This window comes from Empidonax traillii, unplaced genomic scaffold, assembly GCF_003031625.1.
Source record: "Empidonax traillii isolate 1590-97213 ecotype Southwest subspecies unplaced genomic scaffold, ASM303162v1 scaffold146:size911690, whole genome shotgun sequence".
NCBI lineage: Eukaryota > Metazoa > Chordata > Aves > Passeriformes > Tyrannidae > Empidonax > Empidonax traillii.
In genome coordinates, this window is record NW_020955339.1 from 85,859 (window position 1) to 226,185 (window position 140,327).

At 42.6% G+C, this 140,327-nt stretch overlaps 3 protein-coding genes and 2 long non-coding RNA genes across 11 annotated transcripts; 2 read left to right on the top strand and 3 right to left on the bottom strand.

Annotated features, from left to right (window-relative positions):
* Positions 1-9,731: 9,731 nt before the first annotated feature.
* On the bottom strand, positions 9,732-50,279 carry PRCP (prolylcarboxypeptidase). Of its 2 annotated transcripts, XM_027884474.1 has the most exons (10): positions 50,105-50,279; positions 34,265-34,405; positions 33,144-33,245; positions 32,627-32,808; positions 32,063-32,220; positions 31,258-31,430; positions 29,607-29,771; positions 28,949-29,136; positions 10,834-10,860; positions 9,732-10,034 (listed from the first exon to the last, which is right to left on the bottom strand). In XM_027884474.1, the coding sequence occupies exons 1-9, from the start codon at positions 50,228-50,230 to the stop codon at positions 10,857-10,859; spliced, it is 1,239 nt and encodes a 412-aa protein (XP_027740275.1). In that variant the 5' UTR covers positions 50,231-50,279; the 3' UTR covers positions 9,732-10,034; positions 10,834-10,856. The 2 variants fall into 2 exon arrangements, with proteins under 2 accessions (XP_027740275.1, XP_027740274.1); XM_027884473.1 differs by lacking the exons at positions 9,732-10,034; positions 10,834-10,860 and adding an exon at positions 23,341-24,577 and having other exon boundaries at positions 50,105-50,278.
* LOC114057785 lies at positions 45,833-48,317 on the bottom strand. Its single transcript, XR_003571301.1, has 3 exons — positions 48,223-48,317; positions 47,999-48,148; positions 45,833-45,929 (listed from the first exon to the last, which is right to left on the bottom strand). It is a non-coding gene; the product is annotated as an uncharacterized LOC114057785 (long non-coding RNA).
* Positions 50,280-50,769: 490 nt separating the features above from the next.
* Positions 50,770-58,675, top strand: DDIAS (DNA damage induced apoptosis suppressor). Of its 2 annotated transcripts, none has more exons than XM_027884472.1 (5): positions 50,770-50,972; positions 51,700-51,828; positions 52,812-52,973; positions 54,007-54,124; positions 55,896-58,675. In XM_027884472.1, exons 2-5 carry the CDS (start codon positions 51,716-51,718, stop codon positions 58,443-58,445), a joined length of 2,943 nt encoding a protein of 980 aa, XP_027740273.1. In that variant the 5' UTR covers positions 50,770-50,972; positions 51,700-51,715; the 3' UTR covers positions 58,446-58,675. The 2 variants fall into 2 exon arrangements, with proteins under 2 accessions (XP_027740273.1, XP_027740272.1); XM_027884471.1 differs by having other exon boundaries at positions 50,770-50,966.
* A 12,124-nt stretch (positions 58,676-70,799) lies between these two features.
* RAB30 (RAB30, member RAS oncogene family) lies at positions 70,800-112,064 on the bottom strand. 5 transcript variants are annotated; one of them, XM_027884460.1, is made up of 7 exons: positions 111,583-112,064; positions 108,801-108,946; positions 108,300-108,337; positions 80,190-80,290; positions 78,706-78,789; positions 73,904-74,087; positions 70,800-71,784 (listed from the first exon to the last, which is right to left on the bottom strand). In XM_027884460.1, the coding sequence occupies exons 4-7, from the start codon at positions 80,280-80,282 to the stop codon at positions 71,534-71,536; spliced, it is 612 nt and encodes a 203-aa protein (XP_027740261.1). In that variant the 5' UTR covers positions 80,283-80,290; positions 108,300-108,337; positions 108,801-108,946; positions 111,583-112,064; the 3' UTR covers positions 70,800-71,533. The 5 variants fall into 5 exon arrangements, with proteins under 5 accessions (XP_027740261.1, XP_027740262.1, XP_027740263.1 ...); XM_027884461.1 differs by lacking the exon at positions 108,300-108,337 and having other exon boundaries at positions 111,583-112,063; XM_027884462.1 differs by lacking the exons at positions 108,300-108,337; positions 108,801-108,946.
* A 1,416-nt stretch (positions 112,065-113,480) lies between these two features.
* Positions 113,481-118,330, top strand: LOC114057781. Its single transcript, XR_003571300.1, has 2 exons — positions 113,481-114,576; positions 114,869-118,330. It is a non-coding gene; the product is annotated as an uncharacterized LOC114057781 (long non-coding RNA).
* The last annotated feature ends 21,997 nt before the right edge of the window (positions 118,331-140,327 follow it).

Consider the following 140,327-nt stretch of genomic DNA (forward strand, 5'->3'; position numbering starts at 1 on the left):
TCTTCCCCCATCAGACTGAGGTGAGTGAAGTTGCTGCAGAAGTGCTTCGTCCCTCACCAACCTCCATCCCACAGGAGAGGACTTAGCACTCACTGAGGGGCCCCAGGGGCTCTACTGTACTTTCTTGCCCACTTTTGTGTAGAAAGTCTATCCTTTTTTCTTTCATTTTCTTGCTCATTATAGCGAGCATCATCTCAACCGGTTTTGGGAATTAAACCAAATTAAACCAGCTTTCCAGAGCGATGCCCTCGGCACCAATCTTAGCTTTTTTAGTGGCAGCACAGTCACTCTGTGAAGCAAAGGGAGCAGTGACATGCTGTGGTCACTAATGCTTCGCACAGGCCACAGATTGAGCTCATGCCCACACGATCAGGCCCTTCGCGAGAAGGGCGGTTTGTTATCCTTACAGACCAAGTGGCCCAGAAAGGAGAGAGCAACTCACGGAAGCAAGGAAGCCTTGCACATCTGAGGGCTGTGTTACAGTGCCAGCATTTCTGTGGTGCAGTTCCTCACTGGAGACAGTTGCAGAAATTCTATCTGCCCTCCTGGTGCTTGTGGGGCTGCCTCTCTCAGTGTCCAACATCAGGATAAATCCTTTACCATGCAGGGGCAGGATCCCACTAGGATTCAGCCTGAAGGAAACGTCTCATGCTGTGCCTCATCACTAGAAGAAAGTAGATTCAGGCTGATACAAGGAAGAAATGTTTTGCAATGAAGGTGGTGAAACACTGGCACAGGTTTCCCAGAGAGGTGGTGAATTCCCCATCCCTGGAAATATTCGAGGCCATGTTGGATGGGGCTTTGAGGAATCTAATCTCATTGAAGATGTCCCTGCTCATTGCAGGGGGGTTGGAACTAGATTTTTAAGGTCCCTTCGAAACCAAAATATTCCATGATTCTATGAACACTAGCAAAACCTTCCCCTAGAGAAGGCAAACCAAATCCAGCACTGAGCCCAGCCCTCACAATTCACAACACTCATTTTCCTTTCATCATGGCATCAGGAAGGCAGCGTGAAAGTAAGAAAATCTCTGTGACAGGGGAGGGAGGATTTTTTTTTCTCTTCCTGATTGTATGGCCCATATGGTTATCGAGTTATGGGAAAATCTGGCTGCCCAAACAGGTGTCACCACTCCCAACCTACAGTCTCATTTCCTGATCGTGTCTTAATCGGCGAGTTGGTTGTGAAAGTTGATTTCTTGCACATTCTTATATCAGTGGGAATTTCTGCCCTTCCCTGACAAGTATTATAGGCAGCCTTTGACATACAGCCCTACAGGACCTAAATAGGCTGCTATTCTTTCCCTACACTGAAAGGGAGCTTTGTGCCAGGGATTCATTAAACTGCACTGCACAGCCCTTCATAAATGGGCTCAATAATGAACAGTCGATTTAACTGGAAAAGCTGCTGGAGCTGTTAAATTAAAGGGAAATAAAGTGCACTTCAGGCTCAGTCTGCCAGAAGAAAATGTTGACCTAAAAAAAAAAAATCTTTATTTTACTCAATCTCTTGCAAACAGGCTAAAATCTTCAGGAAGTTTATAGTCACAACAGTGGGAACAATTTTAAAACATACCAATTTTCTTCCCCACTAATAAAGATAGAAGAATTGCAATAAAATTTTCAATAAAATCCGAAGGGGGGATGAAAGGCATATTCCACTTAAGCCAAATTTGGTCCCCTTAACCCAAATTTAGTATTTTTTTGTAGATATGAGTGTCCGGCTTATGTAGATCCAGTCTTTACTTGCCTTAAATCACTGTAGACCCCTTCAAATGATGCGTGTTCATATATGGTTCTTTCCTTAACAGTCTTGGCTTCTTTGAGATGCTATTTTATTCAAATTAAATTATTAGTGGACACGGGGCTGAAGACTCAGCACCCTGCAAACAAAGCCCTGCTCTCCTCTTGCAGCTTCTGGATACCGTTGTCTCCTTTCCTTTCCCCTGTTTCAATCTCAGTGTTTCAGGTTCTCCTGGAATATATTCCCTCCAGAAGAAAGGGCAAAGCAGGTTTTGGTATTCTGGTGGCACTGGTGAGTGGGTGATATGTGTTTGTAAGCACTGCATCACACTGGAAAGAGCTGTACCAGGATAAAGCATGAAGCTGTATTGTCTGTTTAGGGGATCGTTGCTCCATCAGTAGACACTGTGTAGGCTCTTGTGATCCTTGCCCCGACAGGGCTGAGCTCTGAGATGCCACTGGAGACTTCTGGGTATCAGCAAAGTATTCTAAACTAAACACAAATGTCTGAGGTGGACACATTTAACCTGAGGGAGTTTTGTATGCTTATTTTAAGCAAGTTAAAAAAAAAAAAAAATATTCAACTCAGACTTGGAAAATAAATAGTTTGTCACTTCAAGCCCTCATCCAATCAACTTTGTATAGCCAAAGTTTCCACTGAAGCTGAGTTCATAATGACATTAGGGAGAGACTCCATTTCTAGTTTGCCAGTATTTTCTGAAATTTTGGGGGGTTATGCAATCAAGTCCTTCAGCCTCCAGTTCTGGGATCATGTTGCTCATAAGGCAGTAGTTGTTTTGCCCATGTGAGGTGTGCAGGAATCAGCTCGAAAATGGACACACGTGGGGGTCCTATATTTCATCTTCTGGATGAACAGGAAAGTCCGTCATTCAGCTGAGCCTGACCCAACTCTTGGATTTAGAAGAGTGGAATTCCTCGTTTTAGTGAGGTTACTCCACTGTAAAACTGGGGTTGCTTAGTGGTGAATCAGGTATTCCATCACAGCCATCTCATTCTCCTTCATCTTGGCAGTTACAAATACCATTCCACGGCTGTGTTATGTACTTTATATATGAAATATTGTGAAGAGAATCTATGTGAAGGTAGACTGGAAGTTTAAGGATAAGAGGATCAGAAGAAGCATGCACTGAAGAAGGGACCACGTCCAAATCTAATTCCTGGGGCAGCTCATCTGAAAAGAAACCTCAGCACAAGCTTAAAAACTTTGTGTTGTTTTCACTGTCTCATAACGTAGCTATTATTTTCATTATATAAACTTCCCGATTGGAGAAACCCTCATCATCTTTTTACTAATTGTGATTTTTGTTCAAATCTCATATATAATATAAAAGCTGATGGCAGCATGCTTTCAGCTCTTCACTGAAGTTGCCTTCAGTGGGTTAAATATTTTTTGTACCCTCTGAAAATGGAGCATTCAGGAAGACTATTAGCTGAAATGAATCAGTCTTCCACCTAAATTTCCATAATTATTTATAGTTTGATTATAAATTACCTGGTGTAGATAAAAATCCCACAAAACTTGTGAAAATGTGAACTTTTCTGCCAAAAAAAAAAAAAAGTGCAGTTGATAAGTTGATAAGTCACCTCTCGAGCTGATGACTGTGTCACCACTGCAAGAGCTGTGCAAAAACCACCACTTGCCTCTTCAGGAAAGCATTTGGGGATTTAAATTGTAATTTTCTTTCATTATGTCCTGCTCATAGTCTGGCACTTGGTTACTGGTGGAAATACACATTGAAGACACATTTAGAGATACTCAAAAATAATAAGAAAAGAAATCACTTTCATACTATTAAGAAATATTTTGTCATGTTTTTTTTTTTTTCCTCAGTCCTTGGGTATTCCTTGAAATGTTTCAGAGACATTTCTGAGGGTAAATGTGTGGGGTTTGGGATCAAACTCCTTCCTTTATTTTTGCTAATCATGCAGGGTTTTGCTTGGAAGAGCTGGGTGGAAATAAAGTGTGAAATGCAATCAAACACCAAATAATACCAAGTACTGTCTTGTTTGCTGCAAACTGTCCTTCCTCTAGTCTCTTTGTGCTTACCAGGAACCAGTTTGTTTGATCCCATTGTTCCTGACAGGCTTTGGGGAGGTGCTTCATGGCTTTGAGAAGGGCCCACATGGCTTTGGGAAGGACAAGAGCTCCTCAAATCTTACCTGATGCAAATAGTGAGGATTTAGCAAATGCTGCAAAGTAGCCTTCATGTATCTCCAAATGGCCACTGAAACCAAAGGCACTGAGGTGCTTCTCAGAGGTCCACTCACAACGCAGGGGAGAGCACAGGAGGGCCAGGAACTGTCTCGTGTGTGATCGTGGTCCTACAAAGCTTGGCAACAGCATTTCAGAAAGAAGTCTTCTTGTGACATCTTCCCTCCATGTAGCTATTAGCTGAACTGTGCTTGTCCTTCCAGTCCTCCCACGGCCTGGGCTCAGCCCTCTCTCCCACTCTAGGTAACTCCCAAATGATGCTTCAGCCATGCTGACTTGGAGGTGACTCCTCCTTGACTTGGAGGTGGCTTTCAGGTATCTGTGACTGTGGCAATGCTATTGTAATTCTTCTTATTCCTTTATGTCTCTAACAAACCTGGTGCAGCTCACTTGACGGATCAGCCTGAAGAAGAGAAGGCTCCAGGGAGACCTTACAGCACTTTCCAGCACCTAAAAGCCCTACAAGAAAAGCTAGAGAGGGACTTTTTATAAGGGCATGTGGCAATAGGACAAGTTTAAACTGGAAGAGGGCAGGTTTAGATTAGATATTAGGAAGGAATTTTTTACTCAGAGGGTGGTGACGCACTGGAACAGGTCGCTCAGAGAAGCTCAGACTGCCCCAACCCTGGAAGTGTTCAGGGTCAGGTTGGATGAGACTCTGAACAACCTGGTCTAGTAAAAGGTGTCCCTGCCCATGGCAGAGGGTTGAAATTAAATGATCTTTGAGATCGCTTCCAACCCAAACCATTCTGTCATTCTATGATTCTATGCGTGACCCCATGGCACACAACAACAGATCCCAGTTTTCACAGGTGTTTACCTAAAGGAAAGTTTTCTCTTTTGTCTTACAATTATGAGATATTTGCAGCACAGTCATCTGTAGAAATGTTGTTCAGCACCATGTACCGTTACCTAAAAAAATTAGTTCATTAAATGAATAAATAAAATATATGAAGACAGATTAAGCCTTGTTTCTTTCCAAGAATATTTCTTTCATTTAAAACAAAAACAAAAACAAAAACCAACCAAACAAACAAAAAACCCCAAAACAAAACAAATAACCAACCAAAAACAAACAACCAACCAATTGGGAATTTTTTAGTTGCTTTCTTTTTAATTGAAAATGCTATCAAACTGTGCCCAGTTTTGCCTGTTGAAAACTGCCTAGTAGAAAAATTTGAGCCATTTTTAATAAGCTTAACCGAACAGACAAATATGATTTTCTGCTTCCAGACTTGCCCATTCACTGCAGCACTGGGCTGCTCTGAGGAACCCTCCAAGATCTGGAGCTCAACTAGGAATATGGTTTTGCCATAAGTCAAAAATCATCAGGTGTAGGGCATCTGATGCCCCTTATGAAGCTGTCATGGGGAAATCCAAATCCCAAATGATTCCATGGTCTTCTGATACCAGCCTAAATTTTATTAACTCTAATCTTTTTCACTATTTATTTTTTCCTTTGCTGACATATGTCAGTAGGGAGTTTAATCTTATTAGGAGCAGAAATTGGTCCCAAGACCCCATTCTTGCAGGAAAAATAACCTTCTGTGCTGTGGTACAGCACAGTCTGGAGGCTGAAATGGCCACTGGTCTGCAGGATTGTGCTATGGCAGGAGACCCTGCTCCTGCACAGCGAGCTTCCTTGGCCCAACCTTGGCCACAATATGTTGTCCCATGGAAAGCCCCAGAGCCTAAATCAGCACAATGTGAGTCTAAGTCACTCAGGTCAACCTCTCTGTTTCGATGGGTTTACTCTCATTTCATGGGCTTAGATTTGGGCATACCTCGTGGAACAAAAGACTTTGTTCATAGCAAGAGGGGTTCAAAACCAGTTTGTGGGGAACAGCTACCTTTTAAATGGTATCTGTTATAGGATTCATTAAGAGTTTAGATCTAATGTCTATAAATTTTCTAGATAAACACATAATAAATAATTGCATACACATATATGCCCAGAGTGGGAGTATACCGTGTTTAAGAGCATTGCATACAGCCAGTACTGTATATAGACTAAAAATACTGTTAAGAAAAGACCTTTATTTGAAAGCTATATCTAACACAAGTGCTGGATTCTTGGTTACCAGAAATGTTTTCTTAACCAGATGTTTTCAGTCTTTTCTTAACAGAGCCACTCACAGATTGTTCCCTTAATTATTTCATGTTTAGAAATGGTGTCTGGTTAAAAGAGAGAGGGAGACGGAGGGAGAGAGTTGCACAAACTTCCATTATCATGCAAATAGCTCCAGAGGAAAAAGGACAGTGAAAATGATAGCACTGATCTAATTATCTGCAGGCCAATATAGCTAAGTCACTGAAAGAGGCCCACAGAAAAGGCTGCCACAGAAACACAAAAAACAGCCAGAAAACAATAAGGAACTTAGCAACAGTATAAAACCGGACTTCTTTCTGTGCACAAAGACTAGTTTTATGAGCATTTTTCTTGCTTTCAGTTTGCAGAAAAGGTTAGAGCACATTTTAAATTCTATGCCAGGATATTTCCCCCCCCTCGCTTCAGCTCCCAAAGATCCTTTGGCGCGCCGTCATATCGCTGCGCGCCTGGTGGTGGGAACGTGGCTGTTCCTGCTCAGCACGTCTGGGCCACCAGGCACACTGGGGGCTGTGGAGTTTGTGTGAGGTGGCCTTTGGCAGCACCAGTCTCCATGGCTTGTATTTTGATCATGAGATTCAAGCTTTGCCCTTTTGTGTGTTAATACTCTTATCTTCCTTTTGGTGCTCCCAGGGGGTTCCCAGCTAGAGGATGGAAGGTTTATTTGCTGCCCACCTGTCCTCAGGTGACCTGTGTGAGGGTGTCAGTGCTCCCTCCATGGGGAGCAACAGGAGGGGCCCAGCTATGACAGCCTGAAGGGACACTCCCATCCCCACAGCCGTAATCCACCGCAGGAAGGACCTAAATAAGGACCACAAGATGCTTCCCACCAGATTAAAAAATACAGACATTGGCAAGCAGTCAAAAAATACCCCAAAGCTACTGATTGTGGTTGTTAAAGAGTACCCTACATGATCTTCTCGCCCTCAAACTCTTCTTATTCATGCAGAGAAACAGGCAGCTCCAGAGTAACTTTTCTGCCCTGTTTTAGTGATCCTGCTGACTCTGTTTTCCTGCCGACGAAGGAAAGAGAGCCCCCATAATCCAACCAATCAAACTAATCCCAAACAGATCTGAAGAACTCAGGGCACCTGCCAACTTGCCCCAACATCCATAGCTTAGATGCACTATTTAAAGGAAGATTTTCCTTGGAAGCATACTGGTTCATGGGACAGTAGGGGCTTCATGGAGGAAGAATTAGAAGGGGAAAGAGGGCAGAAGGACCCAAAGAAAACACTATTAACAGAATTTTGTAGTTTTGGAAGTTTTGGAAGGAATCGGCAGATTCACTTGAATAATCCAGTTCTTGAGAAAGAAGAGTTAACTATCAGGTGCTTAAAAAGTCATTGTATTCCCATATCTATCCAGCAAGGGATCCTTGCCCTCCTTCCTGGTCTGTGTTCCAGAGAATAACCTGGGGATTTATAATGCACATGACTTGAGTGAAGATCTATGGAAACATGGATCAGTAAAGGGAATTGGTCTGGGCAGCAGAACCTTGTTAGATTAGAAACACACTGATGAGCCACAGCCTCAGTCCTTCCTTCTTCCCTGGTCTCAAGCCCAGCTCCCACCACTGTCTGTAGCCAGCATCATGTACAGCCCCAGGGTGAACAGCCCAAGGAGCTGACAAAAGATAAACCTGTCCTTTTTCAATCTTGCCAGGTTCGTCAGAACCCTGATTGACTCCTCTGATTGACTGCATTGGCAAACACTTGTACCAGCTTTTCCTACCTTACAGACCTCTTTGAAATACAAAATAGGAAGACCAGAAGTCAAGCTGGCATGAAGAGTATGGCAGGCAGCTCATTCTCCAGCGTGGCCATCCAACTGCATAAAGCCTTCCTATATCTGAAGATGCAACACACAACAGCAAGAGAAATAAATCAGATGAAAGAAACTACCACTAGTACTAAGACAAAGAAACCAAAGGCAGTCAGCCCCTCCACCTAGCTCTCTGGAGCACTCATTACATCTTATTTTGACTTTGTAGTGTCCACAAAACCCATCTATTTCCTAGGAGAGCTTTATCAGCATTTATAGTGTTGTGGGGGAAGCTGTCATGTCTGTGAATAGTCAGTTAAGGTCAGGAAACAGATATTGGTGGCAAAATTGGTTGTGTCAGATAAATGTTAGTTACGGTGATTATCTGCCAGGGAACGTGAACAGGCTACAAAGTGATAAGAGGAGCTGCTGGCACCAGAGATCCTGTTTAAATTTTTTCCATGTACATGGAATTTAATTTCTGCCATCTTTTTAAACAATAACTGATCATTGTGCCAGATGGTCCAGCACAAGAACAGCAGCCACCAAACTGGTACCCAGTCAACTCACATCCTCGTTTGCTGCACCTGAGAGAAATGAACTCTTGGTGCACTTTTTGGTCTTCCACATAGCAAATATCTCCCCACCTGATCTCTTTTTGTGACAGTATCTACCCTTCTTCCCTCTCTGGTATTTTTTTACTTGCTGCTTCCCAGGCCACTCTGTTGGAAAAAAATACATCATCTAAGAATGATCTGACATTCCAGCTGACCTAAATTCAAAATACACTCAGTGTTGGCACAGGGCACAAAGACAACCGACAGACAGTCCATTACAGACACTTCAGGGATGAACTAGTTCAAGCAGTACTTTGGTTAACAAGGGCCATGAAAACTAGGTTTCATTTTCAATATCTAAACCACAGTCTTAACATTTCAGTAAGAGATGGGTTTAATTCCTTTCCGTGTTTCGCAGCAGCAGAACACACATCAGTAACAGGCTGTGATAGAGGCATGGCAATGAGCCTCGCAGTCTGATGGCCACTGTCCATGATTTCCACCATTACATGAAGGGCTGTGTAGAAAGGTCCAACAATAACCCCATGGGGTACTCTGCTCTTTAGGGCTCTGAGACCAGAGGTGACTTTGTGAGGATGCCCTGTGTAAGGCACCTTCAGCACAACATTAAGAGCTGCCTCTTTCCATCACCGAGAAAAAATATGGTCTTTTTTAAAGTGTCTGGGGTACACAGATCCCCTTCTGAGCACATGGAAGATATGTCTGTGTTGGTAGTCCAGGGAACTGGTTTCCAGCCACTTTGACTTATAGTCTGATATCTGGCTTGCCCTTATCCTTGCCCCAGTTGATCCTGCCCATAGACACTGGCCAAGGAGGGGATGGTTATGCCTCTATAACATTAGTCACAGTTGGGCACTTGGGGCCACAGAGACTGCTTGGGAAGTTCGGATCAATGGCATTTGTCTTTCCAAGTCACCATTACATGTGATGGAGCCCTGCTTTTCTGCAGATGGCTGAACACTTGCGTGCCCATGGGAAGTGGGGAGTGAATTCCTTGTTTTGCTCTGCTTGCATGTGCAGCTTTTTCTTCACCAATGAACTACCTTTATCTCAACCTGTGAGTTTTCTCACTTCTACCCTTCCCGTTCTCTACCCCATGCTGCTGGGGGGTGGGGGAGTGAGCGCATGGCTGTGTGGGGCTGAGCTGCTGCCTGAGGTTAATTTAAGGAGGCTAATTTAGGAACACAGTGCAGAAGTTGGCTTGTACTCCTGTTATGATCTGGTTATTAAAATTATTAGAGAGATAACTCTGCCTGAATTAAGATGCAAACAAGACCATATGCTGAAATCAATAGTATGGCTTTTAATGTAACAGTAAATGTGAGGTAGAGAGAGACAGAAACAAATAGGAAAAAGAGTGAGAGGAGGGGGGGAGAGGAAGAGAGTGACAGAGAGACAGATTAAGTAGAAAAAATATCACCACTGCATGGATTCCAACAGTGTCCTGTTGATCTTCTTCTTGTGGTCTTCTCAGTGGTCTTGTTGAAGTGATGGTTGCAGCCTGGAGCTCTCAAGGAAAGTCCAGCATGGTGAGGGAAGGCCCCTTTATCTTATCTCAAGCTCTCATCACAGTCCAAATTACTAGGAATATTTCGGGAGGGGTGGGCTTCGGTGAGCAGTTGCTTTTTTTGCATGGTTTGCTACAGTGGACAACAGTCTTAAAGTGATTTTAACAATACTTAAACCATTAATCATTTCAGTCTCTCACAATTCCTTGCACTGCTGTTCGATAACTGAGGATCCATTGGGATAACAAAGAGTTCCTGCAGATCTGTGCCAAAGGCACCTTCATGGAATGTGAAGAAGCCCTGGGTTCAGGTATCTGCTTCCAGTGCTCCTTTGGTATTTAACAGGACAGATGAAACTTCTGCCCCCTTTCTCTTCCATCCTCTTCATCTCCTTCTCTATCAGCAATGACTGCAAGGTGCACATCCTTGCATCTCCAGGAAGGACTCTCATGTTCCCTTTAGTTGTGACAGCAACTCTCTGCCTTGAGGATGAGCTCCAAAGACAAGGATGTTTTATTCACTGGAGTTTTAGCTGGAGCGCAGATATAATTTGCTTCCCAGAGGGACTTTTCTTGTCAGGCTAAATCTTGAGGCTCAGACTCCTAAAAGTGCCTCATCCCTACCAGTTTTAGTGTGACTGAGGGAATATTGCTTAAACTCAGAGGTGAGCTGTGATGGTAACTCTCTAGGGCTGTGAGACTCAAAGGAGAATATGTCACACTTGGTCAGGTACAAGCGAATTAAAGCAAATCAAAAAGAAGAAATAAATTTTTTAAACGCCCTAAATACTTCAGAAACCTTCCAATTTTTTTGACGTTTTCCAGTTTTCCGTTTTTCCACCCACCACACACATTACTGTATTTTTGCTTTTGAAAAAGAGAAAGAAAAACAGACTAGAATGAAAAAATAGGAAAACAGCCTCCTCAGTTTAAAAAGAAATAGTCAGAATGTTTTATTTTGAGAACACTTGGTAAAAACAATCTCATTTAGAAGTTTCAGCCAGCTTTTGGTAACAAGCTGCTCTAAGACTAGTGCCATACTCCTGGGTCCGTCCCTGTGGCAGTCACATGGGCACATCATTCATGATGCCTTTCTTCCTCCTTGACATGAGGCTCTGCAGAACATCACTGCAATGGGAAGGGAGTGCAGTTCATGATCTTGCACTCCTGCCTTCCTCCACTGGCCGCTGCTTTCCCAGTCAGGGTTGCCATGGAATCATAGAATCATGGAATAGTTTGGGTTGGAAGAGACTATTAAAGGCCATCTAGTCCAACCCCACTGCAATGAAGCAGGGACATCTTCAACTAGAGTAGACTGCTCAGAGACCTGTCCAACTTGGCTTTGAATGTTTCCAGGGACGGGGCATCCACCACCTCTTTGGACAACCTGTGCCGGTGTCTCTATACCCTCATTGTAAAAAACTTATTTCTTATATCTAATCTAAATGAACACTCCTTCAGTCCATCCTGGCTGCATGCCCCACGTGCATGTGTGAGCACGCATAAATTCCCCTGCTAAGCAAGGGACTTTCTCTCAAGGAAAGATGTGCACACCTCACAGCTGGCTGCTCTCACTGTCCTCTTTTTTTCCCACGCAAAAACTTGCCCAAAAGCAGTTGTGTAAAGATGTAATCAGCCAATTACTTGCAATTGGCTTAACCTGGAAGGAGAAAGGCTGGAGAACTGGTAATGTGGGACCCTTAGCCATCTTGAGGACACAGCCCACTCAGGGAGCTCAAAGCCACCAGTACATTTTCAGGACCCAAAGATTTCCAGACCAGGGTTACCTAAGGATTACCTAAATTGCTAAAATCCTATCTTTCACTCTGAATTTAAGCCTCCTGTGACCACAGTGGGAGTAGAGAGACTATGTGACAGCACCAAGCCATAGGTCCCAGCCCCAGAGCAGGCCTATGCATGCAGCAGGACATCACTTATGTCACCCTCCCAGGCTCTCAGGGTTGTTTTTTCAGGAGCCATTTATTGACTCGCCTAAACCCAAAACAACAATGTCCGTCACCGTTCCTCTTCCCAGCTCATCCCCCCCCCCCCCAGCTCCTGCAGTAGGGAAAAGTGTCGAATAATCCTCCTCCTTTCGGTGTGTGGTCTGGTTTTCTGTGTCGTCATGCAGACAGTACAGAGACAGGGGGTCAGGCAGGTCATCAGAATGCTAATAAGAAATCTGATTGATGAGCCGGTGCCTCGGGGATGAATAGGATACTTAATTAATGACTTCTGCTCTGTTTAAGGAAAAGTTTCCCTTAACTTACATCCCTCTTTTTCTTAAAAAAAAAAAAAAAAAAAAAAAAAAAAAAAAAAAAAAAAAAAAAAAAAAAAAAAAAAAAAAAAAAAAAAAAAAGCCCTCTATAATCCCAAGTTTTCCAAACAACATAAAGAGAACTTCAAAGACAGACGTGGTCAGTTTTTATGTGTTGAGTTGGTTCAGTGATTCTTTCTTTTCTTTGTTTACAAGGGCAGCCAGGCTTGATTCCAAGGCTGAAAAATAAAAGGCCACATTGTTCAACCAGATTCTGGATTTTTACAAGAAATTTCCTCCTTCCCAGTAGGGCAATTAACTGCTTCACTTCTGGGTCTGCCAGTACCAAAATGCACCGCCAGGCCTGTGAAACTCAGCAGCAGTCGGTTCCTGCCAAAACACTGCTCTGCTTCGGAAACAAGATGTACTATGGAGATGCTATTGTCCCGTTAAATCTAACTAGCAATCCAAGACTGGGTTGTTTTGGGGTATTTTTGCAGGAAAATAAAAGCCCATAGGGAAAAATACCTGGTGGGCGCTTAGCTTAGGAACACTGGACTGTGTATTCAGGGCAATTCCAACAGGATTTCAAACCAGCAATTAGCGATGTGAAAACAGCAACAGTTTCAAATGATCTCTTCCGGATTGATTTGGAAGGTTATTTCATGCTAAATGAATAGCAGCAGGAAAGAAGATGAAAAGGGAAGAAGGAAACACACACAAATGAATTTTTTCCCTCTGAGGGTTTTGTTTTTTTTTTTTTTAGGAACAGGCTCAGCTGCAGCATTGAGGGCAGAACAAGCTGCTCAGTATCAGCGCCGAGCAGATGGGAGATGGCATCAAAGAAATGCAGGGGGACATATTGGTTGTGTTGGGTCCCACCTGTTTCCCACCCAAATTCCATCACCCCCAGCAGACAGCTCTTAGTCATCTCGTGGGCCCCAGCACCACAACATGGAGTCAGGCCCACAGGCTCATCAGATTCACGGGACTTTGAGCCCCTTGGTGGACCCAAGCAGGGAAGGAAGCTGCATCCTCAGCCCCATGTGGGCTTCACCGTCCCTTCTGTGAAGTTTAGGAGTGTCCTCAATGTTAAGCCCACTGCAAGCCCATTTTGGCAGGTGGGAGCTGCTCATGCACTGGAAGTCAGAGTGTAAGTGCTTGATTGATCTGAAACTCATGGGAGGAACGGAAGGATCCCGACCAAGTCTGTGGCTGCCCCTGACAGTGGTACTTAGCCCAGGATCACAGGGCTGTCAGGCTGCCTTTTGCTGCATTGCTGGAGCTGAATTTTGATGCTGTCTCATTTTTAACTTTTTCTTGTAATAATCCTGTGTGCATTTGACATAACCTGTAAATATGTTCAGCTGTAGCTTTAAATACAATTAAAATTAATGTCCTTTAAAAAAGGCAAGAGACTCTGAGGGCTTAGAGAATTGGCATCAGACTGAAATTCGGGCACATAATAAAACAGGTCAACTGGAGAAGAAATGGCAGACTAGTTTACTGACTATTCATCCTTTTTTTAAAATTGTGCATGAATTTTCTGAGTAGACACCTGCTTTGGCCTGAGGGTTTAGAACACTGATTATTCTCACCAGCCTCTCTAGTTAAAAATCCCCCTTGTTCAAATCCCATTCATGGTGTTTAGGAGTGACTCATTTAAGTATTTTATTACCTAAAGTCACTGACTTATTTATTTAAAGTGATGGGAAAGTTCGCAGTCCTTCCTCCCTCTGATCAGCCATAATGTCCTATTGATTTTGTCCAAGAGATCAACTGTGCAGAGCGGCAACAAAGCCGGAATATAAAGGGCCTAAATATTCTTCTTTGGAATTGGTGTGACCACCTGATCATTAACTGTTTATTTCTAGCCCTTCAGATCTTTTTGCACAAGGGTTAACAAAGACACAAGCTGGGCAACAGGAGGAGGAGGAGGAAGAGGAAGGCAGAGATGTGGGAATGGAGCAGGTCTCTGACCCTCCTGGGGACCTCCCTTCAGACACCCCGGCTAAAGGAAAGGAAGGAAAAGAAAGAGCAAGAAAAGACCTGCCAAACCACACTGGCCAGACAGGAAAAAAAAACAAAAACAAAACCAAAAACAAACCAAAAAAAACCAACAAACCAACGGCCCAGAGCTGATTTGCATTTGTATTGAGCACTTGGGGAATACGGATAAAACACTCTTTATTTTTCAGGGGAATTCAGGGAATATCAGTAGCAACATCCGTGCATGAGCACAAAAGGGGAAATAGAAGTATTTTGGTAATCCTGTTCTTAGGCAGTAACAGTGATAACATCAGAATAACACATCTCTCACCCCTTTTTCCTGGTTCTCTTCAGGAAAAGTAGCACTGGCACAAAATTACAGTCACTTCTGGCAGTGGTGCATGTAGGAGAGGTCAAGGAGGGAGATTAGATAGGGACTGGAGGTCGCAAGCAATTTATTGCTAAACTGTGAACAAAAGGAAGGGCCCAGAGTCTAAAATTAATATCAGAGTGCCCTCATACTTCTTGTCATCAATGCCTTCAGTGCTCTGGGGTCCCCCTGTACGCCTGCTGGGCACTGGCAGCATAAAAGCAAAGCAAAACTGAAAATTAAAGAAGAGCACTGGTCAGATATTGGAAAGGGTTACAGGAAGAAGAGTAATTTGTGGCCAGTGAAACAAGCTGCATGACTGAGCTGCTTCTTAAACATCAGGCTGTGCCTGCTCACCATGGGTGTAGGACACACTCATCCTAGTCCTCCCTGATTTCCAGTGAGAAATCTCATTTACATGTGTTTCCACAGATCAGATGAGTTGGATTGGAAGGGACATTTAAAGAGCACCTAGTCCATTCCCCTTGCCATGGAAAGGGGCATCTTTCTCTAGATCAAGTTGCTCAAAGCCCCACCCAACCTGACCTCAAACACTTCTAGGAATGAGGAATCCACACAGCTAAGGGACTGTCCATCCATTGCCCAAATCATAAAATGCCTGCCTGCTGGGCTTCTCTCCAGTCTGGTAGCTTTGCAGGTTCAGGGGCACCTCTCCTGGGCAGATGGACATCTATCAGCTGCTGGACCTCTGCTTAATTCTGATTTAGTTAAACAGACACCTGGATTCTACTGAGGCTACGAAAAAAAGGTGAATTGGCCACAGCTGTGACAGCTCTATTACTGTGTTACAGGAACAGCCTTGGGGCTAAATATCTTCTGCTGTAGGCCAACATCTGCTATTTATCCCTGAGATAACGTCCAGGAAACCTTCCCTGATGCTTTAAATGCCCTTGAGAAACATTTACCCCCATGTTTAAATAAACTATGTGCTCCTCTGCACGAGGAAGGATCAAAACCAGAAGGACTTTGCTTGTTTGTTGGCAGCGTGTACCACAAGCAGCCCTCCATTGTCACTTCCCAGCTGTGAAACAACTCACAGGTTACTTCAGGCATGATTCCCCTCAGGCTTTGCCCATAAACTACTATAGCTACCCTGTCAACACTTGCATTTCTTGGCACCCATGTGCCAGGGTCTGTAAACATTGCAGAAGATGCTGCCCTCTAAACCCACTCTCAGGTTTTATATGCATCCTTTTTATCCAGGAATTTTCCATTCACAAAAAGACACTTCTGCTTCCATTTCTTGACATTCTGGGGGATGGGGGTTGGGAGGGGAAGGGAAAAACTGAGATAGCAGAGGTCGAGCCCCTGGCTTACTCCGCTGATCAAATCCTGGGCTGTGGCATTACCTTCCCTTTCAGCTGACCCAGTTCGAGAGCTGTGACTGCCTATTCCCACGCCACGTCAAAGGGAAGGTTTACATTGTTCAATGGATATTAATTTAAATTATTCTGGGGGCGCTTGGAAACCACCTCCTCCCCCCTTCCCCTTCAGTCTCCATGGGGACTATCACAGAGGCTGGGAGATATAAATGAGCAGCCACTGACACACTGATCTTCCTCCCCTTCTGTTGCAAACTGCCATCAGCGATTTCCACTGTCACAGGGGACACATTCATATTTTGCTGAATGACCTGCTAGGACGAGATAGACAGATCAATTTTTTTTTTTTTTTTCAGTTGTTAGGTACAATATGCTATTAATACCACTTTCCATTTGTTCCTTAGGTTCACACACTTGTGTTGTGGTTCTTTTCTTCACACCAACATCCTGCTGCTTGTTGATGGTATTAATAACACCCACGGCAGGAGGCTGTGCCCCCCGGGGTCCGGGCTGTCGGAATAATTATTGAATGACATTAGGGTTGTTCTGTAAATTACTTTGTGACCCAGGAATTCAGCAGGTTACCACTATAACTCAGGCTCTCGCAGTTGATTGCACTCACCTCCCGCTGCCCTGACATTTATTAGTCTAGTTTGCCTAGCAAGCACTGACTTCATCTGTTGGGAGGAAAGTTGGGAGCCTCTGCTCTCCTCCAGCATGACCTGGGAGGGCCTGGCCCTTTTTAATGGCCTCATTTGCGGTGATTGAGCATTGGGTATTGGTCTCCACAAGGAAATTATATCCTTCGCTTCCTCTCCTGTCCTCTCTGGCACACAGCAAAATGTTACAGGGCAGCTGGAGAGCCCAGTTTGTGAGACTGGACACATCTGCAGGCTGCAAGGGGGGAGAAGAAGTTAATTCCTTTCTTTCTGGAGGGGGAACAAGATTTTTTTCCCATGATGCTCACACATATATGCACGTTTCATGGAGGGGAACCCACCATTCTCCTCTTGGACCAAAGGAATGGGATTCACATCACCAGAGCCTGCCTCAGCCAAGGAGCTAAGGGCAGACAGTGGATCTGTGAGATGTCTGGAAGAACACCAAGGGGCATTAGAAACTGCAAGAAGTTGGGTTGCTTCCTATCAGACTGATGCACGTGCAGGTGTGGAAACAGAGCTCTGGGTGCTCAGGGAAGCCCAGTGTGGGAAATAGTGACACAGTGAACTGCCTGCCATCACTACCAATGACTTCTCAGCATCTGCCCAGATGTACTGGATAGCTTCCCTGGGAATGCTGAGCACCATTTAAGATTAGGGCAATGATATCACATTAAAAGATTTATTATTCCTGCTGAAGAAAAACAGTCAAGACCTCTTTGGACTTATTCTGGTCCAAAATCCCTACTTACAAAATGCTTATATAGTACCTGTGATGAAACGCTGGGGCCTGGTGCAGACTTGTTTGACCCTGTGAACAACCCTCCAAAAGAAATCCCTTGCTCTTTGTATGGAGGCAGCCCAGACCCCCCCTCTTCCTAATCCCAGTTGTTTGGACAGTGATTAACTGTTAGACCTGTCCCCCAGTTTCTTTTGGAAATTACTGGGTTCTGTTTTCATTGCAGCAAGGAAGCTGTGAGGACTGAACATCACTTCCAAAGCTCAGAGCAGCATGAGTGTTTCCTCCCTTGTCCTGGAAGCTGCTCAGGTCTCAAGTGCAGAATCCATGGCAGAATTGATATAGGGGTGCAGACAGCAAGAAGGTGGTTAGGAAAGACGTCAACCTTCCAATGCTGCAAAAACTTAAGAGAACAAGTGCTTTCAGAAACTAGTCCAGGCAAGTCTTCTATAACACAGACAAAAGAAAAGCTATGTTGTTCTCAGGTTTCAAGTTCTTTGGCATTTCTTAGTCTTGCAGAGGACACCAAGTAAAAAGGAAACTCAAAAAGGAAACCCTCAAGAAAGGGTGGCCATTCAGACAGATGGGCTGAAAGGAAGAGACAAGAACCTCATGGAACTGAATGAGAGCAAGCACAAAGTCTTGTCTCTTTGGAAATGAAGGACTCATTGTGGTGTCAGTCTGGGCACTGACAACCTGTGGAGCAGCTCTGTGGAAAAGGTCTTGGGGGGTCCTCTTGGACATCAAACTGGGCATGAGCCAGCTGTGTGTCCTGGCAGCAAAGACCAACAGCCTCCCGGGCCATATGAAGAGGAGCAGAGCCAGGATATCCAGTGAAGGGATTATCTCCCTCCAACTGGTGCTTGGTGGCCAAAAATCAAACACCATGGCCAGTTTGGTTGCCTCCCAGTAGGAGTTGTGGATGAACTGGAGCAAGTTCAGTGGAGGACCACTGAGATGGCTGGGTCTAGAGCACTTGACCTGTGAGGAGAGGATGGGGGACCTGGACTCATTCTGCCTGGAAAAGGAATAGCTTTGGGGACATGTAACAGAAGCCTTCAGGGCCTACAGGGATCACTGAGAAGACACAGTAGGACTCTTCATAAAGGTGGATGCTGGGAGGATAGAAACACATGTAAACTTAAACAAGGGGTTCAAAACTACATGCAAACCCTTTCCACCATGTGGACAGATGAGCAAGACACACAGAGAGGCTGTCCACACTCCAGCCTTGGAGATTTTCCAGACCCAAATGGATAAATCACTGAGGTACCTCTTTTCCCTGTGTTGCTCTGCTGGGTGGTGAGAGGAGACAGTGTGTTTCATTCCAACTGGGAAGGCAATAGCTCCATATCATTTTCCTCCTGATGTGCTGTTTTTGGGATGCTCAGATAACAAATAACAAAATACAACCTATTTGTCTCTGCTATAAAGCCAAATCCATGTGCTAAAAAGTCCCAGAGCCACCACTTGCTTTGTTAAACACTTCAGCAAGGTGGGGGGTTCTACCCATCTTGCCAGCTGTTGCTCACAACAGGATCTCCTGATGTTTCTAGGAACTGTGCATCCACATGGATATGCAGAAATTAAAGATTCACAAGCACAGACCTACGAACAGCACAGGGACCAGCTGGGGTCCAACTGTGGCTGCATCCCACAGTACCACCCCTTGGTGCTGTCCTCCCCATCCAAGCATGGCTATGTTCACTCCTGCTCAACTATCACCCTGCAATAACTCTCAACAGATCTAAACCTTTCCAAGGGCTTGATATGGAAAACAGGACCTTTGGAGAATTCCCTAAAGCCGTGGATTCACGTGGGAAGGACTGCTCATGCAAAGCACAAAGCCAGACAGGGTCTTGTCATCCAAGTGACTGTGGGCAACTTCACCACATGCTCAGAAAGGAGAAAAAGTTGCTGTATTTCACGTTGCAGGGAATGTGGTTTTGCAGGAGGGCAAAAAGGAGGACCCTCTATTCAGGTGGCAGTCAAAGGGAGTGGAGAGTGCTCAGCCGCCTGTCGGAATTGGCCCTGTATTGGTTACACCCCCAGCTATTTGAGGTAAAACTTGGCCTCTCAAAGCTCTCTGCCTCTCTCCTGCGCCTTTGTATTCTCTAGAAGGTGAAGCGTAAGGGTATAAAAAGCTGCAAACAAGTTCCTACCTCTGGAGACCAGGCATTTACTCTAAGAAAGAAAGACCAATTGCTTCCCAGAGCATTGTCCACCCACATTAGAGAAAGGATTAAGCAGATACATTCAGCTATTCTAACAGATTTTCTTTAAACCTTGAATACGCCTCTCACACTTGGTAAGATAATCACATTAGTTTTGTCATTAAAAGATCCCTTTTATGGAAAGTACCTAAACCGCTTAAACCACCCAGAGAGGTCGCATACATTAGAAAACAACAAGACAAACGGAAGGGATTTGCTATTCCCAGTCTCAGTGTTTCGCTGCCCCTACTTTCTAAACTGGGGGATGGAACGAAAAGATTTTGCAAATCACCAGCGGAGGGAAGAGTCCCGGAAAGCTGGGCAGCCCCCACCCGCCCTGGGGAGCCCTCACTCCCCACCAAGGAAACACTGGGGCGTAGCACTGAGGACTATGGAAAACACATTTTTCCATATGGGGATGCCCACAGGTTAGACCTGAAGCACCCCTGGGCTGAATATTAGGCACCCAAAACCCAACTGATAAGCAACAGCTGATGTAGCTTGTTACTGCCTTGGAGAGCACAACTATGAAGTGCTGCATGCTGAAGGAGGGAGCATGTTCTCCCTCTTCCCTGCTGTGGGCATTGCCCTCTGCATCACACCACAGGGACCACCATCACAGGGCTGCAGAGAGGACAAAGCAGGTCCTCAGCTCAGCAATGCCCATTGTTCTTACAGAGCAAAAATCACATATGCGTGGTTTCAACTCCAGAATTATATCTATTTTAGGGAGCAGCGTCCAGTTTCAGAAAGATGAGACAAATGTGTTACTTGCTCAGCTCTGCAAGGACCTATTTTATTATTCCAATAGCACCCACCATGGTTTTTTAGCACATTCCTTCAAGCTGGTTACGTCTGTGACTGCAAGTATCAAGTATGAAGAGCTTCAAGCATATTTTAAGCTCAAATGACCATAAAAATCGTTCATTTTTCCTCTAAACACAGGGTTTACAGTTACAGTATAACAATGATGTTCTAAATCGACAGGGGAGAGTGAAAAATGGATGCTTGAAGCACATAATCTCCTGTGCCTTTTCATCCCATGTTTAGTGGTTTCACAGTGTCCTACTGACTGCCAGAAAGGCACAGGGATTCCACCATTAGTCCTGCAAGGAGCTAAAATATCTGAGTATCTATGTGCAGCCTTTAATACACAGAAAACTCTTTAGGTCATTCATGATTCCTTAGAGACTAGATTTACAACAGCTAAATACCCTTTCTAAGAGCAGAGGTAAAACAAAAAAAAAATCCCTTTATTTAATGCATACTGACACTTGTCTGCAACACCCTTTGTGGGCAGACAGCATGGGAGACAAAACTTAATTCTCACTTTTCCTCTAATTTAGAATCCATGCTCCAGGAGGGACTTTCCTTTCTATACTCTCCTTTGTTGATGCAATATTTGATCATCTTCAAAATTAAAATTACCCTATAAACAAAATGAGTTGCTGAACACATTTAGCTCCCTCCCAAGACTCTGCAGCCTTAGCCCTGCCCTATTAACACTTCGTGCTGCATAGCTCAATTAAAACCTCTCCTTGCCAGGTCAGAGGGCATTACAGATCTGTCCTCACAACCTTCCTCATCATGGACATGTAGGAAGTGCGTGTTTGCTTTGGACTGAAATAAGCTTTCAAAGTGAAAATGGACTTTTCCCCATTGTAGGTAGCCTGATTTCACTCACTGTGGTCACCTATGGAGAACAACCAGCTCATAGACCTGCTCCTCCTCACACTGCCAAACCTCTGAGGTGAGAAACTACCAAAGGTGTGCAGGGCCTCACCACCTGTCATCCTGACTGCCACTCCTGATTTCTGTAACCAGTTTTCCTCATGCTCCAGAGTCAAGTGCAAAGAAGACAATGTCACTTGCAGAACTCTGAATCTGCTAAAGGATAAAAATCACATCTTTGCAAACCAAAATCCAGTTCCAGAAACCCCACATTCCATTATTGTAATGCATTTTTACTGACACAAACTGCGGGTTCACCAGTAAGATTCGTGCTTGGGGGAAATATATATATATATACCCTTTTCCTTCTGCATTTTCCCCAGTGAGTGGGAAACATACAGTTTTAAATTCCAATAATTTCTGACACACCAAGGACTTACATAAGCCTGAGATGAAGTATGGCCCATCATCATACGACTGAAAAGATAAATCCACCATTTGCCATGGCCCAGCTTGTTCTTACCTGTACGAAAAATACAGGAGAGCCAATGTTCAGCTGAAGTAGCCAAACCATGAGACAGTCCCTTGGTAGCATTCAGAGATGTGTACATGGATTTTAAGATGAAGTCTGAATGTTTGAGAGAAATAAGACCTAAAGTTTCAACTACTCAGTTTAACTGGAAAAAAGTTAAAAGTAGGATCAATTAAAAATAACATAAAAACAAGTCACCTAATTTATAATCTGGCCCAAACAGTAAGAACCTGATCCAAAGTGCACCTATATCAGTTTCACAGACAGAAACCGAATGGAATAGTAAGATTATTTAAAAAACACAAATAAACAAAACCACCATAACCTATTTTTTGTTTTAAATGTCATTTCACAAAACTAAAAGTTGAAAAACTGCATGCTGTTTTAACTGTTACTAAAGGTAACTTTTCTAGCTTATGAAAGAAGTAAAAAGAGAAAGAAGAGAGGAATGAAATTCCAAATTACTTGTGCTGCTTGAAACTAAAAAGTGTTTTCCAAAAAACAAAGCAGCAGCTATTTCCCGAGACAGTAAGTTCACTAGCAGGAGAGAGAGAAGACACAAGCTGATTAACAATATAATTTGTTCACAGCCCAGTACATGAATACCCCCACGTCTTTATCCATACAACAATGAAAACGCTTATCCCAAAATTTGCACTTGGAATAGCACCCTGAGCAATCAATGGGAGCAGTTGGACCAGGCTCTTGCTTGCTCAGTTAAATCTTTCTGATCCTCAATTTTATATTTACTCTTACCAGTTTCATTCCTCGGCTTGCAGTAATACAGAACAACAATTAACATGTCAGAAGATACAATAGTATTTCTACAAACTTCACTGTAATGCACTTAATTAAAAAAACCAGTAATTTTTACTTGTTTTAAAAAAGATCAAGGACATCATGTTACTATAAAGTCCATGAGTGAGAGACTGGAGTATATTTACAGTAAAAACTGGAACTACTGGAAAAGTGATCACCAACAGCTTTCAGTCAAATCCTACACAGCTCTTCCTTCACCCCTGTGCTTCTTCTCTGGTCTTGTTCTCTATATCTTTTCTAAGTAATTACCTTGCTCAAAAGCATGACAGGTTCAGATTGCAGAGTCTGAACATAAATTATATGTTTAACACAAGACAAGGAAAAAGATGTTGTATTGGAAAGAAGATACACAGGAGTGTTTGAAAAGATAAAAATTCAGTGTTGGGTTCGCTTTGTTCGCAGAGGATGGGAGGAGACAGGAAACAGAAAAGGCCACCTGGTGTCTTAGGAAAATACTCAACTATCAGGCATATCATCAGAGCTGAGAAAACTTTTCAACAGAAATGGAATTTTAAGAGTTTCGGGACATGAAGCCTAGCCTGAGTCGTTCTAAAATGGAGTTGTCCTTTAAACTGCAAAGAATTCTTTCTGAAGAAGGGCTGCAGTGTGAATGAAGCCAAAGCTGGAAAATGAGGGGACTGCCCCAGCCATTTATTAATGTCAAATATGCTGTCTCATGAATCAGGGTAGTTTGTCTGGTTTGGAAGCCTTACAGAAAGCCCAGTGCACCTGGCTGGGTGAGCTCAGCATCAGGCTTTAGGCTGATCCAAGGGGATAGCTGCATTCTGTGTTTTCAATAGTTTGTCCAGCAAACAATTTTTTTTAAAAAAGGCTTTTATGGAAGAGCCATCAGCAAACAGATCATGCAGAATTTGAACAATACACAGAATGGGGGGGAGGGAGGAACCCACACAAGGCACAGCCCCAATTATTTGTCACTTCATAAGATCTAGCCAGCACAAGTGTCACATTTGCTCTTCAAGAGAATAGCTTCAAAAGCTTCCTGATTTAAAAAGCTAAGTGTTTCTGGGGGAGACACACATATACACACATACAAAATATACTCAATTTTCTTTGGCAACCATCATCACAGTGACAGATCTTTCAGCATTAGGACAAATAGCAAAGGAAAAAATAAAACCCCGATGCAGATTGTGCATGCTCAGCCAGTTATCAGCAGAGTGAGTCTGGGCCCAGCCCTGACCATTCAGTACAGCACAGAATACAAAAGCCACCTGATTAATAAGCCACAAGAAAACTAAGGAGAACAAGAATTATATATTTATTTCTTTTCCTGAACTGATTCCAAAGGGCAAGGGCTGTTTTGTTTCTTTACAAACAGCACAGCCAGTTTCCCTGTGCCTTCCCTCTCTCTCCACCGAATATCCCAGTATGATGTAATTTCTATTCCCCCATTACCTCCACCAGCTGAGGATGTCTGAACTTCAATCCCACTGGAGGCAGCAGGCGGTTCATCAACAGCACTGCCATTTAATCCACTGTATAGACCAGCAGTTGGACAATCACTCAGCTCAGTGAGGAGCAAGGCATCAAGCCTAGAACAGGAACCTGTTACTACATGGTAAAGTACAGCATTTGAGAAGAGCAGAAGAGGAAAGCAAGGCAGAGCAGGCAGCTCAATCCATGAACTTGGACTGAAGTTTATCATCTGAGAACGCTCTCCATCCCTCTGCTGCCTGCTTCTCTCATGGGCACAAGCAATCGTGAGCACTGCAATGCAGGTGAGGAAGCACGAGGGAAATGCTCAAATGACCACATCATAAGGCCTGGCCCTCCTCCCAGCAAAGCCAACAGAGGTATGATAGCCACGGTTCTGGTAGTACCACTTCAGTGACTGTGCCTGGCCTGTTCAATCCATTTCTTCATGTGGCAGATTTCCAAGGCTCGAGCTTGCTGTACAGATTTGGGGTCCAAAGGGTTACGGCTGCGTAGGTCCAGGTGATGGGCTCCATCTGGGATCACAATTGCCACAAGGGAATTGGTGATGTTCTGGGTCACCCCACCTGCAGACCACGGGTCCAGGTCCCCGTTGCTATAAGGAAAGAGTATTTCATTAGGATACATGTGCAAGGCAGTCAGCAGTGAAGCTGCAGCTCACATCAACATATCCACCCAACTTCCAACTAGTTTTGCATATGCAGCAACAGAAACAGACCTCAGCCCTGTCTCAATGTCTTGTGCCCACTCCTCTGCTGAGAGGAGCCTTCTTGACAGAGGTATGGAGCTATCAGCAGCTTAAACTAGGCTACACTTCTCAATTATCTGCTAGTTCAGCTAATAACCTATAACAGTGCCAAAGCCTCTGCAGACAAATCTGCTGCCACTTGTAATTGTCATAAAAGGTTCAGGTTCCCCTGTAAACAAGACATCTCCAAATTCCCAAATCAAAGCACTTCACTTTCCTTCTTCAGTCTGCCATAAACAAATAACCTACTGGACCCCTTCAGAGCAGAACTTTCAAGAAGTTCTACATTTTGCTGTCTCAGCTGGGTGCCAGCCTGATTTTGCAAAGAAATGCTTGGACAGTTCATTAGTCCACTTATATAAAAATAACCATATTAAAATGAAGCTTTTATCTCTCACAAAACTGTCTAAAATAACTCTTCCTCTGTAACAGAACAATTTAATGCCATTTACTCCCCCTCCTCCCTCAACCCAAATAATTTAAAAAGATTCCTTGCACTATAGATATGGCTCCAAGTAATAGTCCCTGGAGCAAGTCAATAGCTTGGCTGGGGAGACAGTTTTCCATCTCTCATTCCTAGCTTTGGATTTGATCCAATAATCCCTGCTACATTTTATTTTCCTTTACTGCAATGCTCTTCCCACACATAGTCCATCTTTCTGCACAAAGAAAACAACATCCATATACTTGTGGAACTGTGCAAATCTAGATCTGTTCCTCATTCAGAGCACTGGACCTGCCCACAAAAGGAAATGTCAGAGATGGGCTATGGTTTGCAAGGGTAAATTTCTAGATGGATCTAAGAAATTAAAATATCCTTGGACGTTAAGAGATATGCAGCTAGAGAAATACCACAACGGTATTATAAACCCAGAAAAATAATGAGTAAAAAAAGAGGTTTTTTAGAAATTACTAAATAATAACTAACTGATAGGGTCTGAACTAATACTTTACTTGTTTTACACTGAAAAAAAACCCAAGTATTTTGAGTCTCTGTGGTTCTTTACTTCCAGTGATTCTAAATATGACTTCAGACAAAAGAAACATTTTGCATCTGCAAAACAAAAAGCATAAAGAGCTGTCCAATAAACCAAATGCATTGGATTTAAAAGGTCACCTGAATCAGCAGAGCACCTTGGTAACAGGGGGATGAGTTGCTGAGAGACCCATGATGTACATGAACTTGGATCTTTTGGTCCTAGTCATGTGGAAACTAAGCATGCCACAAGGAAACAACACCACCCCTGGCTTTCCTGCAAGCTGCCAGCTGCGTCCTCTTCATCCTCTGCCAAATGATGGCACCAGAGGCACTGACAAAGTTTGGGAAGTGAGACTTGCTGAGAGGAGTGGAGGGGGTGGAGGGCTCTCCACTAAATTATAAGTCTTAACAGTTTTTACAGAATAATATAATTCAGTACGAATTTGAATGAATTATTTATGTGTTAAAACTAAGCATGCATGTAAGTACTCAGTTGCCCATCTCACGGGACAGGAATTTCCTAATGTAAACCAAAGAAGTAAAAGAACAGAAAGAATATAAAAGTCATCCATCCCTTTCTAGCAGTGGCCAGGCAAGTAGGACTTCAGAAAAAAAAAAAACAAACCCAAACAAATAACAAAGTCGTGAAAAATATGAGCATGCTAGTCCTGTTTTCAATAGCTATACTTCCTTCACAGCATACATAGGGTTCTGCCTATCTCACAGCAATCCCTTTCCTATATTCTCTTCAGTCTCCTCAGCCCTCCAGCCCTGCCCAGAACAAGAAGTTTTACACAATCGTAGCAGCACTGTCTGTGCATCCTTTTTAAACATGCCTGCTCTCCACAACTGCTATGTGTCCTTTTATTAACTTTTTTCCCTTGCCTTTTCTCTTCAGTCTGGCACTGTTGTACCTTCTCTTCATTGCCACCAATTCCCTTCTTTTGTGCTAGCAAATTTCCCTTCTGCACAGAACTTCAGTACCTCTCAAAATAGAGCCTTCACTTTCAGCCTCTCCCTGTGCAGAACTGGGAAGGTGGGTGCCCTGTATTAGGATGTATACAACCCAGGTGTGACCCATCCAGACTGAAAAATATCCATTTTTAGATTGTGCACACCAATTTTCATACTGTCTGATATAACCTGGGCTGATTTTGACTGCCATAGTATGCTGATGATGAGACACTAGAACTGCTACAGGCTCTTTGCTACTGCATTCATGGACAGTGCTAAAATGTCACTTCCCATCACTGCGCAGCACTCCCACACCAAGTACACAGCATGTATCAGTAAGAGGAGTGAAAATCACTGGAAAAGAAAGGGGAAACAGTGTTCTGAAAACCCCAATTTCCTCAAACAAGTTTTAATAAAGATGTGCAGCCTAGGACAGGCAAGCAACACCTTGTGCACAGCCTAAGTAAACACTCACCCACTATACACCTCCAGGAAAGTACCAAAGTAGCAATGGAGTTTCCTGCATTAATAATACCATACCATCCATTCAACACTGTGACTCTGCTCACAGAGGGAGAAGCAGCAACACCAGTTTAAGCATTCAGGCCAAATCCCACTGCACCTGAATAAATCCACCCTACAGTAGTTCTCTTCAGATGTAGTATTTTTCTCTTTCTGTGCTACACTGATGTGCAAGTTGCCTGTCACTTGAAACACAGTCTTTTTAATCCACAGGGAGCCATATCCTCAGGTAAACACTGGGATGTTTTTTGTAAAGCACTCTTCAGTGTTTGAGGATAAAAGGCTCTTATATAAAATCTACAGGGCTGACAATGTATTTCTTTGAAGAGAAACATCCCAGCTTGAGATACAAAAGCTTTGTGTGTACAGCTCTACTTCTACATTCATTTAGTTGCTTTCAGGCTTTTCTCATTTCTAGCTCCTTCAGCTGGCATAAATTCTTAAACAATTAGGTTTGTTTGCTTGTCTATCGCTTACAAAGCAGATTTCTACTGTACAGAGCTGTGAGGTCTTGGAAATAAGCTACACTTCACAGAAAAATTAAGTTAAACCAACAAACTTTTTTAATAAAAGAAGTTTTCCAAAAGATGGTCAAATTTCTCACTCCAGAGCAGATATCCTGCTAGGACAGAAACAACAAGAGGCATACAAGAGGAAAGCAACAGGCCTTTGGAGCCAAACAGACCAATGTTAAGAGCTGCAATCCAGAAAATAACCCCTAATTCAAGGGAGAATTTCCTACTTTTAGAATGCACACCTATCTACCAAGTCCAAGACTAATTCTGATCTTGTGACAGGGTTTTTTTATGAGAAGGCCTTGCACAATTTTAACCAGAGCACAGAGAAATATATATCCAGAAGCTTCCCACAGTGGGCAATTGGTACAGCAAGTCAGGACTCCTGAAGCACAGGCCTCAATGGATGCACTGAACACCTCCCTACCATATAAGAGCAGATGAACAGACAGCACTCATCTGTATCACCACACAGCAGAAGTACAACTACATAAACCTTCCTTTAAAGATAACAGAGTTTAATCTTAAAAATAAGGAAAGTGAAGGTTGAATAGAGAGCAAGCAGCAAGCTCTAGTTTTTTGCACCAGACTGAAACATTTCTTTCCCTTTTAGTCCACATAAAAAGGTGTTTCAGAACAAACTTTTGTTGTATTACCAGTATGCCTTACTAAAATGGGAATGTCTTTGTATTTGGATTTTATACCACTATGTTGAAACTTGCCTAAATACTACTAAAAGAAAAGGGCTATTGGCAGTTATAGAAACTCCCCAAGTTGCTTCCCTCTCTTTCCTGCATCAAAGGGATAAAGGAATCTCACACAAGCTCTTCCACAAGGCTATCACTCAGAGCAATAATTTTGGTACTGAGATTCTGCATTATAGCTAGAGCTTGTCTAGACTTTCCTTTTCTGTGGAAGTGACAGTGCTTTGGGTTCATAAAAGCTAGAAGAATTTATCAGCATGGGAAACCTGGATTTTGGCCACAAGATAAGAAGGATTCCACATGGGAAGAAGATTATATTTGGCAGAATCTCAATCCAGATTCTTCTTTTAGAGTAACAGAACAGTTGGCTTCTTTGGCCACTGCAGATTGACCATTTTACTTTCAGTAGCAACACAAAGCATTCCCATAATTTATTTGGCTGGAGTGCTGTAGACAGATCCTTTTGCTGCTTAGGGCAGGTTTCTCTTCACTGACAACCCAAACCAGTGGAAGACTCTACACTATAAGCTGAAACAGGGCTCACCTGAAGATGATGTTGCTGTGTGAGCTGATGTTTTTTCCTCCATACATAGAAGGAATCCAAGAGGGGCGAGGCCTCACTCCCCACAGCCTGTAACACTCTTCTGAAAATGCCTCAAAGTCCCATTTCTCAGGTTCAAACATGTCATGGACACCATCTGTGCATAAGGGCATCACCATCTCAGTGCAAGCCTGAAAGAAAGGGCTGGTCAATAAGATGTATTCCCAGGAGACTGTCCAATAGCTATTAGTGCAGTATTTAAAAAAGAAAGCTCAAACAGCATTTGATCAGTAATTACTATCAATTACTATCAAACTATGACAGAACAATTTAGGTTGGAAAAGACCCTTTAAGGCTGAGTTGAATCACAAGCCTAACTCTGCCAAGTCCACCACTAAACTGTGTACCTAAGTGTATCCAGTCTATATGAAAAGCTGAAACACAACAACTAGCTAGATAATGAAGATACAACCTAAACCTGCATCTCTTTTCTGCCTTGCCCTCACCACTACAATCACACTAGGTTTGTGACTACATTTGTCATCAGCACATCAATACATCTGGCACAATATATTGACAGCTAACTGACTTGACAACTCTCATCAGCTCTAGCTCAAAAAAACCTCACTGAGCTGCAATTTAGAAAGGCTACTGTGCATACCTGATAGTACCAACCCGTTTGGCCCAGATTCTTTGTTGCAGTCTCGGACACATCTAAGCATGAGGCTTCTCCTGTATAATTGTAATATAAATTTACTGCCTGGAAAACGTTCTGCAGTAACAGCTTGTCAGAGAGATGGGGATCCTTCAAGAACTTGCAGACTTCCTGCAATGAAGAGAGAAGGGGAAGTCTAAATCTATAGGAATTAAATATTAGGACATGGCACCTGCTAGGATATTAATTTCTTGTCCAAGTATAGTCAGAGCAATTCCAGAAAACACATTTATATGTGATGATATATCCTGAGCATTATCACAAAAAGTAGACACAAATTTCATTTGTGTAGTGCATGCTACTATCAGGAACCTGAAACTTTATATTTCCTGACTAAAATATTGAAAAAAAACCCCAGTGCCACGTTAATATTTCATTCCAAATTTTTCAATCCATTTCCCATACTTTAAAATTGATTATATTTAATAAATAGTATTTAACTCCTCTGTAATGAAAGATAACACATACAAATGTATAACAAAGAAGCTCCAGGTACAGATTGGGGTTCCCTGCAGTTTGATGTAGGCAGCTCACAACAAAGAACAGATTAAGCAACATACACATATATCCAGCTACTCAAACACATAGAATCATTAAGGTTGGAAAAGGCATCCAAGATCATCTAGTCCACATTTCCCCCCCTTTGTCACCCTCAGAGTCATATTAGAGCTGTTTCAGAAAACGGAATATCTGAACAGCCTAAATAACTCAGATTTCATACATTAGTATTGTCCAGATGAATAGCAGCCTTTTTCTATTTCAGATTTTAGTCAGAGATAACATGGACAGTGGTGGAGGTGAACCTGTTTCTCAGGTTCTGTCAGACTGACAACAAAGCAGAACTAAGGTGTTTATACTGCCCTTTGCAGATATCCATGTGGACAGATGAATGTCCCTCTCTCCTCCATCAGACAGCTTTACACAAATGAAAATTTTTGTTTTACAATTAACTGCTGCTTAGTAGCCTGAAATACTAATTATCTTATCTACCTTACCTTCCTCACAGTAACCCAAAGTCCTGCAGGGAAAATTCAGCGAGGCTCTTAAAAGAATAAAAACATTCCAAGCAAATGGAAATCTTGGAGAGAGCACTCTGGATAAACAGAACTGCACAAGTGAAGGTTTGCAAGTGTGAAGAGGTTCTGCTTTGAGAAGTGACCCTGCAAGGAATACATTTGTGGAGATCCACGTTTTCTCTCACTAGTTTTCTCACATCCAAAAGGATACAGGCTCAAAACTTTCTCTTCAGTTTCAAGCTCTGACAGCTAAGCCTGGCACCAGAATCCCTAATTTCGTGTGCTTTCTGTGCTTTCAGCATTTCTGCTACTCAAGAGCAGCTCTCCAGGACAGCTGAGGCTTTTCAATCATCCCTGACACTTTTCTTCTTCTAGGCTCTTGATACAATTTATTAGTCCTACGAGCGGCAGTTAGTCAAAAACCCAGCTCATGCACACAAAGATGTTACCCTGGTTGTGTTTTCTCAGTCATGGTGGTTCTACAGGGACAAAAAAATAAAGGAAAAGGTGCAAGCTAGGAGAGAAGGAGAGAATTAGTTAAACCAAATAGTCAATTCTACAAGATATTAGTTCTGAATTACCTGTATGGGCCAAGCTGGCAGAGGCTGCAAGAAGTCAGCTTTATAAGGATAATTCACCATAGCCAAGTTTACCCATGTTTCACTCAGCCAATTTTTCAATACAGCAGCATCCTGCAGATTTTTTAACGGGCTGCACAAATGAAATGTGCTGGAAAGCCACTGCAAACCTGCATCTTTAATAAAAAAGAAGTAGATAAAATAATGGTACAACACACTAAATATTAACACATAGGTAATTTGTTCTGCTGCTAAAAAATATTTTCATTTAGCATAACTAATTTCGTGAAATTATTCCACATACATACAAGTACAGTAGATCAAATAGTAGTCAGCAACTCAGTATGACCTCCTTTCAGATAGTTGTAGACTCACAGAATCACTTAGGTTGGAAGAGATCCTCAAGATCTTCAAGTCCAACTGAGTCTCTACCAGTCCCTATCACTGAATCCATAAGGACTGCAGTCATTTTCTTTACGTGGGTGCCTCAATTAGCAAACAAACTTTTTTTTTCTAGTAATGATTATCTGGCCTATTTTGTCAGAAAGGAATACAAGCCTTGAGGTTCTGAAGTCTGCTTTTGTCTGACCTTAGGGATGTTTGGACCCAGATTCTGCATCCCACCAGGTCTGAAAGAAGCTTGTGATACAAAAAAACCCCAGGCATTTAAAAAAAATCTGCTAAGTTCATTTGGCAGTTTTCAGCACCAGGTGTATAGTTTCAAAAAACCCCATACATACACAGGTGAAAGTCATAACACAATCCTGAACATTACTATTCTTTGAAAAAAGTATTGGTGAGGTATTACCTGTTGAGGAAAGGTGGTTAATAGCATTCCAGGAATTCCGGATGCTTTCTGAGCAGCCTGTCCCACTCTTTTTGAAATCATTGGTCACTATGCTGAAAAAAGCGCCACACGGAACCAAATCACCAAACTGCCAGATTGGGGCGGAGGCTGCCAGGGCTCTGCAAAGGGACATAAAAAGATCCTGAACCCCTGCAAAGTGAACTTCCATCCTCTGGTCAATACCCTCCCCACAGCCACTGTCTAAGTAGCATTTGGACACTGCACTCTAGGTGAACTAACCATAATGTGGCAAAACTATTCCATAGGTCTGTATGCAGAGGCTGCTGAAGGATGCAAGTCTTGGACACCAGTATGAAGATATCAGTAAATACATGAAGTAGAAGTTCAGACTTTATTAGGCAAATGTGCCTCTTCCCAAATTCAAGGGAACTTGATTCCTTCTCCCAGTTGTGAAAAATTCAAGTCAACTTGAATTATGGTACTTCTCCCAGAGTTGTAATATTTATAGCATGGAAGTAACAAAGTAACAGGCCTGCTCTGTTTAAGCAGGATGAGTACACTCACCCAACTACCACATGGGGATATTTCATCCTAAACCAGGCTGCAAGCATTCCTCCATAAGATCCTCCTATAGCTATGACTGGACTGTGACGGGCTCCTGCAATAGTTGTCTTCAAGTAGTCAACTAGTATTGCAAAGTCTGCCAGAGCTTGTTCTGATGTCAGGTAATTCAGATGCTTGGAATCCTGAGAGGAAATAAAGCAGGTTATATACAGCATGAGTGACTTCCAGCAACATTCTTTCTATTCCCCACAGCAGCTGTAGAGGTTTAAATCCATGCCTGATAACAAATAAAATATTCTTTGCAGATGTCCCTTGAGGTGCTGAAAAAAATCTCAATTTTGTTTTTTTTTTTTTAATCCTAGAATTGAGGTTTACAAAAATAGGAAGGATAGTAGTGTTCTTCTAGCATGTTTACATCTTACTCAAGTTAAAACTCATTGCTCTGGCAAGGATTACAACATGCAGAATGATGTTTGTATAGAACACGTTTATAAGGAAGACAAAAGATGACACTTACGCTGAAAGACTCATTCCCAAAGGGCAAAGATTCTCCATAATATCTATGTTCAGCAAACACCAACATAGCACTAAGTTCTTCAGCCACATCCCACATAAAACCCTGGTTGGAGGAAAACAGACATAGAAAATAATTGATTCAACTTGTTTAAAAGTCTAGTGTATTCCAACTCTTATTCTTTGATTAGAAAGATGGCACTATCAAAATACCAGAGAGTGCAATTTGGTTTTAAAGTATCACTGAAGTAAGAAAACACACAAAACACATACCCACACAGAGAAGGTGATAGATGCAAAGAAAGTATGTATGTTTTAGTGCTGCAAAATATTAAGCAGAATTGTTCTATGATTACGCACAAGCAATCCTGACAGAATTCCTATGACATGAGCTTCATCTACACCAAATAAAAAAGGCTACAGAAGAAAAGCATGCATTTGAGTTAGGACCACGTTATAGAAAACACAAAACTTGTTTGGCAATAAGCAATAATCTAGAGGATTGCAATAAACTTATTTTCAACTAATAAACAAGTAGAATGTGATGGTACTCATTGATAACAGTTTGTTACCACCAGTTATGGAAACAGGCAGACAGAGATTGCCTGCTGACAGAACAAAGTATGTAAGCAGGCCTTGGTTGCTTTGAGCTCTGCACATACCACCTCCTGTTGTGTTACTGGACTTTGTATTGAAACGGCTGAAAAATACCCACACACTCCATTCTGCATTTGTATCAGACAGGGAAGTAAAAACTTCCACAGGTCTTGCAGAGAACAAGAATCATCCAGCCCCCTTCTTTTCACTTCACACTTCTCTTAATAGTGATAAAACATGAACATCAAAACCTCCCATTTTACTTGAGGAATCTAAAGTCCTTGGATAAGTTTAATTTGGTTCAAAATGCAGAATTCTTAGCTCAAAGCACCTAATGGTGTTTCCTCTAGAAATTTTCTTCACTACTCTATGAAGTTAATACAGTGCATCCCTTTGGTTTCTTTGGGCTTCACGTAACACTCTGAATTCCCTAGAACTTCTGTGGTTTTGTTCTGCTTCCTCTTCCTCAATCAGAACAATCATTACTGGAAGGAAGGACTGTAATTCAAGAATTTATTTTCTACATACCGTGTTGTTGCAGAACCAAGTGATGTCTCCTTCATTGCCTGTATAAAATAATATTGGTCCATTGTCTTTCTTCCAGTGCTGATCTGCTACTAGATACCGCTGCTGGAATGTACGATTTTCATCAAATCCAAAGTGATCAATCTGTAAGAACAAGGAACAACATGTTCAGAAAGCTAGAACTGATCCTGAAGTCCACTGGGAGTGCCAATGGTCACTTTGCAGATGGAAAATAAAGACAAGCAAAAAAAAAAAGGCAAAAGTTTTACTAAGATTAAAAAAATAACATCGAATTCATTTATATTCCTTATACATCAACATTCTTCTGCTTTATGAAGAAAAACAGCAAAAATTACAGGTGTATATACTGAAGGAGAAATGCTATTTTCAGCCATTAATAAAAAAAAATGCCCTTTTTAAAGTATCATACTTAACATGAGACATTCTAATATATTTAAAAAGACAGACAAATCTGCTGAGAGGTCACAAAGTACCTCATATAATAAAACTGTATCAACAAAAAAAATCTTCCACAAAGTTTTGAGTCTTAGGAAAACCTTACTAGCTAGTCTTGTTATTAAAAAACAAACAAACAACAAAAAAACAAACCAACAACTGAAACCCCCCGAAAATTCTAAAAACAAACAAACAAAACCCAAACCATCAACCACAACCAACTAAAATTCCACCTCTTCCTTCTCTCCTCCCTTTGGAAAATTTAATTCTCCAAAAGCATGAAATTTAAACAGTCTTTTAGAGAGTGAGTTTTGTTGCTTTTTTTGTTTATTTGTTTGGTTTTTTGGGGTGTTTATTTGCTTGGGGTTTTTTAATCTTAGAAAACACTAATTCTCTGTAGTTCTTGTGCTTTTGGCACATTTTTCAGATAGATTTGTGGAGCATTTCTCCTTTTCCTCATTGCAATTTTCACTAGTCCATATAACCTCCCCAGTTCTTTCCATTGCCCTATAAATATTGCAGGCCTATACATCATATCCCTTCACCCAAAGCCCACAGCATTAGCTTTATTTCCTCATTAGAAATTCAATTTCTAACATCAGTTTTTCAACTTCTACTCACACTACTTTGTATTCACCATCCACCTCAACCCTTCCCCAAGCATTCATCCGTACTGGAAAGTTTATCAGTTTCTTTTACAAGAATTCTGGAACACCCACGCAGGCTTTTACTATAAAATATATAAAAAAACCCAAAAATCAAACCAAACCACAGAACTACTCCAGAAGACCTATGCTACTTAATTATCACAGGTCATCACTGCTTTTATTCATGAGCTAAAGATGACCTGTAGCTTCTCAATTTTGACTTTCATCAACACACATTCACCTTTTCCTTTCCCTAGCTCTTGCCAGCAGTAACAGCCTGACATCTGCTGGCTTGAGGATCTCTGCTCACCCACTCATTTGCCTTTACACCCACAACTCTGCCAAATCTCTCACACGCTCCAGGAACCAACCTTTCACATTCCCTGTTTTGGAAACACCTGCAAAGTAACGTTGAGAAGCAGCAAATCACACTTGCTGCTTTGTAGTGACCTATCTGCTAGGCAGATTCCTCCAGACAGCTCAAGCAAGCCTAACTCTTGATCTGCAGGACCCAGCTATTCCACACCACGTACTTACATTTGCTTTGGGTCAAAGAGAGCATATGAACTTATTTTAGATATACAGTCTGGTGAGGCTGCTAGCCAGAGATAGGAAAAACAGGCTCATGTGTCCTGTTTGCCTTTAATGGAATCTTCTAACATTAAGCATTTAGTTTTAAAACTTGATTCTGCATCCTTCCTGCCTGAAGCCAGAGTGCTAACTACAAAACTACACCCCCAAAAGTATTGAATTTTCCTGGACTATAAAGATACGTACCAGTGCAGGCAGTTTAATATGCAATATAAAAAAAAAAAAAAAAAAAAAAAAAAAAAAAAAAAAAAAAAAAAAAAAAAAAAAAAAAAAAAAAAAAAAAAAAAAAAAAAAAAAAAAAAAAAAAAAAAAAAAAAAAAAAAAAAAAAAAAAAAAAACAAACAGTGGAAGGGGGAAACTAAACAAAACAAACAAACAAACACCTCCCCCCCCCCCCAAAACACAACAAAAAAACCCCAAACCCAAAGAACCAAAGAGAAAAAAAATTTGGCACCAGGCTGAGCTTATTCAATGAGGTATTGTGTAGAACAGATTCTAAAGCCCATCTTACTGTTCCTTTCCACAGGCACTGGAAAATGAGGATAGTGATACTCTGATATGCATCTATTTTCCCAAATTAAGGATAGTTTTCTTTAGAGATATGATTTACTGTGTTTTTTCTCTGATGTGATCTGCCCATCTACTTCCCCAAAACAAACCCCAAAAGCCCAATGTTCTAGTGAGTCTGCCTCTCAATACCGAGAGGGAGAAAAGTACAAGTATTTAAGTTCTGTTTTAGTTACCACATTGATCAAACTGCCATGTTTCTCTGTCTTGACTCTGAGACACGTTGGAGACTCCCTCACTGCTGTCAGCTACGTTATCCTTTCCTATTCTCCCTCAATCTGTAAAAATTTGATAGCCCTGCAGCAATAAACTGCCTCTGTTCATCATATTCATGACACATCAAAACATGGACACACGTAAGATAAGATCCCTGGCAGCACAGTCACAAGTCCAGGCTTCTCCAGCCAAAGAAACAAAACAAAACAAAACAAAACAAAACAAACAAACAAAAAAAATCACAAGTACCTACTTTTCAACTGAAGAGCAGAAACTCGGGGCTTTATACCTTGTAGTAACTTGTCTTTGCAAGGGTAAGACACATAACACCAGTAAAAAGAAAAAAAAAAACAAAAAACAAAAAACAACAAACCTAATGATTGTAAACCAGACAGAGAAAGAAAGATATCTGATTATTGAAAGACATTCAAAGAAATCCAGAATGTCAAAATCACAGTGTGGAGGTGTCCCCCACAAGAGTAAAAAGTGTGTGAAAATGCGCCAAGTCAGAGTGAAGAGGCACAAGAATCAGTATGAAATCGTGAAGTGAAAGGTTTGGACACGCAGGGAAAGCTGTAGTTCAGGAACAGCAGATGGAGCTGTCGTGTAACCCAAGTGAGATGCAGGACTGCTCACAGGAGCTGCTGGGTCTCATTCAAACAAGGGCTTGCTTTCACCATTCTTTATCGAATAGGTATACAAAAAGGAAATAAACCCCAATAACTGCCTGAAGTATACTGTACAACAAAAACCAACCAGATAGTTTTTTGGCTTTTTTTTTTCCCCTCCTTAAGTCAGATTTCAATTAAAAAGCTGAACCAGAAAGGGTTTTTCCCCCCACACACTTATTCAAAATGAGCAAGATAAAGGCAATGACTTTTGCAACCAGACTTAATTAGAACAGACCACAAAGAAAAAGAAAAAAAGGGGTTTAGTGCAATACCTTAACTGCGGGTTAAAACAATGGTAATGATATACTAGAATATATGTGGTTTTTCTAAATACAATCTTCATAATTACAACTACAGTCAGGACGTCAGTACAAGGTCCAGAGCAACCTAACACAGCTCTGAAATTGGCCCTGGTTTGAATGGGATGCTCGATGAGATGACATGCAAAGTTCCCTTCCAAAACTAAACTATGCTAGGATTAACCCAAAACAATCACTCAGCCCAAAGTTTTAAGTTTCTATACACGTGACTACCTAGCAAATTTGACTAGAAGTAAGAACAGAGTCATCACCTGTGATGCAACAGCAATGTTTTACAAATGAAAATATGATCTCCTGACAGAGAAATAGTCATTCTGATACAACAAAAGGAAGGATAAAATTAGGAAAAGCAGCACTGAAAGTGGTAAATTATCAATACATTTAAGAGAAACTCTCCTCAGCTGGGGCAGGCAGGATAGGAAAGCGAACAACAAGGTTTCAGTTACATGTACAAAAACCCTTGTGAACACTGTTTGATTAAGAAAGCCTTGTATTTTCCTGCACATCTTTGAGACAGTTTGAGAGGCAGACTGCTCTGTTGGAAGACTGCAGCCACAGCAGCTGGAAACTGCACTCCCAGACTTGGATTACAAACAGCAGTAGGCAGCACAGGTCATTGTGCTCACAAGGCTGCTTAGAGCTCCAGACTGAAGGCTCAAGTCAGCAGCTTTGATCCTTTAGCTCAGAGAAACTTCCTACAGAGAGGTGCAGCTCAGCTCAGGAGAAAGAACCTTCTCCAGACTCGTTTACTGAACAAACTCGTACTGGAAGGAAGGGCCAAAGCTCACCTTGCTGTCTTCTGTTTGAAATACACAGCACATTTCTATCTCTTTACCTTGTAAGTGCACACTTCTCGTGGGCTTTTGTTAGGCTCTCAAAGATGACTTATCTCAGAGTGGGGCTTTTTTAATGTGCTTTTTATTATTTTGGAAATCCATTTAAAATAGAACAAGCCACTCTGCCACAGATTTCCTCAGGGGAGGAGGTAAAAAAGGCACAGCAGATGTTATTGTACAGATGTTACCTTGCTTAATGGGCTTCTGGAAGTACTCAGGAACTATGGCAATGAGTAGAGTACAAAGACAAAACAGGACATGTGGGCTAAACCCCACTTCCTTCTCAGCAGCACCTTAAGGTCATCAGTGATTACAGAGACAGGGCAGCAAAGCCAAGCCTTTACCAAAAAAGACTATAATTCACAGGGCAGTTTCAACCAAAAGCATTTAATATCATTTGAGATGGTAAATCAGCACCTAATGGTTTTATGCTTTTGAGTTTCTGGCAAGACTGTGAGCACCTGAAAGCCTTTCTGTCATGCCTTGAATTTCAATCCTCTGTGTGATTGCTTCATTTTCCCAAATTGGATATTCCATGTGAAATCAAGCCAGTTGTTTTACCTGTGAGAAGCCAGGGGATTTTAAGAGTCATGCTTCACTCTCCATGTGTTCATGGAGTTGTTTTGAGTGCTCATCCTGTCTGAATTATTTCCTGGGGACAGGAAGATACAGGATAGCCTGAGGATATCCTCCTGCATGAATAGCAGTGTGGGCCCTAACCTCCTTGGGATTTCACTGATGTGTTTCAATTCCTGCTTTTACTCCTGTCAGGCTGTGAGACTACAGTTCAGTCAGCTGGCCCTATTAATTTTGTTTTGTCTTATAATCTTTGGTTCCTCCATCCAAATTTTAAGTTCATGAGAACAGGGATTGCCTTGTCATCTTTGCATAACATCATATTCAGGAGTTTCCTTTTCTCCAGGCTAAATAAGCCCAGCTCCCTCAATTGTTCCTCATAGGATTTGTGTTCCAGATCCTTCAACAGCTCCGGCTCCTTTCTCTGGACATGCTCCAGCACCTCAATGTCTTTCTTTTACTGAGAGGCCCAGGACCTAACACAGGACTCGACAAGCAGCCTTACCAGTGCTGAGTATACAGGGGGAAGATCACTGTCCTGGTCCCCTTGCCATATAGCTGATACAAGTCAGGATGCCACTGGGCCTTCCTGGCCACCTGGGCACACTGCTGGCTCATGTTCAGTTGCTGATGACCAACACTCCCAAGTCCTTTTACCCTGGGCAGTTTTCCAGCCATTCTTCCCCAAGCCTGTAGTGATGCATGGGGTTGTTGTGACCCAAGTGTACCTGGCATTCTGCCTTGTTGGACTTCATACAATTGGCCTCAGATCATCAACTCAGCCTGTCCAGATCGCTCTGCAGAGCTTTCCTGCCCTCCAGCAGATCAAAACTCTCAGCCAACTTTGTGCAATGTGCAAACTGACTGAGGGTGCCCTCAATCCCATCATCAAGATCATTGATAAAGATATTAAACAGGACTGGCCCCAATGCTGAGCCCTGGGGAACACCACTTGGAACTGGCCAGCAGCTGGATTTAGCTCCATTCACCACCACTCTCTGGGCTTCGTGATCCAGCGAATTTTCTACCCAGCAAAAAGTACACTCATCCAAGCCCAAACTGACTTTATGTCATTGTCTTTTTTCCACATGCCCCATAATTCAGAGGTTTTCCTTACCAGATTTATTTTTTGATCTGTCACATTTACCAAAACATACACACAGCAATACATATGCTTTTTGCCTGTTGTTTCCAACTACCATTCAACTATTGAGATGGTCTAGAGCAACAGTTACCAAGTTTTCCGTGATCGGAATCAGCTTTCATCCAAATATGCCCCCCAAAGCAAATGCAGGCTTAGGATCCTTGTAATAGAAGGATGTCTATCATTCCAACATTGTCCTTGAGAGCACACTGGCCTTTGACTAGACACATGGTTTAGTGATGAACTTGGCAGTGTTATGTTTACATTTGGACTTGATGTTCTTAAAGGTCTTTTTCAACCTAAATGAGTCTATGATTTTACACTTCATGTATCCTACTGAAGGTTCTTTTATGCTGCAGAAATCACATCACCTACTCTTGGGATGCCATTTAAGGCAGTCTGATTTTTAGAGCTCATTTAGCTCTTCAGTGATTAAAACACACTGACAAGGAAAGCCTCCAACAGGAACTCTGCCCTTGCCCTGAGTCACACAGTTTGGACAGGCACTTGAAAAGACCAAAGAACATTTAAACAGCTACAGGATATGCTGTAGGAAAGCCCCAGGGTACTCGGGTCAGCCCTTGTTAGAAACAAACAGTACATGATAAAAGGTTATTTTTATGTCGGAAACCTGAGCAGCTAATGAGAACACAAACAAATTGGTTTCAACTTCCACAAACCATTAGTAGGTTTGTGCCGCAATTGAATCTCCAGATTCTGCTTACCATGCAAAAATGAAGTCCAAAAACAAATTAGGCTTCAATTACTTAGATGTAAAATCCCCCAGCAGTCACAGTGAGGCTGCTATTCCCTGTTCAAACTCCTCCAGCTGCAAGGACAGGCCCCACAGGCCATCCCAGCATTTTCTGTCCCAGACTTCAGAGTCACAGAGCTCCAGCACAAGGGAGAGAATGGGTGGGTGACGGAGGCAGAAGGTTGCAGGAATCTCTTCAATCAGCTTTACTACTCTAGTAGTTACTCCCTAACTTTACTACTCTAGGTTACTCCCTAACCACACATTCCCCTGGTCCTCCTCCAAGCAATGGAGGGGCTTGTGCTGCCCAGATCCACCAGCTACACAAATCTGTAACAAACTATTATGGCAATAAACACTCCAAATGTTCACACTATTGATGCTTCCATTCAGGGCATTACTATCCTGGTGAAATTCTTCCACAGGACATGCAATGGGGCAAGGCATAGGGAACAACCAGGTCAGAGCTGTATTACCCAAGGTGAAATAATCTGCAAGGCTGAAAAACCCACGAGCAAGAACAAAGTCACCCTTGAGCAAGATCTCTCAGAGGCCTAACAGGCAAAGGCCACTAATTTTTTCCATGTGCCTTCCAGATTGAATTACAAATCCATCACATTTGGAGGATTAACTTCAGAGGAGAGGAAAAAACTGGACATGAAGCTTCAGTATGTCACAGATTAAGCAGCATTAAAACATTCCAGTTTTGCTAAGAGTGTCCTCAAGTATTGAGAAGGACTAATTGTTTAAACAAAAGACTTTACAAAGTTTCATCTTCTCTATCAACACAGTTTTCATTTGAAAGGCTTCCTCAATTCTTTTTTTTTAACAAAGACGTTGGAAATAAAAGCATTTCAGATTAAAGATAATATTTTTATTTAGTCAAATTAAATATTTAAAATACCTTTACCCCTACTCAAAAAAAGGCTAAAAGTTTCTACTTTGTCAAATATTTTTAAAAGGTTTATTTCAGGCTGCAATTGTTTCACTTCCCAGGTTTTCAGAACTACAAACAAATTTACTCTATCATTCTCCCCACCTTAGTTCAACTACTATTATTTGTAATTTTTTCTACAGCTAGTCCTACAACAAGACAGAGGATCCAAGGAAGAAGAGACAGACAATGAAAGCAAACAGATAAATCGTCCTGTCATCCATCCAGGTAGTCTTTTAATTAGACAAAGCACAGACAAAATTACAAAAGCTCAGTGCAGAGAAGGCAATTTATCAGTATTAAAACATTATGTATTTTACATGTGCCACTGTGGATCATGTATTTAAAAGCCACCAATTCTGATGAGCATCGAGGTGAGGAGGGGGGAAAAAATTTCAGAAAACAAAGCATCAAAGCAGCAATTACTCATACAGCCCTGATGCAATAGCAAAAATACCACATAGCAGCTGCTGCTTTGGCAAGCTTGCAACATATCTGAACACTGAAGAGCAACTTCTGCTTGCAAGGCTGCAAGATATTGGTAGACAGGATGATGGGGAAATCACCAGTATTCAGGGAAATAACATCCACAGCTCCTCACAAGTGAAATGTTTTTCTCCAGATAAATTGCTCTACTTTACAACAGAAACATCCAGGTTTATTGTCATAACCATTACAAAAGTTCTCCAGAGGCTGAAAAGCTCTAGCAAACATGGATAAATGAAAGGTCTTCAAACCAGTGCAGTTAGCACCCAGGATCAAGCTAGACCATAGATGCTTTTCTTCTCATAGCAAAGCAACAGTTTCCTCATTTAAACATAAGCACTCAGATTTTTTATCCCAAAAGCTTTTTTTATTTCCATTTCTATTTTCCTTTTCCCATGTAAAAAACATGAGCATCTTGTTATGAACTACCCTGTTCAGAACAGAGGAGAACTCCATGGACATTGCTAAATGCCATTTTACATTATCTTGTAGAATATTATTTTGTAGAAGCTCATGCTTAGGAGTCTAAGAAACTCTACATTCCCCTCCCCAGTAGCACTGACTTGCAGGACTGAGTAGGTGGCCAGCCATTTATCACTGTGTAGGAAGCACTACTGAAAAGCCAGCACTTCCAGAGCAGCATGTGGTTCTGAACAGCTTTTGTGGAAGACTTCGTTTTCAGGGAGTCACACAGCAGGGCAAAGCAAGCTGTTGCTTTCAGGCACACATCAAATGTTTTGTTCATGCTAGTTTTGCTTTCACCCACTTCCTCTAGTTCACTCTAGCAGGACTTGGACCCCAGCCAAACTCAAAGGGCCTGATGCTCATCACTTTCTGTTCCCGTTGTCTTGAAAGAAGTTCCTGCACGGAAACTACCATCTAAACCTATCTCTGACTAATTGTTGGTCAGTTTGTTTTTTGGTGGTTTTTTTTCCGCACTAAGTCCCTTTGTGGATGCTTTTTTAAAAGGTTTTTTTACTTAACAATGCCAGAAAAAGTTATTCCCTTTGGAAGCAGTATAAACAAACTAGGAATGAAAACAGATGCACCATCAAGTGTTTCCATATCAGCAGTCAGAGGGAGAACACATCACACAGTATCATAGCTCCCTGCTATCCCATGGAGGTAAGATTTTCAGTGAACCCTCTTCTCTTCAGGAAAGAGACACTTCTCAAATTTTTCTCTACAAACACCTTTTCCAGATAATCATCACATAATCACTCTGGCTCTAAGCCTGACACAAGGGTGAACTTGTACATAAACTCTGTATCTTCGTTGTAGGAGTGAATAATGGAAAAAGCTGTTACGTCGACTTGAAGTTAGAAACATCAGCCCACAAGTATCACAAGTTTTGTTCTTTGCTCACTATGTTCATTTAGGGAACACCAACCATACCACAACTGGCCACTAATGCCACTTGGCAGTAGCACTGTAACAGCACTGAGTGTCAGAAAATACTACACATGCATGCTAGAGCTGAACGAAAGCATAGGAGACAGCAACTAAAAATTTAAAATAAAAAAGAAAATTATCCCCCTATGCCACAGGCAAGGAGTATCTACTTATTGTGCTTAAAAGAAATGCAATTCCCATTCTTCTGTCTATATTTAATTCTCTGAATTCACAGGACTGGAAAACAAAGAAACTAACCATTTTCACAGAATATAGGTAAGATGACCGAGTACAACCTGTTTTACCCCATTAAATTTCTTAGAAGTTTCACTACTTTAGATATAAATTTCAAATATTCCAGAATGAATTAAATAAATCAAGCTATTTCTTCCGTTTTTGAAGGCTTAAAATGAAATAATCAAGTCTGATCCCTGGTCTCTCACCAACTTGGCGTAATGCTACAAATTATCTGTGTGGTCTACCACAATTTCTTGTGCTGATGGTTTGCCTTGATCTCCTCAAAGTCAGATGAAGAAACAGATACAGAATTCATTAGCATCAAGTTTTCTTCATTCATTTATTTCCTTCATTATATATTTTACTTCGTTTTGCTCCCTATAGCTCCACTCAGTCCCCTCAAAAAAAAAAAAAAAAAAAAAAAAAAAATCAGCTCTTAAGACTTTACTTCAACTTCTAGAAGCTCATGGTACAAGTAAAATTCAATGAAGTTAACAGGAGTTCTCATGCACATCTGGCTTGTAAACAGCTTGCTACTTCAGTCATATGCACTTCTGCTCACTCTTTTGTTCTTTAGACTTTCTTTAATCTAGACAGTCTACCAGAAATCTTTCAGTGGACTATTACAGCTTTTAGTGATTAAAACTAGTAAGATAAGAAATGCTCAATTTCAGAGGGAGAGTAGTGATCACTGATGTTTTTTGTAATCACCGGTATTAACTGCTCACTTGAAGGAAGAGGCTGCAAGTACTGAGGAAATTGTTTCCTGCTTAATTTGAGAAGCTGATGTCTGCATTGTGACCCCACAGATAAGTAGTGCATAAAAATAAAAATTCACTGACAAGCTTTAACAAGTACTTCCCTGTTTTCCTGTCTGCTGAATAAGACCTATTGTTTCTGCTTATGGACCTGGTTTATAGCTTACAGCTCCTGTTTTAAATCACGCTATGAAATCACAGAGTAAGAGCTGCCAAGTGCTCCTGTACTACTTGATGATTAAAACATATATTCCAAGTAATTCACCTCAGAGACAAACATCAGCATCACTTCTTCTCTAAACACCGGCATAACTTTTAATTGGTACCAAGGGGCTCTGTAAAAAGCACTTTGTTTTTTCCTTCACCAGAAGTCAAATGTGCTATTGTATTATGGTGCCAGGCATGAAAAACAAACCCATCTTAACCATTCCCGACATCTGTTACTATTCTGAGACACCAACCTGAGTCACAATAAGATGCTAAAAAAGCTGCCAACCACAATTAAAAATTATAACCTCAGTCCATCTCAATACCTTTTTAAGCAAGTTTTAGACCCGTGGTTGAAAACTACTCCCTTAACTTTAAAACTGTTTATATATAACTGTTGTATACATGTTTTTAGTGACACTTTTACCAACAACAGTGAAAATTTCAAATACTGAAAAATGCTGAATTGGATGAAGGATATGTTGTTCCATAAATGTAAACTTCCTTCTTGTGAGTACAAGAGATGGAACATTTTTTTAAGAGCAAAACCACACCCTTAGTTTTGATAAATTTGATAAATTAAGACAACATTGTCATAAAAAGTCCCTACATTTTCTTTACTGAGCACATTCATGAAGTAACCTGAATTCAAATTGGTTTTTGATAGTTAGATTTCTAGTTAGAGCAGGAAAATTCTTTTATTCATGCATTTCCTTTTAATTGGTCCTTTCTGTAAAATAGAAAGAATCATGTCTGAAAAAAATGTATCCTCCTTTCCCCTTTGGAGTCCTCAAATTCTTCTCTGGCTTAAAACTTGTGTTCTAATTTTCAAATTTTCAACCAAAGCTTTCATTTTCTATGCTTCAGAACTTCAGTCTGTAACACAAAATAGGGTATTAAGACTCCTGATATAGCCAGTTACTTTTTTAACTTCACTACTTTGAAGCTTCAACAAAGCTTCCTTTTATGCACACACAATCTGAAGTGTAGATGCATTTCAGAGCACAAACACTTGCATGTCAATTGACTAAGCTATGAAATACTGACATAGGTGTGAAATATAGGAGGTTATTAAACGCAGTCAGAACTCTTCTTTTGGAAAGGAGGACACAATTGACATGTATTATTTCAATCTGATTGAAGGACCGGGCTCACTAAGTTGCTGAAGAAAAATTAATTTCTACTTGTTACATTGGTTCTTAGACAAATTCATAGCAGTTCACAAAGCAAAGTGTGTGCTTACAAAGTGTGATTGGGGTGAAGGGTCCAACAGCACATTAAGGTCTCATGCAGCCATCAATTATCAAATTGAGTGAAGAGATGCCTCATCCACTCTCTTTTCTAGGACGACAGTTGATCACTGAGAAGCCTTCAAATATCAGGAAATTTAAGGCTTTATTCTCTCAGTGGTACCACATATAAACCACTACAAGTTCTCAGGCTATGGCTTTTGTAACACCGGTATTTGGGCTAAAGACAGGGATACAGAAGTACAAAACAAGGCCACCCAAAGGTCAGAGCAGCTGCCTGACTCAAGACCCTCCCCATTATGGTCTAAGATTATTTCTACCTGGGTAAAGAGAAGTAGATGGCTCTTGGATGCCTCACTAAATCCTTCCAATAAATTTGAACCACGGTCACAGACACAGCTGCTTACAAAGAAACCATCCAGACAGTAGTGGTCTTTCAGCAGCTCTGTACATCCTGCACTCTCTGTAAAGTTAAGTTTTGGATGGATTAATTTCACACACAAATCTCAATCAATCTTTTAGCAAGCAAGCAAAATACCAAAGAGGAAGTGAGAACAGACTTGCCTGCAGAAGTCACACTAGTACATCAGCACTGAAAAAGAGACCAATATCAACGCCCTCAAAATAGATAAAATTTGTTGATGAGGGTGATTGCACAGTTTCTGCTTCAAGGGCTATCTGCTGATAAGGGTTGTTAAGAACATAGGCCAGAAAGCAAGCAAAGGCGCTAGTCACACCGACACAGGCATTGCTTGACCTGTTTCTCAATATTCTAGACTTTAGCCCCATCATCAGGGATGTCTGACACTTAAAACTATCAACAGGAGGAAGTTCAATGCAAATCAGCATTGAGCTGAATTCTGACCATGTTATTTCTCCATTTTTATAAAAGCAGATTAAACATCATTGATTCTCAGTAAAAGCTGACTCTCAAGCAATGCTACAGGTCTATAGCCCTTCATGCCAAGAGGGTCCATTTAGAGGTTGGAATTGCACGTGAAAATTCTCAGCCTCAGTTCACATTTAATAATGTGCAGCATTATTAAACTGTTTACAGTGCTCAAGAGGTAACTTTTTAAGCAACAAAATTCATGTACAGAATCTGTTCAGAGTTTTAACATTTTCTTTTGTAGAAATATAAAATATTTAAAGACTATAAATATGTTTTTAATTGAAACAGGTATTAAAAAATGTTTCCTTTGTGAGCATAACATTTTGCCATATTATTAAGCAGGTTTTGTATTGAATAGTTTTATATAAATTATTTCAACTTACAATGAAAACCATCAAAAAGAGAAACAAGAATCAAAACAGGATCCTTAGCTAAGAAGAAAGACTCAGCAGCATGGAACACAAGCAGGTGATTCATTCATGAGCTCTAACTAAATATAATGTAAGTAATTAAACTTCAACAATCCTGAGAGGTGGCAAAGTATCACCACCCCTATTTAACACGTTAATCATAGTATTTATGTTCCATTACAGAATAACAATGTAATCACAAATTCCCAGACAGCAGCTCTTAGTGCATAAGGGCTGAATGCCTATCAGTTCTACACGCTGTGTTACTGATAAAGAGCAGTCTTACATCCCCTGTGTGATCAGATCTCTCACGCTACCCCTCTATCTTCCCAGTGCCAGGCAGCAGCAATCAAATCTTTGGTGAATATGAAAAATACATTAACATATACACACTTCCCACCCTGTTCAACAATACTAGTAAGTCTTTGGACAAGGACACCAAGGATGTCAAGGCCTGTACACAGGCTCCCTCTTTCCCGCAGCAGCCACTCTCTGCCGACGTGATTTTGCTTGAAGCATGAGAGGAAGAGAACAAGGAAGAGACTGAAGAGAACAGTGTGTGGCATCAACTTGACAACCCGATGTTACTGTGGCACTTTCCTCCCTTCTCTCAACACCTATCTACGTCCCAAAATCCACATATCTCAGCTACACAGCAGCTCTGCCACTTTGCTGGCGACTGGAAGGCACATAGGCTGTCTCTGCCGAGAGCTGAGGAGGAAAACCAGGTGACACCACGAGCCAGGGAGGAGATGAGGACAGAGGTGTCACAGCATGGTGACAAAGGGCGGTTCAGACCACGGCACAGAATTAGCATGACTAATACCATGATAACAGTGTGTAACAACCGGTGTGCCAGAACAATTAGAGTTACACCACCACCGCAGGATTGATATCCTGGCCAACACTGACCACACGCTGTGGAAGGTATCTGCAGTATGTTACAAAAATAAGATTCAGGGCTTTAGAGGAGTTAATTGAGGGACACAAATCTCAAATCACTACCCGAGTGAGCATTAGACAGAGATGTTCTCAAGACACAGAAATTCCATGATTTATGCAGGGTGATCACTGCAACAGGAGCATTCCCAAACCAGTAACACTGTCTGCAGAAGGTTATAACCTCAAAGGATGGATTTCTCACTAATACTGTGCCCAATCTATCTCTCACCTCAAATAACAGGGACCTTGACTCTAAAATTACTCCACAGCTATTCAGGATAACCTTAAAAGGGTTCTCTGTTTTCTTCATATCTATCCTCTCTGAAAGTGTAATCTTCCCGTCTTGCTCACTCCATCATAAGTTCACCTTCTACAAAGCTGAAATAGGAGATATTCAATCCACATATCACCCAAGATGCCCAGCCGCCACAAGTTGCACCAGCAGAGGTTTACGTAAGATATTAACAAAAAATTATTCACTGACACAGTTATCGCGCTGGAACAGGGTGCACAGGGAAGTGGTTGAATCAACAATCCTGGAGGTGTTTAAAAGTGTAGACGTGGCACTTGGAGACATGGTTACTGGTGAACTTGAAGCGCTGGGTTAACAACTGGACTTGATTTTAAAGGTTTTTCTCCAACCTAAATGATTCTATGCCTGTGAATTAAACACCTCCTTCCCACCACTCCCTATGTAGACCAGGGCATGAAATTCAGATTGCATGCTACAAGCCTGATTCTAAACAAACCAAGAGAATACTAGAAAAACATCCTCTTCCCTTACTGTGCCTCCTAGTATAAGGAACCATTACTTCCCCCGTGAAAACCAGGTACAGCAGAGGTGACAATGCAGATCTTCCTCATCACATCAAAGGATCTGCTGACTGTTTCTGTGAAAACCTATGAACAAGCGGGACTTCAATCTTACCCAAGGAAACCACACCAACACTTTAAACCAGCGTTGCAGAGCCCTCTGCTCTGTCCATGCACTATGGATTTTGCAAATAAGTCCTGAGAGCAAACAGGATGACAAAGCTCAGGTTAGTAACAGAAATCTCTTCCATATTTCATCTAGTGGAAGCTGTCCCTGCCCAGGGTTGGGGGAAGGGTTAGAACTACACGGTCTTTGAGGTCCCTTCCAGCCCGAAGCATTCTGTGATAAAGCAAACAAAATAAATCGCACAGCTGATGTTCGCAAACGCCACCAGGGCACGGCCGCGGCCCCCGGCTCCTCGCTGCCGACCTGCTGTGCAGGACGGGCTGGGATACGGACCCCGCTGCCAGGATACGGTGTACAGACACAAGAGAGCAGACTACCTAACACTTTAAACAGTCGCACTTTTAAATGGAATAGTCAAGGCTTGGAGCATTTTACCAAAGAGACTGAGGATTGAGAGTGGTTTTTTAATAAATAATTAGCAATGCAGTGTTTTACTACACTCAGAAACTTGTGGGTAGTCCTGTCCCGCCTGTGGCTCAGGTGAGACTAGTGGTAGTGACAATGCCATCCGCACGCCCACGAGAACCCCCTCCCGCCCACGCCCGGTTCCCAGGTACCTGCTGGCTCAGGTAGCGCGTCAGGTATGGTCCAGCTGCCGGAGCGGCGCCCCTGCGCAGGCGGGGAGGGGCTGGCAGGGCGCCGGCCGCGCCGACGAGCGAGAGAGACAGAAGGAGCCGCAGCATCGCGGCGGGCAGGATGAGGAGAAGGAGGAGAAGAAGGAGAAGGATCAGCGCTTTACCCCGTCCCCGCTCCGGGGGCTGCCCCGAACGGGACCCGGCGGGGGGCGGGGCCGGCCCGGCACGTGCGGGGGCGGGCCCTGAGCAGCTGGGCCTTCCGATTGGCCGGCCGGTCGGGGATGCGCTCGCGCGCCCGTCCGCGGTTGGCTGAGCCCGCTTCAACAGGTGTTTCGGACGCGCGGCGTCCCGCGAGGGGCACGGCGATTGGCTGCGCTGGGCGCGCGATCCGCCCACCTCGGCGCCTCGCGCGTTCTGAGGAGGAGCGCTGACCGCTCCACGCGTTGCGATTGGGCGAGCCCGGCCGCCCTGCCCGTCGCGCTGAGTCGCGATTGGTCGAGCGCCTCGTCGTCCCGCCCCCAGCGGAGGCCCGCGGCGGCCCACACTTCCGCCCTTCCGTAAGTGCCGGGCGAGTCAGGGAGCACCGAGCGCAGTCCCGGCCCCGCCGGAGGGGGTCGGTCCGATCCAGCCCCTCGGTGAGCGCGGGGAGGCGCGGGGGTGAAAACTGGGCGTGAAACATGTTAACCACTCGTGTTTTGCTGTTCCTCAGGGAGAGAGCGAGGTGGCGGGATCGCTAGAGGGCACCAGGCCCCGGCGGGAGGCGTGGGGAGGGCCGGGCTGCTGGGAGGCGGCGAGCGCGGCGAGAGTGCCGGGAGGGATCGCGGTTCCCCGGCCGGGCGCTAAGGTTTGGGTTGGGTTGTTTATTGCAAAAAATTAAAGCAAAATAGATCTGTCTGTGCTGCCCTCTCCTTAACTTGTGTCCAGAAATCGAGTTCTGTATTTCTTCCGAAAAGGAATAGAGCTGTACATCTTGAGTCTCTTGGCCCTTGCCAGAACCTGCGAGAGCACTTACACGCTGGTTTATATCCACCGTATTTCAGTGGAATATTTGCAGTGTTTTCTGCTTTCTGGGGTGCGTTTTTGGTTTTTTTCTGATGTCTTTTAAAAGTGCCGATTAAAAAAAAAAAAAAAAAAAAGTTTGTTTCTCTGATTCTGATTTGAAAACCAGTTTGCAGAATTACAAGTGTAGAATCATTTAAGGTTTTAACCCCATGTTGTGACTTCACTCTAAATTAAGGAAAAAAAAAAAGTGGTTTGCTGCAGTGCTGCATTCAAGGTTAGTTAGACTAAAGATTCCCTAAATACAAATGAGAATTTGTATGATGTCTGCAATAGTGTGCAATGCCATGAACGCTTCCTTCTTATTACATAACTTCATCCTTTTTTTTTTTCTTCTTTTTAAATAGTTAATTAAAGGTAATAATAGATGTTACCTTAATTAAGTTACTTTTCAAACAGTGGTCATTGTTTCCCGAGGGCTGCTTTTCAAAGTGTTCAAGCAACCCAAGTGAAAGCAGTTAATATCAACATCTCCTAAAATGAGAACTCTTAAAATCATTTGGACTTACTTGTTTCAGGTGATGCTGTGAAAACATGAATAGTGTGAAGGGACTTTTGGCTGCCTCTGTGATTTCCATCCAGAATTCCTGCTTCACCTATCCTGCCTGTCAAAACTGCTTATCTAGGCTGATACTGGATTCTAGGAGGTACGTCCTGTTTTGGGGATCTTTAAATGTTTTCCATTAACTTGGGAATCTCTGTTAGCTGGACACAAGTTGAAGCAAATTGGTGAAAATCCAGCTGTTAGAAATAAGTGCTGATTTCAGATATTTATGTTGCTTATCACTATTTGAATTGCTTTGTATTCCAGTAGCAGCTTGGAGATCATTGCAGACCGAGAAGTCATGCAATATCAAAGGACAGTATAGCAGAATAAATGATGTGTGTTAATGGCTTCCAAGTGCATCCCCTGCAGTCTGTCCAGTCACTCCGTGCTGTTCTTAAGTTGGAAAGCATTGACTGAAAGCCCCTCTAAATGAAATTCTGATTTGATTTTTTTTTTTCATCTCATTATATATGTGCAACACACCAGGTAGTCCTGTATGACTCTTACACTGACTGTGTGTCCAGAAATGTGTGAGCTTTCCTTTCTAATTACAGTGTTGGGTGAAGAACAGTAAATCAATGAATGTCAGCAGTGCATGGAAGGAGCTGACTTTGTAAAGCAGGGATAACTGTTGTTTCAAATGCTGAAATACAAGGTAACAGTGCAGTGTCCTGATGATTTATTTTTTTTTTAAACCTAGATATTTATACTAATGCTGCAGGATGAAAAATCCCAAACCAGAATGAAACTTGAAAAATGAAAGTGCAGGGAATGGAAAGTTACACCCCAACAATCACTCAAAGCCCACCAACTCTCCAATTTCACAAGAGGGTTGCATTTATTATGTTGATAAAAGAAGCCAGAGGCATTCTGTCATGATACAGACGCCTTGCTCTGAGGTCTTTGTAAGATTAATGCCTCAAGAAGTACAGAATAAGAAAAAAATCTTACAGTTTTTAATGGAATATTTGATGCATTATAGTAGTAATAGTGCAGATAAGTTCTTACCCCAGCAGGTAAGTTCATGTATTCACAGAAGTTCATGTATTGAATCTTTTTTATCTTATTACTGTCTTTTGTCAGGTTTAATTGTCTAAAATGTGGCTGCACAGGTGAAGCTAAAAATGCAAGCTACAGATATAGATTGTCCTTAAAGATTGCTGACACGAATGATTTGTTTGACATCACTGTTTTTGGAAGTTGCTTAGATCCATTCTTTGGGGTCACCGCAGAAAATCTGCAGAGGTAAGGAATAGATTCCGTCTGATCATATAGCTACTGCTTTTTATTCAGCCAAAAAAAATTAGGATGACACTAGATGGTGAGGAAATGAGTGGGAAGAAGCTGCTGAAGTGTTCCAGCATTTCCTTGGTACCAATCACCTTGAGAAAATGCTGAAATTTGATTTTATTTTTTTATCCCCTGAAACCTTTACACCTTGAGATGGATTGCTTCTAGGTAATAGAATAAATCCCCCACTTGTCTCTTGAAGGCAGCTACTACCTGCTAAGTGAGCTGCACAGTTTGGTTGGTTTGGCTTCTTCCTTGTGTCCTTTCTTCTTTATTTGAGATGGAGCCTCTGAGTTTTGTTTATTTAACAGTTTGGATGCACTTGTGACTTTATTCAGTATGACCAGATTTTCCTTTAGAGAGAAGAAGGGATTTCTAAGAAAGCCTGTTAGTCCTCAGAGCCTGACAACCCACATTATAGGCTTCACATTTTCTGAAATGTGAAACTGCTGGGGTAGAATATTCAGATGCAATGCCTGCTTCTTTCTCTAGCCTGTTATTTTTCAATACCTTGTTTTATCACTGGCTCAAAGATAAGTGCTTTTTTAATCCCATATTAGCAGCATTAATAACATACTCGTGGCAGGCATTCTGCCCTGCACTGCTGTACTGCTGTCAGCCATGAAAAGCAGTTATTTCCATGTACAGATACTGGTATGCTCTAAAGGCCTGGGCAGGAGGGATGTGTAAGCAATAGCAGCATGCTGACAGCCTTATATAGTCACTGTGTTCATCAAAAAATCACAACCACGCAGGGAACACCTGAAAATTGTGTGTCTGTTAAACCTACTCAGAGTGGTTGTTTTGTTTGCTTCTATTTCACTAACAAAATGAGTGAACTAAGCAGTTGAATTCATATGTTCCTCTTTTCATTCTGTGTTTAGTTTAAACTACCACAAAATTTTCTCCTTAACGTGTGTTCGCTTTAGCACTATAGTACAGCTAAAATGCAGCATAAGTCCAATACTTCTGCATGTTTTTACTCAAGGTATGTTCAAGACTTCAATCAGCTCTCAGGAGAAACAAATGCAGAGGCATCTACAAGAGCGTTAGTTCAAGCAGTGGAAACCTGTTTCATTGGAAAAAAATTTATATTTGGATTGAAGGTAATTTTAATCCACGTTACTCTCTTTTAATGAGTTTTTTTCACCAGGTTTTGTAGCCAATAAGGGGTATAGACTGAGTTATCAATGCATCATGTACAACATCTCTTGGGAATTTGAGAAAATTTAAGGCTAGGACATGAGAAGGATTCTGCTTCTTTTTTCCAAGACTCCTGTGTTATTTTAGATGAGTCACATCCAAAAGTCATATTGAATGGCAGTAGTCAGCTTGACAGCTTGTCAGGGTGCTTTTCAGAGAGCCCGAGCAGTGCCAGCTCCTGTGCATATCAGTAACAGCTTGGAGTCTGTAAAAACCCATGTACGGTTCAAGCAAGAAACAAGACTGTCTTTCCAAGCTCTGCCCTACCTTTCCCATGCCACACAGTCTCCTGATGTCTGAAATGTAAGGAGAAACACATCCCCCTGTGCTATTTTAATGTTTTTGGATTTAAGAGCATGTTTCAAATTGTTGATAAAGTACAGCTGTTCAACATCTGCATCTGTGACTCTTTTATGTATTTAACAGACTTTGAAATATTAGTTCTTAGTAATCCTTCCATAGAAACAGTCTTCTGAGTTCTCTTCAAGTGGTGCTTGTGTGAGTCATTCATATTTTGAAGTCTGTCAACTAAATCCTACCTGGCAGGGGTTTTTCCTCTCCCGCAGGTATTGTGAGATTTGTATCTGAGCTTAGATTTTCCTAATGCACAGCATCTTAATTAGTGGAAGTTGGAGAACTTAATGGATTAACTTTACTTGCCTGAAACTCTTCACCAGGTCTCTCTGGGCCTGATGCCTTTACAAATCCTACGTGCCAAGAGCCACAGGAAATGACTGCTGCTGCACACACAGGGGCTGAACACACATTCAAAGACCGTTTGCTCAGCCCTTGTTTATAGACATTTCTGTGTAGTTGTGTTCAGCTGTGCCTACACTTGTACCCTCTCAGATAAAATTCAGAATCAGATTACCAAACTTTTTTAAGACTTGCCTTAGAAGGGTGTTGTCCTGGGCCAACCGCCTTCAGCCTCAACCCTTACACAGGGAGGAGGAGAGTTGTTGGAGATAACTATATTTGCTTTTTGGCCTCTGACTTTGCCAGACCTTGAGTGGTAGATGAGAAAGGGTCTATCCATTTAAAATATTGGATAATTCCCTCTGCTTTAAGTGTAATTTTCCACCTGTAGTTTCTGCATAGAGAGAAGCAGGTTTTATAAAGTATTTGAGCTGAAGATCGTCTGAAACACTACTCTCCACAAAAATCTGAGAAGATAAAGGTTGTAGCTTATTTCCCTTTCATGGGGGTAGTGCATAGAAGATATCATGCTGGCTTTGATAGCTGAGCTGCCAAGTCAAGTAGCTGGCACCAAAGTGCTTTGCTTCAAGTGCTGCCCAGTGCCTCCTGGATAAAAGCACTGGCCTGAGGCAGTGAGCCATTGGCACTGAACTGCACTGGAGGGAGCCCGGAAGCATCCAGTACCCTAAAAGGGAGGAAAAAATTTTCTGTGAAGTCCTTTCTTAGAATTCTTGGTTGTTTTTCCGGCTCCAAAACTTTGTGTAATTGCAACAAGCAAAGAACCTCTCACTGGGATGTCCTTAATAGCCCTTGCCAGTGCTTATTTCCCAGGGACTGCTTTGTGTGACAGACTGTTTTGTATTCTCTTCCCTGCAGATCCTGAGAAAAAGTGAGACCTAAATTTAAACCTGACTTAAAAGACATGTTAATTTTTTTTTTCTAAGTTGGTTGGGTTTTTTTGTTTTCTTTTCTCCCCAGACTTGTGCAAGGGAAGATGGAGGGTGTTCTGCTGCCAGCAGCATCTTGCAAAACTGTTCCAGAGCTAATACAAGTACGAAAAACCTTACAGCTTGCCAGATCTTCCTGCCAAATGCTGCTGTTACTGGCTTTACTGTTCTCAGCTACTTAGATCGCCTCCTGGCAAAACTCAGGAGCGGTAATAACAGCTCATATTTACCTGATGCATCATCAGCTCCAATGGATGAACCTCTCAGTGAGTTCAGCAGCTTGTTTAGCCTGGACAGAAACTCCTGTTTTGCTCAGTCTAGTGGCAGAGAAAGTTTTGTAGGGTCCTGGCAACAATCCTTCAGCCTGACTTCATCTGTTGCTTGGGTAACAGCGGAAGACTTTCCCACTCTGGAAGTGGGAAAGCTGGTGAGTGAACAGCATGAAGAAGAGGCGAGGCCTTTCTCTGCAGAATCATGCAGTGTAAGCCTCAGCAATCAAACTCCTTGGGATTCACAGCTTTGCAGCTCTTCTGTGAAGGAAGGAGATAAAGAGAAGGATGATGAATTAAGTTCTCAGTTTAGTCAGATTGACAGTATCGCTGTAACTGGTAAATTGGAGAGGGTATCCTCTCCACGGAGTGAATGTTCACGAGGAAACAGTTCCAGGTTGTTACAACATCCCTTGGAATCTGAGGTAAAACACATTTGCCCGAAGACTAACAGTAGAAATTATTGTTACCCAGAAAACTTCCACAACTCCCTTGTTTACAAGAGAGGTGCCTCAGCTCCTAATCACGTAACCATAGCTGGAGTGTCTCAGGTGAACTCTATGCTTTGGGAAGAGCTCCCATTCTCGGAAAGCCTAAATGATTTGTTAGCCAGAATTGAAGATGACAGGGATGTTGTAACATCACCCAGACTTGATGTCGGCAAATACACCCTTTTTGAATGTAGAAAGTTGAGTCCTAATCTTAACAAATCATGTCCCAGGCAAACCCCAGTGGCTGGTGATTTGCCAGGGAGCATCTCGGGGAGGTTCTTGCCACCAGCAGAGAACGATAGTTGGGATAGTTGGGAGAACACACTTTTGGCTTGTCTTCAGTCGAATGCAAATCCTCCAAGTGATGAGGTGTCACAGTGTGAGTCTTCCCCTGGTGTTTTATCTTCAACCATCAAGGAATGTGGGTCACCTTGCTTTATATCTAATCCTCATCTGCCTCTTGTGTCACTGTCCTCACCAGTTACATCAGAGCCTTCTGTTTCTGAGAGCAGATGTGTGCAGTCCAAAGAAGCAAACAGTGACACTTCAAATCCATCTCGGTCTTTTGTTAGTCTGTGTGGAGAAACCTCCTGTTTAAAAAGGAGCAAGGCAGCTACCTCTGTGCATTCTGCACATGATAGCTGTTTTGCTGCTTGTGAAAATAAAGAAAATTATTCTGCTACACCAAGCCAAAAAGCAGCACTTACATTCGCAGGAGCCTGGGACTCTGATCCGCCAACTCCCCACAATACAAGAAGGATGTATAAAAGAGAATTAAAACCATTGACAAAACTATCAGATAATACCTTCAAAAGTGTTAGAAGGCAGGAATCGCAGTGGAACAGCATCTTCCCTGAAAGCAGCTACAATGCTTCTGCTGATCTCTTTGATGCAAGTGCAGGAGAGGTATCAAAACCTGTGGAATTCCTAAATAAATCATGTAATTCTTTAATACAGGAAGATAATTTGATAGAGAAGGTCACAGCTCCTGAACTGGTGCTTTATCCTGGAGGTGTTCCTTGTAACAGTTCAAAACTGAGCTCATCCCTACACAGGTCCCCTTGTGCTTTTAGTAAGCACAGTACACCCATAGGTTACTCCTTTCGTGACTCAGAATGCAGTTCCGTTAGTGCTCAAGACTTTGTTCCTTATTCACAGTCGACTCCTGTGACAAAACCTCTACAGAAACTGTGGCCTGGGGGGGAAAGAAGCTCTCTTGTCACCGTCTTCACCCCTAAAAATCCCACTAAAGTCCATTCCAAATGCAAGCGATCTAGGTCTTCCTTTCAAAACACTCTGCTGCAGCAGCTTACGGGCAACTTAGTGAAACGTGGGAGGCCAAGTAGCAGGAAAGACAAAGAAAGTAGTAGCTCTGCTTCACAGCAGTTCCTTAACAGCCAACTGCCTGCCAAATTTGAGGAGTGGATCTCTCCCTCTTCAAACAAAAGGCATAATCCAGCTGTGCCTTTAAATTTAGGAACAGTTAGCTGGGCTACTGACTTGCAATTCACCTGTGGGCACACTGGCAAGGACCCTGTTCCTGAAAGCAGAGAGAACAGCAAAGATTGTGAAAATCTTGTTCAAAATGAGAGATTAAGCCCTGGGGGTAAAGCCAGGATTCTACGAACTCCTTTATCTGCAGGTGTCACCAACACCTTGTTTTTAAAAGATACAGTCCTGAAAACTTGTTCCCCTTCAGAATGCAAAAATCGCCTTTCAAGTGGAAATTATTCAGGGGGTATATTGGAAAGGCCAACTGGCTGGTCTCCTGAGTTGTTCTTCCAAGCACGGACCCCTTTTTCCGATAAGCAAAAATACTAGAAAAAACATATTTCAATGCTGTGTTCTTTTTAATTATTTTTGTTTAACTTCTGGGAAGGATCCAGCAGAAGAGCTTTTAAGATCTAAATTGTTTATACACCTATTGGCATATCTCTTGCTAAGATGAGTTACAGACATTTGTACCACAGAGATGGGGAAAATCAAAGCTTGCAGTTATTTTATTTTATTATAAATTAACTCTAGGATGTGCAATAAAAACTTTTGTAAATGTATGAGTATTGAATAGATCTCACTTTATCGAGTGCAGGGAAAGTGGAGTGTTTTAATTAATGTTGTGTTGCTGTCTTTTCATCACAAGAGCTGCCCTGGAGTCCATGTCCACTCCAGCTTATTACCTGATGAGACTCTGTGGAGAAAGGCCAAGTTTTCATCAAAAGATTTCAAATGCCGTATGGGTGCCTTGTCTTTGAGCCCATTTGGATCCTGTGACAGCCTTGAGTTGGGGGGAGGCACCATCCTGAGAGGTTGGTAGCAGCTCCCAGTTTCTCTGTAGGCTTTTTCAAGTTAAAGACTCCTAGATTCCTGGCAGTGTCTTTCCTCTCCCTTGCTTTGGGGTCTTCCATGTCCCTCACCCAAAACAGCTGCATTTAGGACATTGAACAGAGAATCTTGGATCTGTTGCTGCAAGCTTGTAAGTCAGGTCCTACAGAAGGGTGTGGGAATCTGGTAGCACAGGAAAAACTGGCATTTTGTTGTGAATGGGTGTCTTTGCAGACCTAAAAGTACCTGCTGCGACTTTTTGTTTTTTTAGTTTGAGGCATAAAATGAATGTGCACCATTTACATTGTGACTGGTGACAGGGAGGGATTATTTGGTTAATTCTCAGCTGCAAGGTGGACATTTTGCATTCCTGTGTTTGAGGCCTCACATCATTTCTGTTGCACCTACTTAAGCCCCAGACTCAGTGTTTGCTCAGAAGAGTTTTGTGTCTCAGCGTGCAAGGAACAAATTGTATCAATACTAGTATCTAAAGCACTTTCAGGTTATAAAGACAACACTTCTGCCTTAGAAAACCCGAGAGGCAGATGTTGCTGGAAGTTAGAAGAGTATTGTAGGAATGTATCATTTTGTGTTCATCTTGTTCCTGTGTATTTTACTCACTATGTGTTGCTGATCATCGTTGGATTCAGGGCTAGAAGGGTTTCATGTGTGACTGAAAGGCTTCTCTAACCTCACAGTCCCCTAGTCTCACGATGGGTACCTCAGTGGGGCATCCACACAGACCATGGAGTTCAGGCAGGACCTTGCTAAGGCAGCCAACAGAAACCATGTTTGGGATGGATGGAAAAAAACACCTTTGGACTTTTAGCAGTAATCTTTGTGTGCCTTCATATCTCTTCTACAAAATAATTATGTACCTGCTCAATAATTTCAGGAAACTTGGGGAAGTGTGAGGGCATTTAGTCTTGCCAGCTTGTCCCTTACCCACTATTTTTAACATGGATCACCATTACAAAGCATACAGGTAAACCTTTTTAGTTTCTCAGTCTCTACCCTAGGTTCTGCACCTTCTAATCAAATGCATTTCCCTTTGACGGATGGGAAGGAGAAGAGTATTTGAAATCAAACAAGCTGCTTCTGCAGCTGACCAGGGTATAAATGAGGTACAGCCTCTCCTACAGGGGTATGGGTGTGCTCAGACTGCAGGCTGACCAAAGAAACAGCAAGCAGCAAGTCTGCACAGGTAAATTCCCTTTACAAAGAAGCTTTTACAAAGAAGCTTTTTCAACTCAGCATTGGTTTGTTGCTTTGAGTTTTTTCACTACTTATGTTTGAGGAAAGGTAGGCACAGGTTACAAAGACTTGCCTGACATTAGAATAGGGAGCCCAGCTCTGGAGACCCTAAATTACCATCTTTTTGCTCCCCTACCCAGCAAGTTACTCAAGCACACCCTAGAAGTTCTTCCTGGTTTTTAAGGATGCTCCAACAGCAGATGGCAGTGGAAAGAGGCTCAAGATTTCTTCTTGTGAGTCCAAGCCTAGATCCCCACAATCCCTGAACGTTAAACATAAATAAAAGAGAAAGGAAAATCTAGTTATGGCAAAGAAAGAGGCAAAAAGGAGCAGAATTAGACATCACAGTTTGATGATGTTTAATTGTTAAATTGATAATGTTTTTAACTGAGGGGAAATTTACTTTAGATAGGCAGAAGAAATCCTTCACTGTGAGGATGGTGAGACACTGGCAAAGGTTGCCCAAAGAAGTTTGTGGTTGCCCCATCCCTGGCAGTGTTCAAAGCCTGGCTGGATGGGGCTCTGAGCAACCTGGTCTAGTAGAAGGTGTCCCTGCCTATGGCAGGGGTGGTTGGAACAAGATCTATAAGATCCCTTTCAACCCACACCATTCTGTGATTCTCTGACCAAAGTAACCACAAGCATCATGCTTGCTAATGGAGTCACTAGTTAAGTGCGGCGCCAGTGACCCACTGCTGCCCAACACAGCACTGCTGCACCATAAGGGACACACAGCTCCATATGCAAGGCTTCTTGGCACAGCCAAAGGGACGTGAGGGTAACAGCAGAAGCCATATGGACTTTGCAAACTGTTGATGTATTGCCCAACAGAGCTTTAGCCCTGCATTTGACAGCAAATCAAGTACACCAGACCTGCACTGTGGTTGCTTCAGTCAGGATAGTGCAGGGCTCACCTGCACCTTCATTTACCAGTGCTATGCCTGTTGAAAAGATTTTATTTATTGCAAAAAAAATCCTACTTGATGAATCCTTGGGGCAAGTGGAAAAGGAGTAAAAAATGTTGCCTGCCTGGAAATGGTAAATCTGCATTTATAGCTTTTGTAGAAAAAATAAAGGGAAAGGCAACATTACTCATACCCAAATCACTGAGCATAGGGAAGGCAATACAGAAAAGGTTTTAAGACATCATAAAACTTGAAAACTAGTTGTTTCTAGTACAGCACATAGCAGGAGACTGCAGTTATCCTTGGCTCTCTAAGCACTCCCTTATGATGAACTAGACAGACACCCACTTTATCACAGTGGTTAGGCCTGATCCAAGTGATACGCCAGAGACTTGATGCAGCTATGAAACACTGCCAGAGCTTCTACATCATATACCTGACAGCATCTTGACATGAAATGTTTGGTCCAGTATGAGTGATTTTACTCAGCAGACAATTCATTCACATCCTATGGTAAGTGATAGCTTTGGTGCAGGCAGATATGATAATAATTATAAGCTTGTACAAAAAGACTAGAGCTCAGCATGTTTAATTCTGAAGGTAATAAAGCTCCTGAAAATGCATACTGGGTTTGTGATTGAATCCCTCTGCATAGAAATCCATAAATCAAGACTAGACTTTAAATTAGGTAGGACTTTCTGTGGCATACCATTGAAATTAATGCAGGGCACTCAGATCTCCAGTGCTTTGTGCAAGACTGCACACAGAGTGAGAGCAAAAAGTACTGTTGTGTGACAGGCCTCTGTCAGCAAGGTGACATCTTCTGGGCAGGGCTCCTCATGTGCTCGGTAGGGAGATTGACCAAGAGAGATTAGAAGAGAGGCAGTAAAAGCTCTCTTGGTTTTTCTCCTGTAGTCTGTCAGCCTTGCTTTTTTTTCCCTGGGCAGCTTGTTTGCTTTTTGCAGGGAGCCTTTGTGTGCTCACAATCCTTTTACCCACAGCAAAGCCTGGCACATGCTGGCCCTTGCTGCTACAACTGATGAACAAGAAAGTTGCACATCACGCTGGTTACAGGCTCCTTGCAAGGAAGGGCTGCTTCTCTTCACCTACCCTTTACTTTCCCCTTAGTCTGCCTTCTCCAGCCTTCACCCCCACACTCCATCCCTCTACTCACCTCCCGAGCTGTCTGAGTTTTAAGGATATTTCCTTCTCCTTCCTTTGTCTAGTTCCTACCCAGAAGCATGCAGGGACTTTTCACTATATCTTTTCACTATCAAATATCTCTCTGTTCTCTCACTGCCTCAGATTGCCAGCTTCCTGGGGAACACAGAGCAGATGGTCCAGCACTCATGTCAGGCACTGACCAAGGAAGGAGCTTCAAGGTCAGTGGAAGAGGCAGTAAAAGACACATGGTGTCTTCAAGCTTCACAGTTTGTTTCTCAGCATAAGTGTTAGCACAAGTCATCTTTGAAGTGGAACACAGCACAGGGGAGGAAACCTGATTCCCAAAATGAGTCAGAGCACAGATTTTATAACTATTTATCAAAAGATTAAAGGCTTAAAATGGGAGATCTTGTCCAAAAGGATTCTAGGCCTTCAGGAAGGAAGGTCATTGGGGAACACCAATGGAATTCAATGGGCATGAAAAGAGCAAGTTGAAGACTGAAGAGAAAAAAGTCACTGGGACAAAGAATAAAAGACAACTGAAACATCCAGTCATTGTCTTTATCCAACACAAACCTAACACTGTGCTTAGGACAAGAGTTTACCATGCTACAGGTTTGCAACGACAGTGAGTGGATGATGCCTCTGTCGAAGATCACCCTCTAGTGACTGATATCGGCATTTCTTTGGCGTTTCAAACCGCTATGATCTCTCCCGCTTTAAATATTAATTTTTTTCTAGTGAAAAGTGACATCATTCCTATGGGCAGCAGCTCTACATCTGCTCTTCTTGTGAGGTGGCAATGCTGCAAGAGCCTTGGCATGCTCAACCCAAGCAGAAAACCCTTAGCAGCCATGCATTTGTTGGTCTGATGTTACATCATGTCAAGTGAATGCCTGTATTTAAGGCAACTTTGCTTTGCTGTTCAAATCAAAAACCAAACAAATCAAACACTTTAAACACCAAGTGGAAAGGATTAAATATTTATTTACATACAGATACACATGTAAGCAATTTCTAAGTATAAAAAAGGACATCACAAATAAACATGAAGCGTCATACATTCATCATCCTGGTCGTCCAAAATACATTCCTTTCTCAAGCCCACTGTACCACACTTGACCACAAAAACTGAAAGAGACAAGCCAAATGCTTTTGACAGTCAATGATTCACAGTTTGTTGATTTGCTAACACCTATGCCCTCCCCAAAGACAGCACTACCCCAGCAGCGAGATCAATGGTCTGACCAGCTGTAGTGCATTTTTTCCACTGAAATGGTTGTGCTTGATCAATAAGAAACACATTCCCTCACATCCTTCTGGCCACATATTTAAGAATCAGGATTCTTGATGAAATTCTGTACATTGTGCTAAATTCACAATTGTTGGGAAAAGACAGCAGAGCTTTGTGGGAAAAACTCCAACCCAGGAAATTCCTTCAATGCCATGACTTCCCTGGCATGGAAATTGCAAACAAAATGCTGCTGTTAGTGCTTAAGCAGATTTTTAAAGTACAATTCAAACTACAGTTGATGGTATAAAACATACTTTGTTCATGTTGTAAAAAAAATTACGTGCTTCAGTGTTGATTTGATAGTAATCAAAGCTGAGGGTAATTCAGGTTTTCTCCTGAGGAAATGAAGATGCCTTTGTAGCATCTCTAGAAATTATCATAGCTTTCAGCAAAGAGGAAATATTTTAGATTCAAAAACCTAAAGGTAATGCAGAGCATGACAAACTTGTCAGTTAGATAACATTACAAAGGGAAACAAGCCAGTAAACATAAAATTAAAATGCCTACTCAAAGTATTAATGAATTCAAATGAGAGCTGGGTGAGTCTTTCTGTATAGATCAAAGGCAGTTTGAAAAAAAATCTCATGATCTGCAAATTCACAGAACAGCCAAATATGTGCAGCAGAACAGAGTGAAGTGGAAATAGAAAAGCAGAAAGAGCTGTGTCCCATATTGACAGCTGAGTGACTGCAGCTGCTCCAATCTCGTGGGTTTTGTTTGGTTGTTGTTTTTTTTTCCTTTTGTAAACAGCTGTGGAGAATAAAATGGATGTGGCATATCTGTAGTGCATCTTATTATGCTAAAAACCATGGCATATTTTAAACTACTTCCCTAATATCCAGAGATATACTTGTCACTCCAAATCAGCATAGCAACAAGCACTGGGCTTGCTCCACACTCTCATTACACAGCCTTTTCTCCACTAAAATGTTGGCTTCAGAAGTTTTTCCCCTTCAGTGCTGGCTGTATGTGGGGGTGAGTGGCAACCCTTTCTTCCAAACAGTCTGCAGGAGTTGAGGCAATTGCAGTGCCTGAAATCGTGTCAGCTCTCCCCACCACAAACCAAGTATTTTATTCTCACTCCATTAAAATGCAAAACCAGCATTCTTCTCCTCTGCCTGCTCCTCTGTAAAGACTTGGCTGCTGGGGGACACTGTGGACACTACATTTACTAAAGCTCATGCCAGTGATGCAACCCAGCCCCTCAGAGATTTTCACACCCCTGCCCCCTGACAGCTCAGAATGACTCTTCTCCATGCAGCCACAAGTCTCACCGGATGGAGAACAGCATCCACCTGCTCACTGGAGATCAACTCGCTGAGTGAGTACCAATCCCTCCCCGCCGATTCTTAACATCTGAATCTCTTGCACTGGTCCCATAAAAAGGGTAACACTCCTTACAGGGTGCCCTAGCTGGAAAGGGCTTACTGAATTATTAACTTTATGTCCTTAGCAAGAAGCTCAAGGTGGCACAGAAGATGAGCCACTGATGCTCTTCCTTCTACCTAAAGCAGGAGAGAGAGCCAGTGGTTCATGCAATCCAGTCTGAGACTCCCCTCCTCCAGTGCTTGAGGCATGAACAGTATTGCAAAAGAACAGTCACTGACGAGAGGTACTAGAGGAATAAAGCTTTGAAGAGTGCCAAGGTTTGCATTCTCATGACACCAGACACACCAGAGCCTTTGACTGCTGCCTGTGAAGGCATAAGAGCACTTCTAACATCCCCTAGGCCCCAGGGAACCGTGCCCAGCTAAAACCATGACCAACACAGGTTTTGGCCATGTCATTTTTCCCTGTGGACCAGGGAACTGGACTTCAGAAGGTGCTCAGCAGGGACACCATCACAATATACTCATAAGTGCATGTCCTTGGAAATGTTATCCAAAGATAAGCAGTAGAGGAAAAAGCAAGGGTGCAAATGTAAAGGTGGCATCTGCTTCTTAATTGTAGTACTAACCAGAGCTAAAATTACCTTCCAAGCTTACTGGAAAAGGATAACTGGTTCAACAAATGTGGTCACATCCGCAAAGTGCTAATTGCAAGTTATTAATGTGAAAAGAGACAATCTCTGAGTATTTTAAAGCCAGCTCCTGTTTATCCAAACAGAGGAATTGAGCTGTTAACCCTGACTATGCTCTTAAAACCAGTCTAATTTTTCACTGACATTTACAGCCTAAATTACTCATTGCCATTTCATTTCTGCTGTATCTGAGTTATCTTTCCTCAGTTACTTGTTGATCGTATTTGGAGGAGCAAGTTTTAGAGATTAGGCTTTCTTTCTGGATCTGTGGCTCCCACTTGGAAAGAAACAAACATCCTCAATTCACATGGCATAGTTTTTACTTCTGGTTTCAGTTACAGCTCATTCACTTGAGGGGAAAGGGTGTGATGGCATCCACGAGTGATGACAGCCAGTGATCTACCCCAGCTGGATACAGTACAGGACAACAAAGGTGACTTTGGGTCAGCAGAGTGAGGTGGTGATTAGTGAGGTAAGTCAGAGCAAGGCAGTGGGCTACTTGGGGAGCCTTGCATCATGGTCAGCATGATTACCCTGTTGTCTTTCCTAGCCAAGATAAATCCTAAACTGAGGCAGATGGGAGACCAGTAACACAGTACATTTAAGTACAGCTCAAGTGGATGATTGCATTTCAAAGACATGATCAGTTTAGTTTAGGCTGCTTTGCTTACGATGCACTATTTTCTTGTAAGAAATCAAACTTAGTGTTTCCCCACCACTCATCATGGTGATCCTTTGCTGTTTGTGAACAGTAACTATAACAATTATTAGCCACAGCGAAAAGAGAACAGACTTGAGGCAAGGAGAAAGGGTGATGTCAAAATCCAAATTTGTCCAGATCACAAATAAAGTTGATAAGCAGAGGAAGAAAACATTTTGATATAACATGTTTCACAAGGTTTTCACTACTAGAATTGATTAGAGTATTTCCTTTGTCTCCTCAGGGTTTTTCTGGTGAGCCCTTACCTACAGAGACATTTAAGGACAGAGAGTTTCCATAGTTGCTCACTGGGAATTCGCAGTTTCCTCTAGAAACACCTTTTTCTAACTGAATTAGCTCAGAAAGGACTTTGTTGGTAGGAGCCACCCACATAAGGATATTGGGTGCTTTGATATTAAAAGAATGCAGAATTTCGGACTATAATCAATTTCAAAGCATCCCTAATGAAAATCCAATCAAAACCTAATCCATAGATGCAATTTTAAAAGTGGATGGGATGGAGAAAGTCCTAAGCAAGCAGAATCATCTCTTTGCATTTGCTGCTCCCCAGAGTTATCCTCCCCTTGCACAATGGGCTGTAGCACTTGTTCTGCCCCATAGCCAGCAGAGGGTTTCTGTGACAGTGTTTCCAGCCATATCCAACCCCAACAGCACCACAGGTCCCCAAAGGGCAGCCTATCCTGCATGTTTGCTCAGCCTATTTTAACAGCTGGAGAATTTCACCTATTTTCCAACTGAATTCAGTCTCTAACTGCAGGAATCATGCCAGCTCAACATTTCAGCCTGTTTTATAGACAGTTCTTCATACTGAAAAGAGAAGACAAGTGGAAAAGCAGCTGGACAAACAGCAGTCCTTCGGGATAATGAACGAGGTAAAACCCAGTGGGTTTGACTATAACTAATTGCATCCCTTGCCAGCAAAAGCTCAGGAAAGCCTGTTGTCCCACGTGTGTGCACCTACCGTGCTTCTGCATCACTAATTTCGACTTTCCTTTTCAAATCACTGTCTCCTGTGTCAACCTCAGTCTGCTGCTGTTATTACTGATGCTGAAGGAATTCAATAGCCATTAACTGCTAAACCTAGACTAGAAGGAGCCAACTGTTACTAATTCAGCCATTTCAAAAAAAGACAAACAGCACCAGCAGGCTGACAGATTTTAAGGGTTGTTTCATGTGTTCCACAGCAAAGAACAAAGTATCTTGCCTGACAATTTGTCATGTGTGGTTTTCATTAAATAATGATCACAAAGCCATTTATTTAGCATTCAGCACAAACAGATATCTGAACCACACACTCAAGCAGCTCCTCTGTAGGTCAAATCAAGACTTCATTGTTCGAGGTAGGAAGAGGCACCCAGTGTCCCTCTTCTTTACAGAGTTCATAATTTCACTTTTTCCATCTTATCTCTTTGACCTAAAGGGCTTTTTTTTTTTTTTTCTCCTCCTAGCACTTTCATAGGGAACACAAATAGGAATAGAAGGGAGTCATGGCTTGTCTCAGCAAACTTTCAGTGTAAATATCCAACGCAAAATACCAGCAAGCACTTCACACCCTGTGATCTGAAGCACAGAATGTTTGCTGGTTTACTCAAGATGAGCTTGACTGAAACAGTGGCTGCACTGGAAAGCAGACTTTAGACCATCCAGTTTTCAGAGATGTTTTTACTAATCTCTGCAAAGAGGCTTGCTAGATTAAGCAAACACCTGTTGATCATCCAATATTGGCTTCTGCTTGGAGATAATCATTGAGCTAAAAAATGTCAAGAAAGGGTCTTGTCAGAGGACTACTATAAAAATTAACATTCACCCAGAACTAAGATTAGTTCATGGCTGTGAATATATAGCCCCGAAAATACATTAAAATCCAGCAATGACAATGAAAGTAATGCTTGGCTCTCTTGATAGTAGAGAACATGCCCAGTCTAATTTGGACCCATTATGTCAATTCTGCATGACTTTTGGATGCTTGATCCAGCAAGCATCACAAGACTTTTACTGACAGTTCTCTCCAAAATCTACCAAGCTGTTTAGCTGGTGAGCTGATTATCACATAATTGGGATTTGTATTTATTTTATGTTCTTTCATTTTTCACTATCGATCACTATGCCACACCACTAGGTTGTAATTAGCAGTCAATAAAGCTCCTCTTCCAGTTGGGAAGCCTTCAGCAGTAGATCACACTGTAGAGGAGAGGATAAGCCCTCAATGCTACAAGAAAAGGCAGGTTGTACGGACTCCAGAGATACTTAAAGGTGTACAAAAGTAACTCCAGCAAAGGAGTTACTACAATAAAATACCACTTCTTCAACAAGAGGCGCGTTTGCAAACATCAGCAAAAGAGGTGAGTCTCAAACCACAGCTTTGGCTTATGACCTTGTAAAACGTTCCACATACTGCCATTGCTTCCTTTCAAGTTTTTAAGTGTACACAGAATAAACATTGAAAGGAATCAGTTCAAGTTTGACCAGAGAACATTAGGCCAACTGCAGGACTCCGTGCCACCCCAAAAGCACATCACTGTTTGAAGACTGAGTCCTTACATGAAGATTTGCTAGCAATTAAAAGAAACAAGGCTTTGGGGTTGCTAGTAGGCTAGTCTCCAAATAGTCACCTACAGATTAGGAAAGCACTAGAAAAAGAGATTTAGGCTTCTAGAAACCTCAAAATAAATATTCAAGAAAATAAAGTTAGCAGTTTCTGCTATTTTAACAGTTCAGCTTGTTCAGTCATGTTAGCGCATTAGAATTCCACCTCCAGAAGTGATGCAAGGAGCACTTTAAAATGCATTTATAATGGCACTCAGCAGGGATGAAGAGTACCTGCCCAGCTTTGATCCTTTTGGAAACCAGGCTGAGAAACCCATGGATGTTTCAGCGGGCAGTCTCCATCCTCCTTGATTAACTCGATCAAAGAGCCCTGCCCCATTCGTTATCAATTACACACTGACAGGTCCAGCATCAGGGGAGCAAAAACGACTACCAATTAAATGCACATAGTATTGATTTTTGAGTGTTACCCGACATAGAAACCTCAGCCTTGCTATAAGGAACAACCTAAGAGCTGTGGGGAAGTAGCTCTCTCTGAGTTGGGTGCTCTTCACAAGCTCAAATGAGGTTGCATTTGGCAATGGGGGGAATGCTCAAGAAGAAAGACATTGTCTTTCAGCACAGGCTGTATCACAGTGTCCAACACAGCAGAAGCCACCGAATCCCACACATTTCTAAATGTTCCAGATTACAACATGTGCAGAGACTGAAAAGGACCAGGCCAGAGCAGCAGATGATGTGTTCCCCATCTCCTCACACTTACAGAAGCTCTTGGCTAAGTGTTACCTAAATGACAAACAAGCTTCATACCACAACTTCTACATATTCCTTTTTACCACTAGTCATAAAAGTGGCCTAAAAATAGCAAGAAAATATTAAAAATGGCCATATGACACACCAATTCCCCTCCTCTCTCTGACACAGAGTCAACTCCCTATTATGTGTCAAAGGCACAACATGATAAAGCCCAAAGAAGCCTTTCCAGGAAACAAAAAAAGTGCATTTTAAAATGCCTTTTGTTGTCATTGTTGTTATTTTTTTCAAGAAGTACTTACTGGCAGCTTTTTATATCAATACAGAAGCTCTGTTATAATCTTCAGTAAAAAGCCAAATAATATTATTAAACTCTAAACTGTAGCATATGACAGCCATGTAATTGCCAGGAGAGATTTACCCCAGTTGGCTAAACTGAAGTCAAACTTCTAAATATAATTATGTGCGCATTCACCATCTTCTGATTTCATTTTAATGCCAACGTGTAAATTTGCGATGCCTTGGATGGCAAGAAGTGGAATAACACCACAAACTCCACAGTACTTTGACTTCAGGTATTTTGTAAGAAGAAATTGCTTAAACAGTCACACATACACTGGAGTTTGGGATTAAGAGCACAAAGCATCAAGGAAATAAAATGACTCTACAGCCCTGAACCTGAAAGCTACTCTAGTAGGGAGATTGGATGCCGAGAAGGCACCTTCAAGAGCATCTTTGAGAGCAGTTCCACAAGGTGAGAGCTGGATGGGTCAGACATGGAATGATGCAACCCATTGTTATTTCCACTTAGCATTAAAAAAAACCAAACAAACAAACAAAAAAACAAACAAAAAAAAACCCTCCATAAAACTGTACGCTTGCCTTTCAACAGCAACTGTATCTACAAGCTTTATTTTTAAGCTGGACATATTGCAGACCGTCACTTCAAACTGTGCTTTCTTTGAACCCTTATACACAATCCATGTGTGCACAAGACTTCAGTCTTTCCAAGTTTACCAATAATCTTTCCTAAGGTTAACTTTTTACATTAGGACATGAGTAATGGTTTATTTATTTATTTATTTTTATTTCTGGAAACTCTTTTCATTCTACATTGGATATCAAAGAAGAGCACAGTCCTTTCCCACTATGTTCAGGCCTAGAAAAAGAGGTAATGAGATTTTTTTATTGTTACGAACAGTGCTTATTAGTGTTTTTTTCTTAACCAGTCTAAGTTACACATTCAGAGAACAGTAATGTAGTAAGACTATGTTTGGTCTATGGAATATTTGCTGAATTGATAGCACCAAAGGGAGCAACCGAGCTGTGTCCGTGTCTTCTTCAGTCTTGAAAACGTTGATATACGTAACTTTTTTTTTCCCCACGTTCATGAAAGTGCCTGTAGATGAGAGACATAACACTATTTCAAACACCAGAGTCCTGCATGAAGACAGACGGGCAGACGTTATGTACATGTCCTAAGAGCTCACTCACTGACAGCCCGGAAGATTGCCAGTGTAGTCCAAAGTCAGCATTAATTGCTGGGGTTTTTCTTACTTCTTTTAACTTTAAAAAGGATCAAACACATTGTTCTGTAAGACAGATTTTGATTTTGATCTCTTCAATGTCTTCAAGAGAGGCTGGTCTACTCTCCCATAGAAGGAAACAAAACAGCTCATGTTCTGAATTACATGAAGGACTTGTGCAACTCCTCCTTTCCTGACCTGCTCCATAGACTTCGAGAAAAATGAAATTTAAACCCTGCTACCTTGCCATGCAGTTGGAGCCATCAGCCTGCCATGTTTTCAGGAATGCAACCTGACTCAGGGTAAGTCACATGGGTCAGATTGGCAGGAATTCTTTCAAGCAGATAAATCCCACCAAAAAAAAAAAAAAATCCTCTTGGCCCAAGGCCCACATGTCAGCTCTTTAATTAAAATTACAGCAAGTCAAGTAGCTGATACTTTTCCCCTCTCCTGGTAAGGGGGATGAGACATTGTTCACAAGGGTGTTCTGTCGTGCCTCGCTGATCAACCGGCAGGCCAAGTCCAGGAAAAGTTTTTCCACATTATCCGATTCTTTTGCTGATGTTTCCAGATAGTACATGTCCTGTGCTTCGGAAAATTCTGCAGCTCTTTGCTGGGAGACCTCCCTCTTATCAGCTAAATCAATCTTATTACCTGCATTGATAAAATATTTTAGAAAAGGAATTAGTTTGACTTCAAAACCAAGAGAAACTGAGGTTTAAAAGGAATAAACAAGAGTTTGTTACTGGATATATCTATGGAGAGTGGTTTTGATATGTAACTCTTAGTGCTTGCTCTCCCCTCCAAATAACAGATTCCCCAATACACTCAAGTTCATTTAATATCAGGGCATTTAATAAAATATGCCTTGTAAACATCCAAGTCAGTTTGCTTTAATTTAGCACCAGTGCATCTGTTTGCTGCTATCAACTAACATAAAAGGATTTCCATTTTAATATCTATTGAAAGTTCTCCTGTCCTTGCTCTGAGGAGCACTTAAAATGTCAATTATAGCATATGAGACACTAAATGTGATATTTATCATGTTACAAGCTTTTAAAAAAAGCCCTGCATGGAAGACAGCTTTTTTATTTCAATATTCCCATATAGGATTTGGCTGTGGAGGCTGGAAGAGGGACAAGCTTGGGGGGCGCTTATAGAGGGAGGTGAGGCAAGAAACCAACCCTCTGCTTCAGAGAGATCAGTTGAGCAGAGAGTTGATTACAGCCTCAAGCAAGTATCTGATATGATTATCCACTATTACTGGTCACTTCACTTCAAACATGATGTTTCTGCCATAAATTAATCTTACAATGAAGATAACAGACTAGGGCTTGCAATAACAGGCAGCTGTGTCCACAGACTCAGCAGGTTCAGGAGGAAACATCTCCTGGCCTCACTCCTACCAGCAATTTTGTGGGAACTAGTGGGAGGAAAAGATGGTGTTTCCACTAGCAAGCCTTGTTTCATTGCCCTCCTCTCATTTGAGACCTCCTTCTTTCCCAAAACGCAGTCTCTTGGACCCACTGCATACAATGAAGTTACCTTTCTAAACAGATTACTACTCAACACAAGCGATTTATGCGTGTCACCATATTCAGCACGTGAATTATGACTAAAATATGTTTCATATGTTGCACTGTAGATGCTGGCAATTAATGTTAACTAAAAAATTAATGTGTAGGTTTGTTAGTCATGTAATAATTATTTCTGCCCATTTGTACCCAGGCCATACTCAAGAAGTAGGAGTTTCTTGTATGGAAGCCCTACGAACCCCACAGCTCACTTGAAATACCACTGGGGCATATAAAACTCAAAAGAATTTTTTTTTTTCAAGTAACACTCTAAAACAGTCTTTACAATTACCTAAACATTTTCATTTAAACAGCAAGCTATTAAAGGTGGTATCAACACTATAGCATGAAACTTTTTGGCTTTCCCCAAGATATTTTTTCCATCGTTCTTTATATATTCTTGGACCTTTAAAAGCCAAATCCTGACTATCAAACACTGAAAACAGAGTATGGAAAAGCACAAGTAGGCAAAATAACCTTCCCCTTGCTTATAGCAGACAGATGGCCTGAGGTCTGTTTTGTCTTGAGTTGAAGCTCTACAGATTAATATAACATTCAGTTATTTATTTTTAGGTTCCCTAAAATCCATGCAAAATTAACCAGTTTTCCAGCTCTGCTCCACCTATGAATGCTATGGCCCACGCAACCATCCCCTCCTGATATGGTTCCCAGATCCCAACCATTTAAGACAAGACTGGTTGTCCCACTCCTATGGGGTACAGCAATCTGCAGTCGTCACCAGCTTGAGCAGATCCTCACATATTTGTAGAGATTTGAGCCTGGAGTCAAAAGGAGAACTCCCCTATTCTTAGCTCGGTTGGTAATTGCCCCATCCACACTTTAGTCCCTTATGGGACTACCTGGTGGGAAGCATTCCCCCTCTGCATGCAATAGCCTTAGACCTGAAACAGGACCACACCTCAGAGGTGGCCATAGCATTTTGAACACCACTATCATTGTCTTGGGGTTATTTGCAGAAGGAATGGTCCAAGCACTGGGTTTAAGGCACCAGCTGTACCCTGTGCCCTCCTACAGTTACAACTGTTTGGCAGCAAGATCCACTGCACCAGTTCAAGCATCCTGCACCACCAGTTCACACCGATGTCATATTTTCCTCCTGCTAACACCTCCACCTGCCCCTCGATATGCACAGCTCACCCCCTGCTCACAGCACCCTGCAAGGGACGACTGTCACTTACCCACTAGCACAGTTATGACCTTATTGCTGGCATACTGCTCAATTTCCCGCAGCCACTCGGGGAGGCACCGGAAGGATTCCTCACAGGTGATGTCGTAGGTCAAGATCAACGCGTTAGCACTGCGATAGTAACTCTGCGTGATGGATCGGAATCGTTCTTGTCCTGCTGTGTCCCAGATCTGCAGCTTTTTACATAAAAAGGAAGGGTGGTGAAAGGAAAAAAAAAAAAAAAGATATTTTACTTTATTTGATAGCAGCACTGTTTTGACCTAAAAAACCTCAAACAAACAAAAAAAAACCCCAAAAAAACCCCAAAACCCCACAAAAACAAAACAAAAAAACACACCACCCTCCAGGGTAAAACCAATGCTAGGAAAGCACTTAGCTCTTCTCCCTTTGGCTTCCCTTCCCCCAGCACTATTTGTTTCCATTCTTGCACTTGTGGATTGAAATGCAAGGCACAAAGTCAGCTGGCACTGCGGCCAACAGCCCCTAGAAGCTGCAGGTCTCTGCGCTTTCATACGACTTCCAGCATCTCCCTCTACTGTGGTAAGAGCTGCTGGCCTGGAGTTACAATGCAAGTGCTGGAAGAATGCCTCTCCTCTAGCTCCCGAAGCTGGTTATAGCTACTTTGAGATGATGCACTGATGAGTAGAATGCAAAGGAACGAACAAGGAGCTCAGCTAAAGGCTCTGAAGGCTGATATAGGGATTCTAACACTCTTCCTCTTTACAACTTCAGTCATCTCACTGATTGCCTTCCTAACATGTAGAGTTGGTTGACATGTCCTTAACTATACCATAGAATCACAAAATAGTTTGGGTTGGAAAGGACCTTACAGACTTGTTCCAACTCCCCTGCCATGGGTAGGGACACCTTCCACTAGACCAGGTTGCTCAAAGCCCCATCCAACCTAGGTTTGAACACTTCCAGGGGTCAGGCATCCACAACTTCTCTGGACAGCCTGTTCCCATGTCTCACCACCATCAAAGAAGTCTTGAGTGTTTGCCAAACCCTCTGGATCCAGGAAGACAACACACATTTCCCCATATAAACTAAACTTATATTGGTTTTATATTTTGACCATCAGATAGTTTTTGGTGGGCCATCAAAACCTCAGTCCTTCAAAAAGGAAGTCTAAGAACAAACACCCAAACTTAACACATTTCAAAATAAAAGAGTATTTCTCTGCAGCTTTTATTTTTTTAAAGCACCTCTTGCTGAAAGCAAATATGTGAAAGGAGGATTTCCAGCCAGAATCCTGTGTACTTTGGGAAGAAAAAGGTAAAGTGTTTCAGATTTTTTCCATATATTCAGCAGCCTGTAACAGGGAAAACCTTATTCTTGCCCTGTTCCAAAGTCAAGCTATGTCAGCCACTCACTGTAAATATGTTAGTTTGAAATGAGAGCTCCCAGTAGCAGCTTTCAGGCATAGCGTATGATTTTGAAAAAAACACATTTTTTTTTGCAGAGAAAGGAGTTTGTGGCTGGCTCACAGCCGCTGGGTTTTAATCTCTTGGCACAGTCATATTTAAATGGTTGAACCTGGCACCTGTAAAGTGACACACAAAACCATAAGTGAAATTACTTGAACATGAAAATCAGATAATGAATGAGTCCTTGTTAAAACAAACCAGCCTCCAAACTCTGGCAGATGGAAAGATACAGACAATTCTGTTATTCCTCAGCTGTTACCCAGGAAAAACATTTACTGACTGTCTACTGGTTAACTCCAGCTTATACATGTTCTGCATTTATTGAGAAGATAAAAACTTGAATATATCCTTCCATTGCTTTAATCTAACAGACACTGAAAGCAGAAGGGGACTGTGCTGGGGAGAGGGTTTCTCTCTGGTAACAGTTATGAGTCTCTCTCTGAGCTGGGTGCCCCTGATCTTACAGCCACTGATAAAACTCTTTCTGCACACAATATGCACATCTCACACTTCCCCTCATTGGTTATTTCTGCCAAATAAAATATTCGTATTTCATAGCAAACATTTTACTTGTATAATTTTTTTTTCCAAAGTAACCAAAGGACAGTGTCTGATTCAGCCTGCAGAAAATCTAGATGTTTATTTTCTTGGAGCTTCCTGCTCTCCCAATGTTTGCACACACACTTAATGTGTATAATGAGATCACAGGTCCATGTAGTGCTAATGATTCTTAGCTTTGACCAGCACGGTAGTTGCTGGTTCAAATTTGTGGACCCTCTTGGTACCAGTGTTGCACATATTTTTGGAGTTTATTAGAAAAAAGCCAGATAAAAATCCCCCTCAACTGCACAGTGCTCTCTCATCTTATTGGGCGGTGAGCTTTAGTAGCTGCTCATATATGAAAGAGCTTGCACACAGCTTTCATACCAGCAAGTCCCTCTTCACTGACTTTCTAATGACAATTTTTAAAGCTGAAAAGCATTTTTCCCCAGAAATCTCTGTTCTATTTTCAAGACTAAAAACTTTTTTGGTAAACAGCTCTGGATGCCAGCAGCAGGAGAGGCTGCCCAGTACAGAGGCAGAGTCATGGCTCAGGCACTGCTAAATGAGCTGACAGTCAGAGCAGCGCCTTGTTTGACCAAGATGTCATTTTTATTGCTCTTTGCTCTGACTCATTACCACTTTTCCTGCTCATTAAATGTTTATTCTCACAAGCACTGCTTACTCAAAAAGTTTCAGCTACAATATCACTCCCTGAAAGAAACCTGTTTGCCTTCCAGACTCCAGAAGGCTTATTCAAATACCCAAATGTATTGTGCGAAGCTCCCTCCAAAGCTTAGTCACTGGAACTGAGCTCCAGCAACTCCAATCTACTGCATTGGTGGTGTCAGAAGAGGGACTTTAAAAACTCCTTTGCCTGAAATACAGCTGGTATGTCAGTTACCGCTTACTAAGGCTCTGTGACACACAACCCTGCCCCAGGGTGATTCAGGGAGTTGCTTGGAGGGACACTTGTGCATTCATCACACATTTGCAGAGCAGGAGGGACTTCTCATTTAGCTTATAGAGCACCCCATAACCATCCTTGCCCTGAGATAGCCCATGTTGGCATGACTGCTCTCAACATTCACTTAAGGAGTTTGCACTGTCAGCCCAAGTTAGTCTTAAAACAGGATTGTATCACGGGAGCACCAAGTCAAATAGATAAATCCTTAGGGTGAGTTCATATGTACAAAAGCCAGACATCAGATATAAGTGATGTTCTTAAGGCTCCATCAGTACTTGACAGACAACAAGATGCTTGAAAAGGAGAGGTGTCTGAGGCGGATGGGATTCATCTTCCCCAGGATTGCTCTTCTCCCTCCAGTGACCAGGACAATCTTGAGACTTCTGGCGTAAGCCAGATATACAATGGGAACAATGAATTCCACCTCCAGTGCAGTGATTAAGCCATTTACCAGCTCAGATCCTCTGAGCTGCTTCACTGGAGCTGATTTTGGCTGAAAGAAGCATCTCTGCTGTCTGAGGAGCCTGGACAAACAGCATCCATGTCCTGGCCAACATTGCTACTGCATGCTAATGAGCATTGAAACCACTGGGCTGAGCACTAACACGTAATCCTCTCTGCCTCCCTGCCCGCTTCTCTGTCCCACTTGCACAGTCATGGGCTGAATATTAACTTAGCAGGTGAAGGTATTTATACCTCTTGTCCTTCACCTGCTGAAGCACGAAGGTCTCCTGGTCAAGCACCATCACTTGCCATTGGTTTACACAGCTCTTCATGCTGCTGCCTGCTGACATGATCACAGCTTTTAAAATCTGGCCTGAACTTAGGAACATACCACACAGTGTTCCTCTTAAAAACCCTCTGTGGTGAAACACTGGTTAAAAAAAGCCCAGGGCTGAAAATCTGCCTAAATCCACTGTTTCCCTCCCACCTCTGGAATTTCATGCACCCCTGAATTTCATGCTGGCAGAGTAAATCCAGGAGCAGCTCGGGGACGCTGGACATCTTGACATTAGAGGCTCAGATAACCATACTCTTCTTTCATTTCTTAGACATGAGAATATCTCTAATGAAACCTCTACTAATGAACAAAGTAGTGCCAGCCAACACCCCTGGGCTCTGGAACCCAACCATGGATCCCATTAAAGTATGAGATTAATCCCCAGTCTGCCTTGGCCCAGGCAGAGTAGCTCTTTGCCAAGTGATGCTCAGGCTCAGTTTGGGAGTTACCATAGGACAGGGACAGTTTCCCAGCAGCGGTTTGGTTGCAACCACTCTATTTTAGAGGGTGAAAGATTTAATAATATGGAGACCTGTGCCCTTTGCAGTTAAACCTGTTGGCTCAAGCACTAGTACTGTGGTCATCTCTGCTTCTCCCAAAACTCTAACTTGGCAGAAGTGGAAGATGAGCCTTTGTTGTGCAGAACCCAATAAATCCAGAAGCCTGCTCTATCCAATGACTGTCTTGGGAGCTCATAGGAGAAGACTGTCATCAAGCACATCCCAGGGAGTACAATAGATTTCTGCTTACCAGAACTGCCGTGAGCAGAGGCTGCACTGAACCACTTTTTTGTGCTTCCTCAACTCCAGCCAGGCAAAATCTTACCATCTCCTAAGCCAGAATAGAGTTTTGCAAGATCTCCCTGTTCCATTTCCCCCCTTGCAGTAGGGGAGTCTGTTGCAATCCTGATGGTAATTGTGGAGAGCTGCATACAGATTGTTAGACCCTGCATTGCCCAAGCGATGACAGACAGCCCCGCATTTCCTTAAGTGCTTCCCAGCAGTGGGAGGGCTACAGCAAGAAACCTCAACTGTGGTACTGAAACATGAATTTACACTTAAAATCATCAGGGCTCCTACCTTTACTTTTTCACCGTTTATCTCCACAGTTTTAATCATAAAGTCAACCCCAATCGTGGCTCCTTGCCCTGGTGGGAAAAGCCCCTAGAAGAAAACAAGAATTTGATTAAGCATATATCTGTAGCAAGACAAAACTCTCACTGGGTACCAATCCTGTTTCATCTTCAAAACTATTCATCCCTTGTCCCCTTCCCTGGCCACTTATTTCTGTCACATTTAGAGTGTGACATTTCCCTAGCATGAAGGTTACCACAATTCAACCCTACTGTGTTTTCCCTGTCTATACATCCCTAGTTGTGCAGCAAGTCATTGAGTTCAGAGGTGGGAAAACAGGAAAATAAAAGGAGGATACATACAGGGAAAAAAGAGAGAGGGAAAGCCCTTCTACTTCTGAGCAGTTGGAAGAGGCAGGGGAAGGGTGAGGACCTTCCATCGTACTTCCCAATGCACTGCAAGAGGTGTGAGCATCTGCGTGGGATGAAATGCCTTTTGCTTCTGAAACCTTGTGCCTTCCCTTTTCCCTCCACCACACCCCATGACAAGGATAGGCATTTCTGGCAGCTCTCAGCAACAGGGTCACATCTCTGCACAGCACTTCAGGAGCTAAGCACAGAGCCAGCCATCACTGGTGCCACAACAATAGCAAGGGACGGTGTGATGCTCGTGGTATTTGACTGCAGCACAGTCAGAAAGGAGCAACAACAAACAAAAATAAAACAATAGTTTCTTGATTTCTGGTCTACCAAGTCATGTTGATTTTGTGGCACATCCATTCCCTACAGCAGCTGCAGCATAAGTGGCCAGACATTTTTGCTGTTAACCTTTTGGGGTTGACTAGCTTTATTACCACTGGCTGTCATATGTTTTTGGAGACTTTCTAACATCACCACAGCTTTAAAACTGAAATTAACAGTGAAAGAGAAAACTGCTGACAATATCTAGTCGAGAGTGCAACCAAAACCCCCCAATTTGTGCTTTAGAGTGCATCATGCAAAGCCTTCTCTTGGCCCAGATCACACAAGCATGGTCCTTTCCCTGTTATTCTGCCACAAGAAAAGGTCCAGAAGACAATGGACTGACAGCTCAGGACCCAGATTATTTATCTACTAATGACAAACAACAGGGAGAGCTTTGTGGGCAAAGCAAAAGATGGGAAAGAGACCAGGAGATCTGCTGGTCCTTATAACCAGCCCAGACCACCACCAAAACAGGAGTGATCCCAGCAGCTTTCAGAAGGGAATTTCCACCTTCACACAGGAATGAGCTTTCTCCAACGCAAAATCCAGAACAGGGCCAAGTGCTAAAGATGTGCTGCTTGTGCCAGTGTGTCACTACAGGTGATACATGCACCAAGAGTGTGAAAACCAAAATTTTTTGGAGCTGTGATGCTGGCAGAGCCCTCAGTGCACAGCCACAGGCTCCATGCTCCATCCCAGTGCTGCCCCCATCCCAAAGTCTCACATCCAAGAGGTAGCCAGCTTTACCTGAGTGAAGCGACGGACTAGGCAGGTCTTCCCCACACCGGCGTTGCCGATTAAAACAATTTTGAAGAGGAAATCATAATCTTCCATACTCATTTACGCAGCTGCAAAACAGAGAAAGCACAATACTATGTGAACCAAGTCAGAGGGGACTGACCTTTTATTCCCACTGAACTTTATTACTCCAAACATTCAGAACAAAGGTCTCCTGGCACACACGTGGCTCCTGAGATAAGGGAGAACACTTCCCACTCTGAGCCGGGGCATCCACGTAGTCAAAAATCAGTTGCTATGAAACTTTGGTCATGTTTCAGTTCTCATGTGCTCTCACCTGGCTGCCTACAAATTAGAGATGCTGGTTTTCAGCATTCCAAGCAGTGCTCCACAAACCTGAGACACTGATTCCCAGATATCCCCAAAGGTTTGTTTTGATTTTAACTACATCAGCTCCAAAGGACAGAGTGGGCTTTGTCACATTGTCCAAGGGGATTGTGTAATTTATTTCTGCGAGGGCAATACCCAAAAACCTCACATGAGCTCCTACGAGAGGGCACTGGCTACACACAGAATAGGGCTGGAGCACACGGAAGGGCAGAATAGATGAGGAACTTAAATTAATTTTAAAACAAATGCAGCAGTGTTTGCCTTAAAGACAGAAAGAGCTCATATGCTAAAACTGTAGTGGGGAGTGGGGTAACAGTTTAGCTGAAAACATTAAAAAACATTTTTTAAAAAGAACTAATAGATGCTAATAGGAATATTACTAGTATGATAACTTTCTTTAGTTTTGTGAGGATAGATTGCTCAAATGGGAATCAAACAGAGAGGAGCTTGGGGCATATCCAGCACACCTCCAGCCCCTACGAGTCAAATCTCCTTAGCAACATCCCTGGAGACGGGCAGGGTTGCCTACATGGAAGACCTCTATACAGGGCTTCCTTAGGCCACTCAGAGTGTGGAGAGGACCAAACAGACAAATGTAGAATTTGCTGCAACTGAGCAAGTCATGAGCAATGAGCATCCTCACCTCCATCTACAGTGCACTGGAGGATGCTGCCAACACTGTGACCACAGAAGGGGTCTGTAATTTTCAAGAAAAGCAACAACAGCCAGAAGAGATTCAATTGGGAGATTTTAGGCAGACAGAAAAACCCAGAGACAAGGGAGCAGAAGGGCAGTGTCCAAACTCAATTATGTTCAGGAGGATCCAGGTACTATATGTGCCATCAAAGACCTGTCCTAAAGACTGGTCTGAGTTAATGGCATAAAAGACTTGAGTGAAGAGACAGATTTACAAACCATCAGTTCAGATACCAGATAGGGCAAAACTTAAGCATCAGTATCTAACACACCAGTACCTATAGATTAGGTAATGAATGAGGAGATAGAGCCACAGATGGTAAGTTCAAGAGAAAAATGGGGTAGGTGGGTGGTGAATGGGGAAAAAAACCCAAAAAGTATTATGGAAGTGCTATCCTCAGAAAAGCCCCAGATTGCTTAGATGATCTTTACAGAGCTGACAAAGGGAACAAATGCAGCCTGAGATAAGCCAGCTTCTCATGCTCAGCCCAAAGTCAGAGTACCCTCTCCCACTGCCTCCAAAGGTCCTTCCTGTGGAGGGTTCATTGCACACAGTGGAAGGCTCCAGCTACATATCCTGGTCCCACCAAATAGTCGTGATAGGCTTATAGTCAAACAGCCAGAGAATACAAGATAGAACTGAACCAGTCTGGATCTGCATGGCAGGGTGCATGGCAACAGCTCTCCAAGCACCAGCAAGAGTCTGACAGACAACGGACCTGAGGGCAAAAGAGGTGGAAGACTGACTCAGCTGCTTCACATTTATGTGGCCCTTGACCATTCCAACAGCCTAAAAAAAGGGTAACCACACCAATTAGTGACTAATGAGCTACATCACATCAGCAGATGGTTAGCAGGAACACACTGAGTCACTACACAGACGTGTCACTTCGCTTGGGCCAGCAAAGTGCCACCAAACAGCAGCTACTGGAGGTGTCCTGAGGATGCTCTAACGTGCAAGACCTCACAGCTCCTTCATATCTCTTAGTACAGTGAAAGAATGGGACCTTAAATAACAACCTCAAAAGAACCTTTTTTTATTTTCTGGGGCTCTTGTTTTGTGCAATTGCTTCATATCTCCATGACTGGCTTTCTCAGAGTGGGACTGGATAAAAACAGCAGTATTAAAAACATGTTGACGGTGCTCTTACAATGAAGGTTAAAATGTTAATATAAGGTTTCAAGCTTTCACACTAGCAGACACGAAAAAAAATGTGATCATTCACTAAAAGCTATTTCAAGACTAACGATACTCACTCAGCACTGCATAATTATTCCTGGGATTCTTAATACCCCAGAGGGTACGTTCCCTGCAGAAAGATTTCACTTCGACTACTTGTACCCTAAACAATCCAAAATTAAAATTTATCTTCTTAGGAAGTTTAAAAATAAACTTCCTCTGCAGATCTTTGAGCTCAGAAATGCTAAATGGCTCAAAAATACCCTAGAGTTATGTCCAATCCCCTTCATTAGGCTCTAGGACTAATCATATGTGATAATGACCCCAAACGGGAACTGAAAAATGAGCCAAGACCATAAAGCAAACCACATAACGATGAGATTAAATGTCAGAACTGAAGAGATACAAGAAATGGGGCCATGGGAAGGGAGAAAGCAAAGCAAGCAGCAAGGAAGAGTGAGAAGTGATTTGGGCAGGTGAAGTTGACCACCACTGCCCCACCACTCAAATCGGTGTTTCTCCCTCCAAGTGCACACATGCTACCCCAGCACGCTGTCAGTGCTGGACACAAACATTGCATCAGTTACATTATGCAATCCTCTCCTCCTGCACTCAAGCCTCTCAGCCAAGTGACCTTTGCTGCTGACTCTGCTCATGCTATCCTCCCTGTCCCCAGAGAAGATGTGTCTCAACCTCTGCCCCGCTCGGGAATGTGCATCTCAGCAATACAGCATACTTTGAATTATATGCTTAAAAAAAATAATATGTGGAGCACAACTTGCACAACTTTGCTATTTGGGTTTTAGAGTTTCTTACTTGGTTTTTTTTTGGTGTGGGTTTTTCCCTCCCCCCATCTTCTCTCTTCTTGTGTTCACAGGCACAGCACTCTAAACCACCACAGGGATGTGAGGCAAAGTGTTCAGGATGCAGCTGCCTTTCCCATCCTCTGGCAGAGACAAGACCCTGTAGCGAGGGCAGGGGATAGGATGCCAGTCCATGCCTCAGCCACCCCTCACCACATTAATTTAAATCATAAACAGGGCTGGCTACAGCACAGAGACATGCCATATCATGAAATGAAGCAGGAGTAGAGCCTGAGGCTGGCAGCAGGGCAGAAAATTTGGTTTCATAGCTGTTTTTCCCAGAGGCAGTTTATGCAGCTCACAACCCAACCACCTCAATGGGCTGTTCCCAACCAACTCCTGGGGAATCAGTTTTTGCAGGGTTTTATTTTATTTGTATTGTTGCTCTGCTCCACTTCATCACATGACCCCACACAAGGTCACTGAGCACAAGAGGCCAGGAAGGGTAAATTGAGGCAGGAAGACCACCTGGAAAAGTGGTCCACCACTGGGAATGCAGCTGAAGGACAGCAGGACATGTTTCAGACTTAGCTGGTTTTCAGAGAATCCTTAAGGTTGGACAAGACCTCTAAGATACAGTCCAGCACTGTCGAGTCCATCACCAAACCATTTCCCTAAGTGACATGTTCTTAACACTTCCAGGGGATGGTGACTTTACCACTTCCCTGAGCAGCCTGTTCCAGTGCTTGATCACCCTTTTAGTGAAGAAATTTTTACTGATGTCCAATCTAAATCTCCCCTGACACAATTTAAGGATGCTTCCTCTCATCCTATTGTTAATTATTTGGGAAAAGAGATGGACCTCCACTTTGCTACTACCTCCTTTCAGATAGTTGTGAAGAGGAGGAAGGTCCCCCTGAGCTTCCTTTTCTCCAGGCTAAACACCCTGAGCTCCCTCAGCCGCTCCTCATAGGACTTGTGCTCTAGACCCTTCACCAGCTCCACTGCCCTTCTCAGGACATGCTCCAGCATCTCAATGTTTCTTCATTTGAGCAAGACAGTGCAATAAATGCTCTTGGTATTTTTCAATTATTAATTTCAATTCAACAAAAAGACGGGTGAGATCCACCCAAATCAAAAGCACAGAGGATGGCAGCTTTCACCTCTCCTCCTCCTCAACCAAGCAAGCCCCAGCTCCCATGGAGACACCTGAGAAAGGAATACAGAAGTCATGGGCTGCTTTCCCCAGGCACCAGTCCCTCCCACTTTTTCCAGTGTTTCTTGCTAGAAACTCTCCCATAGCCTGGTTAGCAGAACTTAGTCCTGTTTCACCCTGCTGTAGCCTTTTCACTGTCTGTAAATGTGGGACAGCAGTACGTTTGGGGGAGAAGAAAGACACACTCCCTCCTGCTTTTTATGTTCATCATACACCTGCAGTGCAAGGAGTTTATCCACAGCAAACATATGCTTCAGGGAATGAGATATCCAGGTATGTCTCAGCTTATTCCCTTATGTGATGTCCTCTATGCATTTGCTGATCCACTTCCATTTACTTGGCAGTGTGTATCATCTGAACCAAGGATTTTCTTTTTGCAGTGTTTTTTTACCTATTAGTTTGGATGGTCACAGAGGGTCCCTCTTCACCCCCAACCTGCTTTGATGATGCCTTGCTCAGCCTCTTTGTCTACCAAGTAAATGGCAGAAACACAATGCAAAGGTTCAAATACTACCTGGAGGCATGAATGACTTTGGAGTGATCAAATTCTCCTTCAAGTGGATGAAATCTTTACCCTGCCTGTCCCTCATCAGCTTTACATCAGTACCAGTATTTCCACAAACAACCACCAAGTATTAGTGAGGTTTTCAGCTGATGAAGAAATCTCTGGCACTTTTTTCTTGACTCCTTTGCTCAAGGAAGATTTCCACCTCTAGGCATAATCAGAGCAGGGTCTATAATGATGATTTTACCCCAATTATTTTTGCTTATGGAGCCAGAGCTAGAGTGGAATACTTCAAAGGAACAAACCTTTCTCAGTCAACCACAAGATATGCCAACCTCTGCTTGTCTTTCAACCTCCCCAAAGATCACAAGGTAATGCGTGCTCAGGAAGCACTGTGGACAGCCTTCATCTGAAGTTAAAAACCTTTAATGTCTACAAGAATGTTTTGACACCTTCATTTTAGGAAAACAAAACAGAAATAAGATGGTGCTTTTAAACCTCTGTGGTATCTCAGTCCTCTTCTGAGTGAAGAAAGAACTCCTGAGTTAGATGTGCAAGAGTTAGAGGAGGAACCATTCACATCTCTGCAGAGCCATGTGACAACTATAACTGGGAGTGCACTGCATATCATGGCACCATCCTCTCTCCCCAGTAGTCTCATTTCCTGTAGTCTGAAAAACTATTAGAAGGCTTTGTAGGCAAATCCTGATTCCAAGCCACAGTTAGGGGACCAATGTCCCCTAAACAGAATAGGTCAAATCAGAGTATTGAGTCTAGCTGTAAACCCAGCATTACACAACTAAACCATGTCACTAAGCACCACATCTATACATCTTTTAAATACCTCTAGGGATGGTGACTTAATCACTTTCCCAGGCAGCCTGTTCTAGTGCTTGACCACCCTTGTAGTGCAGAATTTTCTCCTAATATTCAATCTAAACCTTGCTCTGGGGTATGTTTCCACTTGTCTTATCATTTCTTATGTGGGAGGAGAGATAGACCCCCCGCTTCCTTCCTGATAGTTGTAAAGAATGAGAGTCTCTTCTGAGCCTCCCCTTCTCCAGGCTAAACCCCCCCAGCTCCCTCAGCTGGTTCTATCAGACTTGTGCTCCAGACCCTTCACCAGCTCTGCTGCCCTTCTCTGGACTTGCTCCAGCACCTCAAAGTCTCTCTTGTAGTGAGGGGTCCAGAACTGAACACAGGATTCAAGGTGCAGCCTCACCAGTGCTAATTACAGGGGAATGATGACTGCCTTGGTCCTGTTGCCACACTATTGCTGATACAGGCCAGGATGCCACCAGCCTTCTTGGCCACCTGGACACACTGCTGGATCATGGTCAGCCACCCTCAAACAGCATCCCCAGGTCTTTTTTCCTGGGCAGCTTTCCAGCCACTCTTTCATCAGCCTGTAGCACTGCCTGGGGTTGTTGTGACACAAATGCAGGACCCAGAACTTTCCCCTTTTAGATCTCACACCACTGGCCTCACTTCTTGATCCGGTCCATCCAGATCCCTCTGCAGAGCCCTCCTACCCGCCAGCAGATCAACACTCAACCAGCTTGGTGTCATCTGCAAACTGACTGACAGTGCCCTTGATCCCCTATCTTGATCATTGACAAAGGTATTAAACAGGATTGGCCCCAAAACTGAGCCTGAGGAACACCACTTGGGACTGGCTGCCAGCTGGATGCAACTTCATTCACCATGACTCTCTGGGTTCAGGCATCCAACCTTTTTTTTTCCCCAGTGAAGAACTGGATAATAAACAAAACAGAAATAAAAACAAACTATCCACAGCTGCAAAGGTTTCTCCACATTTAGGAATAAAGACTGAAAATATATCAAGGCAGGAATGCCAATAATTTGCATCTCAGCTTTATTCCACTCAAATCCCCCTCAAAACCTACTACTTCAATTAGACACAGAGAAGGATCTGCAGCCTCTTCCACCTGCTGAAACTAACCAGTAGGTCAGGGCAGGTTTTGATGTATTTATACAGCTCTTAATAAACAAGTATTTTCTCTTCTTCATCATCCAACAGCTATAAACTAAAATAAATTTACCTAAACATCAAGTTCAAACAGCAGCAGTTATGTATACAGATATTACATTGATTGCTCATGCCATATGAACCACAGAATTCAAAGCTAAGGCTAATATTTCAAGCAGAAAATTATTCCTCACAGGCCAGAAAATTGCAGGGAATTCAGGTCTGGACATGCTGCTGCATTACATAACTCAGGATAAAATATTTTCATTTCCAAAGCACCTGCCAACCCAAGCAGGCTCCTGCACTTGGCAAGCCCAAGCCCAGCTCATGCCCTCTACCAACAAGCAGCCTGGATTTCCTTCTGCTTCTCTGCCTGCCTTCCTCACTCCTCATCTCCACAGCATTTAATTTCACTTCCATTCACATTAGAAAAATTAGGAGATTTAATTCCCAAGAAAGCCTGGATCACTCATGCCTCTGTGCTGCTGGTGGCAAAACCACAAGCACAAGGGATCCATGCTCTCAGCTTGGTGAGACATTAAAACTGGAGTCAGGAACAGCATTAATACACATCATTAATAGTTTTTGGTTGTAAGGTGGAAGGATGGGTGGTCTTTGGGTTGGACACATCCTTGAGGATCTCAGTGCCACCAAAGGCTCTTCATGAGAGACCAGGCAAGTCACAGCTTGCCTGGTCCAGCACCCTTATCTTACTTTCCTACCTCGTGGGGGAAAAGGAGACTCAGTGACATTTACACACTTCAGTGTTGGGAGTGTCTATGAAAGTGCTAAATATCACATGCAGACAGCAAGTTATATTTCCTCAAATACATCTGAGGATTCAACTGTTAATCAACAATGATTCTCCTTGAACAAATAAATAAACAAACTAATCAGATTTCTGTGTTACTTAGGAGTAATGAGACACAGTATTCGCAAAATGACAAACAGAAAATTAAATTTCTTTAGCATTAAAAAAACCTGCTGACATGCACAGCCACAATGCCTCAACAGTGTCTGACCAACCCACACACCAGCACACCCAGGGTACACACCATCACCAGAAAACTAGTTCCAAGCATCAGAACAGCCTCACACTCAATTTATTGTCAGAATCCGGGTCCTTGACTGCAATAAAAGTTCATGCAACCTTAAAATATGCTTTTATAAACATCTTTTAAGACATGCCTGGAGATGGAGACACAATACTGCACGCTCAAAACAACACTCTGTGGGTCTTGGCTGTGTTTTAGCACATCATGCGACCACCAAGCTCTATGCTCTGCAGCAACACATTTTTGTGTGTTGAAGCAGTTACAGACTCAGCCAGCACAGCAGACAGGATGACTTCCAAGTGTGGAAAACTGCATTGCCAGAAATCCAGCAAAAATGCTGTTTTATCCACTCAAAAACAACAGCCTCTTCCCAAAGGGGAAAAAGAACCCAACAAAATTATTTTTTAAACTACAGCCAAGTGATAATTGAAACATGTCTTGTATGGAAAAGCCAGGAGAGCTGCCTAAGTCCAGCTCTCTACAATCGGAAATAAGGCTCCCACACCAAGACCCGACCCACTAAGCCCATCAGGAACTTAGGTGAGAATTTCTGTCTTTTAGAAACCAGGTGCAGGATCAGGCTGAACCCCAGGTGTCTCCCACAAGCTGAGCAAGGTTTGTGGGGACAGTGTGCCTACCAGCAGTGAAGCGCAGGTTGCCCAGCTTGCAAGGAGGTAAAGCTGGTGGAGACACAATTCATCCTCAGTCTAGAAGAAAGGTTTGTGCATGTCGAATGAGTAAAAAGCAAAGAAGTCTCCTATGTCATTAGTTTGCTGGGCTGGCATCATGGCCATACATGGAGAAGTCTTGACACTGGGTGATAGGGCTCTGCTAAAACACTTGCAAGACTAGACAGTTTGACACCACCATTTTGAAAATATACAAGACAAGCTATCATAACTAAAGAATTTCAATAAAGTATTTACAAGAATACCATGACTCAAATGAGGTTGCAAATGCAGAAGCAGCACAAGTGTAACTATGCCATTAACCAATGACATAAGAGGCATAAATGTACTGTGAAATATGAATATGTGCATTAGTCTGGGTTATAGAAGTACATACAAGAAGGTTTCCTTGACTTCTAAGTATAGTGACATGTCTTACTGCTGTTGACCAGTTTGTTTTGATTGGGTCAGACTGCGGATGTGAACAAAATTTAAAAAATTCTAATAAAGTTTTGTTTCCTAAGAATGCTTTTTCATTGAAAGAAATAAGCCATTATTTCCACCTCTTCATTTCTGCTTAAGTAAGCTTGTGATTTACTGGGATTTACATCACTTCTCTATCAAATCTAGTAGAAGTAATAAGTAATTAAACCTAATCTAACCTCACTCCCAGGCATCTGAGATCAGGGCTGTGCTTGGCACCCCACAGTTTGAGGTTCAGGGAAGCTCATCTCCCAGGTCCCCACTCACTTCAAAGATGAGCTTGGAATCCCAAACTAGAGGGCCTTGTCTGCCACTAAAATCAAGTCTGGGCTAATGGTTTCTAAGCTATTACTAGGCTGATTATTGCCCCAGTGCTCCCCAATTTATCACCTCCTGTTTCCAGATGGGAAGCACATTTTACCTGTAACATTCATGCTTATGCACCTGAGCATATATGCTTCAGCTTCCTAATGGAACTTGTGATTGTACCCTTTAAGAAGCTTTCCCCTCTAAAAATGGCCTCATCTGATAGAAACCTCTCAGCTGGGATCAACCATCCCATCTGGCAAGTGGCTGAGCTCATAGCAAATATTCTTTGCATTTCTGCAAAGAAACACTGCAGTACAGCTTTAACTGTGGGTATCTGCCAGAGCAGCAGATGTTTCACAAAAAACAAATTGTTCAGAGAGGGAAGAAAGTAGAAACAATAGAGACTTGGGCATAGCTTCAGGGCTGGTTTAAGCCACCTCCAGTGGGAAGGTTCCCAGCCCTGCCTACACCTGGCCAGCTGCAGGAGGGACCCATTCCAGGTGGGAAAAAAATTTGAGAGTGGGACAGCAGAATTAGATTTTTACAGCCCTGGTCACAGAATGTAACTTTTTTCGGAAGTATGTTTACTATCTTTAGTATCTCTTCAATGGTAATTTCATATTGTGGCTCCTAAGTAAGATTTTTATAAGGATATCACAGGTCTCTTCAGAAAGTAAGAAACAGTATTCAAATTCTGGTTAAATTTTAGCTCACATGCTAATGAGTAACCTATTTTCAGTTCCCCTTATAGTTTCAGGTGCTTACAGTACTTTTTATTTGTCCTAAACCATGGCAAAAGTACAGTTACTGTTCTAGGGCAGCTATCTGCTGTTAGAAAACCTCATATCAGCTTTGGGCCAGCTGCAGTTCAAGACACTGCACGAGTTAAATTTGGCACTGAAACAAATCTTGCAACACAAAAAAGCAGCACTTAGTGGAAGCTTTCTGCTCTAAGTCTCCTACCACTGCAGGGACATTACTCAGCCAGCTTACCTAGAAGTCCAAAATCCAAAAAAATTATTTTTAAAAAATGTGTTCCAAAAATATCTTTGAGATTTATTCGTTAGAGCTGATGAAGGAAATGGTATGTTGAGGACTAAGCAGGAAGAACCCCACAAAGCCAAGCATTGTATGTACATGCACACACAAATTACAAGACGGCATTGGTCACAGCAGCTCTCTAGCACAGATAAATCATGTCTTCACCTCTGCACACCTCCACTCCCAGCTCAGCTACTCCCCATCTTCAGCCACATGGGTTAATAAATTATTGCAGAGCTCTGCAGGGAGAGATTTGCATTTGGAGAGAAGGTGAAGGCACAACCACAGCTTATGCAGCACCAAAATTTACCCTTTTGATGTTGTCAATGATCAACAAGTCTATGACACAGCCCAGGATCTCCTGAAGCATAGTGCTTCAAATATATGTTCCCATCACAAACACAATTTCTCAGGGCTTTTCCAGTATAGACACTGCTGCATTATAGATAATAGCAGATAAAGATACAGAGATTTTCCTGTACTACTACTACTGATCTCCTGGCAGCAGCCTAGTGAAGTTTTCACCTCTCGGGGAGTAAGATTAGGAAGCAGAAAGTTATTTCCTCTTGTTTACGTAAAGCAAGCAGTAGCCAGTCCTCACAGACACTGATGCCAACATGACGTGTGCAGCCTGGGCAGTGCTGTCACTGGGACAGGAACCTTCACACTCAAAGCTGCAGGGTCATGGGGGCGCAACTTGGCATGTCAGCACCGTGCTTGTGACCATCTATTTGTATTCCTTAGCAACAGAGCAGCTTTTAATGTTGGGCTTTGCGTTTGGGTTTGTGGGGGGTTTTTTGTGTTGAATCTATATTTGGCACCCTGGGGAAATTCCTGAGCAGAAGATAGCAATTTTTAAAAGAGAATAAATGCTGGCACTCAAACTTTGCTGACAGCAACACCACACCCCAGTTCTTGGTTAGTGTGAAGTGCTCGGACCTGGAACCAAGGGAAACTCTCACAAGGACCAAGCATCAAGAGTCACAGCCATCACACCTTCTGCCTTTGCAAAACCTTGCCCTAGCATAAGAACAGGAAAAGATTTCTTGGCTCAAAGTCTCTAAGCCATTTGTATCATGTGTAAACTAACATCTCCAAGGCTCTGAGCTTCACTGTTCAGCAGCACTGATGGGTCCCACGATAGTTTTTGTCCTGGGGGAAACAAACTCTCAGCAATAGCACTGGCTCAAAGAGGGAGGGCAGGGGGGGAGAAGACATCAGTACAGTACAGCAATTCTGAACTAAGATACTGTCCTTACCATAAATCATGGAATTATCAATATCCTCCAGCTCTCTACAGCTACCAAGTAAACATGCAAATTAAATCCTGACTAATCTACATGAGAAAAGCAAATAACACCTGATGTTTCCCAACTCTGTCAGCAACATGGCAATAAAAAAAAATTAAAGAAAAGATTTAGTCATAGGAAGGACAAAGATATCACATGGCTTGGTGGTTTCATTGGTTGTCATGGCAAATGAAAAATCCCTGACTCTCCAGCTTGTGTGTTTTAGAGGAAAGGAGACAACAAAAATGCCCTTTCTATGACTAGAAAGGAATGTTTTCCTAATAATCACTCATGAACCCACTGCACACTATATATAAACAGCTGCTCCTTCCCAGGAAAAATGTTTGCTGTTCCTTACTGAGCAATTCTTGGGGATCGAGGCAATTCAGCCCCAGCAGACGTTCAGGCGTGGGTAATGAGAATCATGTGCTCTTACATGTGGTGACTTCTCGCCTGCCAAAGGGAGCCTGAACTAGCCGCAAGGGGGGTCTCAGTTCGGTGACAGCTCTGCCGCCAGCTCCCAGGGGAGGCTGCCAGCACAGCATGGCCAGGAGAACCTGGCAGCAGCACGAGCCACCTCCCCTGCTCCCACACTCAGCATCACTGTGACATTTCTTGCCACATGTCCAGCAATGGCTGTTTTTCTTCATGGGTTCTCAAAGCAAGCCAAAACCATGGCTTGTGTGAGTTTTAATCTGCCAGACAGGTAAAAGCAGCAAAGACACCACTGTGTTTGCTCCAACCCAGGTAATCCAAAGCACCTTGCCTGCATGACCAGCATCACACATTCGTTACAGTAGATTTTCTAAATATAGTGGGAGATTATTTGGCTGTAACTTCAAAAGCAGGTCCCCAGAGAGCCTGCTCTTTCCAGCCACACTGCTGGTTTTGGTTTCGGATGCATGCTAAAAATCTGGCAAGTTGAGGATATGTTCACAGCAGAGTTACATCACTCATTTCGCCATCAGTTCTTAGTTTGTTGGTTTGTCTCCAGCCCTTTCCCTCCTGCAAATCTCTCTCCACTCCTGGGCTTCAATGCCAGACCTTTTGTCTAGAAGGAGCAACAGGACCCTATGGAATAATGTTTATTGCACAATGTTGTAAGTGATGCTCCTCTGTGGGTTAAGCTTTTTTCTGGCACCCCCATCCACCAGGACTGCATGGGGGGTGGACCACAAGTTGCACAACCCCAGACGTGTGTGGTTGGCTGGAAAGCAGCCTCTTCTGTAATGAAAGCTACAAGCTCCTTCCCTTGCTTCCCCCAAAGAGCAGCTGGGTATCAAACTGCACCACTGCACTCCAACACTGGCTGTGTACGTACACCAAGGGCCACATCCTGCCAAAGTCCCCGGCCTCAGTCCATTTGCACTGCAGAGCCTTCATTGTGACAGCAAACTGAACCATGCTCCTCCCCAGACTTCACCCACAAAACTGACCCACAATCAGGGATGCCCAAACAAATTAACTAAAGGCAACGGGATAACACATGGATAACTAGCTTGGATCCTTTATCTTTTGGATATGAGGCGGAAGAAAGGAGATTCATCATCGTCCTCCCTGGCCAGGTTGTGCCTGCAGGACTGCAGGTGAGACACCCACTTTCTCATGTACGGCCTGCACATACTAAAAGGAGGTCACTTTGCATGGAGTATGAGAAAAACAGATTTCCACGATTACTTTTCAGCTGCAACACTGTGAATTGTATCACAAGCCTCATACATTAACCCTTACCCACACTGCAGAGATGAAACATTGTGGCTGCTGAAGTTACTGGAAATGCAATCACAACCCATGTGACAAAGGAACTCTGCTCTTTCACCCAGGCAATAAGCCAATTACGCAGAAAACAGGACTTTTCCATGGAGTCTCCTGCCAGAGGACCCCTTCAGCATGCTAGTCCTGCAGCATCCCCTCCCTGCAATGGTTGCTGGTTTGCAAACTCAGTCCTCCAGAGGTTTAGAGTCTAGAGTTTCTGGATTGCTGTGCACGTGGGTGGATGTGGAGAGGGATGGACAAGGGAAAAGGCACAAGGCAAATAAAAAGGCAGGCTGAGAGAGGAAGGAAAACAGATAGAAAACTAAAACCAAGCAAGAATAATTATCTTTAAGTATTGCAGCGGAGTGGGCTGGCACTGTTGGACAGCACACAGTTTTACTGCTTTAAATTGAAGGGATATTACAGAGCAAATATTTTTCATCCCAACTAGGAGACTTAGTCTCAAGTCTAATGCCAGCTGGCTACACTCACATGTTTAAGACCTTGATACATAATCCTGGAAGAAAGTGTTTCAGTCACAAAAAAAGACTGCATTACCAGCTTCTTAAATACATATATACTTAAACATTTTTCTTTAGGATAGAGCTTGTCAAAAGAGGTGGTATGAGCCAGACAGACTGTGCTTATGGGGGTAAGGCACATCTCACATTTGTTCATTCCTTGCATTTTCCCAGTTTTGCAAAAAACTATTTGGACCAGCACCTTTGTGTTGCTTTAACAAAAAGGGCGGTCTACCCAAAAACATTACTTGTAATTCAAAACTCAACATAAGAATTTTCCTTTAGTAAAATACAGAATTCCCTCTTCCTGTTTCAGCTTGCCATTTATCCCACCATGGGCAAGCTCAGCCTTGCTGCCCCCCAGAACAGCACACTCCCATCAAGCATAAAGCAACGTACAAACAACAGCTTCTAATTGCACAGCTAATTGTCATTAGTTATAAAGAGATTTCATGTTTAATGGAGCCTGTCTAAGGCAAAGACAAGACTTCTGTACAAGTTATATATTTATTTCCAGTCCTTTCTAAATGTATTTCTATACTACATGTGACTTGAAATTGGACATCCAAGACTGTATCACAAATCAGAGAACAGAACAAATTTTTTTTTTAATTTTTTTTAATGTGCATATTTATCCTCTTAGCAGGGAAAATATGTCAAGACCAAAACCAGAAGTCAGAACATAAGAAAATTTTTGGCTCTGCTGCAGGACAGGTCCCATATGGCACTTGAGATTTTGTTCTTTCCTACCTAATAGTCATCAGCATCCCCCTGAAGTGGCACTGCAAGCCCAAATCCACCCATCCTGCAAAGCTCTGTGCAAGGAACTTGTACAGAAGCATTATCTTAACTCTTAACTTTAAAAGTAATTTGTTTTTCTCTCTGAAAACAAAGGGTTTGCAATGACTTGCACAATGCTATTGCAGTCAGCTAACTCCAGCAAGAAAATGTGAATTTCAGCTTTGAACTGACTTTTCAAACTACTCTGTTCTCCAGCCAGTTTAGCTTCTCTCCAGCGGAAAAACTTCACTCTTAATGTGCACTGCTGCTCTCTTGTAGCATAAGCACCTCAGTGTCTCTGCAACAGTCACATGCAGAACAACTTAAACTGAGACAACTTGGACAACTGGATACACATATGATCAAAGACAAAAGAGAAGCTTCTGTGGTGGCAAAGAATCCAGGCAGGGTGACAAGGCTTGTAAAACTGCCTTCATCTCAACTGGGGTATCTGCTCAGCTGGCAGTACTCTGAATTTCTAGAGGGGATGGTGAAAGGAAACAAATAATAGCTGTAAAAGGGAAGAAAAAAAAAAAAAGATGATTTAAAGAAACTGTGAGGCAATCTCAGGTTAAGATTATAAAAGGAAGAAATACAATTTATAGACTGAAAAGGCAGGGAAAAGAGGGAGAACATAAGGATATGGGATGAATCTGGGATAATGATGCCTGGGCAGACGCTGCTGGAGCACCAAGGCATGAACCCAGCCAGCCAAACTGTGGAGAGGAGCAGAAAAATACTGCCCAGAGAGGAAGATGGGAAGTACAAACTGGCAAAAAAAAAAAAATCCTAAACCTGGAAGGACACCTGCCAGCTACCTACAGAGATAAACTCAAAAGCTGTGGGGTTACCGCTGCCAAAAGTTAGAAAGTCCTTCATTTTTAAATTTGCAAAGGGGATGCATATCCTGGCAAGACTGTGCATTGGATCTGGGAATTTGAATTCAAACCCTGAACACAAATCAGATTTCAGTGCAAATCTCAGTGCCAGCCTGAACAACAGTCACTACAGCCCCAGCTAACACATTCATCTGTAACAGAACATGCATTTGTAAGTCACAAATAGACTTTTGGTTCACTGTCAAAAGCACAAAACAACCCAAGACAATCAGGGAAATATTAGGTATTAAAGGTCAAGTATCCTATTCGTGGTACAATTCAAGTGGACAGGTTTTAAGTATTGTTTTGGTATAGAAATATAGGTTGGCTTGTGGCACAGAAAAGTGCTCCACATCCAAAAAAAAGCCTTTGGAGTGAAGAACTTCACCTCCAGTGGAGAAATACAAGTTTTCACTGTGGGCTCACTAATCTGATGCTTTCCTTCACAGCTCTATTGCTGCTGCTCTGCAGTAGCCTCACATACTGCCCGGGGTTACAACCGGCAGCTCCAAGTGCCCATTTAAATTGATTTGAGTTTCTTTTCTTGGCAACTAACAACCTCTCTTCCCCAACCCCCCCCACAAGATTGAGCAAGCACCAAGCAAGACTTCTCAGGTACAACAGCTGCAGATGAGGGCCACATGGAAAGCACTGCGCTTGCATTTTGCTTGCAATTGCTTGGTTGTGATAAGCATGTAGGGATTAGGAAGCCATGATTAAATATGTAATATAAAATGAGGTTAAATTATTCCTCCATCATGCCTTTACAACAACCAACACTTCAAACATAAAACTAACTCAAACATCAGCTGGTTATTTAAGAGCACTAGAGGTTACAGATCCCATATGCGTGGTGCCTCTGCTTTGCACACTTCTTAGACTGTTCTCCCTTTTGTTACCTGATACTTGTTGGTACCTCAGTGTGCACAATATAAGTTTTCTTTATACCAGGTTGTACAGACGGTTGTATGGACTCCAACAATATAAATGAGTTGTGCTTTGAGAGAATATATTACAATTTTTTTGGTCTATCACACTGAAAGCAGCCTGTGGCATTTTTTAAAGGTTGGAGTTACAACTCGAATGTTTCACTCAACATGTAAGTATTGAACACTTTCCACCACATGCATACCCACTTGTACATCTTTTAAATTTTAAAAGGAGAGCAAGCTGTGCGTAAAGACTATGTACATTTTCCTCCTTTCTTCATTATTAGGAGTAACTTTAAGTCTATCTCATGATAACACTTAAATTCAAGGCAGGCTCATGGCCACACTGTACTCTATGCTATAGAAAAATCACTTACTAAGCATTATTGTCCATCTCTGAGTGCTCTATACGCACAAGGAAGTCAGGGAAAAAGTAACATATAAGTGACTTGTCCAAGGACAGACATTTGGGAGCAGGCCCCATGGAAAACAAACCTAAGCCTTATACTCTCTTTGTTGGATTATTTCTCTTTAGCCTCTTTCCCACTGATGCCCCCAGCTCTGCTTCGCTTTTCTTTACTATTATTGATGATTATCTTGTCATTCTGCAGTCTCAATATCCTCCTTCCTCTGCTCTGGTATCACACTATATACATTTTTGTCTTTGTCTGACAAGAAAGTGCTGAGATTACCTCAGTTGGTAGAACATGGTGCTAACAACATCAAGGTTTTGGGTTTCATCCCCATATGGGCCATTCACTTAAGAGTTGGGCTCAGTGATCCCTGCGGGTCCCTTCTGACTCAAAATATTCTGTGATTCTGACTCAACTACATCAAAGGTGTAATAGGGCTGGTATTTTTCTCAGGGAACTATTTTTGGGCTGTATTCAGGAAATTTCCCCTTTTAATTAATAAGTTTTGTATAAAAGCTAGACCTACCAAAACAGAATATAATCCTTTCTTCTAGCTTCTCTTCCCACTCACTCCTAGGTGCTGGAGGAGAAGTCATCCATGATGGCACAACCATTTCCCCCTGCAGACAGACCACATCCACCCCTCTGCAATTGCCCAAATTCTCCCTTATCCATTAATGCCTTAGTGCCAGCTCTGCTCCCAGACTCTGATAGAAATGCTTTCTATTCTAAGTTAATATTCTGCATTTAACATGCAGCAACTGAACTGGGCGATGCAGATATAAGGTTGCTGATAGTTGTCTAAGAAGATTTCAGATTTCTAGCTTAAAACAGACATCATCCACTTTCTCTTAAACCCTCTCCTTCCTTGGCTCACAGCACAGCCCTTCCCTTCCCAACCAAAGCCTGGCCAGCTCACACCTTTGCTGTTCACACAGGTCATTCATGCGAAGAACTGGTTTAATTTCACTTGGCAAGAGAGTTATTTCCTGATGAAGTACAGCAGTGAAGCTTTCTAAAAAAGTCCCTTCAGGATTAATTCAGTCCATCATCCTCTCAGATGTCTCAGTTATTGCAGTTGTCCCTCTCTAGCCTCAACAAACCTGATCTTGGATCACTGGCATTCACATTAAAAAAAACCAAATGAAACAAACAGAAAACCAACAAAACAAAGAAAAACCAAAACAAAAACAAAAAACAAACAAACAAACAACACAAACAAAAACACAACAACAACAAAAAAACACTGTTAAAGCACAATTCTCCCAATTTTCCTCATTTGTATCTTCAAGGTTTCCTGCTTTTCCTCTTTCTATGTCTTCCAAACTCCTCGTTATTACCTTTCACATTCGTCTTACAGACTAGGCTACATCCCACTAACCGTCCTTAACGCAAAAGCAGCCCTGTCAACCATGCTCTCCCTCACTCCTGGTCAGATCTCCCTACAAACACCCACTAAGCCTTCGCCCACTCAAAAATTTCCCTGCCTGTTAGTGACCATAACCTGTTGTCACCCACCAGAAAGCACTGAGCTCTACCAGGTGGAAACTGTTTTGCCATTGCTCAGTTATTCAGGATACAAGGATGGGCTATGGAATGCTGCAGCAACACACAGTGGCACAAGGCAGAAGGAATCCTGCTTGAATGGCTGCTCTTAATTTAAAGCAATAGGTCTCTTCTCCTGAGGCTTATCCAACTGTCCTAAACGGAAATGTTAGGCTGTTATGCCCATGCCACTCATTTTCCTCCAGGTCTGATCTACAGAGAAGGGCAATTCCTTCTGGATCCATCAGACTGAGAGCTGTTGGTGAGATGAAAGCATGCAGCTCAGGTTTCTTGTAAGCAGTAGAAGAGAAGGGAATTATGAAGAAGGATTATAAGTGTGACACAGAATGTATTTTTAATATTTACAGGGATTTCTGTGACTAGTCAGAGGGAGCCCTTCCCATGCAAAAGCAGAAGTGTGATGGAGTCTTTTTTACTTTCCCAGGAACAGCCAAAATAACCATTATGAGCAAGAGGACAAACGACCTCAATCACACACTGAGGCACACTGGGACCCACTTCAAGGTTAGGATAAAATCACAAATGTTCCTTTTTAAAACTAGAAGTTGGAGAGTGAAATGTCAGAGCTTTGGACAAATCCCTCAAATGCCAAACAAGCTTGACAAAATAACCAGTACATCAGTCCTTCAGCTCTCGAGAACAGCCCACACTCCCAGCAACACACAGCTCTTGCACATGAGAAATCCAGTGAGTTTCAGCATACGGCTTTTTTCAATGTATCTCTATGTATCACAACACATATTAAGACTCAAATAATACATCCTCCCTTGAAAAAGGGCACACAAATTACAAACCCTTCCTTCCTTTCTAGGAGGAGACAGATGCCAATTACAGGAAGCAGTTATCTGTAACAATTCTCTTCCTAAATCATACCGATTGCCTTGCCCATTTGAAAGGTGCATTTGCTACATCAGAAGAAAAAAAGACCTTTATTATTAGCAACATCTGAACCACTAACAGTCAAAATTGTTTGCTTACTGGACACGTTATTTTTTTCTGCATAGCACTGCTTGAATCCCTTTAACACCTTTCCAGATAAAGTGCCATTAACATGCAAATGAAAAGTTCATACTCCTCCTTGAGATGGCACACAATTATAGTCATAAGCGAAGGTAATGAAAGGCTCGAAACAAGACAGGTTGGTTACACATGTCACAGTAATGCTAGCAAATCAGTCTCTCCTCTAATTACCGCAGTATTTCCAGGAGGAATCAATCACAACAATATGGATGAGTGGGACCATAAACTTGAAAAATGTACTGAATTAAACATTAATGCACTCATTGACTGTTATCAATATATATATTTAATGGAAGGTATGGCCTAGCAAAATACAGAACTGACTGGTTCTAAAAAAACCAGAATCCTGGACACAAAGGCTTTAAAATACTCCCAGCAGCAGAACATACCAAAAACATAAATTCATCCACCAGGCTATAATTACACTTTGCATTTTGTTTTTATTGTAAGATTGGTATGAGCACACAGTCAGGCAGGAAGCCAAGCCACAAACTGTGCTCTATTGACTGCTGAGGTCTCCATTAGGTGCTACAAACAGAAATACTCATTTGCCCAGACCAAGCCTAAAGATGATGCAGTGAAACCTCTTCTCCATGCCAGGCAAGCATTGGATCAGCATTGCCAAACAAGCATCTGAATTCAACAAGCTGCCCCTTAAAGCATTACACACACTTTAACTCTGTTTTCTAAGGAAAACAAGCTTTTGCAATCATCTATCCTGGCCAACAGGCTCAAAAGTTACCAAAGGAAACAGTGTTTCAGCAAAATTACAAAGACAACATAATTTCTACAATTCCTTTGATCACCAGGCAGCTGGGATGAGTCCAAAATCAGAATCCACACTGTCATTGACCTCTGATTGGGCTGATCTCTGCCCTTGATATTTTTTGTTTGGCTGCAGCTGGCTGGTTCTTCAGGACAGTGCTGCCTGTCAACCAAGAGCCCACTCAGCAGCCACGTGTTTCTTCTCCAGATATTCCTGTCATAGCTTCCAATCGTAACAATCCAGTTTCTGGACCTCTCTGTCTAGTGCTTCTGAGCCCTTGAATCTTCAGCACTCAGCAACCACAGTTGAAAGTGCTCAAAACCTTTCCAAAACAGATGCTCCTGCATGGGACATAAAAGCTGCTGACTCTATTAATAAAGTGATCTGACACCTTGACACCTGTGTCTGGTCTATTAAAGCACTAACTGCTCTGTCCTATCACATTGTACCCAGTGGCACTCTTTTGTCTTACCTGCCTTTGAGGAATTCACCAAAATGTCCAAGTTAGTCTTATACAAGGTCTGGCCTCCCTACTAAACATCTGAGACAAACATCTCTGAGCACTTCTGAATCTGCCATCTCCCTCCAGTGATGGTGTCTGGGACCTAAAATAACAACAATGTTATTTAGACAATGCAACTTAGGTGCCTATGGTTCAGGGCAGAAGCCAAGGCTCCACCATTCAGCAAACAAACCTAACTGAACACGACAAATTCTAAGCCAGCATCTTTGCAAAGGTATTGACACTTTCTGAGAGAATTTAGGGTTAATGGGGCTTCAGCTTCAGAGTAAGTTATCTGGGGTATGTTTTCCAGTCTTTTTGATGTACCGGGCAAACTCCAAGCAACTGTGCCTTTTGCCTCCGTTAGAGGAGGACATTACACAGCCAGCCATAACAGCCTGAGGAACCGCTGAAATCCCACTGTTGCACCCCAGTATTTGAATTAAGATATCCAGAAACACACAAGCTCTGCAAGAAGAAACACCCTGGTTACTAGCTCTTTCTGCTTGACTGGAATTGAACCAATATCACAACACCGTGAGACTACAACAAAAATGCCATGTTTCACAAGAGAGTCACTTGATCTATAAGAATCAATCACATCAATGGTAAAAAAAAAAAAAAAAAATCACAATTCAGGTAGTGTCTGTTTATTTTCTTATTTCCCTCCCTGTGTCACCTCCACCACTTGCAGAATTACTTTTCTTCCTTGCTATCCTCTCAAGTACAGCTGCCAGCTGCACTGCAATATCCATCACACAGCAACTCCCTGATAGCTGGTGGCTTCTAAGGCAATATTTACACTATGGCTTGCAATAGTTTATAAAATTCTTTGGAGCTCTTCCAAAGGAAAAGCCTCATGTAAATCGAAGTTATTAGTGTCATCTACAAGCTAAGTCCAGTTAAGAATTTGCTAGCACTCGCTGTGGAGATTGCAGATCTTTGAAACACCAATCAATGTGCAGCAGAGGGGCTGAGTAATAAACTTCATTAGCATTGCTGGTAACACTTCTCTTCAGTGGCATACAATAAATCACTGATGAATATTCAAGGCATCCCTCTGAGGTTATCTCCATTTTACAGATGGAGGCAACCAAGAAACAAAGTTTAGAAAGGACTTGCCTGTAAACACAAAGATGCAGAATTCACTTGTCTTTCCTTCAAAATACAAAATATGTAATTCTAGACAAAACTGCAAATTATATAGATTGATGTGCAGTGAAATTAAGGAGACCGTCATTCCCCAAAATCACTAGTGGCTATTCCCACCCAAGTTACAGCACTGGTTACTCACGTTACATTAACACTGACAGACTGAAGATTCTCACTGGAGAAAGTAGGGACTAACAGACAGAAGTTCTAGCTCAAAGACCTTATCAAGGATAATAAAATCCAACCTATACATAAAATACAGGAGCAGTTATAAAGAGATTGATGACTCAGAAATTGCATCAGAGGAAGTGGACTAACCCTCCAGAATGTGAGACAAACATCAATAAATTCATTAGCTAAGCATCACCCAGCGTTGCCCATGAGGTATTTTTAAAACCTTCCTATGTATCTTCAAGAACTGATGTCATCAAGCAAAATGGGAAATACTGTGAAAGATGTGCTAACAAGATGGAAAGAGTTTTTATGTAGTTTCACACATTTTCCAGCAAGAAGTTTGACATTTAAGCAGGATGACCTGGTTACTAGTGGCTACTTTACGAACTGGTGCAACATGCTCACGCTGCAGTAAAACAATAATTCACACTAGGTTCTTCCTCCTTGTGGCAACAGCTTTTGTAAAACTGCACAACTTAATAAGGCACTTTATTTAGTATTATTTCAGAATCAGCTTCCTTTATTCTAACAGCATTAGCCTCAGCTCACAAAAAATGTTTTCCTTGGTTATTTCACTGTGCAAATCAATACTCAATTTATTTTGAATTTCTTTAGTTGTGAATTTCTAACTAGAGGGGATTTGTTTTAAAGATGCCTTTATTTATTATTATTAAATACCAGATAACCACCCACAGTGAATCAGCCTGGGGACACTATCCCAAAAAGTTAATCTAGCAAAAAGATTCATTTTAAGACTGACTTATCCAAGCAGTTTTCCAATCCAGAGGCACAACATATTAGAGACAACGCTGATATAAGTGGGATGGCCCTTGAAAAAAGTCTGAACTTTCACAATGACCAGTGTGAAGTTACTAATGACGGAAACACACATCTCTGGCCATGTGGCAGCTTGAGAAGGAGCTTTAAAAATTACCCATACTACATTCGCATCTGCACTAGAAAGTTCAGAAATGGTCCATAATAACCATGTATAATGGCACAGGACAGAGGAATCTCAAGCATCTCCAGCACAGCGATGTCCAACATGACCCAGTGGACACTTCTCACAGGCCATGGTTTTGAAGACCCTTATGCCAGAGCTTCCAAGTGACACACAGGGACCAGTGACCTGCACAGCCACATGCGAGTGCACCAAGACACATGTTTCCCACAGAAGTGTGGCAACAGAACTTCTATTTAAGAGAAAAGGAAAGAAAGGTTTCCTAGTAGAGGGAAACACTCTACGGTAGCAAAAATCGTTTACAAACATAATGGAAATACTGAGAAAGCTTCTTTTCCAATTTTGGAGGTGGAAGGAGGTGAAGCAAAATACTTCAAAATTTGGGGTTAGTGACTGCTAAAAGACACCGTTTGTTTCTGCATTGAGCATACACTACATCCCTGCATGAGATGGTCAGGGCATACCAAGAGCAGGTCATAACACAAGAGAACACTTCATTCCTACAGATCCCACAAAGCAATTTCCAGCAGTCACACACTCATGCCTCCCTCTCCTAAATAGGTCGAGCAGGAATTTGTCAACCTGGAGTTAAGAGCTCAACTTTAGATTTCCCATTTGCCTGCTGAAATTAAACAGTTAACAGAAATCTGCATTTATTTGGGAGTTTCTATGTGCACACAAACATCAATGCAAACAAAATGCTACTACCACATTTTAGAAATGTGGATACTGCTGAGTTGAAGAAAATGGGCACAGTTCCCTTTTTAGAAGGAACAAATTGTTCAGAACAAGGACAAATGCAATAGAGAAATCAGGCACCAACTCTGTTTCTGCAGTTTCAAGCTGCTGGTACATGGATACAGTCTTTACACGATTTGTTGTTTGTCTTCTTTAATTGAGCCAACATTGTTCAAGGATCCCCCCCCAACTACCTAATGCTCTCAAGAGCAAATATTTACAGTGAGGATTTTTTATAGTTTCAGATATGTGAGAAATTAGAGAGTGCTACAGTCTTCTATCTTCTGCTGGCTACAGACAGGAGAACACCTCTTGCTCAAAAGGCTGGAGTAACTGCAATGGTAACTGCAGAAACTCGCTGCACTTGAGTGTATTTTAGATAGAAAACATGGAATAAGCTGCAAACTATGTTAAAACATCTCCTTTAGAGTGAAAGCACTTCCTATAATTATGCCACAGAAGGAGGGATTACAGAGAAGAGCAGAGCCCAAACCCATCATCACACAGGTTGAACTTGCTGCTACATCTACAATCAAATACATGCAGAACTTGATCCTGAAACCAGCCATTCCAAGGTCCTCAGCAGCCAAAAGACACACAGAAATCCAAAACATGCCCTTACCCTTTTGTGAAAGCTAGAGATTTCTTCAGTGTTTGCTGGGGTTTAATTAAACTCATTACCGCAGGTTTATCTGAGTTAATACCGTTTCTCCACAGGACACACTGCACCATGAACTTCAGGGGAGATGCAAGAATAAAAAGGCTAATGTTACTTCTCTTAATCTTCTTCCAAAATGAACTGAAAGCCCCACAGTAATTTCAGGCTACCTGATTCTCACCTCTAAGGATTACTTGTCTCAGAATGGAATAATCTGATGTCTCCAGAGGACTAGCAGGGATGAGCCAAGAAAGCGTTTTCAAGCCTACATTTACTTTTCAGATATTTGTGTAAATAGCTATAAAGCAAGAACAATAAAAAAAAAATTATTATTTTTTCAAGTGACAGTCGTCCCCTCTCTCAGTTTGCCAAGTTCAGTAGCCATCATAATAAAGCCTGAATCTTCAGTGTTGGAGAAGATGGAATTTAACTCCCTTGCACCATCAGAAAGCAACAGGACCACAAAGCACAAACACCCTTTATAGGATTTCTTGAGGTCAATAATTCAGGTTATATAAGGTTGTCTTACTATGTTTTTAATTAAGGGTGTTATTTTAGGTAAATATTCCCACGCTGCAACTACAACTGTCATGAAAACACCACGTGTTAGCCCCTGGAAGCTTAATAGATGTCACCATGAAGAACTTCTCACTAATTAGATATGAATCTGGCTTCCTTTAGAACCTTGTTAGATAAAAAGCCTTGACTGATCTATCTTCCATTTCTCTGAGCTCAGGCAATGAAATTTAAATCACAGAGAAGTGCTAATGATTATTTTTCAAGACAGCTTTTCATTACTGAAATTACTCTTTGCAACATAGCAAACCCCAAATCTCTTTTCTAATCCTGGCAATCCCTTTCAGTTGTTCTTTGATTGGCTATAAATCTGATGTCTCAACTCATGATGTACATCCTGAACGTGGATCCAGGATTTTTCTGGAGGATAGATTTTTCTAGATCTCTTGTCACTTTTGTATTGGTGGATGAATGGGAATTTGTAGTAAAAGAGTGACCACTGAAAAGACAGAAGGGTTTGACAAGTTCCTGTGTCTTAAGTGTCATCTCTCTCAGGGAAGAGCGAGCATAGGTGGGGTGTTCTACTAACCAGATACACATTCTTCTACTCAGCATTTTTAATAACCTGTTTCCTATTGGCATCACATCTTCTTCAGCTAAGTCCCCCTTTATGCCCATTTCTCACATTCATTTGTAGTCTAGGGCTACCCAAGCTCCTAAAGGTTACTGCTGAACACCACTAGACAAAAGAAAAACAGAAGAGGAAGGGAAGGTGGGGTGGTTGCACTGGAAAAAGGAGAGGCTTTGGCAGATGGAAAACAAAAAGGGAGAAAGTGGGTGGGAATAAGGACATTAGCAGTTCCCCTTGAGCTGGTGCTATCTCAGTGGCAACAACCCACTGAGTAGTGAAACATTCCATATGATCCCATACATCTTTGTCAGGGCTGGAAGACATGCACTGTGAGGAGCAGGTAAGGCTTTGGATTTGTCTGGTTTGAAGAAAAGGGGTGAGCTCATTGCTCCTGGCAGCTACCTGAAGAGCAGAAGTGCAGAGGGAGGTGCTGATGTATTTTTCCTGGGATTCACTGATAGTGCATGTGGGAATAGTTCAAAGCTGCACCAAAGGAGATTCAGACTAAACATAAGGAAGCATTTCTTTACCAAGAGGCTGGTCAAACACTGCAGCAGACTTCTTAGAGAGGCAGTCAATACCCCAAGCCTGTATGTATTCAAGATATAGTTGAACAAGATGATCTTCTTAGGTTCCTTCCACCTAAAAATATTCTATTCTAACTACCTGATTACTCTGGAGAGGGATCCCATCCCTCCACAGTCAGGTAAGGGAGTGATCCTCCTGCCAAAGCAATGAAAGCTGCTATTTTTGGATGTGAGGGGTTCTGTCCAAAATACTCCAGAAAGCACATGCAAATGATTGCTACTGTGGGATGCAAGACTCTCACAAACAGGTTAATTTTCTGCACTGTTCCCAACAAACTGGCATCAAGGCTCAGCACCAGCCTACAGGATGGTAGTTCCTTGACAATTCTCTTTTGCAAACAACAGCCTGGATTTATATGAAGAAATACTCCCACTTTAAATGCACACATGCTGCCCTTTGAGTAACTGGCTTTTTGCTTAATTAAAAAAACAGAGTTTCAGTACCTTCACTGCAGAGGAGAAGCAGAACAGTGCAGCAGTGGGTTGGGCTGTCAGGGCTCTGCATGAAGTCCCTCTCTCCATGGACAGCATCTTTAGCAGGACAGAGTAAGCCAAGCACTGCTTGACTTCTGTACACTTTGGCATTTCTAACACCTTTTTTCTTTTTTCCTTTTAAATTCAGTCTGCGGGATACACTCTTTTGAGAAACCACGTGCAAGCTCATCTTTTTTTCACGCCAGCTCAGCCTTTCCTCCCCTTCCTCTTCTCTCTTTCCTTTTCTCATTACTTTTCAAGGTCTAAAGGAAAACTCTGTTCAGATACTTAAAGGTTACAGTTAACGTTTAGTTCATCAGAACCTAAAAGAAAGCATTTCTGCTAAAAGGAAAGAAAATAAACAGGGTATCCTGTGATGTTTAAAAGGACAGCAGCAGATTTCCGTTAGACCTTACTGAAGGTTTTCTCCTCTGTTTGTACAAGTATTCCCTAATTATCTCAGGAAACTAATAGCTAGGTTAGTTTAAATAGGTTTTAAATAGGTTTAAATTTTGCCTTAAGTATATTAGGGAAGAGTGCACATCTCTGCAGTGTAGCGAGGGGCAGTTACTCCAGGCAAGGCGAGAGGACAAATAGCAATTGAGTCTCAAGCTGTTCACAACCCAAATATCTATCCCCAGCTCAAAGCAACAAAGCTCCCTAATTATTTTTATCTACGCAAGGTGAAATCAAATGACATTACAACACAAATCTAATACGTTATGCAGGGCCAATGTTTAATAGCACAGATTAGTTACGAAACTACTGTAATAGCAACAGACTTCAATGTGGTCTTGACTCTGTTTAAATCCTGACAATGATTTTAAGGGACAAGTTTATCCTTGTTCTGCCCTAATTATTTCAACATATTAGCACCTGAGGAATATTTGACTCAACTCCCCCTGCCCCCCCTCTTTAAATTCAGTTTATGCCCAGACCAACCAGGATTACATGACAAACATGACAGATCATTTCTTTCCCACTCCAAGAAAGTCATTAAAACTAAAATGAGAATTTAGTTAGTTATTGACAGAATCACTCTGGGGGGGAGCAGGAAGCTAAATGGCTTGTTGCAAAATGAAATTGTAGAAACTAGAGAGTCAATCAAAACACTGCCTTAGGTCATCTCATCTGTCCTCCAGCCAAAGCAGGGCTGTTGCTGAGCATCTCTGCCCCAAGATCTCTCCAACTGAGCTGATGTTTTTGGTGTGAGAAACCCATTCATAATACAGAAGATGATTTTACTGTCTCCTAAATCTTCCGTTCCAAAGTTTTACAAGCATCCATACAAGCATCAATATCTAAACAGCTTTGACACTGCAAGGTATGCCTATCTTGTGCTACTTTCCACACTGCTGTCATGCCAGCCACATAGTTGAAATGAATCTCTTGAATTTTCACACTGCCTGGGTGGTTATTTGACAATACGCATGAACTAGCTCCTAGCACATTCCCCACTCTTCTTTTACTCGCCAAGAGTAAGGCTTACACTCAAACCTGCTGGTCCTGTCCTAAAAAAAAAAAGACAATATGCCTTAAAATTAGAAAGGAATTGATCTAGTTCACAGGTACTATAATCTCTTTGTTGGCTGCATTTTATGTAAAAATAAGAAAATGCCAACAAATCTATCACATCCACAAAAAAACAGCTGCAGATACACTCATCTGGGACACAGTACAAAACTTAGAACAAGCACCTTAATTTGCCAGTTGATGGATGCCAGCTTGACTATCCCACTGAGGACAAAACAAGAGCAGCTCCAGAGCTGAAATCAAGAGCTCTCTACGTGTTCCATTGGAGAGCCACAACACTCCAGCTCAAGCTGTGAGCCATATCTACCACCTGTAGCTTGGGCTGGGAAGACAGGAAGCACACAGAAAAGATCTGCCAACAGAGGAAAGCTCTTTCACAGCAAGGTGACAAACAGAGGTCATTTGCTTGTAAACACCCTTCTCCCACTCTCCCATTCTCACCTTCCCTCCCCATGCCTGTTTGGGACTGTTCAGTTCCTCCCTGAAGAGCCACCTTCAGCCACGCACCTCTTGCTTCAGGAACTTCAGCTGCCTTGCCAGATCCCATCTCCAGGCTACAGAAATCACTGTCCTCTCATAGCTCACCTCTGGAGCAAAGAAGAAAATTATGCTTAAAAGTTAGCAAGTCTGGCCCAGCTCTGGCTCTTCTCAGTTCCCCTCATCTCACCTGTTTTTGGGTCCCTCTGTACATCAGATTGGGTGACACCCAATATCCCAGGGCAGCTAAAATCTCTTTCTGCAACAGTTCTGGGATGGGAAATTTAATGCAGTGCATGGCAAATACGTGATGCCAATAAAATCAATTTGCAAAGATGTAATTTCTAGCTTTACTAAGAAGCAAATCATTGGCATTATACTCAGTTTCATTAAGAACAGGACCAAAATATAAGCAAACTCTACAAAGAATGACCATGAGACCACCTTGCTCTGAATCTCCCTTCAGAAACTGGACACTAGTAAGAAATTAGGGAAAGAATAAAAGACCTGAGGAAATATTTAGTGCTGTCTTCCTGGGATATCCTCTTTCATTTCATTGGCATCTTGGGAACTTCTTGTATCACAGTAAACATGTTCATTGCATTTAGGTCTTTGCAGGACACGAAAAGGGCCCCTTAGCTCATCTGTACTTTTCCACAGCAATCATTTATCTATTGCATGATTTTCAGCTTTTGGTCTCTTTTTATGTGCCTATATTTCAGTTGCTGCAAGGCAAAGTTTCACCTGAATAATAGTGCAGATTTCTGAGGTATGTTTTTAATCCACCTCATGTTATACTATAATGGAGCTGGAAAATGCGTGCACGGATTGTCACAAATCTTTCTAAATTCAACAAATGTAATAATTTTTGAAAAAAACCCAACCAAACAAAATGAGCATAAATAGCAATATATATTTGTAAAGATACATCCATATGGAAACATGAAAACATAATATAAGATTGTATTACTTAAATACAAAATTCCTGGCCACGGATTCCTTGCTTGTTCTCATCAATTTCTATATCAGTATTTCCCAGAACAATTCCCAATCTACACTTTCAAATTATCACTTCATATCCAGTGCCTTCTATCCCAGGCTGACAAAATCACTGCTATAAAACTTCTCCTTTTACAGCCAAAATGGGAAACCCTCTATTAGATTATCCATTCCCTCCCTTGTAAAATAAAGAGGAAAACACCATTCCAGGAAATAAAAGTGTTTTAAAAAGACCAACCAAAGGCAATGCCTGTATGCACTGTTCTTCTTCCCCTTTGAGTCAGTAATGAAGAGGAAGGAAAGAAAAAAATATGGATAAAATAAATGTGAGAAGGAGATGTGAATGCAGCATGTTTATCCCACTTAAGGAGGGAAAGCTGTAAAATGCCATCCATTGCAAACCGGCACCCCAACACAGTCTCAGTGTTTACAAACACTTCAAGCAAACCAAACAGGGAGTTTTATTGTCCCCACTGCGCTCATGTCACCCGCTCCCCAGCACTGCAATTCCAGGGAGAGCCCTGCCAGAGGACACACGGTGCCAGTTATACAAGAGAAGCGCAGAAGCAAACATGCAGCAGAGGGGGGGGAAAAATTAAAAATATCAGCTCAGCTGCACTCTCTCTTCCTACTCTCAGAACAGCCTCCAAGTGGGCTTTGGAGTGGATTAACTTTAAAGGGCACTGAGAAACACTGACAGATTTGAGGCCAGCAGGACCCCTCTGTGTGCACACATTTCCCTGTCACTACTGCAAAATGGGATGTCTGGGGTCCACCAGCAACTGCAGGAGTCATGCAGTAATAAAAGGGGATAAACCTTCTGATGTTATCTACAAACAAAAATATATCCAATATGTTACTCTAATATCTTAGCATTGTTCAAGCAAAGATCTAAACTGCACCTCACAAACAGCAAAGAATAGGGAAACAAATAAAAAGCCACATTAAAATGAAGCTCTGCTGGACCACAGAGTTTTTACAAAGTTTAAAATATAGGCACTTCTTGCATATACGATAAAAGTGGAAAAGGTCAGAGTAGTTGTTTGGAAGTTGAAATATACCAGCAGGCTGTCCAACTGAAAATTTTTGAGACATAAACTCATTATGTGACTTGGAAAAGAAACCTGGACCAATTGCAAGCAGCCAGGATTGAGAGCCAGTTGGATTCAAATCTCCCCCATTTCCCTGAAAGAGGGGAGGAACAGAGGTGTCAAAACACAGAAGCCACACGACAACACACACCAGCGCCCCGAAAACCATCCTAAAACACATCCCGTACTTACTTTATCCCCAGGAGCCCCGGGTCCCTAGCAGCGCTTAGCGATAGTAATTCAAAATCCGTCTTATTTTCCCCTGTTATCCAGTGCAGGAGACAAACAAGACAGGGCTCCCCACCGGTGCCCCCGGTTCAGGATCGCGCAGCTTCAGGGTGCCCGGAGCATCCCGGAGTTGCGGGAGTTTCCCAGGGGCTGCTGCCGGGGCCGAAAGGCGGCGAGAGGCACTCATCCCCCATGGATGACACCATTTAGGGGGTTAGGGGTCTTTCCCCTTCCTTCTTTCCCCCTCATTCCGCCTTTTCCAGCAGAGTCGGGGACAGACAGCGCAGCCCTGCTCGGCAGCGCTGCTCCCCGCTGGGGAACACACAGTGCGGGGAAGCGCATCGGGAGACTGGGGCCTGGCGGGAAGGGGGTAAAAGGAGAAGGAAAAACACACACACACAAAAAGAGAAGAGGAGCGCAGAACTAACCTGGTTTGGGATTTTTCCTCCCTATCCACAAACATGAAACGAGGTGGGAGCCAGGAACCGGTCAGCGGTGACGGGAGAAGCGGCAGCCTGGGGCCGCCCCGAGGCGGGGATAGCGGGGCTGGGTGCGCTGCAGTCCCCGCACTCCCGTGGTAGGTGCTGACCCCGGGGATGGGCGCACGGCAGTCCGCTGAGATAGGTGCCAGCCCCCCACCAGGAGCAGGGCAGCTCTCCGCGATGGGCGCAGCGGGCTTAGGCGCAAGCCAGTCCCGCTAGGGAACGGGTGCTCATTCCCGGAGCAGCGCAGCTCCTCGGGATGGTGTCGAGCCACCCTGGAGCCAGGATCCCTTGGATAGAAGCAGCGGGGCTCGGCTCAAATTAGCCCTCTTCAGGGATAAGTGCAGGGCCGCCCACGGTGCTGTGCAGGGCAGCCCACCCCTGGGCGGTGCAAGTGCAGGGCAGCGCGCCCCGGGCGGTGCAGGAGCGGGAGCAGGGCGGCCCCGGCCGGGAATGCAGCAGGAGCGAGTCCCCCCGCCGTGTCCGGCAGCGGCGGCGGAGGCGGCACCGGCGGAGCACAATGAGCGGCGGCGCGCGGCGCGCCCCCGCGGCCCCGCTGGGCAATGACATCACCCCAGAGCCCGCCGGGGCGGGGCCACCGGCCGCCACGCCGCCTCGCCATTGGCTGACGCCCTCCAGGCGCGGGATCTTCTGGGTTTTGTAGTTTCTCTGGAGAAACCATAGCACGGCCACGGACGGGTCGGGGACTGGATTTCCCGGCAGGCGTCGCGCCGCGCGGCCGCCGTGGGGAGCAGGAGGGGTGGGGAAGGATGCGGTGGCTGACGCCATGTTGATGGCGTGGGACGCTTTTGGCTCGGGAGGAGCGGCCGGGGAGCCGGGTTAAGATGTCGGAAAAGGGCGGAGGGTGGGAGCCAGGTCTCGGTTTGAGGGGCAAGCAAGAGCTTGTGTGCGAGGGGGTAAGGAGGAAGGGGAGGCTGAGGAGCGGCCGGAGGGGCGCGGTGGCGGGCCCTGAAGGACATGGCTGGGTGTCTCCCTGCCCGCCGGTTCTGCGCGGGGCAGCGCCTCTCCGTGGCGGGAGACGGCGGGATGAGGGGTCTGAACCGGGGCTCGGCGGGGCCCGTATGCCCCGGTGGTGGGCCCTGTGCCGGGCGGGGGTCGGGGTGAGGCTGCTGCGGTCACGTCCGGGTGCGGTGCCGGGCGGGCAGGGGAGGCCTCTCTGTGCGGCGCAGGAGCCGCGGCGGCTGCAGTGGCTCTCGGGGCTGTGCTCCTTGCGCTGTCCGGGGAGAGGGGTCCGTGCGGGATTGCGCCAGCCGCTGCGCTTGGCCATGGGACCAAATACGGGCCGGGGTTAAAGAGCAGCTCTGGCCTTGGTGGGGGAGGCCGTCAGAAGGGAGCAGGCTGAGCCATGCCCTTGTCGCATGCCAGGGGACAGGTTGCGTTTGCTGTTTTGAGGCTTTTTTTCAGGGTTGTAGCTTCTGTCTGATGTCTGATAATTGCACTAATGGTGTTTGACTGTCGTAGACATAGGGCTTAGTGTGACCAGCAGGAGGAGCTTTGCTTCCTCCTAGAGGTAGCTGCCCTCAGTATGTCTGGAAAGAGGTAGGATTAGATTAGATATAAATAAGACATTTTTTATTTCAAGGGTGGTGGTGCATAGGAGGCTGCCTGGAAAAGTTGTGGCTGCCTCATCCCAAGGCCAGGCTGGATGGGGCTCTGAGCAACCTGGTCTAGTGGAAGGTGCCCCTGCCCATGGCAGGGGGGTTGCAACTAGGTGGTCTTTATGGTCCCTTCTAACCCAAACCTATGCCTCTGCGTCCATAGAGACGTAAATCAGCCTTGAAAAAGCTGAGAGAATGGATGAGATGAGGCACCTCAGTAGTTGAGCTAACTTGCTTGCTCGTTATCTTACCTGTGCTTGCTGTCTAGTGTTGGCGTGGCTTAGCCAGCTGACTAGGTTCTGTCTTAGTTTCAACGTACCCTCTGGCTGGCATCTAGGACGTAGGCTAGAATTTTGACCAGCGGGTTTTAGACTTAATTGTACTGAACGTCACCCCTGCTTTTGCTAGGCTTTTGTGTTGAGGATTGGGAAATGATCTGCTCACCAAAAGAGAGAGTAACCAAAGCTCTGTTAGGCTTAAGGGGACCAGAGTTCCCTGAAACGATGTGTAGAAGACCTTTGATGTAAACTGGACAGGAGGATGCTCAAGGTATTGCATGGCTTGTGAAATAATACCCTTTCTAGCTACAAGTGGTTCCTGTGAAATAAAGCACTTTATTACCTCAAGAAGATACTCAATTGAAAAGAGTTGTGAAGAGTTTTGCAGACTTGCTTGATGTCTTAGCTAAAGTCCAGTAGTGGTACACCTCAGGACAAAGGGGTCTGTGAGGTTTATTTCATACTTTGGCTCCTCTTGGAGGTAAGTAGGATGTATTTTCTCAGGTTATTGTCTCATAATAACTACACAGGTATTGTATTTGCCCCAGGAGACACTCGAGTGGGGGAGGGAGGATGTCGTGAGATGTTCTGTGATGCATTTACTTCACCTGAACGTTGCAGCCTTTCAAGATCTGCTGGTATTACAGCAATGTGTACCATTCTTCTCTGGCTTTATATGCGGCTCTCTCCAGCTAAAGAGTCAGAACCAATTGCTTGCCGTCCTGTAAAAAGTCCAATGTCCTGTGAGTGCTTCTCCTCGTGTCCCATTTTGCTATATTCATGACTGAAAAAAAAGAGGAGGTGAAGTGCTCTGTTGCTGCTGTACCTTTCATTAATAGTTCCGTACGTCTGAAGAATTCTGGATTACAAGTACAGCCCCTCCTTTTCTACTTCCGTTTCTTCTCTATGTGAATACCTTTAGATAGGTGAACTGTGAGTGAAATAAAGGGGCAGTGGCATGATGACTTCACAGTTACAACAGTTGTCCACAGTAGATTTTAGCCCTGTGCTTTTATCTGTGCAGCTGATACCTGGTACCGATGGTAAGTATTGCAGTGGAATAATCTAGGGTAAGCTCAATTGTCTTTTCTAGAACTGGCAGCAAAAGTGTATGTGAAATCTGCTTCCAGAATGATCTGCTGGCCTAATGACAGCATGTTTTGTTACTTAAACTGGTTTAGAAACAATTGCTTTTACCTGCAGTGGTTTTCTTCTCTCCCTTCCCATCTCACTGGAGTCAGTGCTGCTGCTCTGAGGAGGTTGCAGTGCACCTCACTTTGCAGGGAGTTTTACTTCATTGTTCTTACTGTTTATATCTTATTTCTTTATCTCTAGATTCCCTGATGTCTCAGCAAAGAGTTACTATAGCATATCAAAATGTAGGAAAAAGGAAATTACTTCAGAAACTACCCAAGTGAATGCCTGATGCAAGAGACAAGTAAAACAGTTTTCTCTGTGTGTGTAGTTCACTTCAATCAGCTTGGTAGTGTCTGATACTTGTCAGTGTATGGATTTTACTCATTGTTGACAACTTGTTAGAAATGTTAATGATGAAACCTATTTTGTATGTGTCAAACTCAGATAGTCTGTTCACCTGAAAGCACTAATGCACAAGTCTCTCCTGACCCAACAGATCTTCGTTGCAAGACCCACAAGAAGCTTACAGTCCTATTGCAGAAATAAGGGTTTTGTTGGCTTTTCATATGAAAATATACAAGGTGATGGTAGAATTGGAAGCCTGCTTTCGGCTTTTCCTAAACACGCGGGTATGCTCTACTTTAATGCTGTTTATGGAAACTCACTCTGGTGTGTGTCTGGTCCTCAGCCTATGAAGCTGATATGTTTGTCTGTACTTGCACTACTATGCTGACATCCTACACTGCAAAAGCTATGAGTTTTCTTTGCTAGTGATCACTTTGAAGTGATTTTCATCCCTATGGACTCAGGTAAGCAACCACCCAGTTTCCTGAAGACCAGGAGAAAGAGTTGAAAGATCCTGCAGGAGGTGTGAGGAAGGTGCAGATAAGTAGGAATGTGTGGTGACTTGAAGAAGAATTTGCTTAATCAAAGTTTAGGTTAATATGTAGAAACCTGTCTTTGTGTCTCAGCTTTCATTCTGACAAGTTTCCTCTTAATGAAAACATCCAAGGTTTTGGATGCTCTAAATTGAGCAGTCAGTGGGTACTGTACTAAGCCAGCTGTGCAGTCTGCATGAGATAGAGATGAAGTGTACAAACAGATTATAATGTAATTTTTATAAGGTGTCTGGTGTTATAATACCACACTGTCAACATCCATGGCAGCACAGCACAGAGAACTGGCAGTATCTTGGGGTTGTCTTGGTTCTTGCAAACTCACTGTCAGACCTAACCTAATCCCTGGTATGCACATTGGCATTAGTGGAATGTAGTTTGTAAGGATGATTGATAGCATCTATGCCACTCCTGGCGTGTGAGTTTTGTTTTAAAATCCAATTTTCTTAAGTATGCCAGCTATAAAACTTGGTTGTCTACGGTCCCAGCTGCTTATTTCAAAGCCTGTGGTGGAAGGGTGTTAACTCTTTACTGCTCAGATGATGGAGGATGAAGAAGCTGCAATGAAAGTTGGTTGGTTGGTTGCAATTGTCTCCCATGGAGTTATTTCACAAAAATAGCTGGATCTGCAAGCTGAAAAGCGAGAGGGTGAATTTAACTTCGTAGAATAGGTAAGTACTTCTATATCGTGTTACTGTTTCCAGGTATCTTAATCATAGCGCAGAATACATTGTGTTGTCTTTGTTCTTTGACAGGGAGAGCTTTGAAAACCAGGAAAGACTGAAAGGCTTCTATTTCTTTTTTAAGTGTTCTAAATGAAATTGTGGGGAGGAAGTATCTGGAAGAGCCGCATAGCAAAAGGAGTTTGTAAAGCTGCTCTGGAAATAATTCTAGTGACTAATTATGAAGTGTTACTTTTTTTTTTTTTTTTGTCTTTCAGCACAAGAAGAGTGCTCTAAGAGCAGTCAAGAACCTTTTCAGTTAGCATGAACATGTTCTTCAACCAAGACATGGCAGCAGTTCAATAGCAGTTACACAACAGGAAAGGGTGTGCAGGCTGCTGCAAGTCCCTGGGTTCATAAGATCTGGTATCTGAAAGAACTCGCTAGAGAGAAGTCATGGAAAAACCCACATTCTTCTATCTTGAGTTGAAAAGAGAGCTAATAGTGAAACTGGAAATCAATTTCATTGTAGATACTGGAGATGATCATCACAACGTGCAGGAATTAAAAGTGTTAGGACACTGAAAAACTGCAGGTAGTACAGGAGACTCCAAGACTCCAGTTGTGCGAAGTTCCCTTTTGGGAACTTCAGGAGGGGGGGAAACTTGCTAAACGCAAGGAGACTCAAAACATTCTCTGGCTGTTCTTAGCTGCACATGAATATATCTCTTAAGGTGGGATGGTGTGACATGACCACTGAAGACCATAGGGCTGTAAGCAGACCACATTTCTCTTAAGAGCATATGTGCCGCTACCCAGTTCAGAAGCACCCCAACAGCTTCAGGTTTTGTCACATAATAGTATTTCCTGGGACAGTAGCTTTTCTTAGTCCACCTCCTGCAAAGCCAGCTGGCTGATGGCAGCACTGCGGTGAAGATGAGCCTTCCCCACCCACAAGTTGCTGCAGACTTGCACAGAAAATGACTCAGGCTCCAGAGCTGAGCATAAATCCTTCAGCTGCCACTGTTGTAGTTTTAATATACACAATGGGTGCCCTGAGTGCTTCCATGTGGAACAAGAAACATTCAGGCTGCGTGTTTAGATATACTTTGTGTGTGCACTGCCCTCTGCAGCACAAAGCTTGATCAAGCCCTGGTATTGCATAAAACAAGTGGAGGTACCGTGCTGAAGTTGTGCTTGGAGTGGACTTCACTCAGTTGCCACTGATCATGGAAAGGTCTATTTTTGTTGTGTAGTGGTAAACCTGAGTTGGTAAGTGATACTGCTCAGCTGATGTGTGTGTCTGTGCCAGGTGAGCAGTCCATGACCTGACAAATCATTGACCGTGGTACTAGCTCCGACTCCTTTCAAAATAATAAAAAGGGGACGGAGGGGAGAGGCAGCAGAGGATTTTTTAAGGGTCACATAAGTTCTACTGAAATTAGAAGCGCACTCAAAATACCTTAGTGAAAACAATACATTTTAGGAAATGATGACTCCTATGGCGAGAGCAATGTGAGCCTTTAGTTATGGCAAGCTTCCAATACTGTTCCTTGTCCCTATTTTTGTGAGGGTGTGGGTGAAAAGTGTTAGACACAGGGAGAGTGATAGCCATAACCAGAGGTTAAAATTTAATTTTGGCAAATATAGCTTTATTTCAAGTGATGCACCATTTTTTTCTTATAAAGTCCTGCAAATAAATTGTAGGCTGGAGTCTCTGATTATGCATGCAAGTGTTCTCAGGTTCTCCAGCTTTTTCGGTGCAGTGGTGCAAAATTTCATTTTGGCTCCTATATGATTCAGCTTAAAATACTAGCTTGTACAGGTGAGTACCTAAACAACAGTACTGCAGTCAGAGCACTCCTTAGTGCACACAAGCCATTTCCTTTGGGTAAGTGAACAAGCACACAGCTCCTGGGACAGCAGGATTTGATAGAATACCAGATAGATGCCAGAATTCCCTGGGTTTATACTCTTCTTTGGTCTTTTTACCCAAACTTTTAGCTTTTCTATTCATTGTCACTAGTTGGCTCTTTTCTACCACCTCTTTATTTCTGGGTTGGGGTTTTTTTTGCCATTTCTTTTGCAAGTGCCTCTTCCTGGGAGACTGGCAACCACAGTGAGTATCACAGTTCCTGGCCAAGTTTCTGCTCACATGGTTTCACTTGCTCCGTGTTATTTACATGCAGTGTCCTAAGCATATAATTTAGTGGAGTGCTAGTGAGTAGCTAACCTTCGTGTCTTGGCTGCAGTCCTCATAGGTTAGGTTTGCACAAGCCTCCTGCTTCATGCATTCAATGGCTGCTCTTTTAGCCTTTGATTTCCTGGTGCACAGTTTTATGGAAAAAAAAAGTCTTGCACTGCTCTTGCAGCATATTAGGGACTGGCACACTAGGGTTGGTCATTTTACCTGCTGAGTTGCGAGACCCAGAACTGCTGCTGAGCCTTGTTTTGCATGCACAAGACCTAGGGCTTGCAAGGTGAGAAGGATATGTTCTTTAATAGGTCTGATGTCCTGCAGGACAGGAAAGGTTTTTCTAAACGAGCATGGAGGTGTGAAGCTGGTGACTTACTCTGCCTTGCTCAAGGCAAGTCTTACTGTCTGGTTGTGGTTTCATGCATATCAGAGCCCTTTTTTTTTTTTTCCAGTGGAGCCTCTTTGGTCATGCATTCCTAGGAGGTGTATTACTTGAGCTCCCTGCTTTGAGCTCTTGAACAATCTGGTTGCATGATGCAGAGGCTGTGATGGTGCTGCTAGTTTAAGGAGTTGGTGTTACCATCTGCTGCTTGCCTTCCCATACTGCAGTACACTATTCCCTTTTGTGCCAGTGCAACTACCTGGAGCGACATAGCAAGCTACTGAGGTGTTGACACACAGTCCCTGTGTGTGCTTTTCTGTGGATCATGGTAGAAATGGAGGAGGTTTGCAGTACTGCAGCTTTATAAAGCCTGAATCAGGTTTGTGAGCTGGTTTAGAGCATTTGCAACACAGCACAAAAACCAGGTGGCCAAATGTATGGCAGAAGCCAGAAGTCCTTGGGCTTGTTGAAGCCTCTTTTCATTAAATTGTGCGTTTAAGGGTGCACTTCAGTTTGTGGGGGGGAAGCAGGAGGATTTCCCTTGTACACTTGGGTGCTTTTGTTAACTGTTTTTCTGTGTTAGGTCTTGTGACGCAGCCTTTTTGTGGTTTTGCTGCATGTAACCTGACCAGGCAGCAGCAGCTCAAGAAACCCTGTCTGTAAGCAGCACTAGTTCAGTGTAGTCCAGACAAATCTCAGCGTGAACAGAGAGCTGGAGTAAGACTTGGAACAGTTTTAGGTGTGGGTTTGTTTTTTTTCTTACTGAGAGTACCAATATATTTTCCTATGATGGAACTAATTCTTACATTCGGGGAGTTACACATTACCCCTGCACACATAGCCAAATATTATTTTATATTTAAAGGCAGAGTAGGTCTGCAAAAGAATTAGGTATTAAAATGTTCCACGTATAATAGATGAAAAGCTAATCCCAGTTTCCTCCTGCTGCCAATGAAGTTGGCTGCTCTGCCATGAACTCTTACTATGCAAATATGATTTCCTGCCTCTGTTGTGATAACGGTGAATGTTGCTCTCTGGTGAGGACAACGTGGTGGCAGCCGTTACAGAGTAATGAGCAGTGGCTTCACTGTACATGCTCTGCTTTAGCGGATGTCAGCTAAAATAGCAGTTGCATCTCCCAAGAGTTAGATTGTTGCTGCTCCTAACCTTTGTAGAGAAACATGCGAAGTACAGGCAGGCGCAGTCCTCAGGTGATTTGGCAGAGGGTGTTGCGCAGCCAAGTGGGTACTGTGCCTCACCAGGGATGAATGGCAGGGATGAGCTTTACTAGCTCATATCAGTGAGGTCCATTTGGCCTCTTGCAAACTCCTACCCACTGAAAGCTACTTTGACCTCCAGGGTAGATTGTGACTGGAGCAACTTCTGTCCCAGTGCTACGTCCTGTAAAAAAAGGAGGTGAGGATATGGACTTTTAGTAGGCCCAATGAAAATAAATGGATTTTCTTTTCATTATAAATAATATATTTATACAGTAGTTTGTAAGTATTTTTATAGCGTCAATATATTTATAAATACATATCTGGAAATACATGCATATATGCATATAAAGGTATATATTTAAATACATTTGTATACATTATTGTGTAATTCATAATTTACACTTCATAAAATATAAATTATTTGGGAGAATCATGGAAAAGTAGAGTAGCTTTGTCTTGCTGACAGAGATAGAGAAGCTGTTCCCTCTTGAGAACAAATCAAACATGAATGTCTGGTCCCCAACAAATACAGTTTGTGTTAATTATTTTGTTAAAATATCCAATGACATCTGTCTTTTAAGCTCTCATCCTTGAGAAGGTTATTTGTGGATTAACCTTGTCATGAGTATTGAGGCATGTGATATGCTTGGCCATGGAACCAGGTATGTGTGGGGTCTCTCACAAATTTCTGTCAACACTTTGAGTGTTGTGGCTCTGTGGGTTGGATAACATTGCTGCCATTCTTTCTGAGTGGTGGTGCAGCTTCATTTACATGGGTTTGACAGTGTCTCAGGTATCCCAGCCCTTTGCTATAGGCAGTTCTTCATTATCCGAAGGTAAGTTTAGGTAAAAGTGACGTCAGCCAAGATGCTGGGTTTGGAAGATACCAAGTTTGGAAGATGCCTGCTTTGTTGTGTGGTATGAATGCGACTCTTGGGTACTGTTGATGTACCAGTCTTATTCCTCCCAAAGGAAATGTGCACCCTGAGCTTTCTCACTGCTGTGGTAGTGCTTTATGTGTGCAGCCTCCAGGTAATGTTCACCTCTGTGGAATGCAAAGGGATGGCTACCTCAGTCTTCCCTGAATTTACTGCTCTGCAGTCGGTGACATAGCAGGAAAAGCAAAACATTATTTTGTTCATGTCCACCATTGACAAATGGCATTTGGTTTTTGTCATCATTTTATTTCTAGCTAAGTGTGTGCCAACACAGAGGTTTTCCATGCTTTCATTTTTTTTTTTTTTATCTACTATCTCCTTGTCACCCACATATAGTACATCATTCTCAGTGCTTAGTGTGTCAAAAGCCCTAGGACAATTTCCATATGTTAGCTGTGTGAAGATGGTGATTCTGCTGGCTTCAGAATTGCAGCTACTGCATTCCATCATTATAAAGAAGAAAAAAAGAAAGCTTGGAGGAAAGAGCCCCTGCTTTGCTTCTGAGTCTTGAGGTGGTGGGGGGAGGGAGAGGGGACAGATTAACAACACTTAAAAAGTAGACAAAAAATGCTTTCCATGTGCTGAGATTCATATTTTTAACCTTTGCATTTTAAAATTTCAAAGTAGCACTTTCCATTTCCTAAACTGAGGACACCTGAGGAGAAACAGATCTCTACAGCCAATTTCCTCAAATACTGCAAAGACACAAGTGCTCTTTTGGAAATGTCCTGTAAAAGACCCACTGTATTTTTGGGAACCAACTTGTCACAGCTAAAATACAACAGTGTAAAAACCCATCAGCAGGCTGAGAAACCCAGCCCTTCTTACATGTTACATCTACAGTGTTCTCTTGGAAAACTAGCTGACACATTTTGATGAGGAGAATCAAAGTGCCTCTGTAGTGTTCCCCTGATTTTAATACATTCATAATCATATTGGAAGCCATCTCTAGATAAATGTAACTTCCTGAGATGGCTTTAACTACTGACCTATTTTCATGTAGCCCATTTGTGACATCATCAGATATGTTCACATTTCTGAGGCCAAAATATAAGGTGGCTTTGTGTTATTTATTTAGAAAATTAAAATCATAAAAGGAGCCCTAATTTCAAATATAGTGACTGCGTGCAGGTGGTTATACAAGTCAGTATTCGGGCAGGGTTTGTGGTTTCTTAGCCCACCAGTTTTACCTACAGAGCAGCAAAGAGAATGCGGATTGTGTTAGCAATCTTCATATCTCCCCTGTGGCAGACTCTCCTGGGCCATTGCTGTAAGCTGGAACCTGGGCTGGATGCCGCTGTGAAGGGAGTGGGGGAATGGCAGAGCTCTCCATTGCAGAATCACAAATGGGCAGAGAGGGTGTTCTATCTTTCTATCTCCCCAGCTCCCTACCAGATGGTTGAGTCTTCAGAGTAGCCGGATAGTCTGTGGTGCTGCAAAATGCCTGTCAGAGATGTTGATCTCTGCTAGCTCTGACACTGATAAGGCAGCTGTAGCTGCTGGCCCACTGTGCTGGTGGGTCTCCGCCAGCAGAGAGTGGCTTTAAGACCGTTTATTTATTGCTTTAATGTTTAAACACTGTAGGGGCTGAATATTGAGCATGATGACCTTACTGCTTCCTATCTTTCCTAATACTTCATCTTTAGTTAGTAATTGTAAGAAGGATCTAGAAAATATTTTTCTCACTGTTTTGTTTCTGTTGTTTTGTGGGTTGGTTTGTTGTTTGTGGGGTTATTTTTGTTTGACTGGGTTTTTCTAGCATCATTCTTCCAGTTAAGAATAACCAAAAATAACTAAATTTAGGAAGACAGATTTGACATAATGTTGGTGATGATTTGAAACTACTTTAGCCTAGGACCAAAGTACTTGAAATAAATAATTGAATAAGCTGTCAGTGTTCTAGCATTTATTAACGATTGAAACATAAGCCACTCACAGGGAATGAAAGTCATCTCGCTGAACTTCAGACATGCAGCAGGTGCCTGGTCTCAGTGTGGGCTTTCCTTGTACTCTGTGGAGAGGACTTTACACTTACCGAGGTTGATTTCAACACCTCTTATCCTAATTCATGAGTCTAAAGTTTACAGAACACAAGCTAGTAGGAGCCTGATCCCAAACAGCATTTGTGCCTGTATAATTATTCCCATGTGGAGTCCCACTATATGCGACAGTTAATGACTAGATAGTTAATTATGGGAGTAACTTAGGTAGGAATGGGCTCATGTCTTGTGCCTGTGTTGCAGAGAGGCAAATTTGTCTCTTGAGATGTCTGTTCCTTTCTGTTGACTACAGAGGGAGCAGAGGTTATAGTAGCTCAGTGTTAGACATCTGACCTACACATCTCACCCGCTGCGCCTGCAGGCTGCAGCTACTACCATTGGGTAATACTCTGCCTCATCTTCGAAGGTCTGTAGACACTTAATAGATTTTATGGATCTGATTTCACATCCAAGGGAATAAAGTGTGACCGTTAAAGCCATGTAATTAGTAGATAGTCATTAACTTTTCTGAAATCAGTGGAATTCCCCATGGGACCAATTGCACATGTATAAGTAGTTCAGAGTGTTGTTGACTGGAGAGCTGTTGGGAAGCTGTACATAGTAAAAAGTAGTAGTAAGTAATGATGGAAAATGCATCGTGTTCTAATATATAGTGATTTATATTCTGAATTAGATGTTCTGTTGAGAGTCTTCCTACACATTTTTAAGTAGTTTTAAAAGATTTGAACAAAAAAATCAAAAATTTCTGTCCTTGATTTCCGTTTATTTACCACTTGGAAACTATTTTCAAAATGGGATACCTATCTGAAGTTCTTTAATTAAAAACACCCAAACATCTGAGTACCAGCAATCTTTTGAACTATTGCAGAAGTAGAGCACAGATGAGGCCTTCGTATTTCCTAGAGTAGGTAAAATTCCTCTCTGTTTGCAGAAATAGAGCAACCTAGTGACCAACTCAAGCAAAAGATCAAAGCATCTTCCCAGTGGCTACAAACTGCAGATAACCTCTTGTTTTCACTTCCACAAAACACTGGCAATACCAAACATGAATAGGATTCACATCACCCTCATCTGCAGGGATTAAACTTAATGAACCTGTTTCCAGAGCCATGTGCAAGAAGTGCGTTTGATATATTTAAAGGCAGAGAAATGCCTCAACAATGATTAAGGGATCAGAGGAAAAGGTTCAGGAGGATAAGAGAAGGTTATTGCAAACACAAGGGAGTATTCATGATACCATCATACTCTATGGCTCTTTCAGAAGTTTCCAATCTACACCAGATCTTTTTGCAGGATTTAATGTGCCCAGTACTTGTGCTCTGCTTAAGGTCAATGACGTGGAAAATCTTGTGATTCCTTGCTGTAATGACCTGTTTGTATACAGATAGGCTTTCAGCTTATGGAAATGACCCATGATTTATGAAATAGCCTCTTCCTGTTTGCAATGATGCAGTGCAATATTGAGTCATCTCTAACCTTTTACCCTTCCCTGTAGAGGCTCTTTGTTGTTTGCGACCTGTCCTCTGGGATTTGGATTGATGATACCAGACAGCAGTTTTTACTTGAACTAGTCCCAGTTTTACCAGTTTTGGATGAATTACTGCACTTTCCTAGGAAGAAGGTTTGATCCACATCACTACTGATTTGAATTACAATAAATTGCTAAAAAATTACCTGTGTGTAGTTTAGGTTGAAATTATGAATTCTTGATTTTAGGGATTAATTGCATTTCCTATATGCACCTAACTCTCCTTCCATAGAATAATGAGTCCAGGGGCCAAGTTCTGGATTCGGATGGAAAGTACACATTGCAGTTATCCACTAGATTATATTTCCCTGCCTTTTGGAGAGAGCCCCTAATGCCAGTGAAATCTCAGCAGGATGACACCTGACCCTTCAAGGGATGAAACAGACTAAGTGAAAACATAAGATCTTTCATCAGGTTTGCACAGTTGGGTATTTTATCCTTTCTCTACAGCATATAGCAGGGGCTTAAGTAAAGCAGGCTGGATGGTCCTTCTAATTTACGGAGGCTTAGTTTAGTTTAACTTTGACTCTGAAAACATAATATCTTGGCTGAAGACCTGCATTTCTAGTGGCCGTGCAGTCTGATGGGTGTCCTGCCAAATAGCTGGGGACTGCAGCGCTATGTTGTTGTTAATCCCTTTCTGCCAGTGAGACGTTCCTGTTCATCTGTTGGACAGTGTCATAAGTCACTTATTGGTCTTGCCTATTGCTGGACACAGCTGATACGGTGTGAACTCAGGCACAGTGTGTATGTGAGTTGTATAGTCATTGTGCCTTCCTAGAACCAGCTCACTTTAGTTATTTATCTTATGAAGAAAGAGGAAAGAAGATTGAACAAGCCAAATTACATTGTGGGATAAAAAAGCCAGCAGTTTTACAGATTTGAAATGCAATTACTTTAGATATTGACAACTGACAGTTGCTTCATCAAGGCATAGAATTTTTCAGAGTCTTTGACAAGGAAAATACAGATGCAACATGATGATTTTCTTGTGAAACATTTTAATGGATGTGCTCAGCTTTCCCAGTGGGATCTTACTTTCTCAGAGCAGAGATTAGTCACCAGTTACTTGATTTGTCTGAACTTTCTGCCAAAATCAACAGGGAAGGAATTGACAGGACAGACTTCAGAAACAAGGATGTTGTGACATGTTTGAAGAGAATGCATACTCAGAGGGTCTACTTCTGTTTCAAAAAGCAGCTTCTTATGAGCAAAACAAGCTTTACTCTTCCCTGTACGTGTCTTTGCCTTGCAGCAATGCTGAGAAGATGTTTCATCTTGTGAGAAGCCAAGGTAAAGAGATTTACTAAAGGCAGAACAACTTTGCACATGCTATTGCAACACCAGTCATTCTATTGAGTTAAGCTAAGACAAGCACTAACACCAGCTGGGACTGTAAGGATTTGAAGTCTTTGCAGTTACTACAGGGTTTGTTCTTCTACTGAATCAACACAACCTGCAGCTTCTATGACAAAGGAAAGAAGTACATACTGGTACAGCAGCACAGGAAAATACTACCCTGCTGTGTGGTCGTGGGTGACATGAAGACATGTCAGTCTCCTAAGGCAAATCAATAATGCAAAACTTCAATTCATTGAAAAATGCTGGGGTTTAATACACAAAAATCAAACTTTGCAGCAGAGATGTGAGGCAGTGCACAGAGCAGTTGTATCTTTCAGAAATCTAGCTGAACACAAAGTAGCCAGGAGTCCAAGAACTAACTTAAACCAGCAATGATGTCGCTTCTCTCTCTGTTCTTCTCCTCACTCTTCCCTGAAACACTACAACCAAAACTAATAGCACACCACATCTTCTCAAGCCTCAATATTCACTCACACATAGAGAAGAACATGGGAGGGTTTTTAAAATCCCCCTGACAAGTGGTACAAGAAAACTGTTTAACTATTAGTGGAATGTTCTCTCATAAAATGCCAAACAGTCTTGTGTTTTTTAGGTCAAGAGCTAACAAGATGAACTATGGGCTCTTATTACTTCTGTTTATCCACAATAAAGATCTGGAGTGCTTTAAAAATGTTGAGAACATGACAGTGATTGACAACACAAGAAGGGATGTAAGGAGATATTGTGCTGAAGAAATTTTAATTATTTTAATTATTTTTGTAAAACAAAATTCATACTGATAGAAGTCTTGCATTTGCAGTGTCAGCTAGGAGCAAGGGCTGTTTCTCAACCAAGACCCTTAGACACTCTGCCTTGCACCCTTATGAAAGAACACCTAATTTCTTAAATCCCAGAGTGACTTCAAGGAGAGAGATCCTAAGAAATTAAACAGCTGCTTGAACCACTTATGTTTTAACTTTTTCTCAGTGAAAGAATGTCTTAATTTTAGTGTGTGCAGTGCATGAGTGAAGCTGTTTCCATCATTTTTATTACTGGAGTTCATATGAGTTTTATAACAGCTGGTAGCTGATACCTGATCTGACATAGTAACAATGACACACAGAGAGCGATAGCTGTAATCATATTAAGTGTGTCAGTAAGAAATTAGCAAAATTTTAAAGAAATTTTAACTGACAGCATGAGTGAAAGATAATCTAGACCGTAGGTAGCGGGTTATAGTCTGATACTAAGGGCCCTAATATTGGGTTTATTGTATCATTAAGCCATGGTCAGAGAGGAGGAGGGTGAACTGTCTTTTACAGTTTTTGAAAATGAAATTGCTGTTGGAGATGATTCAACCGTCATCATCTTCAAAATACTCTGTGTAACTGCATAGAGATGGCAAAGAACAACATGAAACGTGTACTAATGGAGATTTAAAGATGTGACACAAACATTTGCTTAACTGCATTTGCTGAACTGAGCGTGAGTACAGTTCTTGTCTGCTTGGATCATGTAGCTGGCCAAACACCAAAATATACACTAATGTTCCACAACCACCTATGCCCAGTAATGACAGAGTCCTCCAGTGACATATTAACTGTGTCAATGAAATAGTAGCTAAATAGTAGCTGGGTTTTTCAGGTTAAAAGAAAACTAGACCTTCATCACATTCCACGATAAGCTTAAAAAGATTATTTTTTTCATTATGTGATCTGGTTATCTGCTGTGGTAACCTGGTGACCAGATAATTTGAATCTGCTAATTTATTGATTTACTGAAAATGCAGCCTAAATCATATCATATCATATAAAATATAGATCATTGCTTTGTTTTAATCAGTCTGGTGAAATTTTAAGTAAATTAGGCAAATGTGCTTAGTGGGATTTGTGCGTGTTCATTCACCCTTTTCATGCAACCCACACATGGGACACAAAATGTATTAACTTCATCAGACCACAACCTGGGTCACAATCTGTGAGGATGTACAGCTCTGAGGTGAAACTACCAGCCTCTTGCATCCATCTCCAAAGCGACTGCCTACATCCCTTACATTACACAGGCTCTAAGCATCCCCAATAAAGTGACCACAATAGATACGAATCTTCCAGAACTCAGAATGTAGCCGTTTATAGATTACAAATATGTGCTATGGATTTGCTACCATGCCTTCATTTACCTGCATAAGTCAACACAAGACATAAAATTGCCAAATATATTCACCTCTAATGAACACCTACCTGGATGCACAGCTGGTTTGAAACAGGACAAAGGAGGCAATTACAGAGCATCCAACCAACTGCTGCAGGGCAAAGCAGATGCAGCTGTAGGGCCTCCTGCAACTTGCAGGGGTAGTACCTGCTCTCTTCATGTTTACTATCTATTGTGTCCCCTGGAACATGGCATATAATAAAACATACAGAGTGTTGTTTTGGTGCCAGGGAAGATGCTGCCTCTGTCTTGTCTTGGATGCTGCAGCCATGGTTGGACCCTTGGAAAGGGTGCAACATACTTGGGTGCAGTTAAGCATAATGAGTTGGGTGAAATATCTTAAAGATAGGATGGGACAGAGAGAAGCATTTGAAAGAAAGAACCTGCCTTGCAAGGAGTTAATTTAAACGTTCTGTTCTGCCTAATTGAAGTGTTCTCTATAGTTGGGAGGGTTAGGTTGTTTGTTTGTTTGTTTGTTTGTTCTGTTTGTTTGTTTAAGTATTCCTTTATGTTTAACAAAATCTGAAGTTAAGAGCTTTGTGTTTTGGAACAATTGTTTTGGGGGAAAACTGGAAGTAAGAACATCTCAGATCTGCTGACTCAGCTGTTAATATCATTATAAATGTTTATTACCTCTGAAATGAGGATGTGCCTGCCTTTAGGTATCTTGCAGGATTATAATGTGAATTCCTTAGTTAATTGCTGAAGAGGCTGCTCCCTGCCCTATGCTTAGTGTACTGATGTGCACACTTACAAGACAAAACCAAACTGCAGAACATGGAGATTTGAATGTAAACCCATTGCTAAACTTTGGCCTGGAAGCATCAAGTTGTTCCTCTGATCATTCACATTTACAGAAGGTGAGTACAGAGGTAAAGAGCCATAAAAGGGCAAGGCAAAGGAGAAGGACTCTAAAGCACCTCAGCAGAGCTAACCGGTTGGGCTAATTAATCACTGTGATTTTTGCCCTTTTAAATGCTGGTATCTCTGCACAGTTCGCAGCATGGGGTCCTTTCTAACACAGATCCAGAACTTCAACAAAGCATATTTGCTGCTCCTCTATCTGTTTATGAGCTAGTGCGTGCATTCTGCAGTGTTTCACATAGTGTGGGTGAAACTTTTATACTTCCTTATTCCTGTGATTGGAAGCAGCTAGGGGGAAAAGGCAAAAGAAGAAGCCAGAACTTCTGCTATCAGGAAGAAAATGCAGATAGAGAGAATCTAAAAAGGTTTTATTTGAGCAACCTACTAATGCGCCTGCTTGCTTCTAAGTTCTGCTGCAGCTCACCAGCTCATCAATACATATATATTCTGCTTACCTGCTATATTTACTTGGTTACCGGATAATTTAAACCTGTAAATTTATGGACTTAACTGAAATTGCAGCCTAAATCATATTATATATATATATATGTGTGTATATATATATATATATTTGGATTAGCATGGGTCATTTTTATTATGGGGCTAGATTCTGTCTCTTTTCACAGCATTGAATTTGACAGTATTAGACAAAGAAATATGTGACTTTTACTTTTGGTCTACATATGTTTAAAAGTATGCCAAAATACCCAAACATGGTATTATCATATAGAAAGACAGCTTAAAGCAAGAACTGGGGGTGACCAGGCCAGTAAGATGTCCCAATTCCATCTCACTTGGCACATCTCCAAATGCTGATTCTCACAGTATATCCCAATATAACAGCTGCTCCCAGTCTAAAGAGGACAGTTTATTAGTTCATTATGGATTGTTTACGATCCACAATATTTACTGTATGTACCTTTTGAACCAGCACAGTGCTGCAAGCAGACAGGGATATTAGACAGCTACATGTTCCTATACCATGCAGATAAACTGTAGTTGGAGCTATTTTCCTACTAGCAACTCAGGCAAATGGATTGTAGAAGCACTTGGGAATTAGCCTAGGACTTTTATGATGGTTGTAAAAAAAGAACATTCTGAATACTTCTGTAATCATTCCCATTTAGGTCAGCCAGTGAGTTGTTTTACTGTAGTGTCTACGGAGTACTCAAAAAGATTGAACTAAGTTTGCCATTTACTGAGGGAAAGGCAAGGGCTCTAGGTGCCACCAGCATGGAAGAAGTCATCATGCTCATGTCACTTTCTCTTGCAGCCTTGGGGAACAGGCTGTCAGGCACAGATCTGCTGTAGAGCACCTCTTTCAAGGCCACATTCTCCGTCCCTTCCATGTCCCCCACTCCAGTGTGCCACAGTTGTACTGATGTGATTGATGAGCACAGTCTACTCAGACCATCGATGAAAGAAGTGCTGATCCATGAGGACCTTGTGCAGGATCCCTTGGGCAGGATCTGCAGGGGTACCATGGCTTTACGTGCCCCTTCCCACCCACCCCCCAGCCCCTTCCCACCTCCTCAAAATCTTTGCAGCACAGCCAAGAGAGCTTTCCTCTTTAGTATACTGAAGTAATTGCTCTGCTATAACAAAAATGGGATGGGTTTTTTCCAGGAACTGTAGCATGCAATTACGAAGCTTTGGAGATCCTCTGGAGATGGATGCAGGCAGGGTATTCCAGCTTGGGAGTTCCCAAGAGCAGCATAACAAGTATATAATCATTATGTCCTTCTGCTTATTCTGGCCCTGTATAAGACGAAGCTGTGTGTCATATGCTTAATATTAAATGGACTGAAAAGGTCACTTGGTTTCTCCTTAATTCTTTTAATCTTCTTATAAGATACAAAATAGGCTTAAGTCAAAAACTGTTGCTTAATGTAAAGGGTTGAGTGGGGTGGTAGCTCACTTGGCTGTTTTGTGATGATGACAGCTGTCCCTTAGAAAGATTGGGTTTGCCAAGCACCGATACTCCTCTCCTGAGCAGGTTCATGCCTCCTTGCTCAATATCCATAAAGATTTCGGGGAGACAACAACAATCATAGCACTAAGAAGAGTCAGAATGTAGTTAAACCTCCCAGCCCACACAGAGTAACAGGAAAATCCTGTTTGAAGAATCAGGGAATAGCCTATACTGAATAACAAGGGATAATATGCTGATAATGCTGCAGTCCCCCCACCCTCTGTGTAGTTACTCCAGTAGCAGAGTCCAGCCCACTGAGGTTTGGCTTTTTTTTATATTATTTCATATAAGACAGCTGTACAGGGTGGGAAAAGGAGAGAAGGGTTTCTTGAAAGTGCTTCTGCAGTTGAGCTAGCAAGAGCGTTATTTAATGAACATACAAACTCAGGTCACTGCAAGAATAATTTGTTTTCTGATCCATGCCTGGGTTTTCTTGTGCAAGCTGAAACCTAGAGAGGGAAGAGATGTGTTGGTAGGGAGATGCATAGCAGTGCAAGCCATCCAGCATGGGAGTGGGAAAAGAGAGGGTGTCTGTTTAGCCTCCTACTCAGAGTCCCATGAGTGTTAATGGTGCTGGAACCACAGCTAAGTGCGAGTTAAAACACCACACTGAGACTGGATTTCCTCTTCTCGAGAGAAATGCTGGAAACCTTTTGCAACACAATACACACAGAAAGATTTTTCACCACAGTACTAAGCTGTTATTGGGCCAGTAGTGTAAGCTGAACCCCAAAGTTTGACACTTTTCAGGCAATAAGAGGAGCCAAGAATCATAAAATTTCTTCCCAGAAAAATGCCCCAAGGAGCAGTAACCAAATTCAATCCTCAAGCTTCCTTCTAATCTAAACCAAGAGCTAGAAAGAAAGACACCTCTTAGCTTATCTACTGACTTGGGGGAAAACTACTTTATACCTCACTGCCAAACCATGCATTTTCTGAAAGTCAGGGTTCTTCTGATAAAAGAGAATCTGAGCTTTGCTTTTAATTAAAAACCAACCAACCAAACCCATCAAAACCCAACACAAATGTATATTTCTTAAAATACTTAATATATTTTGTCCAACATTTCAATTTCTTTGTGGTGTGTTTTTTTTTTCCCATGATAGGTAACAAAGACATTAGCAATTGGCAACATCAATTTATCTGAAAAAAATCTTATCAAACCAATAGAAATCATTGTACAGGTAAGCAGATTCTTGAAGAGGAAAAAGGCACTGAAAATGTCTACTTCAGTAGGACTTTTGTATCACATAACAGTCCCATAAGCAAAGCAGCTGCAGCTTCTACAGGCATGCAAAACTGGTTGTGTAACTCTATTCAGAAAATATTTATCAGTGATTCACTCCCAGAACAGAGTGATGTGCACCTGTAGGCACCCATCTCAGGTCCGCTTCCATAAAGACATCAGGGAACTGCTCTTCTTCAGAGCTTGGTGTTTACATTGCATTTTTCCCCCAGTTGATTTTTACAGTGGTAGTGCAAAGATCAGATGCTTCTCTGTTAGACAGGTCTGCACTCACTGTGAGCATGCAGTGGTACAGGCTGTAAATTCATTATGTAAATCGATTTCAGCATTTGTAGTGGGTTCATCTAAGGTGTGTTACTTTAATACCATCAATAAGAAGCAGGATCTGAAGGGTTTGGTCTTTGGATCTAACAAACTAAAGGCCAGCCTTCTTCAGTTCCTTCAATTTGGAGCAGATAAAAAGTTATTTGTAAGCATCAGGAAAACAACAAGGAAATGAGTAGCAGCTACCATGGATGCATCAGGTAGAAATTATATCTGGTAGAAATCACAATCAAATTTCTTTCTATGACAGGCTAACAAGACTCATAAGCAAAAAGCTGTAGATATAATCAGATATGTGGACTTCAGTGAAATTTTTGTCTTGTGATGCATTTTCATAAACAAACTAGCTGAAACCCCTACAGGGTCAGTACAAATCTGGTTTCGTATATTTTCACCACAGAAATGTGGCTACATGTTTTTTATCCTATTTTTTTTCAAAGTTTTTTTCTAACAATGCACATGGTGAAATATAAAATACATGTGCAAAATTTGCTGATAGTGCAAAAACAGGAAGACTGCAGTTATAATGGAGGATGGGATTAAAATTCAAAATAAACTTGACAAGCAGAAACACATTGTGAGGACTGAAATGCAGTGGGAAGCAGCACAAAGTTGTGTATGACTGGGCACACAGATACAGGTTGAGGAAGAGCTGGTGAGCAGCTGGTTTACCGAAAACGATCAGAACACACCTTCTACCACCTGTCATGCTTTGCAACTGTTGTCTGTGGCAGAAATATCAGTTGCATGGATATGCCTGAATATCCAGCTCTGATGTGGATCCATGTGCTGTCGTTGTTTGGGGTGGAAACCACTACCAGAAGTCTAGAGCTTCCCAGTCTCTTTATAGTTTATTCCACAGAGCTGCCAGGCTAGAAATATGTCTACAAAGTGACATAGGAAAAGCAGATACATTCTCCCACACCAACTTCAAAACATTTAGTGAGCAGGAGCAATGCCCAGAAGCATCAAAACCCCCAGAATGTCCTGCAGCCATAAATAGCTGCGATGAGAATAGGGAAGGCAGGAGAGGCTGTTAATTCAGGTGTCAGCTCCCAGCACAATGATCTGGCATCGGCAATCTCCAACACATGCAGGTGACCACGAAAAGAAAGACACGTGACTTGTTGTTGTGGTTCAGACCCAGATGGCAACTAAGCCCCACGCAGTCGCAGCTGCTCACTTACTATCCTACCCTAGTGGGGTAAAAGTGAGAAAGGGTAAAAGTGAGAAAACTTGTGGGTTGGGATACAGACAGTTTAATAGCTAAAGTAAAAGTTGGGCACCCAAGAAAATTAAAACAAGGAATTCATTGCCCCCTTCCCATGGGCAGGCAGGTGTTCAGCCATTCCCAGGAGAGCAGGGCTCTGTCATTTGGGAAGCCAAATGCCATCACTCCAAACATCCCCCACCCCCTCCTTCCTTCTTTTCCCAGCTCCATATGCTGAGCATGACACCGTATAGTCTGGAATATCCCTTGGGATAGTTGGAGTCAGGTGTCCTGGCTGTGTGCCTCCCTGTGCACCCCCAGCCCACTCGCTGGTCGGGTGGGGTAAGGAGCAGGAAAGGCCTTGACTCTGTGTAAGCACTGCTCAGGAGTAACGAAACCATGCCTGTGTTACCAGCACTGTTTCCAGTATAAATCCAAAACACAGTCCCACACCAGACACTGTGAAGAAAATTAACTACCCCTGCCCAAACCTGCACACATGTGAGAGCTAAAGGACTTTTTATCAGGCCATATTGTTACAGAAAGAAAAGTTCAGCCCATGACTGAGGCTGGGCTAGCTGCAGTCACATTAAACACTAATACAACCTAAATATTATTTAATTACATGGGATTTACTCACAAAATTCTGGGGCTATTGAGTTGCTAAAGGTGGATGAGACCTTGGCTCATCCAAACACTGATGCAGACTCCCATCTTCCAATATTAATTGACATTTATCCCATACTTATTGACATCCATCCTATTTTTGTTGACATTCATCCCATATTCATTGAAAATAGTTGTAAAAGGGGATGTTGTTGTTGCAGAAGGAAGAGTTGAACTCCCAGAACTGAACAGCGGAAGCATAGCTGAGGAGGAGATGGATTAAATACTGGATGGATAGTTTGCATAGGTGGGAAAAGTCAGAGTGAGAAGGGTGTACAACTTGCATGAAGGGAATCCTCTTGAATTTGCATGTAGAAGTATTATAGTAGTTACACCAAGTTTTAATGAGCAGTTCCAGCACTCTGCCTAAACAGAGCCTAAATGTTGTAGGTCCTTCAACTCTTATGGTTACCCAGTGATATCTGTGCCAACGGCTGTCCATGGGTCGGGACAGCCAGGCAAATCTGAAACACGAGGGAATCCTTTCCAGGTTAATTCCGTGGTGTTACGTGACTGTGTGCTTTATCAGTGAGAAAGCCAGCTGCCTCCTTGGCTGCTGTACTGCAATGAGGACAACTGGGGGAGTGTGATGTGATGTGATAGGAGCAGGTTTAGTTAAACAAAGAGTCTTTTCCATTATCTCTCTGAAAAACAGTTGACAGTCTTGCTGGTGTTACCCTTCTCAAAAAAAACCTTAGGCTTTGAAGCAGAATGTTTCCAAAATATATTTTCTAATATGCCTTTAACTCTCTAGATATTAGTTCCAACTAATCACAGCTGCTTTCCTTTGAGCTGCCAGCTTGCTTGTAGGGAAGGCATAGAGAGCTGGCCAGCAAAAATGTGAATTATTTATGTTCCTGCTGAAAGCATGAGTCTTGTCACTAGAGCCTTGCTTGATTGAATGGATCTGCAGAGACAGTTTCTGTAGCAACCCAGAACCTTGCCCAGCAAAATGTCATCCAGTCACAGCTAACAGAGAATGGTAATAAATATCTGTCTAGGTAGCTGAGGATGACACAGAAGTGCCAGGATAAAATATTATCTGGGTTTTGAGTCCTCCAGTCTCTTAAGACCCTCCAAGATATCATTTCAGAAGGTGAGCTGGTAGCACGTCAACTGAGGTATCTGTAACGATTTCGCTGTGACAACACGGGGTTTCAAAAGGTTACAGAAGTCTTTGTGGGAACTCAGCAGTTCTTTAGAACCAGGAACACTGCTGCAGTCAGGCTCTTACTGGTAACTCAGATAGTTAGAATCAGTGTAAATAAGGATGTGGTTCACAAAAGCTCACTGTCACATCTTCGGATGCTATATCCACATATAAAATGCTAGGTTTGATAATACTGTCCAAAATGTTTCAGAGATCTGCCTGTGCTGGTTTAAAAGTAAACCAGCAGGAGAAATGAACCCAACTCAAGAGAGATTATAATTCAGAGTTACGATTTACTAAAAAGATTACAGTAAGTACAATGATACGGAGAAAAACCGGTTTTAATCCACAAAGATGTATAACCCAGAACCCCCCGAAAAGAACAGAACAGTCTTCATTAGCCCTTGTGCTGAGCACCACGTGGCCCCCCCTGTTGGGAAAGGGGAAAACCTGTTGGTCTGGATGATGGTTGTAGTCCTATTGAAGTTCTGGTTCTCCTCTGGATCCGACAAGTGGTACTGGAAGTCCCAAAACTCCAAGATTATATATGCATGGGTTCAGGTGGGAAAGTCCAGTACCTCCTCCCGGGCGGGGACTTTCACTCTGTGAATCATGGGATATTTTGGAATATTTTGGAATCTTTGATAGTCTAGATCATTGCAGCTGCCTATTATGCCAGTCCGTTGTGGCCCATAAGCAGAGTTGCCCCCTCAGGCTGAGTGTGAAGGTGCTTATGCCTCCCCAGGGGGATTTATCACAGCTGAGTCATTGGTGTGAAAACAAAGAAACACTCTTAGCAGAGTTCTTTAACACCCAGCTTGTACCCTGAGGTGTCAGGTGTGCCCTGATCAGCTCCTACAAATGATCCATTACTAACAGTCCATCAGAAATGACAGAGGGTGTGAAATACACAGTTTTGGTTATACCCACATAGTGGTAAACTGGTCCCAGCCTCTGTAACTAAGACACTGCCTTTTTTTTTTTTTTCCCCCATAGTATTTAGTGTAGATTGACCAAGGCAGAAACATGTAGACTCAACAGTTCGTTTCCTATCTATTCTAAGCCTTTGATCCTGGATCACTGCGTTTGAGATCTGTCTGCCCTACTGTAAAGATGAAACCATCATAATGAAAATGTTACAGAGATTACAAACTGTCAGGACTATCTTGCAAAGCTTTGAAGGGCAATACAGGTTAGTACATTTGTTTAGACATACTAAACGTATTTTTCAGTATGTCAGTATTTGAATTTTTCCTAATTATCAACTGAGCAAATGATCTTTTACTAAATGTATTTATCACACCTTGAGAATTTCTGAAGCTGTGAAATCCAAACTATATCAGAAAAGTTACAATATCCATAATTTTTTAAGTACAGAAATGTTAGTAGATGGTTCCTTCATCAGGCATCTCCAATTCAGCTCTATTCACCACTAGACAATGGAAAAGTAAACTGAATTTTTTTGTGCTTCCACAAATCTGCAGTTCCAGCATTTCCTACATTTTGACCTTATGAACTAAACTAGGCTCTCCGCATTCAGAACAACCTGGGTGCTTAGCTCTAAATGGGAGATAATCCTGTTATAAAAGGCTTGTGGTTACTAGTTCAGAGGTCACCAAGGTACAACCCTAAAGGTGAATAAAAGTGAGGGAAGCTGTGTGAGACCTATGTAACCTAGACAAGGAGTAATCCGGCTGGCAGCCGATGGAGGCTTGGTTTATCTTTAAAAGTTCTGCTGATTTAGCAATACCAGAACTGTAACAACATCCACCAATCAATACAGTTATGCTGGCTGGCAAAAATCCACAGGTGTAGTTTCAATGGCAAAACATCCTTTGCAGTTCTGGTATAAGCAACAGATAGTTATAAAAGCAATTTAAATTGGATCACGCCTCTAGGAGGGTTTACCAGGTCTTCTACTGTAACTACACTGGTAAACTTTCTAGTCAAGGCTGTTCTACAAATCAGCTACTGAAGTGTGTGGGGCTGATGACAGCGGAGCTGCTTTGGAGGCTTGATGAGAGTATAAAGCTTTTCACCCTCTGGGAGGCCCACCGAGAAACAGTCTGCTTCCTTAAGAGAATCTTGGCTGGAGAACAAAGGACTTCAGCTCATACACAGAGGGGTAATTTACATCTCATTAAACCAATATTTAAAAATCTACACTGTGTTTGTTTCTTTAGTGTCTGTGTTTTCCTTTTTTTAACATGTCAAAAAAGATGCATTTTCAATTAGTTTTTTTTTTTTTTTTTTTTTTTACTTTTCCAGAATGAAAAGCAGCAAAAACATTTCTGGGTGCCTTGAGATCCTTTTTTTTTCCTATCCTTGCCTAGCTATAAAGCAGCTCAAAGTAATTTTATTAAACTTCCCAAGAAAAATAATCTCAAGTATAAACAGAAGTATGAGTATTTTTAATTACAGATGTTTTATAATGTAATAAAATCTTGAAAGGCATCTTTCCTTCATATATTTTGTTATATACTACTATAATTTCATGACTATTCAGCAAAGCATCTTTAATTATCAATTGCTGGTGATTCTCAAGTCATGTGGGCTATATGTGGGTCTTGTCTGGAGACTTTCTAGTGGGCTTTATACCAGCAAAACCCAGAGCTGCATCTATTAAAAAAAAAGGAACCAAAGAGAAACCAAAACCCAAACATCCAAACTTTATCTGACAGCTATGTCAACTTCTGTAAGAAGCAATGGGATACAGATGTACCAGAAGCATCTCTAAGTGATGCTTTCAGCAAAAATCTTCTTTCGACAGGAGGTGGTTTCAAGAACACATGGATGAGGTGTGTTTTCGCAGGCACAGATAAACTCACACTCTGCACACATTGCTGGTACAACGCAATTCCTGTAATAATAAACAGCTTTTCATTAGAGTGCTCAAGGATAGACTCAATGGGCATTTCTGTACAACTCTTAATGAGTTGTTCCAAAAATTGCTTAGAGCACAGAGCATTCCCACAACTCATCAGCATGGGGGCCTCATGAGCAACTTCTCGCTAACAACCTGTAGACCTTGCTGAGGTACCACTGAAGACTAGTAAAGGCAAACTAATAATACACTAAAACACTAGATCTGCTCAGGCACGCTGGGTGCACTCAGCCTCAGGAAGACTGTGTTCTGCAGGGTAGCAAACTGTTTTGCGTCACATCAGTCCTCTCCTGATCAGTAAACAGCAAATCTGGTTTTGAGAGTGGCCTTGGACCACGTGACATCTTCATCAACACAGTTTTGTTTATATTGCTGGTTTTGTTCCTGTAATTAGTACGAATGAGCATTCTAACTTACGAATACGGTGGTTTGAGGAGGAGAAACATTTCCCCGCCCCCACGTTTTTCCCCTAGGAGCAGAACAGTATGTACTGTTTTTGCAAAATAAATTGGGTGTACATTATGGTTTGATTCCTAGTACATAATTAATATTATTCACGGACAGGACGTCTTCAAATAACTGCTAATATTTATGCTGAGAAGAGGCCTTGCACTTCCAGCTTTGGTCAGCCAGACACAGAAACTTCAGTTTTATTTTCTTATCTTGTGGTGACACACTGTAAAGGTGAAGCTGTGTGTTCAAAGTGCAGCGTTTCAAGGCTTACAGGAACAAACATGAATACGCAATTCAACAAGCAAATAAAAGCTGTTGTTGCATTTCCTGTCCCCTCCTTCCCTGTTTTTCAGAAAAGGGATACAGACATGAAGACAGGAATTAAAGTACATTTGCAGTCAGATAAAATGACAAACAGCAGCTTTTACCAGAATCTAGTCAGGTTTTTGTTTTGCTATCTTTCTGCTATATTTGCAGAATATATTATGTGAATATATATGCATATGCACATATCTATGTAATTTACACCTTAAATATTATCTCACATGATGTGTTTTTTGCAGTGTATTTTAATGAAGCATTCACCCATTCCCTGCTTTCAAATGCCAACAGTTCTCCACAGTTACTAAGGAATATGCAGTGGGGGAAGCAAGGAATGGTTATACCTGAAACTGCTTTGCAAGCAAGTTCCCTTTAGAGAGATACCTTTGGGCAAATCTCATGACTAAGGAAGGGCAGGTTTTGTTACTTTTCTCTCTACCTTTCCTCTACTACCAGCTCACTCCTGTGGTTCCTGGCTCTGTTTAGACCTGGAAACACTGGTGCCAGGGGGGACTGCTTAAAAGGTGGAAGACAGAACGGGCGTCAGAAAAACAGGGAGGGCTGGGACGCTTTTAAGGCGGACGGGTTGGAAGTTCGGGTTAGAAGGAACCTTGGAAATCGTCTAGTCCAACAACCCTGCCAATACAGGGTCACCTAGAGCAGGTGACACAGAAAGTGTCCGGGTGGTTTGGAATGTCTCCAGAGACGGAGACTCCACGACCTCCACGGGCAGCCCAATGCTCTGCCACCCTCAACGTGAAAAAGTTCTTCCTCACGTTGAGGTGAAACTCTTATGTTTCAGTTCACGGCCACTACTCCCCGTCCTGTCACTTCCCACCCAGTAAGCAAAATCTACTGTCCCTGGAAGCGGCCGCTCCGGAGGAGAGCGGGTTACGGGGGCAGAGCCATCGGTGGGCGGGGGCGGGCCCGACAGGGAGGGGGGACTGCGCCGGGAGCAGCAAGCAGCGCTGAGGGCGGCACGGGAAGGCGGGAGGAAGAGGCAGGGCGGGACGGCATCGCCGGGGCCGGGACACGCCGCCAATGGCGAGTGGGGACGCGGGTGCGAGAGCGGGACCTGACCGCAGGAGCCCGTCAGCGAGCAGGAAGGGCGGTGCCAGCCAATCGGAGGCCGCTGTGCTGACGGGCGAGCCAATGGCGAGCTGCGCAGGGGGGGCGCCAGCCAATCAGGGCG

What these genes read in the sequence shown, in the direction of transcription:
- RAB30 (XM_027884462.1), bottom strand. Translation starts at nt 80,282, where the DNA reads ATGAGTATGGAAGATTATGATTTCCTCTTCAAAATTGTTTTAATCGGC. An exon ending in TAGTCCGTCGCTTCACTCAG is followed by an intron (nt 78,790 to 80,189) that starts GTAAAGCTGGCT and finishes GTTTTCTTCTAG; the next exon opens with GGGCTTTTCCCACCAGGGCA. An exon ending in GGTCATAACTGTGCTAGTGG is followed by an intron (nt 71,785 to 73,903) that starts GTAAGTGACAGT and finishes TTATCAATGCAG; the next exon opens with GTAATAAGATTGATTTAGCT.
- PRCP (XM_027884473.1), bottom strand. Translation starts at nt 50,230, where the DNA reads ATGCTGCGGCTCCTTCTGTCTCTCTCGCTCGTCGGCGCGGCCGGCGCC. An exon ending in CGCGCTACCTGAGCCAGCAG is followed by an intron (nt 34,406 to 50,104) that starts GTACCTGGGAAC and finishes TTGTTCTTACAG; the next exon opens with ATTGATCACTTTGGATTTGA. An exon ending in AAACGGGTTGGTACTATCAG is followed by an intron (nt 29,137 to 29,606) that starts GTATGCACAGTA and finishes CCTTTCTTTCAG; the next exon opens with GCTTGCACTGAGATGGTGAT.
- DDIAS (XM_027884472.1), top strand. Translation starts at nt 51,716, where the DNA reads ATGAATAGTGTGAAGGGACTTTTGGCTGCCTCTGTGATTTCCATCCAG. An exon ending in CTGATACTGGATTCTAGGAG is followed by an intron (nt 51,829 to 52,811) that starts GTACGTCCTGTT and finishes GTCTTTTGTCAG; the next exon opens with GTTTAATTGTCTAAAATGTG. An exon ending in ACCGCAGAAAATCTGCAGAG is followed by an intron (nt 52,974 to 54,006) that starts GTAAGGAATAGA and finishes TTTTTACTCAAG; the next exon opens with GTATGTTCAAGACTTCAATC.